Raw genomic sequence first — 124,494 nt, 5'->3', positions numbered from 1 at the left:
TTGTGAAAATAATCAGAATCACTGTATGCTTGCAAGTAGAATGACATCATCACTTTGGGAGGGTGTCATTCCACCATATGAAGATTCCAGTTATTTTCTATACAAATGTATTTTTGTCACCTGCCCAAAAAATGTACCATTATCCTGAGAGAGAAAAAGGTTTATTCCTGCCCCAGAAAAAAAAAAGAGGTGTACTGTTCACCTTAAGGTTTCAAGTAAAATCTGCAGGTCCTCTTCCACTTCTCTGTATTCAGAAAAAGGCATCAGCACACGCAGCTGCAGAACAGAAAGTGAATTTTCTAAAAGTATCAGTGACAAGGGGCCAACCAAACCTATTCATTGAGTGCCACTTTTACTTAGGGTACTTGCCCATTAGGTAATATGCTTGTCTTGTGTATCTATGGCCCACAGGGGCCGTTATATATATATCAGTCCAAAAAGTGCAAGAACTTTCTATGCTTGCTTGTGGGTGCTTGGTCAAATGTAAATAATATACGCTTTTTGAAATAGACCAGCACACTGTTGGTGATAAATGCCCCAACGTGGGCCGAAAAGTTGGATGCACAGTGATGATCAAATATTATCTACCGTACTTTGGAATAGAATGGTGTGCTGGACCATTTTGAAAATCATATATATATATATACAGGTTACAAGTCCCAGAGGTGGATGCGGGGTACCATCCGGGTGCCGTAATAAATATTAATGTAGAAGAGAAATGATGGCACTGGTTATGGCTCAACTGAGCTAAATAAAATATGAATACTGTTACATAAATCCTGCGATTGCCATATGATGCCAAGGAAGAGCACCCCAATCAAAATTTACAGGAACATTGAACTGAACAGGAACTATCAAAAGTGATTTATTCCAAACAAATTTCCAACATTTTGATCACAAACATTTGGTCAAATGTAAATAATATACGCTTTTTGAAATAGACCAGCACACTGTTGGTGATAAATGCCCCAACGTGGGCCGAAAAGTTGGATGCACAGTGATGATCAAATATTATCTACCGTACTTTGGAATAGAATGGTGTGCTGGACCATTTTGAAAATCATATATATATATATACAGGTTACAAGTCCCAGAGGTGGATGCGGGGTACCATCCGGGTGCCGTAATAAATATTAATGTAGAAGAGAAATGATGGCACTGGTTATGGCTCAACTGAGCTAAATAAAATATGAATACTGTTACATAAATCCTGCGATTGCCATATGATGCCAAGGAAGAGCACCCCAATCAAAATTTACAGGAACATTGAACTGAACAGGAACTATCAAAAGTGATTTATTCCAAACAAATTTCCAACATTTTGATCACAAACTATGATCTTCCAATTTCTGTTCGAAATAAATCACTAAAGCTTTTTTGGCTGGACCTGTTGAGTGCGGTTCTCTGTTCCTGTAAATTCTACTTTATCTTCACCCAAAATGTATTTATTGGTTCAAAAACCTGCCATTTTGGATACTGGCTGACCTTTCTCTCTCTATCTCTCTCTCTCTCTCTCTCTCTCTCTCTCTCTCTCTCTCTCTCTCTATATATAGTGGAAGGGAATGTGCATTAAAACTAGCACTTCCTTTATACTTAAATATACTATTACTTAGCCTTTAGAGTGCTTCCACATCCCTATTTTTATACATTGTATTGTTGCCAGAAGCTGTGGCTGAGCTTCATGTGGTTTTTAATAGCACCCCATACCCCCCCTTAAACTAATGGGGCCCTATACTTTTAAAAATGGGCGTTGGTTGGACAATGCCTCTCCCTTAAAAGCCGCATACTGGCGGGGGAGGATAGATCCTTTTCACTGAAACCAAGGTTCAACAGACACTGATTACACTGAATGCTACTATGCAGTAAGACTTTTTATACTATGGCCGAAAGGCAAACAAGTTAGGGACCGCCATGTGGGGTTTACCTTGACCTGGTATGGTGGCTTTTCAACTTTATGATCATAACTTTGTAACTAAAAACCCCTGTTTTGTAAACTTACTTTTGAGACAGGGGCCCAGGGAATGTGCATTAAAACTAGCACTTCCTTTATACTTAAATATACTATTGCTTAGCCTTTAGAGTGCTTCCACACCCCTATTTTTATACAATATATAGTGGAAGTGATGAAGGCTGACATCCATTTAGCTAAAATTCATGGAGCGGATCGACTTGTGTTTGGTTCTCTCACAGAAGATGGCCGCATTGATGCAGAACTGTGCATGGAACTTCTTGGTACATTTTTCAGAATCTACCCATGTTATTACCCAAGAAATAATTTTGCACTACATTATTATGAGGTGATGATACTATTCATTAAATGGTTGCCCATTGTTTTATTTATTAATGAACAATCGTGGCAGTTGCTTCAGAGTATGTTGTGTGAAAATCTAGTCTATTGATGAGCTCCATCACAAAAGAGGTCATTGCTTTACTAATATGATGTCATCAGCCCATTTCATATAGTTACGCAAAAATGCATTAGCTAAGATCAACAATGGCAATTTACTTTAATAACGAAATGCAAAGTTACATAGAGGGAATGTTACTTTACATAATCTGTATCTTCTTTCCAGCTGTATCCCGTCCTCCAGTTACTTTCCATTGAGGTGAATATTCCATGCAAACGACCAGTTAAGTGACACATCACAAACTGTACAGCATACTTTATTTTACCATCATTTTTGAAGTAAAGCAAAAAAAAAAAAAAAGAGGTTTCCCCAAGAGATAAATATTTAAATATTATTATCTGCACAGCTATGGGCAATCAAATAACAGCACAGTTCAGAGGAGCAAAGGCTATACATTTTCGAACAATGAGCAAACATGTGGAAAGTTCCTACTGCAGCTGTTTGTGTGTAATTCCATTACCTTTACTGTCTTCTTGTAAGGGGATTTAAATACTAGATAATAGAATTTATTTTATTGGTTAATAACTGTACTCTGTACTCTGTCTTGACAAATACTAACCCCATCTGTAATAAAGCATACTAAGTTTACTCATGTGCAGCAGCTTAGTACATGTTTACCTTTATGTAGAATTGTGACTCACATGTGGTTCATTATACTGGACTGAAGTATATAATACAGTCATATTTTGCTGTCCTTCAGCTTTTGACATGGTGTATAACCCTTTGCTTGCAAATTTCCTTGGTATTTGAAAGGGTTCTCACCAGTGGCTGTGGCACATCTGCTCTGGAAGGTTTACCTTTAATAAAGAGACTCGTGGAACAAGTAAGATATTGAAATGTAATACCTGAAGGAAGGAATACTTTTCTAAAAAAATGTGCATAATTTATTCAACACAGAAGCTAATAGCAATTTGAGCATGTGCTTTTGTTATTTTAGAGCACTAAATTTATGGAAGCTAATTTTGGGTGGTTGACAGGGATTCTAGCTAAAGTATTGTGTATTTGCTTTAAGAGGTCATGCAATGAGAAAAATCTTTTTTAGCCTCATAAAAGTGGGCATAAATTGGTAAATGCATTGAGGTTTTTTTTTATTTTTTATTCTGGACTAAAAACAAGTGGAATGGGAGAATAATATTGACTATGTCATCTTAGTTTTAAATGTACATTATCCTTTTCTTGTAGTTTCCCGCCTCTCATATAGATTGTAATCAAAAATGACTGTCATAGTAGTCATATATACATTTTAATATTAAATCATCCATGAAAAAAAGATAACATCCTATTCATGCAGAGATGAGAAGATATCTGGTTCTTTAAAAGTACTTAGAGGAAGAACCAGTTGTGTAGTTTGGGGCAGAGTCAGGCCCAGTAGCTGCTGTAGCTAATGTTAAGGTCAGGAAAGCAAGTTTTACCTTTTTTTTTGTACAGGTATGGGGCCTGTTTGACCTGTGGTTTTCTGGATAATGGATCTTTCTGTAATTTGGATCTTCATACCTTAAGTCTACTAGAAAATCATGTAAGCATTAAATAAACTTAATAGGCTGGTTTTGCTTCCAATAAGGATCAATTATATCTTAGTTTGGCTCAAGTAAAGGGTACTGTTTTATTATTACAGCGAAAAATGAAAAAGTTTTAAAAAATTTGGATTATTTGATTATAATGAAGTCTAAGGGAGACGGCCTTTCCATAGTTCTGAGCTTTCTGGATAATGGGTTACTGGATAAGGGATCCCATACCTGTAATACTTCATGCAGCTTAATGTGATTTTTATTGAGTAATATAAAGTATTTTGATGCAGTCATGCTCCCCTGGTTTTTGTGCTTAGTGAGCAGGGCTATGTATTACTACTATGCAGTTCTCTCACACACTCTCCAATGAGGTTTTTGTGTGGTTATACACTTATTATACAGCCAATAAGTTTCACATTATACTGCATTCTTGCAATTAGTCAGAGATTATTCTAATTAAGTCGGCATCAAACTAATATGCATCATCATTTTGTATTCTAGGCCAAAGGACGAATCATAGTAATGCCAGGTAACTATTAACATAGATGTGTTTGTCTAAGTGTACTTGGCACTGCAATGGCTACTGAACTCATTCATTAGAAAGGAAGATATACATCTTTCTTAAATGTAAAGGTCTTCAAGAAGTCTGTGTTTAAAGTTGAAAGTACTGGAACACTGCATTTGTGTATATATATATATATATATAGTTTTTATTCAACCTATCCCATCCTGCTAAAATCTAAAGAAGCTTAAGAAGCCATGAAAACACCAATTTAACCCCTGTGGCGCTCCTGGAGATGAGGTTAGTAGGGATCACCGTTTGTTTCAATAATATTCACTTCCCCGCTCTGCAGCTTTTGGTAATGGAGTACTCCCGCTCCAAAAAACTCTTCAATAACTACAGCTTTAAGAAGCCATGTTTAAAGTTGAAAGTACTGGAATTCTGCATTTGTATGTACTGTATATTCACCCTATCCCATGGCCCATTTTCCTTCCTAGATCTATCCCCTTATTCACATCCCCACTTAAACCACTGTCAAAAACTTATAACCAGATAATGAATAGTTGATGTAGATGCAATTTCATTTGCTTTTGTTAAACATGAACAAAATATATTGTTCCTAATTGGATTGTAATGGAACAAACTGTATTTCTGGCAAACTGGCAAGTGAAGAATATTATTTCTGTAACCTATAAAAGCACTTAGTATGCAGCCTCCTCGTGAAATATTGACAGTACATTTAGGAGTAGCCAAACTTTCCTGTATAATTATGGCGCTGGATCATGTATAGTCAACTACAAGAGGTCCTCTGCACTCAACCCATTATCAATATATTTAAGACAGCGACATTTTGTGCATACTGCTACTGAAAAATTCCTTACCCTTTAAACAACACAGGGATTGTTTGTCCATATATTGCAATATATTTAAGCTGGCCAACTACGTCAAAGTCATCCCATATCTGGCCAGTCCTACGCTTAATTTTCATCTGATTCACTAAGAATTCAATTGCTTCATTATACATTTTACAAAGGGACTAAGTTTTACCTGCAACTTACTAGCTGCTTTCAAAGTAAAACTCCCAAACTTGGCTGCCCTTTTATTAGACACCAGTGGGATCACCTGACTATAGCTGGAGGGGGTGGGAGCTACAACATGGAGCTGGTCACTGCTCCTGTATAACTATAACACACAAGGGAAAGTTGTGCTCACCACTATTTTTTAAAACCATTAGGCGGGGGTGCAATGAGGGTGTGACCACAAAATACATATAGTCAACTACAAGAGGTCCCCTGCACTCAACCCATTATCAATATATTTAAGACAGAGACATTTTGTGCATACTGCTACTGAAAAATGCCTTACCCTTTAAACAACACAGGGGTTGTTTGTCCATATATTGCAATATATTTAAGCTGGCCAACTACGTCAAAGTCATCCCATTTCTGGCCAGTCCTACGCTTAATTTTCATCTGATTCACTAAGAATTCAATTGCTTCATTATACATTTTACAAAGGGACTAAGTTTTACCTGCAACTTACTTGCTGCTTTCAAAGTAAAACTCCCATACTTGGCTGCCCTTTTATTAGACACCAGTGGGATCACCTGACTATAGCTGGGAGGGGTGGATCATGTATAGCAATATCATAAAGAACAGCCCTTGCAGGACTTCTTTCAAGTAGATAGAGGTTTTAAGAGCACTGTGTTGTATGTTACTGTACCCCACAGGTTGAGTACGTTTAAACAGGTCAGGCAGCTCAGAGATATCATCTGATAAACTAAAGTAGGGGCATGTTCTCTCTTAAACCAGGGGTCCCCAACCTTTTTTATACATGAGCCAAATTCATTTGTAAAAGTAGTAGCAACACAAGCATTAATAAAGTTCCTGGGGTGTCAAATAAGGGCTGTGACTGGCTATTTGATAGCCCCTATTTGCGCTGGCAGTTTAAAGGAGGTTCTGTTTAGCTGTACATTTTAGGCAAACAAAACTTGCCTCCAAGCAAGCAATTCGAAAATAAGCACCTGCTTTGAGGCCACTCTGAGCAACAGACAAGGGGATGGTGAGCAACATGTTGCTTACGAGCCACTGGGGATCTTATACTCACATAAGTTTTAATGAGTTGTAGCCCAAGCAGCACAATTTATAAAGACATATTTTATAGGTTATTTGTGACCTCTTAAAGCAGTAGCACCAGTAGTAGTTATATCTGTGAGAGACAGCGAAAATGAATTGTAAACAGAATGTATTTTATTCCATAGATGCAGCTAATATGTCATATTGTTAAGATGTATTTTTTCTGCTATTGTTTCCTGCAGGCGGTGGCATTACTGAGAGAAACCTACTAAGGATACTTGAGGGTGCTGCTCAGCTCGTTCCACAAAGGATTCAGCAATGAAGTACAGGTGCGGGTCTGTGACAGGGCTCTATGGCTTCAGCTTAAACTTTTCATTCTATAGGTGGCGATACATGGGCCAATAAAAGCTGCTGACAGACCGTGTCGGCAGCTTATTGGCCCGTGTATGGGGCCTCCCGACGGGCTTCACCGATCGAGATCTGGCCGAAAGTCGGCCAGATCTCGATTGGATGGGACGAAAAATCCCGTCGGATCGCGGCCGCATCTATTCGTTGATGCGGTCCTGCGATCCGACCGCCCATTACTATTCGTTAGGATCCGATAGTTGGGCCCTAGGGCCCAGGATCGGATCAGCCGATATTGCCCACCTCAAGGTGGGCATATCGGGGAGAGATCCCCTCGTTTGGCGACATCGCCAAACGAGCAGATCTCTCCGTGTATGGCCGCCTTATGTCATAGCAAACAAAAAGGAGCTACTGTTTAAGGGCCACAACAGTTTAGCAGTGTAGCGCCAGTAAGAGTTGAGAATAAAATCAATAGAGTTCTTCAGAGTCCTTGAAGTGTCGTATCAAAAAACTGAAAATCTTGAAACTTATTTCACCACAAAAAGACAGAGGGCGCCAAAATTTTAAATACTGAACAGCCACACATCCATTTCTATGAAAATTTAGCTTCAAAATGCAGAATTTGTCTACATTTAATCTATATTTTATTCTGTGGTTGCAAAACTTGGATTACTTTATTCTTATCCCAGCAACTCAGTCTCGACATCTGAGGATATTTGATAAAAGGCCTGGTATAAATCGGGCTTGAATTTAAACTATTTGCTTTTTTTTCCTTATAGAAACAAAAGGCAGCTAAAAGCTGCAAACAGGAATTGCTCCCAGCACCACCAACAGTCAAATTAGCAAATAATAAACAATTTTACTCATTTTTTTTTTTATTTGCGCTGTTAATGTTAATTCATTTTATTTGCTTTTTACTTTAATAAAAAAGTGAATTAATGGGGTTTGAATGAAATTGCTGAAAGTACATTTTCTTTGAACTGTAATCCATTAAGGAGTAAGATTCATTTTATTTATGATTTATTTGTTGAAAAACAATGTGTTAGAACAAAATAATATTCCTGTGTTTCCAATATGCGCTGTTATTTTGATTTTAAAGGATTAGCATTCATTTTATCACCCGTCTCATTGTGACATGTACAGGCAACAATCCTTGATCTCTTATATAGACAATACTGTGGGAACACTTAAATTTCTCTGCTTTTATTGTTTTGAGTACAGCTATTTCATGGCAGCAAAGTAAAACACAATAGCGCATATTGAACATATAACCTTTAAAGGGGTTGTTCACCTTCCAAACACTTTTTTCAATTTAGTTGTTTTTAGATTGTTCCCTAGAAATAATGACTTTTTCCAATTACTTTCCATTATTTATTTTTTAAGTTTTTTCCAAAATCTAAGTTTAAAGTTGAATGTTCCTGTCTCTGGTGTGAGTCTGGCAGCTCAGTAATCCAGGTGCAGATTCTGAACTGTTACAATTTTGCAACATTTAGTTGATACATTTCTCAGCAGCATCTCTGGAGTATTAGCAACTATTGTATCAATTCTAACAGCTGCCTGTAATGAAACCCAGAGATTCTGCTCAGCAGGGACAAAGATAAGAAATGTATCAACTAAATGTATCAATTTAGAACAGTTTACAGGATCGGCGACCCCCCCCTCCCAGAGCTGCTTCAGAAGGAGAGAAATGACACTTTATACTTCAATATTAGAAAAACCGTGACACATAGAAAATAGAAAGTCATTGGAAAAAGTCGTTATTTCTGGTGATCTATCTGATAACAACTAGTTGTTTGAAGGTGAACAACCCCTTTAAAGTAACTTTTATTATGTTATATAGAAAAACCAATTCTAAGCAACTTTTCAATTGTTTTTTATTATTTATTTTTTTCAGTTATTTGTCTTTTTTGTCTGATTCTTTGAAGCTTTCAAATGGGCGTCGCTGTCCCCTTCTAAAAAAACAAATGCTCTGTAAGGCTACAAATGTATTTTTATTGTTACTTTTTATTCCTGATCCTTCTATTCAGACTCTCTCCTATTCATGTTCCAGTCTCTTATTCATATCAAACGAATATATGGATTACACACTCAGGGGGAAATTTACTAACAGGCGAAGTGACTAACGCTGGGGAAAATTCACCAGCGTGACGTCATTTCGGCACTTTGCCGATTTACTAACGGTAGCTGGCGTAAATTCGCTGGCGTAATTTTGCCAAGGAGATACTCTTGCGCAACTTCGCACTCTTAACGCCAGGCGAATTTTAGGTCTGGCGAAAGAGCGTTAATACGCAAATTCACTACGTTTTTGATTTTCCTGACCGTTCCCTCTATCGACAGACTTGCCTTCGCCACCTCAGACCAGGGGAACTGCAATAGAGTAGATAGGAGTTCCTCAAAAAATAGTTGAAAATTTAAAAATACGCGGACGTTTTTTTCCTATTTAAAGGGTGATAGACTGAAAAAGATCATAAATTTATTTTTTGGGGTATCCTCCTTCCCCCCTACATTTGCTAACATTTGGCACCTAAACTAAACTGTGGGCACATGTGTAGGGCAATATAACAACTTTATATAATTTTATTAAGGTTCCCTGGCCTTGTGTACTATAATGTATTTGCTGCAACATATACGTCCATTGTACTTTAACTGCACGCCTTATGCTAATTAGCCAACGCTAGCGTAACTTCGAACTGCTGAGCGTAATTTCGCTGGCGTTATTTCGCCAGCGTTCGGTACCCTGGCGACTTTTACGCTATCGATACTTCTTCAGTGCGAGCATTTCATAGCGAAGATTGCTAGTGTTCATTTGTGCCTAGTGAAAATTCGCTAGTGATCTTACGCTTAGGTCAATTTGAATAGGGCGGGTACATTAAAGTCATACGGACGTCTTTATTAGAGATGTTGATGCAAATGCTTGAAGTGGCCACTTTTTATTACAAATGTGCAAGGAACCTTAATAAAGACAAAAGAGATCATATAATGCCCTACACACGAGTTAGGACTTTTGCAGGCAATCCCACTTAAAAAAAGGAAAAGTCGCCAGAGTTTTTACAGCTTTGATGCATTTTTGGCAGACAGGCTATGATGTTACTGACATCAGATTAAGGAGGATGTAGCTTCATTTTATCTGGCGAAAGAGGTAACGTTCAGTAAAATCCGCAATTTAGTGAATTTGCGGAGCAACGACCATTCGCCAGAGCGAAAAGTCGCCTGGTGATAGAGTGCGAACGAACGCTAGCAACGGTCTCTTTCACTAGCGAATTGTCGTCTATGCTTGTTAGTGCATTGGCGATGTCCCTGCGGATTGGATTTCTGGCAATTTTCCGCTAGCGACTGCCACTTCGCGCTTTAGTAAACCTGCCTCAATGAGTTTCCAACTTTGGACAAATTCTGCTATTCTACTACAGTGGTATTTACATATTTCTTCTATTCATCTGTTTTGAGGGTATGTTATATGTTGCATTGTCTGAGGTCTCATCTTGCCCTTCAGAAAGTAGATAAATAGAGGAGGGTATTATAAAATAAACCCTTAGACTGGTAGAAGCGCGTGTGTATTAGAGCAACAACTAGATATCAAACAGGTGACCGCTTAATACTTTATTTATTTGGTATGGGTTGCTAGAAGATTGCCATGTAGCACATTTGTATACAGCATGCAGATGGTACGCAGAAATGAAATATGCCAGAAAGTAATATAAATCAGATTACCATGCACCGTTCATGTTCTGCTGCCTTATACAAATCTGACCCTGGATTTCTAAAGATGTATGAGGGATATTTAACTCTGTGCATTTAGCCTTTACATATTTATTGGTGTCCAAATTTGTGTTTTTATTATTGGTCTCAGGGTAATGGTGCTGGATACTGGGAAGATCTTAGAATTTGGAAGTCCAGGGCCATTTCTTTTCTGTGGACAAGGACGCTGGTATTGATAGCACTAAAGTACTGTACTATAGATATGGGTAAATAACTTACAAAGACACTAAAATAGTTGTATTTGGGAGACTTCAGAGAGGCTCTCGCACAGAGTAACGTTTGGCTACAGCAGCTAAGCAGGTTCTGATCGCCCATTAGTTTGAATGAAAGGCTCCAGATCCCGGCCTGATGGAGTAATCATGTTAATGTTAATGTGCCTGCTTCTCTCTGTAGGGTAAATAAAGATAAATCTTTATCTGACAAAATCTAAATGATCACAATGGAATATTTTTTAGTAAACTATTTAATTTACCCATGCTGTGAAGATTGTATCAGCGGCAGTTAAAATGCAGTGCAGCCTTCCAGTTTATACTTGAATGTGTACATATATTTGTGCAAACTTAAATTAACGAGACATTTTGGCAACAAACAAACAAAAAAAAACAATGAATGTGAAGTCACATTTTTTCTTTTTTTCTCAAGGATTTCTCATGGTTGGAAAGGGTAGCTCCTCAATGCCGGGAAGCTGGAGCTCTTCATAGTCATGGATGTCTAGCCTGTGAAGCTTTTATATATACTGGCAGGAGATCGGTTATCTGGAATGTTGGGACCTGGAGTTTTACAGATAAGGCATCTTTCCATAATTTGGATTAAAGAACATTTAATCCAAATTTTAGCAGTTTGCTAAAGAACATTTAATCATTAAATAAACCCAATAGGATTATTTTGCCACCAACATGGATTACCATGAAGTGCATTATACGGTTTTATTATTCCAGATAATACAGGTCTTTTTTTTTTTAAAAAAAAAAAAATTTAATTATTTGCTTAAAATAGAGTCTATGGGGCAAATTTATTAAACTTCGCCAATTTACTAAAAGTGTCCCTGGTGAAAATTCGCTAGCGAAGTAGACTAGCGCAACTTCACAGCCTAACGCCAGGCGAAGTTGCACTCTGGCGAAGGGGCGAAAAAATTTACTACGTTTTTTTATACTGAACGTTACCTCTTTTGCCAGAGTTTACTTCGCCAGGCGAAGTGCAATAGAGTAGATAGGAGATTGTAAAAAAAAAAGTTGAAAATTTTTCCCAGAAAAAGTCCCAGAAAACGCTGGTGTTTTTTACTTTTTATAGGGTGATAGGCTGGAAAAGATCGACTTTTTTTTTTAGGGTACCCTCCTTCCCCCCTACTTTTGTTTACATATGGCCCCTAAACTAAACTATGGGCATGTGTAGGGCATTAGAACACCACTATATAATTTTATTAAATTTTCCTGGGCTTGTGTAGTGTTATTTATTTGCTGCAGCATATACGTCCATTCAAACTTCTATTTCACGCTGTATGCAAATTAGCCTTCGCTAGCGCAACTTTGCAAGAGATCGGTAACATATGCGCAACTTCGGATCTTCGCACATTTGCTCAGTCCTGGCGAATCTACACCTGGTGAAGTACGGCAAAGACAACGCTGGCGCAACTTCGGAGATAAGTAAATTTGCCCCTATGGGAGATGACCTTCCCATAATTCAGAGCTTTCTGGATTGTTTGGTTTCCAGACAATCCAGAATCTGTACATACAGTATATTCCTAGGATAACAGATTGCTATATACAGTGTTTTTTCTATTCAGAGCTTTTACAACCATATACAGTTTAGGGATGCACGGAACCCAGGATTGAGTTTGGGACTCAGCTTTTTTTAGTAGGATTCGGCCAAATCCAAGTGCCTGGCTGAACCGAATCCTTAAAATTATGTGACTTTTTGACACACAAGTAAAGAAGTTAAGTGCAGAGACACACGCTGCGATCCAGGGAGATTAGTCGACCGGCAACTAATCTTCCCGAACTGCCTCCCCGCAGGCTACAATGAAAATCACCGGCGGGATGGCACTCGGAGCGCTTCTTTTTCCCGAAGTCGCCCGAAGTTACCTCACAAAGAAACTTGGAGCGACTTCGGAAAGCCAAAGCGATCACAGTGCCATCCCGTCTGCAATTTACATTCTAGCCGGCGGTGAGGCAGTTCGGGGAGATTAGTCGCCCCGAAGAAGAGGAGATTTGTCGCTGGGCAATTAATCTCCCCGATTGCAGCGTGTCTCTGATTTTTTAACTGCACTCACAGCTAATGGTTCTTTGACCTTCCACGAACTAATTTGCATATGCAAATTAGGGTTTGGATTTGGTAGGAAATCCAGACTAATCTATTTTGAAGAATTCGGGATTTGGTTGAATCCTAAAATTGTGGATGCAGTACATCCGTAACCATTTGCTCAATCAGCTTTCGGATCGATGGTAGATGTAGACTTGCATATTCTATTGTCTCTCTGCCTCACCCAAAATATTTTCCTTCACATTCTGTAGCCAAATATTTCGGCCAAGCGTCATTTAACTTCAATTCTGTTTTGTAACTGCCACATAAAAGAAAAATGTAAAGCACAAATAATGATAGAACTAGAGGTTTATTGCTGCTGTGTATCACTGCACAGAATGAACGACTGCTCTTTCCTCTGAAACACAGACTACCCTCCTCATTTCAGCAACCTCATTATCCCTTTTGAAAAAAAACCCCAAAAACTCGAAGATATAAAAATACACAATCATATCATACAGCTTTGTTCTAACAAGAAAAGGTAAAAGTCAAAACGTACTTTCATTTTCTAAAAAGGTGCCTATTTAATATGTGCAAATGCTACATTGTAAAAATGCATGTAAGCCTAAAAAAATACATATCTATGGAATTTACAAACAAGATGGCTGCCCAGATGCATCAGTAGTTATTCCTTTTCTTTGTCTGTGGTCCTCCAGCCTTGGTATCTATCGGCGGCTACTAGCCACGCTTTGATCTCCCTGCTCCACTTAATGCTTGTATGATACACACAGTACAAAATGCTTTATTTCATAGGAATTTATACATTTATATACATGCCGCTTGCCTGGCTCCATTCACCCTGGATGTTTGTAAGATTCATTTGTTCTGCTGTGCTATTAAGTGCTGTGGAGTCCTACGGTGATGGTCCCCCAATTACAGCTATGTGCTGATTATCTGCTGAATTCAAGGCAACATAGACACCAATGTCCTGGTTCAACTACTGTTTTGCTATATTTGAAATGTTGTTAATGTAGATCAGTGATCCCCAACCAATAGCTCATGAGTAACATGTTGCTCTCCAACACCTTGGATGTTGCTCCCAGTGGCCTCAAAGCAGGAGCTTATTTTTGAATTCCAGGCATGGAGGCAAGTTTTGGGTGCATAAAAACCAGGTACACTGCCAAACAGAGACTCAATGTAGGTTGACAATAGACATAGGGGCTACCAAATGGCCAATCACAGCACCCAAGAACATTTTTCATGCTAGTGTGTTGCTCTCCAACTCCTTTTACTTCTGAATGTTGCTCACAGGCTTAAAAGGTTGGGGATCCGTGATGTCGATAATACTGTTTGGTTTATGTAATACCTCACAGCAACACAATGTGGGCATCACTTTGGAATCTGTCCGTGGCCTTTATGGAAACAGATAAATGCAAATGGAGTTTGAGAATAGAGAAATTGAGAATTTTCAGGTAGAACTGCTGTGTATTGCACCCTGCCTGCCCTTGCCCTAGATGTACATCAGGCGGGAGATGGAAATATAATGGGGTGGATGCTGCATCAGTGGCTACATACACTGATGTTGCGGCTATCTGCATATAAATGTTGTCCACCATGGAAAAAATATATCCTAATGCAGAGAAAAATGCAGCATCATATAACATGCACTGGACGCTCCTATAGACCCTGGGGAGCTGCACCCATTCCTGCAAAAAGACAGATGTATGGCTGCACACTATACTTCATCCATATAACAACCGGACACACATATCCTGCAAGGTTCTCCCATTGCGGAACCTAAGGAATGCTTACTGAGTAACTGAAAAAATCAGAGATTGTGCAAATTTAATGATCACAGAAAACCATTCACAGCATGTCCCGCAAGTGGATATATGTTCTCGGTGACGCCTCACCCACACTGCACTGAAGCCAGAAATACTTTGGAGCAGAATGCCCTGTATTGCTGCAATGAATAAAACAGATCAAACCAAAGTTTGATTTCTCCTGTCTGCTCTTGCTCTTTAAATTTGCCAAAAAATGCATCAATTCCCATAGAACACTCCCTGCATTGACAGGAGCCGACGCAAAGTCTACTAGATTAAAGCCTCATCAGCTGTAATTATTGTTCAAGTGATTTCAGCAGCAAAAAAAGAAAGGAAACCCATGAGGAATTCATCCACAAAAGGCACAACTGAATTTTGTTATGTCTGTAGTGTTCACAGGCTCATCGAGAAGGTCCATTTCACGTATATTCCGTTTTACGGATGTAGTTGGATGGCACATAGCCACGCCTTCCATCTACCTCTGCCAACCACCACTCTCCATTGCCATTCATGTCTCTGAACTCCAGGATATTAAGTCTTTGATTGGCTGACACTGAAAGTTCATTTGGAGAGCGTGCTTTGAATGTATACACTGCATAATACACCTGCAATGACAAAATACATTTTAGTTCCTTTTTACTCCACTATCCAGCGCTGAGTAATTGGAAAAAGACACACCATCTATATTAGTGTCAGTAGACTCAGAATCATAATAAAAATAAAAACATCTTCTGAATCGGTTTGTTAATTATTATTTGAAAGCCCCAAGCATTTTAATTTAGGGCTGTGCCAAGTGGAAGACATTATACATTACTCCGAAGGATTTTTAACAAAGCTTGTCATTGCTTTCAGAAATACAGTATATACAGTGTATATAGCAAATGACTTTGGCACAGTTCAAAGTCGCTTAGCACAGTACCCACTACATATCATTATCTGGTTAATAATTTCACCTTCCCTAGCAACCAGGAATTTGTGTAGGAGAGACATGGTGCTCCAGAATAATTTGTAAATAGTGAATGTGGTCCGGGTGCTCCAGACCCCCAGCTTTAGGGAGCGGTACAGCAAAGGATAAGTAGGAACAGGGCAGACCGGCACTCAAACGGATCCACAGGACCAGAAAAGATTAGTTTAAAAATATTTTTATTTATACAAAGTTAAAAATTGTGTATCATCTCCATCCACCCTACGCGTTTCGCACCCACTTAGAGCACTTCGTCAAGAGGCCATCACTAAGTGCCCTTAGTGGGTGCGAAATGCGTAGGGCGGATGGAGATGATACACATTTTTTAACTTCGTATAAATAAAAATATTTTTTAACTAATCCTTTCTGGTCCTCTGGTTCCGTTTGAGTGCTGGTCTGCCCTGTTCCTACTTGTCCAGGAATTTGTGTGAACACCAAGCTGAACAAAAATCATAAGTAAGAAATGTAAAACCCAGAATCAGTTTTAGTCTACCAGTGCCTTTGTATAAAGTATTTTAAGAAAAAAGGTGCAATTTTATGCACGTGGGTCAGTCAAAAAAGACAATCACTGAAAGGTCACCTGTATTTCAGGCAGTGGTATACTGTAATCCGGATTTATTAAGGTCCTTAAAACCCCAAACTTGCACTGAAACCCCTAAACTGCCTGAAAAAGTTCCATTTAAATTTAAGTAGGCCATGCATATATCAGCTGATTGAGATTTATTTCTGAATACTTACTTGGTTCCCTTCAAGTTCACATCCATCTAGTTCACAGTCGCTACCAACAGGGGAAGATGTCTTCTTTTTAAATGCTTTACGGCTATCAAACTGCTCTTCTTTGTCTCCGTTATTTTGGGAGATGACACCAATCCCATTTTCGGTCTGCCTCCTGCGGTTATTTGATTCAGTGTCTGGACTATTTTTTGCCACCTTTTCACTAGTCTGTGGCTGTGTATTCACCTCTGTTTCACTTGACTTGTTAGCGAGATTGTTATCAGGCGGACAGACAGGGGAGTCTTCTGGACCACGACTTGTGGATGTAGAATCCGTACTGTGTTTTGCAGTGGATCCCGTTGTGAAGGCTACTGTTGCATTGCCTGGGTTAAATGTCAAGGTATTGTTGCTATTCTGCCTTGAAAAGTTGGGTGAGGAACCGCCATAGCCTGACTCCGTAGAAGACTGGCTCCCAACAGACGCATCAGAATGACTCTGTCGAGGATTGTAAGGCTTCAGGAATGAGCAGTAGACAAAACCTTTGGTGACTGGAAAACAGAATACAGTCAGAAATACATTGGTTAGTTTAGTCTAAACCTGATGTTTTCAGTTGAACATTTGTCGAGAACCTCTGTTGTCTCAAAAATATAGAATGCTAGTGGACTATAAATCCTAAACTAATGACACTTAAAGGAAGATTCCTCTTACAGTACTTTCAGTGACATGGCAATGGCCAGTGCTAAGCAACTTTTCAATTGGTCTTCATTATTCTTTAGTTTTTTATTATTTGCCTTTATCTTCAGACTCTTTCCAGCTTTAAAATAGGGGTCACTGACCCCATCTAAAAACAAATGTTCTGTAGGGCTACATATTTATTATTACTGCAACTTTTTATTACTCGTCTTTCTATTCAGGCCTCTCCTATTCATATTCCAAATCAATGCATGGTTGTTAGGGTAATTTGTGGGCCCTAGTAGTCAGATTGCTGAAACCGTAACCTGGAGAGCTGCTGAATAAAAAGCTAAATAACTAAAAAAACAAATAAAAAATGAAAACAAATTGCAAATTGTCTCAGAATATTACTTACTACTTCATAGCAAACAAAGTTCAAATGTTCAAAGGTGAACAACCCATATAAACACACACACACAACTATAGAGCTTTTGTAATGGATGTATATTGGAAATATACACCCTTTAATCTGGTGTACAGGCACATGAGTAACAGCTCATTTGGTTTGTAGGGAAAGGTCAACAAAGTTAGCACACTATTTCCAGCATGATGCTTATAACAACACAAAACTTACCCCCATTGTCAATGAGCCAGCGGTTCTGACTTCCCATGGGATCTTGTTGTTTAATCACCCCAACAAGATCACCTTCCTGTAAAGAAACATCCAAATCCTGAGCAGCATTATAGATCCGTTCTGCTTGGAAGAGTTTCTCTGGTGGATACCTGGCCAGCACTGCAACACGGTGTTCATCGAGCTGCGGGATGTATTTGGCCTGAAGGTGCAATGGAAAAGTACACAATAAAAACATAGAACAAATCCACAGTATGATGTTTTACAGAAACACACAGAGCAGGATCAATAAATGAGGGTGGCTCACCGGGCTTGGGATGGCTTTTCTAACCGACTGCCGTTCAATGGTCTTCCGCTCAAAAGGCTTCTTGGAAGGTGGTAGATTTTCTGGGAAAAAGGTAAAGACCTGAAGTTGCTGCAGAACCTTGCTGTGCTCCTCCTGGAAAATGGCAATCAGGTTCCCTTCTGTGGCTCCAACTCCCAGCAGCTGAAAGGTTAATATAAAAAACTATTGCAAAAGCCAGTGTCGGACTGGGATGCCAGGGCCCACCAGAAAACCTTAGACTGTCGGCCTACTTTCCAAACTATTATTCCTACTCTCCTCGCTCAATTCTCCTAGTCTTTTATCTCAACATGTTGTACTCTATTCTTCCATTATTAAGCCTCTTTTTTTCCCCATAAAGAAATAGAGACTGACATTGAAATAGGCCAAATGGTTAGAAGCAAGAGGGTCCACTGACACCTGGGCCCACCGGGAGTTTTCCTGGTATCCCGGTAGGCCAGTCCAACAATAAGAGACCCCTAGGTAAGATTAACATGGCTCACAATAACAGACTGCCCATGGAATGGCACACAGACTGCAGCCCTGGCCCTTAAGGTGGCCATAGACGTAACAATTACAATCTTTCTTGGAAAAGATATTTCCAAGAAAGATCGTTCGTTTCAATACACACGTGTAGAGCTGAATCGTCAGATATACAGGTAGATATACAGGTAGAAACAATAGAATTCTACCTGTATCTGACTCAGCACTAACAACAGACGATGTTTGGGTGCCTTCAATTTTTTTTTCAAAATTTTCCATCCAGCCTGAATGACGTGACGACCGATATCCAAGTCTTCTGCCGATATCGGTCAGCCCTTTTCCCACCATACACGCACCGAATATCGTACGAAAATTTGTTTCGTACGATATTATCTGTGCGTCTATGGCCACCTTTAGTCTAATACATGAGCAAATGTCTCGGCAGAACTGTAAAAGCACATTCCTTTTATTTTGGGTGCCTTTGTCTGCAGATATTATAGGCTGCAAGAAAGTCAAAGTTCATAGTTTTCAGGCACTAAATTAAAGTGAAAATATTTTTTATACGAAAGAGACCAGAACCGTTATTTTCTACATTTCATAGGCTTCATGTGAAAAGGATAAAATGTATATGCTCTAGCGCTCACCGTTAATAATGGTTTCAATTCCTCCAAAGCAAGCTTCACAAACTCGCAGTGTGCACTGGCATAGCCTCGCATGCAGCTGCCGAAAAGTTCCTTGGCGAAGTTGTGAAATTTCGGTAGCTCATCAAGCAATTGGGCGTTTAAAGCTTCATAGTTATTCCTGGCAGACTGGAGCTCTTCCTGAGTTTTCTTGTCCTTCAGTTTCTCTGCTCTCTCGGTACAATTGTGAAAGTCCAGGAGTTTATCAAAGCGTTTCTGTACCAATTTATGTGGCCCAGCAAACATATTCAAAAGCTGATTCAGGGGCGAAATGACCAGCTTTTCTGTCCTTTGTTTCTGTTGGGTGGGAGAGTAAAGTGTAAGTATCCATGCAAATTCAAGGCTTAAAGGACAACTAAATGAAACTCATTAAGGGTTGCCAGTGTATGACAATTTGCTATCCTCCCTTTAACTGTGTGGCACTTCTGCGTCGGGAAACTGCTGTTGAGTGTGCAACTGCCATCTTGCTGCCTGCTCCCAGTGTCCCTTGTGGCCAAAACTTCTTTGGCAAATACTGTACTGTATATGTGCTCAGCAGAGCAAGCAGCAAGATGGCAGCTGCACACTCTATACCAATAGCCTGGGTCGGTGCTTTTTTAAAGAAAAGAAGCAGGAGGGTAGAAGTTTACTGATTAGATTGAGCACCCTCCAGTGAACCTGGGTTTAATGAGGACCACAAAAAATACATTGGCCGCATCAATGTAAGCATGTACAGACCAGTAGAAACATTGGGTGCCCTAAACCTATAGCCGAAGGGATTGGAGGTCACCATATATTACAAGAGTAAGCATGAACTTAAAAATCCAACATTGATGGGTTAAAGTAAAATAAATAGTAATAGTAATAAAAAAAGTTAATCTTTATTAAGGTTTCCATTCCATAAAACACTTCAAGACATGTATACATTAACCTTTTTATACTTGTATTATATTTACAGATTATATTTACAAGAAAATAAGTATTTATCCTTGGATTTTTGCAGTCGCAGAAGTAAATAATCAGATAATTGGGTCGGAGAACGATCCCTGATCAGCTGTATTACTGGGTTCCAACAACAAAAAAAATAAACACAGATGACATAAAAAAGTATGTGTTCAAGCTGAAGGTTTAAAGGTGACAGTTATAAGTAATCTTTGATACTTATATAATAGAATATCTTATATCTAAACTTTATCCTTGAGTTATATTATTTAAAGCATGAAGTCATAAAAAGAGATCTTGACATGCCGGGGATCAGAAAGGCCCACATCTAGAACACAGCTAGCTCACTGCAAGAAACTCTCAAAATCACTTGCGGGTTCCCGGCCACAGCTTCCAAAGAATGTGAAATACTCACAGCTCAAGTTCAACCGCACTTTCTCAAAAAACAGTAGTAATATATTCCTTCTTTATTTCAGCCATTAAAGAGGCTGTCAGCCAAGGTGCAGTGTATAATTTTACAAACTACTGATGCGTTTCGTGACCATAATGGTCACTTCCTCAGAGCATAGTTCCATTATACAAAAAGGCTTTATAGATAGCAACACATATCATCTTAAAGACTTTTAGGGGCAGATTTATCGAAGGTCGAAGTGAAAACATTTTTTGTGTACTTCAACTAGGAATAGTCCAAATTTGTTTCGAATTTGAAAAAAATTTGAATTTTATCATGTACTGTCTCTTTAAAGGAAAACTATACTCCCCAAACAATGTAGGTCTCTATAAAAAGATATCGCATAAAACAGCTCATATGTAAAATCCTGCTTCATGTAAATAAACCATTTTCATAATAATATACTTTTCTAGTAGTATGTGCCATTGGGTAATCATAAATAGAAAATTGCCATTTTAAAAAATAAGGGCCGTCCCCTGGGATCGTAGGATTCACTGTAGTCACAGACATACCAACAAACCATACATGTTAGATCACATGGACCAATTAAAAGACAGAGTTGTGTCTTTTGCTTCCACACTTCTTCCTGTTACAGTTAGTGTTGTAGTATTTCTGGTCAGGTGATCTCTGAGACAGCACAGAGACCATCACAAAATGGTGGCTCAAGGCAAGAGATGTAAAAGGGCAAGATTTACTTAAATATATATTCTAGTTTGGTAAGATTCTTTAATATGCCACTTAATATGATATGAACTATCTGTTGCTTAAGTGTTCATTTTGGGGATATAGTTTTCCTTTAAAATTCGACTTCGACCATTCGCCATCTAAAACCTGCCGAATTGCTGTTTTAGCCTATGGGGGACCTCCTAGAACCTATCTGGAGTCAATTGGTGGACTTTAAAAAATCGAATTGTACGATACGAATGCGATACTACTTTGATTCGTACAATTCGAATTTGATCAAAAATGTACCTATTTGGAAAAAAAACCCCTTCGTTTTAATTTCGGTTGGGCTTTTTGAATTCGAATTTCGAAGTCTTTCAAATTCGAAATTCGACCCTTGATAAATCTGCCCCTTAAAGTTATACACACTCATTATGTCCATATAAAATGTCTTTAAAAACAAAAACTTTTAGTTATCGAATTCTAATATGTAACGAAGAAGTGTAATGTTAAATCTCATATAACCTCATTTTCTCTGAAAAATCTTTACATATACCTTCAGCGTGTGTGTGACTTCTCTCTTTCACTACAACCTTTCCTTTTTTTTTTCTTTCGGACAGCCTTTTTAATGGATGAAATAAAGAAGGAATATTTGACTACTATTTTTTGAGAAAGTGCAGTTGATCCTGAGCTGTGAGTATTTCACAGTAGTATATGTATAAATGGAATTACTCAGAGATGTGACGGCCTGTGTAAATAATAATGTATGCGCTGATAATGGGAAATAAATCAAAGACAGTGGCTTAGTTATACACTGGGTGGACTTTCCCTTTGACAGCTCTTTAATGGGATCGGCCAAAGAAAAGAGGTCACTCACAAAATCAGTGAAAAGCTTCTCGCTGATGTAACGATGGGCTTTGTGGAACTTCTCCAGATCACTGGTTGCTTTGTCTGCATACAGATCCCACATACTCATAGCGGCCAACACTTTCACACAGGCAGATTCCTAGAACACAAGGGAAAATAAGAGTGGGAGTTGTGGATGCAGAGTTGGAAACAAAATGGTTACTATCTTGTCTCAGAACAATAACCGTAGGGAGACATCAATTACCCTTTGCTCCATACTAGGGATGCAACTGTAGAGCGAGCCATAAATACCTCCTCAAAAGAGAGAGGCAGAGATTGCATTTAAACCAGACAGCATTTGGATTCTCTCAGTATGTTAATTATGTAAATAAGTAATAAGTAGCACTTGAAAGAAAGAGCAGAATTTGTTTTCCTTCAAAAATTGCCTTGATTCCCTTGGGAGGAAAGCACTAGAGTTTTAGGGTTATCTGTGTATTGTCTAACATTCACATTCAGTATTGAGAGAGAATAGAATTCTGCAGATGCACATTCCCCTGAGTTGGATGAATTCTGTTCTCAAGCTAGCCGTGGTTACTAGTACCCTACCATTTTGGTTCTAAGAGAAGTTCTTTGTTTTTTTTTAGCTCTGAAGAGACATCAAAATGGTCTCCCATCAGTGACTCCCTTTTACACCCATATGTTCTCATATCTCTCTGATTCTTTTATCCTGGGTTCTGACTCTTTGTGAGTTCAGAATCCACAAACTTTTATCTCAGGTGATCTCAAATTTCCACGACGAAGGATGTAACCATGACATAGTGAACCACATATTCAAGCTTCAAAGAAAGCAGCAATCATATATCATACACAGCTGCTATTATATAAAGAGATACGTCTTATTAGCAGGTTCCGCCCAAAAAAATCTGTGCACGAACCAGTTTCCAAGTATCATACAGTATGTTGATTTAAAAAAAAAAAAAATGGCCTTTAGCTAAAAACTGATAAACATTAGTATGTAATTGCTGTGTATGAAAACCTGAAGGAACCTCATGCCTAAAAACACCACCGTGGGGCATCAGTTTATACCCAGATACACTCACACCAAAATGTACAAAGCCATACGTATTTCAGCAGTAACTTGCACAAACAATGGTACTTTCATGTCTAAAGTTTCCTATTCAAATTAAGATATTTGCCCAATTTGGGCACCTACATGCTTGGATAAAATAGGCTGATACGATCATTTGGCCTCTTGGCTATTATTGTGCTGATCTTGTCCTAGCCTATCAGGGGGCCCATACATGCGTTGCCAGCTTATAGGAGTGGCTCACTTTTCAGTTAACTTTTACTATGTTATAGCAACATTTCAACTGGCCTTCGTGTTTTCTCTTTTTTATAGTTTTTCAATGAATTGCCTTTTTCTACTGACTCTTTCCAGCTTTCAAATATTATCGCGCAAAAGATCTTTCGTACAATAATCGGTGTGTGTGCGGTGGGAGACAAGGCGACTGATATTTGTAAAAAGCCTAGGATATCGGTCGACTTGTCGATCGGGCAGGACTGAAAATTTCTGATCGTGCACCTTTAAAGGGGAAGGAAACCTAGTTGGCGCAAAAACCCTCTCCCCCTCCCGTGTGTTGCCCACCCTCCATCCTCCCCCCTGGCCTACCCGTCCCACTGGGCAAATGCCCCTAACTTGTTACTTACCCTTCTGCGCAGGTCCAGTCCAGGGAGTTCACAGACGACATCTTCTTCCACGCGATCTTCTTCCTGCTTTGAACGGCGTTTTTGCGCATGCGCAGTAGGATCATTTCGCCGGTACGGATCTACTGCACATGCGCCAAAAGTCACAATGTACTTTTGGCGCATGCGCAGTAGATCGTACCAGCGAAATGCTCCTACTGCACATGCGCCAAAACGCCGTTCAAAGCAGGAAGAAGATCGCGTGGAAGAAGATGTCGTCTGTGAACTCCCTGGACTGGACCTGCGCAGAAGGGTAAGTAACAAGTTAGGGGCATTTGCCCAGCGGGACGGGTAGGCCAGGGGGGAGGAGGGAGGGTGGGCAACACACGGGAGGGGGGGGAGGGTTTTTGCGCCAACTAGGTTTCCTTCCCCTTTAAAGGTTAGAATTCTTTTTGTTTTTACATGCATATCTGACGATTCAGTACTTAAAGTTAGAGTGGACAAAAGATCTTTCGTATGCCCAGTGGTCGTAGGATATATAGTAATTGCAGCATGTGTAGCCTCCTTAAGGCTACACCTAGGGGCAGATTTATCAAGGGTCGAAGTGAATTCAAAGGAATTCTAAGTAATTTTTTGGATACTTCGACCATCAAATAGGATACTATGACTTCAAATTTACTTCGACTTAGTTTCGAAGTAAAAATCGTTCGACTATTTGACCATTCCATAATCGAAGTACTGTCTCTTCAAAAAAAAAAACTTCGACTTCAATACTTAATTAAACCTGCCGAAGTGCTATGTTAGCCTAAGTTTTTGGGTTTTGAAGGAAAATCGTACGGTAAAATCATTCGAATCGTACAATTCAAAGTATGATCGGAATACGATCGTACGATGAATAAAATCCTCCAAATTAGAATGTCGGAGGATTCTATTCAATGGTCGAATTTCAAAGTATTTTCCACTTCGAAATCCGACCCTTGATAAATCTGCCCCATTTTGCTATTGCTACTTTTTTATTACTCATATTTTTATTTAAGCCCTCTCCTATTCAAATCAATGTATGGTTGCTAGGGTAATTTGGACTCTAGCAACCAGATTGCAGAAATTGCAAACTGTAGAGCCGCTGAATACAAAGCTAAATAACTCAAAAAAAATTAAAGCAACTGCAAATTGTCTCAGAATATCACTCTCTACCTCATACTAGAAATTACTTTAAAGGTGAACAAACTATTTAAGGGCTATTTAAGGGCTCTTACACACGGGCAGTTTTACCTGCGCTCCCCTGCGTTGCGCTTTCTCCGTCCAGCCACAGGGGCGCGCAGGAGTAGACACACTCTATTATTTTGAAGGGGGCTGTCCTCACACAGACGCATGTAAGCGCCAAATGCAGGTGGGACGCAACAACGTTTTGCTGGATAGCTTCTCATATTACCCAGGAGATTATCAAATTTAATAAACCAATCCCTTATCACAAAATAGTCCACCTCTACTTTTATGTGTGAGAATAAAATTACCTAGACAGGCTAATCATAGCTGCTTGCTGTTCCATAATAAAATACAAATAAGCAAATGCCCGATGTGCAAAATACTGAGCCAAACCTTTTAAGCGAATGTAAGACTTCTAGAGTAGTAACAATTGTAAGAATATTTTTCCTATGAGACAACTCAGGCGAAATAAACATGGAAAGGCAAATAGATGTGACTAGACAACCTAATATTATATGAAATATGGGAAAGAATGTTGTGTGTTTGGGCTACTAAAAATGCGGTGTTCATATTATATTTCAGTTTTCTGAGAATGGCTTACCCTGACATGCTGCAGATACACAGAAAGATCCCGTATGAAGCTTTTGATGAGCCTTTCCTGCATTCTGAAGTTTTTCTCAGTCTCCTCAAATGCTTCATCTTTGATCTGTGGGACCATGCAGAAAGCAAACCCTTGTTAGAGCCATGAAAACCTTGACTTTGCTTCATACACATTACTGCTGTTTCCACCTTATTTGTAATACAGAGTATGACAAAGCAATCTGTACAAAAGGGGTTATATAATAAAATACACCATAATTGCACAGATGCATTAACACAGTGATCCCTAACCAGTAGCTCGTGAGCAACATGTTGCGCTCCAACCCCTTGGATATTGCTCTCAGTGTCCTCAAAGCAGGTGCTTATTTTTGAATTCCAGGCTTGGAAGCAAGTTTTCGTTGTATAAAACCCAAGTATACTGCCAAGTAGAGCCTCCTGTAGGCTGCCAGTCCACATAGGGGATACCAAACAGCCAATCACAGCCCTTATTTGGCACCCAAGGGACTTTTTCATGCTTGTGTTGCTCCCCAACTCTTTTGACATTTGAATGTGGCTCACGGGTAAAAAGGTTGGGAACCCATGCAAAAAAATACAATATTTCAAGTAAAGCATTATAATGGCACTCGAAAATAATATTGCTTACACAACAAAGTTTATTACATTTAGAAATTAATAAAACATATAGGTACACATATGAACACATTCTTATACTGACAATATATGGGTTTATATATGGAACATATAGAGAATATAAAAATATTGATTGAAACAATAGGTAAAGCAGACCTTGCTCAACAGAGCTTACAAACTGTAAATACACATCTAAAGCCATGATTTATTAGGGGAGTTTGTTTAAAATATTAAATAGCCCCCCAAAAAACTAAACAAAAGGTTATGTAATAAAAAACACCAGGGCTCATTTATTTTGAGTGCCCTTTTCCCCCCAAGGAGCGGCATTTTTTCCCTGGAATTCCAGCCGCATTGTGATCACAAGGAGACAATGTGTTTGGCACAATAGTGCTGCACTTACCACAATTGTCTGGCATCATTTCCAGTGTTCAGTGTGTGAGTGAAGTCTGCACCCGATTCTTTAGGGGCAAGGGTGCTGCATATATTGATGCTGCGAAGGGAGTCCTGGAGCTACTGCCTGGTCAAGAGCTCCAGGATTGCCTTTGCATCTAGCATCAATATATGCAGCATCATTGTGCCTAAAGAATTGGGTGCAGATCCAGAAGCATCAATCCAAAAATGCACCACCATATAGTGGTTTGTCATGTGACTTCAGGAAAATATTGGGGACCACAATTGCACTTGTGGACATGAATGAGACATACTAAATTTGCCCAGGTGCAGTAACCCATAGCATATAATCTAATCTTTAATTTAATCACCAAGGCAAATTTAGCACTTTTTATTACATATAAGGAATACAGTCTTGCTGATTCCTAGAGTAATTAAACACCAGTAACCAGGCAGCACTTTAAACTGCAAGCAAATGCAAATGCAGAACAAATAATTAAAAAAAACAGAAAATTGTCTAAGAATGTCACTACCAAGAAAGGTTAATTTTTAGATGAACTATGCAGTAAAGACACATTATAAACAGGACGGGTTTTTACAATAGGCAGTACCTGGGGAGCAAATCCTGTGAGTTGTTTGATATGACTGCTGACCCGATTGGATTTCTTGATGATCGAGTGAATATTAAGCTTGGAGATTTTGTCAATCAAACTATTGTCATCCCCTTTGCGGTATTTTAGAACTAAAAGGAAAAAAACACAGCTCATTGGCATAACTGCAGCAACAACTAATCCATTAGATCAGTGTTATTCAGGGGATCCTTCCACTACTCACCCAAGTCCTTCCTGCGCTTGTACTCATTGATATTGCCATTGATTTCTTTCACTGACTGCACAGCTTCTCTCAAAGGGGCTTTGTCAGGGTGAGACTCAGGGGTTGCGCCAAGAAGCTCCATGAGGAGCAGAGGGTAACGCATAATCCTCTGCACAGGTTTGATGAGGAAGGAACCCAGGTTAATGTAGTTTGTACGGCCCCTGTGGAGTGAAACATAGAGTTATCAGGTCCTTTTTTCACTATTATGCTGAAGTTTTGGGAAACATTTGTCATTTGTGCAAGTATAGCTAGCCATAATATGCGCACCTTGAGGTAGGCAATACCTGACCATATTGTAGGACACATTTTTTAAACCTGCAACATCTGGCCAATTTTCATCCAGATATCAGTCAGTGAGGCCCTTCGAGGGCCCCAAACATGGACCAATAAGCTGGTGGCAAGATCAATCAATGTCACCACACATTTTGCTCACTGAATACCTGGATTTTTACGCAATTTTTACTCAATCAACTGACTGTGTTTCGGATCTGGAAAAACAAGTCATTCTTATCTCACACACTGGGTGGTGGCAGGTTGGTCTAATAGAAACATTTTCCAATTGGTCCCTCTTAGTTTTTTTTTCTCTGAATCGCGGGACAGGCTCTCTAGGAACAACATACTGTAGCCTATGGCCCTGAATATTGGATGGGTCACTACTGTAAATAGGACCATAATATTTATTAAGTTAAATCTACAGACTCATTTGCAGCCCAGATCAGACTTACAAACACACGCCAGTTTTCAGACAATAGTTTTTCAGAAACCTTAAAGGGATTCTGTCATGATTTTTATAGTGTACTTCTTATTTCTAAATTACACAGTTTACACTGCAAATAATTCACTCTACAATATAAAATTTCATTCCTGAAGCAGCAAGTGTATTTTTTTTTTAGTTGTAATATTGGTGTGTAGGCAGCCATATCAGGTTATTTTTCCTGGTCATGTGCTTTCAGAAAGAGCCAGCACTTTAGTATGGAACTGCTTCCTGGCAGGCTGTTGTTTCTCCTACTCAATTAAAGTTGGCCATACACGGAGAGATCTGCTCGTCTGGTGATGTTGCCAAACGAGCGTATCTCTCTCCTATATGCCCACCTTAAGGTGGGCAATATCGGGCTGATCTGATCGTGGGCCTGAATGGGAACGGACGGTCGGATCGCGGGACCGCATCAACGAACAGATGCGGTCACGATCCGACGGGATTTTTAGTCCCATTCGATCGAGATCTTGCCAACTTTGGAAAACATGTTTCTTTCAAAACACATCAGTTAATAGTTCTACTCCAGCAGATTTTTTTATATTCAATTTTGAAATCTGACATGGGGCTAGACATTTTGTCAATTTCCCAGCTGCCCCTGGTCATGTGACTTGTGCCTGCACTTTAGGAGAGAACTGCTTTCTGGCAGGCTGCTGTTTTTTCCTTCTCAATGTAACTGAATGTGTCTCAGTGGGACCTGGATTTTACTATTGAGTGTTGTTTTTAGATCTACCAGGGAGCTGTTATCTTGTGTTAGGGAGCTGTTATCTGGTTACCTTCCCATTGTTCTGTTGGTAGGCTGCTGGGGGGGGTGATATCACTCCAGTACAGCAGTAAAGACTGACTTAAGGGCACAAGTCCACTGAATGAGGCAGCTTGGAAACTGACAATATGTCTAGCCCCATGTCAGATTTCAAAATTAAATATAAAAAAAATCTGTTTGCTCTTTTGAGAAACGGATTTCAGTGCAAAATTCTGCTGCAGCAGCACTATTAACTGACGTGTTTTGAAAAAAACATTGTTCCCAGCCTTTAATTTTAAAGCTTTAGGATACAACTGCCTTAAACACATTAGATATTCATGATACAACCTGAACACTATCTGTTCAACTTTTGAAGAAACAAAATTATTCTAAGCTTTAGCATGACCATCGTCTCCAGAACCCCAGAGCTAGACCATTTACCCCCAGGCTTTCTTTTGGAAAGAGCAGATAAAAATGTAATCAATGTTATTCTTTGTGTCACTGCACATGAACTCTAAATAACTGAGCTGATACACAAACACTGAATGTAGCGATAATCATGCCCCAATTCAGCACTATTTTTGTCTGCCAAAGCATAAAAGATAAAACAAACTATGTACCCATTCTACGTGTAGTTTAGGAGTGTAAACAATTCTAATGTTTAGGGTTTTCAGTTCTGTCATTTATTTTAAAGTGCCTTTTTGCACAGACACTGGTTACCCAAAACACAGACCTAGGAGATCGTACCCTTGCTATCTCCCGTGGAAAAATTCAACATAACCTTTACTAACAAGGCACCAATATGGTGATAAAGGAGTTGTGGGGCTGTATTAGCATCTAGGTATCAAAACCCTGATAAGCAAACCACGTGGCAGTTTCCAGGAAATATCACAAAATAAATTCACCAAGCACACAAAATGCAAGTGTCTTAAAAAAACAGTAACACAAAAAATGAAAGTGTAATGAAAATATAATGTACTGTTGTGCTACACTGGTACAGCTGGTGTGTTTGCTTCAAAAAAACAACTATAGTTAATATAAACAAGCTGCTGTGTAGCGATGGAGGCAGCCATTCAAAGTTGAAATAGGAGAAAAGGCACAAGATACACAGCAGATAACAGATAAGCTCTGTAGTATACAATGGGATTTCATACTTATCTGTTATCTACTGTGTGTCCTGTGCTTGAATGGCTGCCCCCATGGCTTTATAAACTATAGTTGTTTTTCTGAAGTAAACACCCCTGATTTTCCAGTGCAGGGCAACAGTACATTATAGTGTCTATTCTTTAAAACACTTTCATTTTTTGGTGTTACTGTTGCTTTAATAAATACTATCTGGGCTATTGAAAAGAATTTAAATAGAAGACAAACACTGTCTATAAAAAGTAAATACCAATGTAAAATGTGACTTGCCCTTCGACATCTGCTAAATTCAATGAGTCAAAACATTGTAGCACAGATATAATGGATACATATTTCGACACAACCTTAAAATCAAACAGAAAAAAAACCAAACCACAACTGAATTAAAAAAAAAAAATACTCACCATTCTTGGTAAAGGTTCCTGAAACAAGAAAAAGAGAAAGAGTTATAAAGGCAGAGAAAAACAGGAATCATTAATATTCTTACTGGGAGTCAGAGGTGCTGTATGATTTTTCCAGTCTATATACACAGAACATAAGAAATTCCCTTTTGATCAACATTAACCCCTAAATAAATTCTGCAAGAGAATCTGCCCTACAGTCTCTCCTGGCAAAAAAATATCACTGGGGGGACTTTCTACATCACTAGTTTTAGCAGTGTAATCACAAACGAGGTAAGGGAGCACCACCCATCAATTGAGAAAACCAGTGGATGATGTGCAGGGTTAAAGAAATAAGCATTGAGAGAAAAGGGAAAGTTAACCCTTGAAACTGCACCACCCCATCCAAGAGCCTTGTAACCCACGGAACAAGATTAAAACTTAACTTTTACTAATAATTTAATTAAAAAATTGGTCCAGGAGAGCATTTAAAACCAAGTTAGGCACAGGGAGACAGAGAACCCTGTTAGGTGAAGCGATATTTGCCACCCCTAGGTAAAATGTAAGGCTGATACATAGAGTCTGTAGTGGACCACTACAGTCTGTAGTAAATAACTACAATGATAGCGTGATGTGAAACACAACTGCAATACTAACGAGGTGTAGGGCAAAAAAGGATAAATGTCACGTAGCCTATAACCAGTATAGGTAAACTCTTAGATTGCCACCCTTTCAAACACCAAACAGTTCGCAGTCTTACGGTAATAATTCCGCCATCCATTCACCCTCCGACGCACCCTCCCATTGCCTTGGAAGAATTGCTATGTCTAGGTGGCATCAAAAATTGATCCACTAATTAATAGTAAAGAGTAAATGATGGTGCTATATACTGGTTATAGGCTACGTGACATTTATCCTTTTTTGCCCTACACCTCGTTAGTATTGCAGTTGTGTTTCACATCACACTATCATTGTAGTTATTTACTACAGACTGTAGTGGTCCACTACAGACTCTATGTATCAGCCTTACATTTGACCTAGGGGTGGCAAATATTGCTTCACCTAACCAGGGTTCTCTGTCTCCTTGTTCCTAACTTGGTTTTAAATGCTCTCCTGGACCAATTTTTTAATTAAATTATTAGTAAAAGCTAAATTTTAATCTTGTTCCATGGGTTACAAGGCTCTTGGATGGGGTTGTGCAGTTTCAAGGGTTAACTTTCCCTTTTCTCTCAATAGTTTTAGCAGTGCCCTCTTATTTCCTGATCTGAACATGAATAAACACATTTTGTGATTACAGATTACAGACACCATGAATGTTAATCCTTCACACGTGAGTCCTCTTTTAATAAAAAGCTGTGACCAGCTTGGCAGAGAAACCTACTTGACGGTCTCAATGCATTCCATCAAGTTCTTCTGGAATTTCTCATCTTTCTCATATGCTTCCAGCAGTGCAATCGTCTCTTCGTGATTCTGGCAGTACTCTTTGTAGACGTTTTCCAGGTCGGAGGCATGGTCAAGGAAAACAGTCCCTATGAATTGAAGAAGATGTGGGATTTCTGTGATACAGTAGAATGTGAGGTTTGTCACCAAACATTTAAAGAACCATGTGGAACAAAAAGTACCTAACTACCCCTGGTCTCTAAGCTACAGCTGGCAACTTGCCTACAAATTCTTGGCTAAGATTTTATAAAGGATTAACAACTCAATGAATCTTTGCCTTTTATTGCTCAGTTCATAGCTCCATTGTGCCCTGGTGTTTTGTACTTGTGTGAACAGCTGTGTGTCTGCTTATAGAGATTACGCTTAAAATTTAGTGTATGCCACCACATGTAGATAAATTAGAAAAAGTCAGAGCCTAAAGGCCCCCATACACAGGCCGATAAAAGCTGCTGACAGAGCATGTCGGCAGTTTAGTTGCCGTGTGTGGGGCCATCCGACGGGCTTCCCTGATCGATATCTGGCCGAAAGTCAGATCTCGATCGGGCAGGTTAAAAATTCACGTTGCATCTGTGCATTTATGTGGCCCGCGATCCGACCGCCCGTTTCAGATGCATTATGACCCAATCGTTGGGCCCTAGGGCCCATGATCAGATGTGTGGGGCCATCTGACGGGCTTCCCCGATCGATATCTGGCCACAAGTGGGCAGATCTCGATCGGGCAGGTTAAAAATGCACGTTGCATCTGTGCGTTTATGCGGTCCCGTGATCCGACCGCTTCGGATGCATTATGATCTAATCGTTGGGCCCTAGGGCCCACAATCAGATCAGCCTATCGCCCACTTCAAAGTGGGCATATCGGGGAGAGATCCACTCGTTTGGCGATGGCCACCTTAAAGGTGAAACAAACCCGTACTAGAAAAAAATCCTATCCTGCGTAGAACAACCTCCCTCCTCCCCCACAGCCTAACTGCCCCCCTGGGCAAATGCCCCTAATTTTTTACTTACCCCTCCGTGCAGATCTGGCCTTAGGAGTTCATGTGCGCCATCTTCTTTTTTCGGTCTTCTTCAGAATCTGAGCGGAGTTTTGGTGCATGCGCAGTTGGAGTAAATTTCTGGCCATGAACAACAAATTTTCGTTTCCTTGGCGCATGAGCAGTTGTTTGAGACCAGAAATTTACTCCAACTGCACATGCGCTGAAACTCTGCACAGATGCGCATGTGCGAAACTCTTAACGCTAAGATTCCAAAGAAGACTGAAAAAGAATATGGCACCTCTGAACTCCCGAGGCCAGATCTGCAAGGAGGGGTAAGAAAAAAATTAGGGACATTTGCCCGGGGGGCAGTTAGGCTGTGGGTGAGGAGTGAGGTTAGTCTACACAGGGTCGGGGGGGTAGGGTTTTTTTCTAGTACAGGTTTGTTTCTCCTTAAAGGATGACCGATTTTTCTCTTTACTAAATCTCTGAACCCGTAAAACTGTCAACTTCTCTGTTGTGAGTCAAACTGACATGTAAAGTCCCGGCCACACTGGAGTTAGTTTATTCTTTCAGGGTCCAACTCCTGCAAGTGTGGTGACAGCCCTGCCCTAAATTTGGCTGCTCATATCAGTGTCATTGAAGAGTTGCCGCACGGGGTAAGGTAATCATTAACTGAAAATGCAGTGAATGTTAGCAAAGCACAGACTGGGTATAGGTGTCAAATGGAGAAGAGTAAAGCAACAGTGCCCTTTTTCTTCTGTGCTAGTATGGGAATCACACATGCTGCTATCCTACCTACATAATCTGTATTAAGCAAATTGAACATCATTTACTTTTAGAACTGTAAAATGAATAACATGAACGGGAAATTGCATAACCCCACATAACATATTCACACAGTTATTATGCGCTATAATCAGACACATGAAAACTCAATGTACACACTATGTAATGGTGCATAGTATCTATATGACAAAAGCATTCTGCATAATGACAAACATGTTTAATGACAGCATTCATTAGTGTTTTATATGAGATGCCAGACACTTTACAGAGCAATAAATGGGAAGCAGACAAGGCCGGATCAAGGAAGGCCAGGGAATGTTATTAATTATATGCATGAAGTGCTACAGGGACTGGAGCAGGTATGAGAGGCTGATTAATTCTATGTATGTTGTTTTCTATTACATAATAGTTCTAGGTAAATTCTATACATACATAGAACTAATAATGATTTGCGATGGGTGAATAAGTTCCGTTTTGCTTCACCAAAAAATTTCTCTAGAAAAATTGCAAAATATCTTGAAATCAATGGGTGTTTTTTTTTTGCAATTACTTTTTTATTTTTTTTTATTCACACAATGCACTGGAGTCTAAGGGAATTTTTTTCCCATGGCCAAAACTGACAAAAATGTTCGCCCATCACTAGCTAAGGCTTAGGTAAACTTCAGTAATGAAGATCTCTCACACTATCATTTAAAGGAAAAATACTCTCCCCTTTCAATTCTCCATTTCTCACTTCTGTAAATGAAATGTAATGTGAGGGCACAGCTTCTATTTGGATACTCAAAATATATATTTTAGAGAGAATTACTAAACTGCGTGGCTCTGATGAGGCATTGTCCATAGGTTGCCGCATTAGTATCCACCAAGAATGTTTCGATAGACAGAAGCAGCATGGTGGCTACATTACAGCTAATAATTGAAATAAGCGGTGTCCTTTTGGTGAATTTAATATAATTAAAAGGAAAAAATAGTAAAAGTTTAGACAAAGATAAATCAAAAAGCAAAACAAACCCACAAATTGATCTCTTGCATGACAAAGTGACACTAACGTCTGATAATTAGGGATGCATTGAATCTTGGAATTAGCTGAAATTGAGCCTTATTCTTGCAGGATTCAGATTTGGCTGAACAAAAACCAAACCCTAATCATCATGTGACTTTAGACTGGAAGTTGGTGATTTATTTTATTGTTGCCTAATTGCATATACAAATTAGGGTTCAGATCCAGTTTGGGATTCTGCCAAATCTTTTATGTGAGATCCAGCATTCACCCAATTCTTATCTGTATTTTATATCTGTATTCGGTGCATAGATAGCTTTATCATTTTACCATTTAATTTCTAGGGATGCACCGAATCCACTATTTTGGATTCGGCTGAACCCCCGAATCCTTCGCGAAAGATTAGGCGAATACCGAACTAAATCCTAATTTGCATATGCAAATTAGGGGTGTGAAGGGGAAAACATATTTTACTTCCTTGTTTTGTGATAAAAAGTCTCAATTTCCCTCCCTGCCCCTAATTTGCATTTGCAATTTAGGAAACCTCAGCAACCACTCCTCCTCTGCCATGCCATTCTGCCAATCTCTACACTCTTTATACCTTTCAGAATAAAATTCAAATTAATGACCCTGACATTCAAAGCACTTCATAACTCTGCCCCACCCTACATCTCTGAACTCATCTCTAAATACTCACCCAACCGCTTAATACGCTCCTCTACTGACCTGCTACTCAACTCTTCTCTCATTACCTCCTCACATGCTCGCATTCAAGACTTTGCAATTCTCTCCCACGGTCTGTCCGACTTTCTCCCAACCTTTCTGCTTTCAAAAGATCTCTTAAAATGTACTTCTTTAGAGAAGCCTACCCTCACTCTACTTAACTACCAAATGCAATACCACACAGTGGCGTATATACCGGGGGAGCAAAGGGTGCAACTGGGCCAGGGCCCGCACCCCCACAGGCCCCCCCTGGCAGATTGTGTGTGCTGCAGCCGGCGGACGAGGGTGGGGGGGCCCACGGCCCGCCCCCACCTAGTTCCGTTACTGATACCACATACAGTACTACATCTCTCACCCACTTAATTCTGATCTTGCCCACTCCCACACTTTGTGTTATTCCCTTTCCCTTTAGATTGTAAGCTCTTTTGCACAGGGCCTTCCTCACCTTTTGTACCGGTATTGGTTGTGATGTATGTAACTCCATACCTTCTATGTATGTAATTAATGTGATTTAGTTGTATAAACACATTTACTTTACAGCGCTGCAAAATATGCTGGCACTATATAAATAAATGTTAATAATAAAAATAATAATAATTCAGATTCTGTTCGGCTGGGCAGAAGGATTCGAATCATATCCTGGATTCAGTGCATCCCTATTAATTTCTGTAATATTATTGGTCCATACACAAACACTGGGCTTTCCATTGCCATACTGTACTGGCTTACTATAGGGCCTGCAAAGTCTGTTTATTTCACACACAACAGAAGGGCTGAGGAGAAGTACGTACCAACGGAGTCAGAGCTTGCTAGAGCTGCTAGAAATTTCTTAGAAATGTCAATCACACTCTGGATGTTTCCAAACAGAACATCAAAATCCACACTGGTCATCTGTAGAAAGAAGAATAAAAACTAAACTAGCATATAAAAAAAACCACAACTTCATATTCCATTGATTGGTCAAGCCTCTGGTTAAATGAACCGCTGATTTTTTTGTGGCAGAACAATCGATGCCTCCAGCAGCCACTGCTCTTGTACATGTTATGGCTGCAAGTCTCCAAGCTTAAACAGAAGCCCTATTTCTTGGCAGCGTTCTTCTTCCATGTGTTTCAGTTTTGGTTAATGAAAGCTTTGCAATATGGCAGCTCCCAATCACAAGTGTAACTGCAACATGTAGAGAGATATGGAATTTGGCACACGTCAATTACTCAATAACTATCCCTATTTATAGGGAACACTGATATCCCAGTAAACACTATACATTGCTAAGGTGCAACCTCTGGAACCATAGTTAAAAATTTTATGATTCCAAGCAGAGCAAGGCTTAAGTCACAAATCAGTAAAAAATGGTAAAGAATAGATCAAAAGACACAGGATAAAGGACAGATTATTGTCTTTTATTGTTTCTGTACTTTGTATCTCCTGTTCATTATACTGTTTCACAAGAAAAAGAACTTTCACATAAGCCCAGGCTGTATCCTTTGACAAGTATCAGACATGTCGGCAGTCAAGTTTTGACTTGAGATTTGTACTCTGCGTGCATAAATATATGCACCGTTTCAGTAAAGCTGCCCATACCTTTACTGATAAAATCCAAAGTCAAAAGGTCAAATTCTGTATGGGGTTGGCCTGTGGATTTTATCAGTATCTCCATGGTCAGCTTTACTTATAAACATAAGAGAAAATGCATGCAAGTAAAATCCAGCATGTCAGCCTAGTACAGTGAGGCTCCTTTATGAGCAATAGGTATATCTGATATTTATAGGATGAAGTTACATTGCATTATTGCTGTGTTGTGGTTTTTTTTTTAAAAAAAAAATTGTGTTTTGAATAAAGTGTATATATATATATATATATATATGGGATCCCTTATCCAGAAAGTTTTCAGAATTACGGAAAGGCTGTCTCTCATAGAATCCATTATAATAAATTAATCGATTTCCTTTTTCTCTGTAATAATAAAACAGTACCTTGTACTTGATCCAAACTAAGATATAATTAATTCCAAAAGGTATACATAGCCATATACGTCATGCTTTTATGTTAAGCACTGGAAGATGACTCAGTAATAATAAATATCTCACCTGCTTTGCCTGCAAGGGTCCCATGATGTGCTCCACACATGTCTCCAGGTCCTTCAGGTAATCTCGCTCAGTTTGTAACAGCTCCTCAATCACCTTCAACCTCTTCTCCAGCATTCTCTGTTCCAAATTCTCTGTGGCAGCTGCAGTGGATGGAGTCTGCTCCGCACCTTCTGGCTGAGAGGAGAGCAAAGTCATTTCTATGGAAAAAGCAGAGGCCTTTGGTTACACAGAGGTTATAAACCCATCAGCAAGATGGAAGCCCAATTAATGTCCACCCTTTCCATTAACAGCATTTTAGAAATCCACGCATTAAATGCTTTTTGTCATATCAAAAACCATGTAACAAATATTTAACTCTCTCCAAAATCACACCCAAGACCCTCATTAGAGAACACTGAAGGAGGCTATTGTGTTGAGGACCTTGCTATAGGTCCTGAAGCAGCATTTATGGCAGTAAATGTGGTCATGTTAAAATGTACACAAATGTACTTGCAGCAAAACACACTCCTTGAGCTTCCGGATACTTGCAGAAAGCACCATTGTATCAGTCCAGCCTGCTTGGATGAATTCCGCGCAAATACTGCTATTGAGGCTTCGTAACCATGGAGCTACTGGTGGTATTACCAATGCTCCCATAGCGGAGCAATCACACATTAAGGGGGTTATTTATCCAAGGTCTAATTTTGAATTTATGTAAAAAAAAAAATTTTTATAAAAATTTGAATGTACTTACAACTTGAATGGGAGGTTATTTATGAAAAAAATCGAATGTCTAATGTTCGATCAAATAGTGCTGACCTGAAAATTCGATCGAGTTTTCCTCTGAAAAAAAAACTTGAATGTCAGGAAGGCAATTAACATATTGAAATGGTTCAACGGACCTCTGCCACTGACTTGTAAATTAACTTGACGAATATTAGAATTAGAACTGTTTCCATGGTCGAGACGTGATAAATCTCTTAAAATTAGAAGTTGTGAGTTTTGACTCAAAAAGAAATTCAAAAAATCGAATACGAATTTACCATTCGAACCTTAATAAATCTGTCCTTAATTCTGCTTTAACATTGAATACTGCAAATGACACAACCTCCCTCTGACAATTTCTACTGCAACAAAATAAATATAGGATAGAGATCGGTGTCTTCACAGATGAAAAAGTAGGTGCAGTTAATCACTAAGACCATTCTGATAAAGGCAGCAATGATCTTGCAGGTCTTCCTTTCCCTGAATGCCCTCAGCACCAGAACCTCAGCATTTATGAAATTAGCTCATAACTAGAACTACCTTTAACCAAGAGGTAGTAAACCAACAAGAAAAGCAAAATAGAAGCCTTGTGCTTTTGGTTATGTGCTTAAGGAATTCAATGTATTGATAATAGGAATGCACAGTCACATTTCCCCTTTAAAGTAAACATGGGGCAGATAGGAAATAGGCAGGGCTATTTGCCAAACCTTGTCAATAATAAAGATTATGCTGGTTGCTCAGCAACATAATAATTACATATTGCCTTTCCCTTTGCTCTATTGTGTCACTGAAAAAAGTTTCACTTTCTACTCACTATACTCATCTTGCATCCCAAACTTTTAATTTGCACAAAAAAATGTAAACCAGGGGTGTCCAAATTTTTTGCAACGAGGGCCAGATTTGGTGAGATGAAAATGTGTGGTGGCCGACCATTCAGAGTATGCACTTTAGATACCTTATTGAAGAAGGTCAATTAATTGCACTAATAATTCATTGTGGATTGTTGATTGACAATCATATTAGCACAAGCCACTTTAGAATAAATGATTGAAGTATAATGAATTATTTATTGATTTAAGCTTTGGCACTTTAGATAATGAATTCAATTAATTGAAGGTTTAATTAATTGCACTTTAATAACGACCAAGAAGGAAAATTGTGCCAACTGTATATTTTGCCAATATATCCCCAAAACGACCCAACAATGATTATTTGTGTTATCCGTAATTAACTTTTAATTTACAATATCCAAATCTCAATTAGCACTGACATATGTCAGACCCTGGTAATCAATAATATTGGAAGTGGGTATTGCAGACAGATCTAAATTTCACCAATTTAAATCACCTCTTTAGCCAAACAGATGTCTATTCACCTTCAGCCCTAAAGCGGAGCGTCACTGCCAGCTGGTAGCTCAGCCTATATTGCACCTTCAGCACCACGGGTTACAGGCGAGGCGCATTATTATGGATTTCTGGAGAGACACTGTGGGACGGTGTAAATTTGTCCGGACTTTGGACATGGCTGATCTAAACAATTTTCCAATATACTCTATTTTAAAATTAAAATATTTTATTATCATTTATTAGGGATGCACCGAATCCAGGATTCGGCCTTTTTAAGCAAGGTTCGGATAAACATGGGTTTCAGTTTTGTCTGTTACTATAGATTTGATGGTAGAACCAAATCTCTGCTTTAGTTGTATCACTATAACTTGATCTTTTGCTGCTGGGTGTGTTTGTTGTAGACCCACCTGCACAACAATGACATTAACACTTAGGGGCACATTTACTAAGGGTCGAATATCGAGGGTTAATTAACCCTCGATATTCGGCCATCGAAGTAAAATCGAATATCAAAGTTGAAGGATTTACCGCAAATACTTCTATTGAACGATCGAAGGAAAAATCATTTGATCGAACGAATAAATCCTTTGAATTGAACGATTCGAAGGATTTTAATCCATCGATCGAAGGATTTTCCTCTGACCAAAAAAGCTTAGAAAGCTTACGGGGAAGGTCCCCATAGGCTAACACTAATGCTCGGTAGGTTTAAAGTGGTGAAGTATGTAGTCAAAGTTTTTTTTAAAGGGACAGTACTTCGACTATCGAATGGTCGAATAGTTGAACGATTTTTAGTTCGAATCGTTCGAATCAAAGTCAAGGTTGTAGTAGCCTATTCGATGGTGGAAGTACCCAAAAAAAAACTTCGAAGTTTGAAATCCTTTACTCGAGCTTAGTAAATGTACCCCATATTGTGTTGGACTCACGACCATGTGGGCCAGTCAGATTAAATAACAGCCTATTTATTGAAAGGCAATGTACCGCCACACCGGCATATTTGTGCACTATTTGCTAAAGCAGGTGTGTTGGTTTGGTCAGGAGTTTCAGGTTCTGCACTGAAGCCCGATCTCCATGCTTCTCAATGGCTTGCGGCTGAGTAACACTGCATGGCTCCAGGCCAAAGGGACCAAACCTTAACCAAAGTTATGAAGCATTTTAGCAGTACAAGCTATACATCTGATATTCCTTAAAAAGTATTATTTCATATTTTTTTTTTTTTTTTATAAGGTGATTGCTTAAAAGTATTTGACCATCTATAAAAGGCAATAAGCCCCGTGAGGCTTCATCTGCTGGTACCAACCTACGAGTTACAGTACCGACAGCTGTACAGATGAACCTTTGCACTTTAATGCTCACATTGCCTTTAATATCTTCCTATATAGTGATTTTAGATTATAATCCACAAACACTTTATGTATCTACCACTATACTGATTATATACAACATTATTTATTGTATATACAGTGGAACCTAAATTTTACATCCCCTGATTTTAAGTTTTCCCTCATTTTACATTGTTGTTTTGTGATCCCACCTATATATTATATATAATACATTTCCCTGTTTTCTGGTCCCCTGAAAAACGTAAAATGGGGGTTCTACTGTATGTTACTTCCACCCTTAAAGGGGAACTATCGTGAAAATGAAAATTTAATATGAGCTTCCTCATAGTGAGGTAAGAAACTTTCTAAATATAATCAATTAAAAATTCCTCTCTCTGCATCTATTTCTCTTCATTCTGTCTTCATGCAGTGTCAGATGAATGATCCAATATATCTTATAGGGGGGCTCCCTTTCCTAGAAAATGAATTAGAGCTCACTCAAATAACTGATTCCAGTACAAACAAAATCTAACAAAACTTTTTGCACAAATTCTGCATGTAGAGAGACAGGATTTCTGGTGATTTTAATAGAGTGAGCTCTAATACATCTTCTAGGCAAAAGGAGCCCCCCTATAAGATATACAGTTAGGTCCATAAATATTTGGCCCAAATATTTATGGACCTAACTGTACTGGATCATTCATCTAACACCCAACTTCTGAATGAAGACAGAATTGGGAAAAACAGATGCTGAGAGAGGAATAGTGAAGATAAATTTGATTATTTCAGAAACGGTGCAGAATTTTTAATTGATTGTATTTAGGAAGTTTCTTATTTCACTATGCTGCATTTGCGGATAGTTCCCCTTTAAGTTGCCAATCCCAGCATCACAACGACAGCGCCAGTTATGTAGCAATCTAGAATTCACCAAACCGTTTCTTTTTTCATTTGTGGCTAGTATAAATCCCTTGTAAACTGCACTCATAAAATATACACGTTTCATGGCTAATTGCTATTTGGTTTGGTTTGCTCTGTTTTCCATGTAGTCATGAAGAAGATTTTACTACTGATCAGCTACAGAGCAAGGCCATTTCTAGGAAAGGTCCCCTCTGATCACGGTGGCAATACCTCATAAGCCTTGATAGATCATTTGGAATTGAGTGAATGAAGGTATGCATTGTTTTCTACGGCACAGGCTACAAACTGCCATAAGCAGTCCACAACTAGGGTTGCCACCTGGCCGGTAAAAATGATGGTTGATCCCAATGTTATTACGGTAATAGGGAAAAAAGATAAATATATAGGAAGGCCGGTATTTTTTCCCAGAAAAGGTGGCAACCCTACCCACAACAAATTTCTAAAAGACAACTCGCAAGGAAAACTTGTTTTGTGGCACAGTGTTTGTTCAATGCCGCTCAGCACTGGGTACTTTTAAAGATACGTTTAGGCAAAAACCCTTTCTGCCCTTCCCTGGAATCATCAGGGCCTGCAGCGTGATTGGCATGAAAAGACAGAGAGGGTTGTTGCCCAAAGTAAAGTGATTTCAAAATGATTGTGGTGTCTCTTCGGCAGATATACGAGTGCCCTGTCCTGTGTGTGATAATGTGTGATAAGAATGTGTGGGGGAAGCACTTGCCAGCAGTGAGTAATAAGGGAAGGTGCTGAATGCTGTGTTTTTCTCTCTCTGTGTAGCCTGGGAAACAAAAGTCTTGAACTTGGTTAAACAGAGCGAATCTCTCTGCAGCTCCCTGCCCCTCCCCCTCTCATTTCACAAAACCAGAGCAACATGCAGCCATGCAGCTCCCCCCACTCCCTGTTCATGACTAACCTTACACTCTTTTTTGGCAGCAAAGTAGTTAATAACTAAGGAATGTAGTTGTTGCCATCGAGAAACAGGTGTATTAACCCTTGCAGCTGTAATGAACTATAATTCCCAGCATCCTCAGCCATTTAACACTGTGTTCAATTTGCAAAGGCTAAAATGGAACCCCCAGGCACCAGCTTTATTTCCTTACCGTGGGTTCCCCTGCAGTTGGTCCCTGCTTTTTCTGCTCCTTGGATAACTTCTCATCTGAGGGGGGATTCATACAAACTTCGATTTCCTTTCACAGCAACTACACGGAGAAACTATTTCACTCTCCCATTATTAACATCTCAATAGCTGGAGACTGCACCAGAAACAATGGCACAAGGAGGCCGGAGAGGCCACAGGCAAGTGATCAGGAGTTAGGCATTTAATCCTGCGGATAGTGGGAGGGACATGAGATAGTAGTACAAAGCCCCTACTAACTGGCTGATAGATAATGTACACACTGCTGCAATTTAGGATAGCTAGGGTAAGGTCACACTGGGCGATTCGGGGAGATTTAGTCGCCTGGCGACTAATCGCCTCGTCTTTGCGGCAACCAATCTCTCCAAATGCCTTACCTCTGTCTTGCGCCGGCAAAAATGAAAAATCGCCTGCGGCATGGCACACGCGTCACAAGGACTTCTGAATACGAAGCACCATGTGTGCCATGCCGCAGGTGATTTTTCATTATAGCCGGCACAAAACAGGGGAAGCCCTTCGGGGAGATTAGTCGCCCCAAAGAAGAGGCAATTAGTCGCCAGGCTACTAAATCTCCATGAATCGCCAGCTGTGCCCGTAACCCTAAGGGTTCAAGCACACAAGGCAGATTCGGGGAGATTTAGTCGCTTGGCAACTAATCACCTCTTCTGCGGGGCGACAATCCCCCCCCCAACTGCCTTCCCCCTGCATGCCGCCTGCCTGATAATGTGTCCTTCCCATATAACATTTATATTATTACAGCCTGCTATAATGACAAAACGCCAGCGCCAATGCACTCGCGGCACTTCGATTTCCGAAGTCGCCTGAGGAAACTTCAGGCCATTTCGGAAATCGAAGCGCCGCGAGTGCATTAGCACTGGTGTTTTGTCATTATAGCAGGCTGTAATAATATAAATGTTATATGGGAAGGACACATTATCAATCCATAGAAAAAGCACCATCTTGCCCAAATTTGCCCTCCCTGACTATAGCTTGAAAGCATTCAAGCACTTTACAGACAATGTTTAGATGAAAATGTGCAGTGCCATCATGAAAATTTAAACTGCGAACAGCAAACCAGCCTAGGTCACAGCACCAATAGAAAACCACTGGAAGCAGAAGCCCTGTACTATGAATGGCAATAATAGAGAGAAACTATTTGTGGTTTCTGGTGGCACATTACAAAAACAATACACAAACTATTGTGTATCATCTGTTTATCCTGACAATACAATGCGGGAGTGCAGAAGTCCAAATCCACCAAGCACACTATAACAACAAGAAGAGAGAACAGCATGCACACCTGGGAGCACAGCATTACCATACAATGTCACATTCACACACAGTCCTGCGCATAAACAAATCATGAAAGTCAGAAACTGTGGTGGTGATAAGTCACATTTGACTCCGGTGAAACTATAACTTTTTATTCCTGAACTGTGCAAACAATTTTTCCTTTGTGCGAATTTAATACAGCTTTTGCGCCCCCGGAAACTGTTATAGCAACCACTTCCGACAGTGGAAGAAGTTTGAGAATTTTATGGTTTGCGCCAGTGAGCAGTGAATGTAATAAAACTTCTTACTGAAAAAGTTATGTTTGCTCCAAAAGATTACGACATCTTCAAGCACTTCTTAAAAGTGGGCAATTAAAATTCTCGATGCTATAACAGCTTAATGGTGGCACACAAGGCATTCTGGGGAGATTTGTCTTCTTCGGGCAACTAATCTCCCCTGAAATGCCTTCCCGCCGGCTAGAATGTGAATAATCTCACCGGAACAATTTGTGTGTAACCACCCTTAAGAGATACTGACACCAGAAAATAGCCCTTTTTATATCGCTCATAACATTGTCTTTGACTGCTATTTATCATTTTGCCATAAAAGAATTCCCCTGATGCTTTTACATTACCTTTCTTACCCCCATGTTCTTCTATAAGGGAGCTGCCATATTTGTGCAGCGGTAGTCTGTTAGCATTAGAAACTCTGACAGGTTAAGAAGAGACAGTCAGGTTGGCAAAACAGTCAGGTTTAGGAATTTCAAGTGACAATTACTTACAAAAGCAGACTTATCAGCGGAAAATGATCAACGTGACCTATAGGTAACTTTTAATGTAATTAGTATTTTGAAAAGAAAATTTTTAGAGTCAGTATCACTTTAAGGAAGAATATTACATTGCGAAAGGCAAATTTTTATTCTTATTTGTGCAAATTTTTTAGCTCTTTGCAGCTTTTATTACATTCCCCCCAATGGCCCTTTAAGATAAGGCACCATGGCATTCCAGACTGATTCTTCCCTAAAAACACTAAAAATCTATTTCAGGGCTGAACTCTACGGGTGTCTTTCATCGGATGCGGTCGGAAAGACATATCGCAGGAGACAAGACGCATGTAGTCGCAGGCATCCAAATAGAATGGGAGTGAACGTAAAGACGCAGGTAAAAACTCAACACGATAAGACTGTTGGATAAAGACCCAGCTTTCTGCTTTCACATTCGACAGTCGATGGAAGGTAGTTTTTACTTGCGACTTTTGGTTCACTCCCATTCTATTCTGTCTCCTGTGTTATGTTGTTCCGTCCAAATCCGACGAAAGATGCCCATGGAGTTTAGCCCTTAAAGTGTGAACAGAGGCCACAGAAAACAGTCACCTGGCCAGTGCATGCTGCAATTTTTTGCTATTCATATCATATGGCTTATTTATGAACACAGTGCGGTATATTAGGAAGCAAATGAAAACATGTTTTCATCAAGCCTCATGCCAGAATTATAGTCTCCTTCTGCCTCAAGTCCTTGGGTTCCACCAATGATGCCTCTAAAAGGATCTGCCCTGAAATTCATTCTAGGACAAAAGGGGTTAAATAAGTAAGAATGCAGCCATAATGTGTGGCCTCTAGCAACTGTTTAGCAACCAGGCCCAGAGCTACTGTGGCAGGAATTTAGGAAAGGCTGTTTGCAAAGGGGAAAAGACAATTAACAACCTGAAACCTGAAGACCCGGTCACTTATTATTATGTGAAACAGTATGATGCACAGATGTAACAGGTTTTGGTTGGTGAATTTATGATTAATAGTCCCCAACTTCCAGTATCACTCCCAAATACACTTCATTTATTTTATAAGCTTGTGCTTAACCTATAGACCTCCCAGCTATTAATTTCTACTCCCAGGAATCTCCAAACTGCTGACTGAGCATTTGTGGGGGGAGGAGGTATGAGCACGGGGATAGAGCCTATACCGTAATGGTGAAATAATAAGAAATAATAGCACATCATCATTTATAACAGGGCTTCAAGTTACACTAATGCGGCATTATGTGTGACCAGGAATGGCATCTCACTTCCTCCTCATCCCGTGTGGCTAATTAGTGGTTCATTTAAAGGCTTGCTGCAGTCTTTACTGGTATCTGTGCCATCATGCAGACGTAACTATTTATTAGAAATTTAGTATGCAAAATATGGCTTATGTGTTTATAGTTCAACAGTGACCATCATTCACTTATTATGCAATGTTTAATATGCAGTTTGCTCAGTGATTAATATGAAATTGTATCAAAAATACAAATCACTAATTACACGGTACAACTGAAGTCGCCATGAAATACCGGATTCTGCAGCAGACAATTTAGTATGCAAAATATGTCTTGGGGCCATCACATTCATATGTTCCCATATATTATAAAGGGCATGGCACTTCATTTAATAAAATGCCCCCTCTATGTGTTTATAGTGCATAATAAATTCTCCTTTATTATGCAATGTTTAATATGAAGTTTGCTCAGTGATTTATATGAAATTGTATCAAAATACAAATGAATGTAATTACACGGTACACAAATTTGTTGTTAGTATCAACTGAAGTCACCACAAAAATCCACTGAATACCGGATTCTGCAGCAGAGATGAAGTTTTAAAGGGGTTATTCACCTTCCAAACACTTTTTTCAATTCAGTTGTTTTTAGATTGTTCCCCAGAAATAAAGACTTTTTTCAATTACTTTCCATTATTTATTTTTTACATTTTTTCCAAAATCTAAGTTTAAAGGTGAATGTTCGTGTCTCTGGTGTTTCAGTCTGGCAGTTCAGTAATTCAGGTGCAGGCTCTGAACTGTTACAATTTTGCAACATTTAGTCGATACATTTCTCAGCAGCATCTCTGGAGTATTAGCAACTATTGTATCAATTTTAACAGCTGCCTGTAATGAAACCCAGAGATTCTGCTCAGCAGGGACAAAGATAAGAAATGTATCAACTAAATGTATCCATTTAGAACAGTTTACAGGATCGGCGACCCCCCCTCCCAGAGCTGCTTCAGAAGGAGGGAAATGACACTTTACACTTCAATATTAGAAAAACCGTCACACATAGAAAATAGTAAGTAATTGGAAAAAGTCATTATTTCTAGTGATCTATCTGAAACCAACTAGTTGTTTGAAGGTGAACAACCCCTTTAATGAGAAAGAAAAGCTCTTTGTGCCGCATATGATACAAGAGCTCGAGCACAATGCATATACCAGTGTATCCTTTGTGAACACTCTACACTGTCATCTGAGAACTCAAAGCCTTCCTTGTAAAGAAAGTAGAAAAAAAATGAACAGGGGCAGGTAGAGTCGTAGGCTTTATTTATCCATAGCCAGTGAACTGAAAGTTTCCATTTAAGAAAGCTGCCAATGCTCTGATGCCCAGAGTCGCAGAACAGGAGAATGGCCCCTAGCATTTGTTTTAGAAACCGAGGAGAAGCACTGGAACTGATGTTATTGACGTTGCTGCTACATCCATCATCAGACAGCTGAATAGTATGTCATGGAGGAAATGTGTCACCTGTAAAACAAGGCCACAGATCCTTTGGAGGAAACATTAGTTCCCACAGTTATTTACCAGACAGATTTACACTAAATGCCAAAGAAAACACAAAGCCCTGCAATATTTACAGGGAAAGTCATAACTTTAATTGTACATCCTAGGACTTCCAAGACTTTACTGAAGTGCGACAAGAACAGAATATGCACAGAAAAACAGGTCATACTTTTGTATTTCAAACAGAGAAGACATGTTCTGCATGCATAATATACGACATCTTCTCATTTTATGGTCTCTTTAAAAATACGGGACTTTACAAATGATAGAAATGAAGGCTTTTTAGCCATGCACTAATCAAAGCATGGATAAATCACAGGGCCCAGGTGGCACTTAACTTTGGAGCAAATCTATATTTGTGTATTAGTGGTTTTCCTGTAATCCCAGTCTTTGTTCTCCAAACTTTGTATCCTTGCTAAACAGAGAGAGGGGATTTGCAGCATTGCATTCCACCATACTCCTCCCTTTCCTTCCCTAATGTCACAGGGACAAGACACGGCCCTGTAACATGGAGGAATCTAATCTTGCACACAACCAGAAGCACCAACAAATTTTCTCATTCCAAGGGAGTGAGTGAGGAGAGCCTAAATGAAATCATCACACTTCCTACCTGTCCTCTGTTCTTTAAATACTGTGTCCAGCTTTGTCTGTGCAACATTTGGCAAATCCCAATGGTTGCCTCCCGCTAAACAAGGTGTGGGCTCTATTATCCGGAAGGCTTTGGACCTGGGGTATTCTGGAAGAGGACTTTATGAAATTTGGAGCTTACCAATGGTGTCAGAGAGATAATGCTATTGTCCTGGATACGCTGGTGCCAAAAGCTACTTGCTGCAATTGCAATTGGACACAACCAAATTAGTTGGCCACACACAGGCAGACCCACTTGTTTGGCAACCTCTCCAAATGAGCAGATCTTGCACCGCTATGCCCATCTTGAGTGGGCAATATTGGGCTGGTCCAATTGTGGGCCCTAGGGCCCAGCGATCGGATCACAAGACCAGGAATGCCGCATCAACAAACCAATGAGGTCCTTGATCGGACTGGAATTTTAAGACCACTTGATCAACATTTAGCCGCTTTTTGGGCCAAATATTGATCACAGAAGCTTGTCAGAGGGCCCCATACACCGACCAATAAGATGCTGACTTTGTCTGCTGGCAGCTTTTCTCAGCATCAGCACTTTAATACAATCTGTCCCTTTAGCAGGTGGTATGAGAAACAAAGTCACAAGTAGTTCATCACTACTGTACTACTGTATATTGCAAAAATAGGACACTGACATATACCAATGTGTTCAGCACTGACCATTCTATTCCTTGACATGGGGAGGCACATTTTTTCAAGGGTCTAATTTTGAAGTTTTGGAGTTTTTTAAAACTCCAATAAATTTGAAATTCGGCTAATCTGAATAATAAAATGTAATTTTCTCAACTCGGACGAATTGAAACGACCTGAAAACTCCTATCAAATTCGATTCGAATTAGAAAAACTTGAATGTCATATAGGCTGCAAACATCACCAAATTGATTCCTAGACCTCTCCCATTGACTTATACAGTAATTCGGCAGGTTTTAGGTGGCCAGAGTATGAGAAATCTCGAAATTCAAATTTGAATAAAACTCGAATCGAGTTTGGATAATTTACAATTCGAATTTGAGAGTTTTGTCCAAAATTTTTTTTTTCTTCGACCCTTATTGTATTTTTCAAACCTAGTAATTAAATTTGGCTTTCATGATAATTTGGCCACTGGGAGCACTGTTTAATATGGCAGCTCCCAATTAATATCAATAAACAGAAATATATATATACTATAGGGTATAGGTATAAACAATTAACAACTTTAACAGAACATCCAAAAGATAAAAAATTAAACAAATGTCAACTTATCCATAGGACATATAGCCCCCATAGCCATCTTTTTCTAAGATATAATGTCCATCATTTCAGCTGTAAAATTAGGGGAGCTGGACATGTGAGTGCATAAATTCTATTTACATTCCTATCAGACTTTCCTTTCGGGGTCTATTAGTCAATTCAGGTAGGATCTCTAGCCACAGTGACTAATTGCTGAATTCTGACAAACCACCAGACTTTTAGGGAGAGGAGAAGCATATCAATGATAACTGTACTGTTCAGTAACAGAATTAATTTGAGATATTAATAGCTATACATAGTTTAACCTCTTTAATGCTGACATTCCACACATATTAAAAGGCTGATAGTCTGGAAAGGGATGGGCAGCCTGCGTCACTGCAGACAGGGAAGCCAACTCACCCCTTTAAAATTGGATACCTACAAAATCAACATGACTCCAAAGGGAGCACACCCATAAAAATGATATTACAAATGATAATAAAGTTAGAATTAGAAAAGTATTGCACTCGCAATGGAATGATGACTATAGGCTTATCTGATATAATGTTCTTCCAGTGTAGCCCATGAATGTTAGTATGATCTGCTGATATCCACGGCAAGAAGAAGAACATCCCAAATGCAATTATAGTTATGCAACTACGTTAAAACCCAACTCTGACTCACTGATGGATAACAGAATCAAAGCAACATACTGTACTTCAAGTAGCAAATTTATTAGCGGCATGATGCAGACTGTATTGCTTCCGGAGTATCTTTATGTATGTATCTTTATATAGGTATGTACATATATGTATGCATGTATTTCTTGTTGATATGTTATGGGAGATACAGTATCTAGGTAGAACGGTTGATGTTGCTGTAAAGCGCTGGATTATGAACCAATAAAAGTCTTGGGGAAAATCTACTGCTCTTTGTATGGACTACCTACCCCCCTCCACCAAAGCCATAAAACTGAATTCCCAGCATTATTCCACTGTTATTGTTAGACAGATTAGCACAGCCAAAGCTATATAGTTTATAGGTTTTTATTTATGGTGCCTGTCAGAAGAATTACCATGGTCCAGATGATTAAAGAAAGTCTGGTACCACATACAGCACAGCGCAAGGTGAAACAGTAGAGATAAGGGGCAGTAAAAGTACTAGTAGTGCAAGAACAATGCTGATCTGGGTACTTGTTTAAGTGAAAAGTGTTATCACTGCCTGAAAATAGGAGCTACCAATCCCTGTTAGAACAGATGCTGTATGTAAGGTAATCAGGGAATTCCTACTAAGTACACCTGTCACAGAGGTTGGTCGCAGGCCATGAACGTTGATTACAAAGTCCTATCCTGATATCAGTATGGGGCCGGGCTCTTAACTGCCATGCAACTGGTGCATCTGGCGCTCACTGTTTGCTATAGAGGAGACTTTGCTAAAGTTTAACCTTCCGTCCACGCTCAGGAACTCTCAAGGCACAGGCCAAAACTGCTGGGTCTCCTGTAACAATTGTCAGGCTGTGTGGCATTCTAGAAATAATGCTCAACTTGTATGAAGCAGGGTAGGTTGGTCATTCCAAAATGATGAATGATGATGCATCCCACAAGTTTGTGTTTGCTCTTTCTGTATTGTAAAAATGGACATTAGATGTCTGGTGTCTTACACAAAATTATAAGGGTGCACCACAACTTGCTGGTGCTGGTGTCTCTACATTGGACAGAAGACTGGTTTGTGACCAAAACCTTTGTTTTACATTTTTCCTTCCTAAGAAATTGAAATTAACGGAGAACAGTGTTGTGAAGCAGTAGTGCCACACAGGGGTCAAAATCACCCTTCTGAAATACACAGGCTCTATGTGGACAGTAGCCTCCTCTACTTTTCGCATCCGGAACAGTTGTGTTGGCTCTGGTGCGAAAACACTGCTGATTTTTGTGCGAAAATGCACTTGTGTTTCTTCGCTGAAATCTGAGGAGTGTGTTTGAACCGGAGGTAATGCAATATTTCCAGAAGTGAAAAGAAGAGGAGTCTACTGCTCTTGTACAGGCTGAAATCAGCCTTCATATTTTAACAGCCTTATTTTGGTCCTTGTGTGGTACAAGCCTAATACCTCTTTCATTTGTGCATGCTCATTTTTCTGAACTGCCCTGGGGTGATCAAAAACAAAAACTGGTTGCCAGGAGTTCCCACTGGTGCAAAGTGGCATCTTAGTCATTAATGAATGCAAATGTCTCAGGGCCATGGTTGACAGGGAGATTTGTCGTCCAAAACACAACTGCGGGTGAAAAATCTCCTGAAAATTATTCTCCACTGGCAACAATTAAAATCGCCAATGGTAATACCTATGCGTCCCTAAGCTGCCTGAAGTTTCCTTGCAAGGCGACTTCTGAAGAATAAAGTGACATGTAGGTTCTACCACTAGCAATTATTGCAGGTGGAGAAGCATTTTCAGATCTGTTGCCCTCAGTTTGTGCATTTTTATTGCAGCTGACAAATCTCCCCCTTGGCCATTACCTTTAGTACTAGTCCTAGTTCTGTTTAAAACTTTTATGCAAATCTTCCACTGAAGCTGGCCATAGAAGCAAAGATCCGATCGTACAAATTGAGGATTCGTACGATTTTCGAACTGTGTGTGGAGAGTCCCGATATTTATCGTCTGGCGGAGATCGGTTGTTTGGTCGATCGGACAGGTTAAAAAATTTTGTCGGCTGACGATAAAATATCTGTGTGTGTTGCCGATCGTACGATTTTCAGTGGTAGACTGTGACCAGCTTTTGTCAGACATAACTTTTGTACGATTGTTGTCAGGGGCAGAACTTCGGCTGATCTGTTCTTTTCTACTTTATTTGATCTGAATGGTTAATGGCAGGTCGGGAGATGGGGAAGTCCGATCGTTTGAGGATTCGAACGAACGGATCTTTGCATCTATGGCCAGCTTTAATCTGGATATACATGTACTGATAATAGCTGCTGGCTTGGCCCCTCCAGACCGAATTGTCAGCTTGCATGATAAATCTCTGAACAAAAACCATCCACATTTTTGATATCAGGATGTTGAAAAAATCCTGCTTGGACAGTTCACTTCCAACAGGTGTACATTATAATCCAATTGTTGGCCAAGGCCAAACAATTGGATCAGCATAATTAGGCCCAGCACAGGGGTTGAAAAATTTGTAATTGGTAAGCTCATTTGGTGACCACCAAAGCAGATTTTTATGTATATTCTCAACTTTAGCTAGTAGTTCAACAGCATCTAGAGGGTGGCAAGTTACACACTGGCTTTTTGTTACAGTCTGCTACCAATCAAAAACCGGCCTATATGATATGCTGTAAACCTGCCCATCAACATAAAGCTGGGGCTGGTTAGCACGAGTGAGTGGAAGTGTCAGAAGAAAGTGGGTGGAATGGAAGATGAACAGCTTGTGGGGGATGTGAAAAGGAACAGTGTTTATATTGTTTTACTCAAATATTCACTGCCAGTGCTAGGTCAGCCATTACTTTACTAATTACCCTTTGGCAGGACTGGAGATAAACCCCAACATTACCTATGTCTTTTAATGATGCAGAAAACACTTGGTAATAAATCTGAAATGTATGAACTTATTCTGAACGAGCTGTTGTATGTAATGACACATGCAGGGCTGCAGAAATATGCAGTACAGGATCACACCAGTGTGAGAAATAATGAAGGCTTGTAAAGGAAAAAGTGAAGAAAAGAGACCTATTTGTTTACCATTAAATATTAAGGCTAGTGTCATAAATGGTGTTTTCACCACTGGCGTATTTACGTATTTAGAGGTAGCGCTTACCTTAGCCTTGGTTTAGATATTTATGTGAAAGTTTCCTTAACTTTTGATAATACTAGAACAATTTCACAGATTAATATGCCCCTAAAGAAGGGAGAACTGTGGGTTCCCCTCAGGTGAACTGAGATGAATCGGTGCCACCTCATAGCTACTAAAAATCACAAGTAGTGAACATTGACCCATGTGCCATTGCCCTTATAGTGCCAGGCAACAGCAGCAGTCTGGACAATAGAAACCTGGATCTGTGTCTCTTGTGACTTGATACTCCATTCTAAAACTAGCTAGTACCTCAACTGTAAAGCATTGCGGATCAACTTACTATTGATCAGCCAAAATGTTTTTCCAGCAAACTTTTTGCCATTCTTTTTCTATGCTAGCCTACAGACTCTGCTCAGCACTTGGTACAACACATATTACTGCTCACAAGCCTACAGCATAAGAAACTACAAGATAAATTGCTGCTGAACTGTACTATTAGCACTGCTGCAGGGCACAGGATATGTTAGAGACACTGTAACTATAATAAAGGCGTCAACCATTGCACTTTCTTGAGAATGTCATCACTTACCTTGCCTCTTTTTCCTGTTCTGCACAAATTCTGACCGTCGAAGACTGCTGGGGGCTGTCCTTCTGTAAATGCTGTTTCTTTTCATATCTACATTGGAAATAAGTTCGGGCCTACTGTAGGTCTCGTGGTCCTGGTTCTGCTGTCGTTCAAATGAACGAGAACTTCTTGGAGCATAACAATCCTCATATTCCATATCCTTTTGGTCCCTGTCATAGCTATCAAGGCCATTATTTACCATATCCTCCAAACCATCTCTTTTATCCCTTTCTCTGGTACCTTTCCCCCCAGTCTCAAAACTATCAATCTTCCCCCAATTTTCATCCAATGGCCTTCTGTCCTTGTACTGATCCTTGTAGTTTTCCTTGGAAGTTCTCTGAGAATTCAAATACAGGTCTACCCCCTTAGGAGGACTGCTTTCATAATCATAACCAGTGCGTTTCGAATTGTTCTGGGATTTTGACTCAAAGGAATGGCTTCTGTCCTTCCTTCTGTCATCATAATATCTCTCAGATGAGTTCTGAATTTTCTTGCTGTCACCATCCACATCATCACAATCCAAAGGTAAAAAGTCATTATGGCATGCATTTGTCTTCCTTGCATTACTGTATTGTTGCCTAGATTCTTTAACTTCAGTATATTCCCTTTCTTCTTCTTTCTCTCTTGGGTAATCCTCATAGTCCCTATCAGAGGTTCTAGATTTTCCATGCGAAATTTCTTCATATCTGTCCAGTTTGGGGTCTCTGCTATAATAGTCCTTTGCCCTCCTATAGTCCTTTTGGTACAACTCACGACTTTTCCGATCCATGTAGTTATAATTCCCCCGGTCTGGGTCAGAATATCTCTTATCTACAGTCCCATGTGTGGTATAACCGTATGGCTCCATGTCACGATTGTAATATTCACTCTTTCTAAGACTATATTCCTGATAATGTCGATCATCACTGGGAATGTCATATTCCCTTCTGGGAGCATAAGGAGAGTTGGCATGTATGTACTCTGAATAATAATTCCCATCATCATAAATGATTTTTCTGTCCTCATACTGACCTCCATTCCTGAATCTCCCGGGGTTGTCAGAGATATTCTCCCTGTAGTCATAATATCTTTCTGCCTCGCTATACCTGATCCAGTCTTCATTTTGGGATGTCCTGTAATAATCACACAGATCTGCTTGTCTATAGGCATTTGCTCTTCTATCATATTTCCTGCTGTCTGTGTAATATTGCTCTTCCCTCATAGACAATGCACGGACGTTCTCCACATACCTCTGTTCCCTGTTGAACTTGGGATATTCAAATGGATCCCGCTGCCGTAGGTTCTGATAATCCTCAAACTCCCAGCTCATCTTGTTGTGCTCTCTTTCAGGAATTATAGATTCATGTTCTGCCGTCCTGTATGGTTCAAGCTGCAAAGCGTTCATCCAGAACACTGGCTTTTACCAGCTTTCAACTTGCAGCCTAATTCCCAACCCCCACTTGATACACTCCAGTCTGAGTCCATAAGCCTGGAAACAACACAGTTTGGTGCCTGGTAATGAGAAATCCATTGAACTGCCTACAGTCTCTATAGTTGAAACTCCGTCTGACTTTCTTCCAGCATACCTGCAGACACTCCCTGCTCACTGGCTTCTGTTGAAACTTCAATGCAGAGTTTTTTTTCCCTTTCCTTTATCTTGAACAGCCAATCAACAGACATCTACTACCTCTCCCACCTGATTCCAGAATTAATTAGTAGCTAAGGTCATATGAGCAGAGCACCGATGAGTCCTTGAATATGATTGGGCGAAGGCGTCCCCCTCTACAGGGGAAGGCAGGCTTCTCACCAGATGAACAGGCTTGACTGCTTATTGTTATGCTAAACTACTCAAGGAGGCAGACAGGAGATTATGGCATACGAAGCAGAGATTTACTGAATCAGTGGGGAAATAATCTCTTTATTGAATTGGAAAAAAAACCATGCACTCACACGGCAGAACAAAAGTAAAACACAAAATGGCATATTTATTATGTGGTATAAAAAGAAATTCACCAAAAAAACGATAAATAAATTGCGACGGTGCGTGAAATTTATGTCTTTGTAAAGCAGCTGGGAGGGTTCCCTGACTCAATAAACTGCTCTAAATTGACACATTAGTTGTGTCAATTTAGAGCAATTTGTGTCATTTATATTGACGTTTATTTTATGCAAGATTAGTGCAGTTTCATGTGCAGTGAAGCAACGGCAGCGGCTGGGTCTTGCACTAGTGCAAACAACAAAATGCGAAATCTTTCTTTTCGGTGGTGTTTGATTTGCAATGTACTCAACACTTTTTGTCTTTATGCAAATGGAAAAATGGTGTGCTTTGTGCACTCTTCCTCTCATACCATTTATTACACACTGGTTTTGTGTCATTTTTTTCTGTTGCTATTTTGCACTTCAGGGAGTCACAGTGGACTTTAGCTCCTGACTTAAGGGTAAGTGCATCATCGTCTTATTACTCAGTAGTCACAATGCTTGCTGGGGTCTTGATTTTTTAAATGTACTACAAACTTAGCATGCTAATAGATAGTGTAGGAAGGAAATTATTTATAGGTGTATGTTAATTGGCTTAAAAGCTCCCTGCTTTCTCACTAAAGCTTCTAAATGAAGGGTAAGTGCAACATGGTCTTACTACTCACAGATATTTATTTTTAAAGGCAAACCGTGCACTGGCAATTTATTCTTCTTTTTGTGTACAAATACTGGCTTTTTTATTGATTATAGCAGCTGGTCAACTCCAGATTGTAGGTTAGACCGAGCGCTGGCTATTTTTTCTGTGTTACAGTGGACAGACTGTTTGCTATCCCTGCTCAACTATATCTAAAGTCATAGAGTTAAAGGACCAGTAACATAAATTTTTTTTTTTAAATTAGTTTTTACTAAATGAAAAAAAAAACACCAAGGCAGTTTTAACTTTAAATCCACAAAGTCTTTAATAAGAAATTTTTTTACCGATCCTCTGCTTGCGCTCCTCTTCAGAAACGGCGACAGGATGACAATCCATCGTGCAGTGCTAGGTTTATCCTCCATGCCTTCTAGTGAAGATCGACGGATCGTCGCCCTATTGCCATTTGTGAAGCGGAGCGCAAGCAGAGAATTGGTAAGTAATTTCTTACTAAAGACGTTACACATTTAAACTTAAAACTGCCTTAGTGTTTTTTTTTCCCCCCCCTAAGTATAAATTTTTATGTTACTGGTCTTTTTAGTTTGCTTATTAGCTTGTGCTAAAGGTATAAAGCCAATGATGCGCAATGAATCTTACATTTTCTAAGTACTGCATCAAGTGCAAGTGTACACCATCCTGCACCTACATCCTAAAGCTGGCCATAGACATACAAATTTTAGCCTTCCTTTTATTCTATCCAATGAATGATCGTACGTCCCAATCTTCTGACCTGCCACTTACCATTCAGATTAAATAAAGTAGTAAAAGAACAAATCAGACAATGTTCTGGCCGTGACAGCAATTGTACGAAAGTTATGTCCAACAAATAGTAGTGACAGTCACCCATTGATATTATCAGGCAATACATGCAGAGAGATTATCATCAGCTGACAGAAAAAAATGTATGAAACTACGATTTGTACGGCTTTTTTTAAGTGTATGGGATCTTTAATCTAATCTGCACTCTACCCCTAGCCAATCTCATGGGATTATACAATCCCCCTACTAGCAAGAGGTATTATGTAATTCTCTGGAGCAGCACCATCCCCTCCATTGTCTTTTAACATTATCCAGTTGCAACAGATTGTATTTGCAGACACAACAGATTGTATTGGTTTCACTAAGGTGTTACTGTTTGAATGTGTAAACTGCTTCATCTTGTGTTTTTAGTGTAAAGTGCTGCAAGAAACAAAGGTGGTAGAAAAATAATAACTGCAAACACATTTCTATTTTCTCCTTGCCTTTTTGGGCTTCCTCTAGATGTCTCAAACACTGCTAAAACAGACTGTAAGCTCCACTGGAGCATGGGCTGATCTAATGATGATAAATCCCTATAAAGTGCTACATAATATGCCAGCACCATATGAATAAATGATAATTTTACACCTTATATATAAAACAGCTTCATAAAGGTCTGTGGCAATGACTTAAATGCTAACTGGCTGGAGAAAGAAAGTATTTACAGACATTTGTGTATATACGTAGAAATGACTGATAGAGAGAGACAGAAAAGAGATAGATAGATAGATAGATAGATAGATAGATAGATAGATGTAACAATAGTATGCAACCTGTTTAAAATATTAACTGCCTGGATGGCAAGTCCAAATTTAGGACAGAATGTATTTGCATTTGTATAAAGCTAAACCTCTGATACAAACATACATAATATTCATGTTTTGAGCTGGCTGTTCTAATGCTGCCGGTTATGTCACCTCTCCATGCAGTGATTCATAATAAACGTGCCATACCTCATACCTAAAATACCTGCCCTTCACCTGGAGGCTGCAGTCTTTATTCCATACTGTAAGACAGTGATCCCCAACCAGTAGCTCGTGAGCAACATGTTGCTTCCCAACCCCTTGGATGTTGCTCCCAGTGGCTTCAATCAGGTGCTTAATTTTGAATTCCTGGCTTGGAGGTACATTTTGGTTGCATAAAAACCAGTTGTATTGCCAAATAGAGCTTTCTGTAGGTTGCCAGTTCACATAGGGACTACCAAATAGCCAATCACAGCCCTTCGTTGGCATCCTCAGGAACTATTTTCATGCTTATGTTGCTCCTCAACCCTTCTTACATTTAAATGTGGCTCACGCGTGAAAAAGGTTGGGGATCCCTGCATAAGATGATGTCATGTTCTGGAAGGGTACAGCAATGTGGAACATATGACTACTAAATAAGAAGTCCAGTTTGTATGAGGTTTTGTAACTTACAGCAACAATCAGATGCTTGTTTTCAAACAGCTGACCATTACCACTCCCTGCTGATTGTTACTATGGGTTACTAGACCTGCCGATACCTCTGCAACATTTTATTACATTTCTCCATAAAACTTGTTAATTTAAGTTTACAGGTTTGAACTTTCTTGGATCATCATATAAAATTAGATACCAATAAAATCTACATCATGCATGGCACATAATTAATTAGTTGAACTGAATATGACAGTATTTATCTCAGCCCGTGCACAGTGCAAAGTATTCAAGCATGCTGTCTGGCACAGGTTCAATAGGCAATGAAAAACAGACGGGACAACCCTAAATGCAAAAATGAAGAATTTCCCAAAGAGAGATGCTATAGACTTGTTGTTGATTTAGTTCAAAATTTTCTTGATATCAGTCTCCTATACAAACTGTAGGATTACAGTGCAGACTGTTTACACTGAACCAGCATGGAAGAGTTCATAAGCACAATATCGCATTAAAGTAGTTTTGTTTAGCTGTCAAATCCAAATCCTATCTTCTATAAGAAGCAAGTTTAGCTATACTGTACAGTATATGTTAAAAGCAGGTGGAGGTAAATTTTAGATTTCGATACTCCCAGTTCTGTACAGTGGCTACATACACAATACCTTTGGTTTCTCGCGATGACACCAGGATAATGTGGTTGATGACAGCAGACAGCTTTGCCAAGAGGTACAGAAGGTGTGCAGAGCCAGTATTTAATGTCTAAAATCATATCAAAGGCCAAATAACCACTAGAAATCGGATGGTAAAAAATCCAGAGAGAGACAAAATTTCAAATAGCAGGTGGAATTCTTGGTGAAAGGCTCATGGGGAAAAAGCAAATACCAAATTATTGACAGATGAAGAAACTACATAAAGTACAAAAGGTTCCAGAAGATAATCTATAAGGGGAAGCGAGACTGGTAGGGGAGAAGAGAAGCAGAGACGTGTCCAGGTTAACTCACACCACTGTAGGAAAAATGTAGCTGGAATATCTGAATTCCTATTATCTGGATTTGGCATGTCCCTACGACTTGCCGGCTTAAAGGCGTAGCACATTTTTCTGAGGAACCTCCTGAATACAAAAATGTTTCTGTACATGAAAATATCAAAGCTTCCATAGCACCCAGCAAGCTTTTCTTACAGCCAGGGGTGACGTGAACCAAAGATTCATTTTATTAAATTGTTTTTGTGGTTAAGAAAAAATCAAGAAGCACTTTCTTTCCTTCTTTCTTTTCTATCATTATGGAAAAAACTGTTTTTGCATGGATATCCCCTTTAAAGCCTGCATGCTGAATAGATATATCCCAGGGCAGGGGGCGGCTAAACGCCCCCTCTTTGAGAGACGTTTTTTCTGGGATTTAACCTGAAAATTCAGCTCAACTAGTGCAAAGAGTTGCACTAGCAAAGCTTCCCTAAACGTTGACCCACTCCAACGTTAATTTTTAAGCACAGAGCGGGAGCGGCATCAGGGTTGCTGCCTCAGGCCTGTCCCAGGGATGCTTGTGAGTGCCATTATGCTTATTGCTGACAATAAGAGAGGTAAGGGAGTTAATGGGGGATTCATATGCCCAACTAAAGTTAGAGATGTGAATTCAGCTCTACCCAGCATGCAGAGACAGTCAGAGCCGATTGGCTGATTTACTTGCGCAACAGATGCAAGTACAAGAGCACTACGGTGCACAAAATCCCACAGCTTAGTGCTCATTTACCCAGTACTTGCGTCAGAGGCATTGATGCCCGCTGTACCACACACATGAGATTAAAGGGATACTGTCATGGGAAAAAAAATTTTTTTCAAAATGCATCAGTTAATAGTGCTACTCCAGCAGAATTCTGCACTGAAATCCATTTCTCAAAAGAGCAAACAGATTTTTTTATATTCAATTTTGAAATCTGACATGGGGCTAGACATTTTGTCAATTTCCCAGCTGCCCCATGTCATGTGACTTGTGCCTGCACTTCAGGAGAGAAATGCTTTCTGGCAGGCTGCTGTTTTTCCTTCTCAATGTAACTGAATGTGTCCCAGTGGGACATGGGTTTTTACTATTGAGTGTTGTTCTTAGATCTACCAGGCAGCTGTTATCTTGTGTTAGGGAGCTGTTATCTGGTTACCTTCCCATTGTTCTTTTGTTTGGCTGCTGGGGGGGAAAGGGAGGGGGTGATATCACTCCAACTTGCAGTACAGCAGTAAAGAGTGATTGAAGTTTATCAGAGCACAAGTCACATGACATGGGGCAGCTGGGAAATTGACAAAATGTCTAGCCCCATGTCAGATTTCAAAATTGAATATAAAAAAATCTGTTTGCTCTTTTGAGAAATGGATTTCAGTGCAGAATTCTGCTGGAGTAGCACTATTAACTGATGCATTTTGAAAAAAAATTTTTTTCCCATGACAGTATCCCTTTAAACATACTGCACAAGGTGCAGATCACAGTGCTATTGAGCATAAGAATGCCCTGTTTTTTACATCAGACATCTGCACTGAGTGACACACAAGTTGAAGAACGGATATGGGGTGGTAGAGGGGTTACCTACATAGGTGCAAATTTACTAAAGGGCGAAGTGAAGGTGAAGGAGATAGACTGTAGAGCTATTTCACACTCTTACTCCAGGCGAAGTTTCGCTCTGGTGAAAGAGCGTTACTTCGCAAATTCACTAAGATGCGGATTTTACTGACCATTACCTCTTGCGCCAGAATTGCCTTCGCCACCTCAGACCAGGCGAGGTGCAATAGAGTAGATAGGAGTTCTTTAAAAAATAGTTGAACATTTTTCAAAAAATGTCCCAAAAAATGCTGGTGACTTTTCATTTTTCAGGGTGATAGGCTGCAAAAGATCGTAAATTTTTTCTGGGGTAACCGGCTTCCCCCTACATTTTCTAACATATGGCACATAAATTATACAGTGGGCTCATGTGTAGGGCAATATAACAACTCTATTTGCTTTTATTAAGGTTCCCTGGGCTTGTGTAGTGAAATGTATTTGCTGCAAAATATATGTCCATTCAACTTTAACTTCCCGCCGTATGCAAATTAGCCAACGCTAGCGCAACTTCGCTTTGCTTGCCACAGTAACGCTAGCACAATTTCATCAGCGTTCGGGGACCCTGGACGCAAGTTCGGATTTTAGTGAATTAGCGCTGTCCTGTCGAATCTACGCCTGGCGAAGTGTTGCGATGTGAGCAAAGCAGACGCTGGCGACTTTTTGGAGGTTAGTGAATTTGCCCCATAGTGTGTTTATGGTATAAGAGGTCTATGGCTGTATTTTAGGCCACAAACACCTGCACCCAGGGTGAAAAGTGTGGTGCAGGGTGCAAAAGATAAGGCTGTTTTCTCCCATTTATTTATCACTTTGCAACCCTGTGCTGTACTTTGTAGATGTGACAAACCTGGGATACAGCAATGTCATCTTATTGCAGTGCTGATCAGTTTCTGCTCATCCACTTCTGCTAAATGCTAGGGCAGCCATGTCAAAGTGGTGTTTAGGGTGCGTAAATTCCCATGCATTCAGTCCATCAAGCTCATTTATCAACACTGGGCAAATTTGCACCTTGGAATTAACTCATAGCTACCAATCACTGCTTAGTTTTTTTTCCATCCAGCTACAAGTAAAACAATGAAAACAGGCATTTGTAACAGCAAATCAGCCCCTAATATCTACTTGCTCATAAAACAGAGCCCCTGCCTTCAGCTTGCCATTCTATTTGTATTTCATAGGGTACAACGGAATGCAATACAATGTGTCTACCTAGCAGGTTCTCATATTGTTATTCTGCAAATATGATTGGTTTCCAGAGCAAAGGCCCATTTACTTATATCACCAATGACAGTGCAGCATTACATAATACATAACTACTCAGCAAAACAAATATTTCCAATACAGAATGCTTTTTCAAAAATAATTCTATGATTTTTTTAGACATGCAACTGTAAATGAAGTGGTCTTACATAGACTTTTTTAATGTAAGAAGTTTTTCAAAGTTTGATTTGTAGGACCAATGCAGCAGGATTGATCGGATGTGTGAGAAAGGCTGGGAAGCACTGATTTAAATGTACATTGTTTCTTTAAAGTGTAGAGTTTCTGCCTCTTTGTGTGTGGAGGCCCCTCTCTGCCTCAGAAGCCTCAATTACGAGAGGAGAGATTCGGGTGGAACAAAAGAGCGGTCGTTTACTATTTCTCGCTGTCATGGAGACAGCCCTTTGTCTCTTTGAAATGAACCAATGAAAAAATACCTTTAATATTTACTACAATGCAGAGCTCCTAAAGCCACAGAGTTTCTCTTCACGTTCTTTGGTAAGAACAAGTTACAAAACCAAATACACTTGTATATGGGAACAGGGCTTAAAGGGATAGTGTTATGGGAGAAAATTTCCAAAATGAATCAGTTAATAGTGCTGCTCCAGCAGAATTCTGCACTGAAATCCATTTCTCAAAAGTGCAAACAGATTTTTTTTATATTCAATTTTGAAATCTGACATGGGGCTAGATATTTTGTCAAGTACCCAGCTGCCCCATGTCATGTGACTTGTGCCTGCACTTTAGGAGAGAAATGCTTTCTGGCAGGCTGCTGTTTTTCCTTCTCAATGTAACTGAATGTGTCTCAGCGAGACATGGGTTTTTACTATTGAGTGTTGTTCTTAGATCTACCAGGCAGCTGTTATCTTGTGTTAGGGAGCTGTTATCTGGTTACCTTCCCATTGTTCTTTTGTTTGGCTGCTGGGGGGGGGGAAGGGAGGGGGGTGATATCACTCCAACTTGCAGTACAGCAGTAAAGAGTGATTGAAGTTTATCAGAGCACAAGTCACATGACTTGGGACAGCTGGGAAATTGACAAAATGTCTAGCCCCATGTCAGATTTCAAAATTGAATATAAAAAAAATCTTGGTTGTAGAATCTATATTTCTGGGCTCTTGTTTGTGCTCCTGGGATCGCTCCTGAATTTACTAATAGGGTTAAAGTGATAAGCAGTTGTTGGTAAAAATGTGTTTTGATTAGCTAAAGTTACCTTTATTGGCAGACACCTTGGCTGGCAGCACGCAGGGACTGGTGGTGGGTATAAGGTAGCCAGGGTGGTGGGCCCTTGACTCAGGTTCTGGTAGGCTCTGGGTAGCCCAGTCAGAGACTGATTATACCAGCGGATAAAATCTTTTATCTGCACTGAATGATAACTACATGGTTTGCTGGACAGTAAAGGTGGCCTTAGATGCACAGATATTATTGTACGAAATACAATGGTGGGAGACGAGCCGACCAATATCGGCAGAAGACTTGGATATTGGTCGGCTCCTCGATTGGCCCAGGCAGAAAATTTTGATCTGGCACCTAAACATCGGCCATGTTTAGTGCTGAATTGTCAGATACAGGTAGAATTCTATTGTTTCTACCTTTATATAAGACAATTCAGCTCTACCCGTGTATTGAAATGAATTATCTGTTTTGGAAAGGTCTTTTCCAAGAAAGATCGTAGTTGTTACGTCTATGGCAACCTTAAGGTCTAAACAAACCAAACTTGCCAACAAAGTCTTGGCATATATAACCAGCTTTAGACTAGTTTACCATGGAGAAGCTACCTTAAACTGGCCCAGATTTGGTCAGATAATAAGGTCAATTTTAAGCACACTGGCTGCATCAAGGTATGTATGGCCTGTCATGGGCTGTTAAAGCCAATAATCCTGCAATTCTTGAGGACAATCAAAATTGGATTATGAGTGGAAATTTAACACTTAACACAAATGTTCTGCGGAGCCTACAATATATCATATTAAGACAAAGGCAGTTGGACAGGGGTGATAAAGGCATTTGGAACTTATAGGGTGGAGGATTATCAGTCCTGACAGAACATTTTGATCAGTCAACCAAAATGAGGTGGAGAAGATCTGCTCGAAGTGCTGTTTCTCATTTGGGCAGTTGGCATGAATTGACAGAACAATGCAGGTGGCCATGCACGTGTTTGGCCTATCCAGTGTCAGATTGGGACACCAATGGCCCACCAGAGAACATTATATCAAGTGCCCACCAGAGAACCTTATATCAAGTGCCCACCAGAGAACATTATATAAAGTGCCCACCAGAGAACATTATATCAAGTGCCCACCAGAGAACCTTATATCAAGGGCCCACCATCCCTATTTCAGGAGGGGGGGGAGTCCATCATACAAAATCCATCCATTCCGCTGAAATCCAATTGCTCAGATAGCATGTATGGCCACATTTACAATAGTTTTAAATTGTAATGGCTATGTAATGTAAAGTCAACACATCAGTTAGCAAGTAGTATGGCCCCAGAATAGTGATATATAGATAACTAATTCTGGTATTTTATGGATCAAATATAAACTAGGAACAATTAAATCTAGTAGGCCATCCTGATGAATAAGTACCAACTTTAAAACATTACTGTACATTTTCTCTGCCTACCTAAAGAATTAAAACAAAATGTGCTGAGGTCAGAAGAGCCCTGGTAGTTTCCCGCAAGTTGGCAGCATCAGACAGAAGCTGATGAGCAGTGCCAGGCTTGTGTGTGAGTAACACTGTGAGACTCATGCAAGCCTTCTGCACTAGGAATGTTTACAAGCCTGACGCAGCATGCACACCAGCCATCAATTCTCAGCTGGAACACGTAGCAGATCCTATTATTGCACTGACTGTTCAGCTTAGTGGCCTTTTTGGTACATGACCAGCATTAAGCAGCACTATGGTGCCATACCATTTACATGTCTCAGCAGTAATCACAAACTTTTCTTTATTTTAAAGGGATGGTTCACTTTCAAAACACTTTTTTCAGTTAAAGTGTTTTCAGATTATTCAGCAGATATAAAGACATTTTCAATTAGTTTCCATTTTTTTTTTTTTTTACCATTTTTCCAAAATCTAAGTTTAAAGTTGAATGTTCGTGTCTCTGGTGTTTGAGTCTGGCAGCTCAGTAATTCAGGTGCAGATTCTGAACTGTTACAATTTTGCAACATTTAGTTGATACATTTCTCAGCAGCATCTCTGGAGTATTAGCAACTATTGTATCAGTTCTAACAGCTGCCTTTAATAAAACGCAGGGATTCTGTTCAAAGATAACAAATGTATCAACTAAATATATCAATTTAGAACAGTTTACAGGGTCGGTGACCCCCACCTACCAGAGCTGCATTAGAAGGTGAAAATGAAACTTTACACTTCAATATTAGAAAAACAGTCACGCATAGAAAATAGAAAGTCATTGGAAAAAGTCTTTATATATGATGAACTGATCTGAACTGTTCTGAAACCAATGGAAGTGAAAAAAGTGTTTGAAGGTGAACAACCCCTGTAAGAGCCAGACAATGCATTAGCTCACAGTCACTACTTTAAACTTTACATAATCTGAAACAATTTACTAAAAGGTTTAGGGCAATGAAACATGGAGCAGTTGAGAGCCTATTGTTACTTCAGCAATTTCCAGCTTGGGGGGCAAACATGCTCTGAAATTGCACCCCTAAAAATTTCTATAGCAATCACCTGCACTTGATGGTGCACCGCGGGTTAGGCAATTGATGCTCGAATATGCATTATCCAGGTACAGGCAATAGCAAAAAAATTGGTAGGTGGATGGGACATTTGGGAATGTTTATTGCCTGATTAGTAACCTCATGTGGCATTACATAAAAGCTAATGGAAATTTAAATTCAGTACATGATCAAGTAACACGGGGAACATTTCTGCAATTCATTACTGAGCCAAGTCACTGCAAATTGTAAACAGTTACCCTCTGCGGTGTAAGGAACAGAGCCAATTGTCTAGGGTTGCAGGAATGTTGGACATCCCTGACTTATAGACTTGTGGGACGGGTGAAACAGCATTAAAGGAACAGTAGCCTCAAAAAATTAAAATGTTTCAAAGTAATGAAAATATCATGTACTGTTGCCCTGCACTGGTAAAACTGATGTGTTTGCTTCAGAAACACTACTGTAGTTCATATAAACAAGCTGCTTGCATAGCAATGGCAGAAATTGAAAAAAGGCTATATGGCACAGGTTAAATAGTGGTTAACAGATAACACCACTATGTTCTAGGGATGCACCGAATCCAGGATTCAGTTCAGTCCAGAATCCTTCAGCCTGGCCGAACCTAATCCGAATCCTAATTTGCATATGCAAATTAGGGACAGGTAGGGAAATCTTTTTGTCACAAAACAAGGAAGTAAAAAATGTTTTACCCTTCCCAAGCCTAATTTGCATATGCATATTCGGATTCGGTTCGGTATTCGGCCGAATCTTTCGCGAAGGATTAGGGGGTTCAGCCGAATCCAAAGCAAGCGGAAGCTTGATGAAAGTGGGGTTGCTGTGCTCCCATTATTGAGGTGCCTGATTTATTTTTAGTCAGGGGCTATGGAAGTTTTTTCTTTTTCCGGCCACCATTTGGCGCCTTACCAAGGCAATCAATGGCATTGTACCCGCACACTCCAGCACCTTTTTTGTGTTTGGTTTGTGCACCACTGGATGGGTGTCATAGTCCTTTGGGCTATGGGGGAAGCTTTGGCAGAACCCAGGGTAGACGGGACTCCCCCTAGCCACAAGGCGAAGGGGAGTCCAAACGGCCCTAAACCCCTTCGGGGGGCGGGGATGGTGGGGCTCACCCTAGATCGGCGAAAGTGGAACCACCCGCTCCTTTTGGCCTGGCGTGGGACACTTGAGCAACGGAGCCCATGCCTTCAAATAGGACTCAGGAAGGATGAGTCAATATCATCTGTCTAGTCCATATATAAAGTAAGGATGCACCTAGCCAGGATTTGGTTTGGGATTCAACAGGATTCGTTGGAATCCAAGTGCCTGGCTGAACTAAATCTGATCCTTAAAATCATGTGCGTTTTCATCATAAAAAAAGTGTGTTCTCTTTAACCCACTCATACCTAATTTAAATATCCAAATTAGGATTCTGACTTTGGTATTCAGCCAAATCTTTCTTGAAGGATTTGGTATTCGGTTGAATCTCTCATGAATGAATCCCCAAATAGTGGATTCTTTGCATACCTAGTATAAAGATCGGTTAGCCAATCAACAGTATCACGTTACAACAAAAAAAGTTCTTCTTCTTGTAGTGTGGGGGGCACAACATACAAATACGTTACTTTTTTATATCATTTTTTGAATAAATGCTATAGAGCTATCAATATCATAGTTTGCATATGTTACCGTATATAAATTGTGACTTCCAATTTGAAAGCACATGGCCCTTTACAAAGGGGGGTGGGGTACACTGCTCTTCCTAGCAGTTAGTGAGAAAGCAGGCTTAATCTGCAAATAATAGCCATAGGATTTACAGCTATCTATTGAGATGCCATTGCTCTATAGAGAGCTTTTTCATAATTTGCAAAAAGGTAAATTGTATGCACAAAAACACATAAGAGAGTATATTGATCACAGAGGCTCTGTGTATCTGAAAAATATACCTCCTGATGAGTGACTAAGGATGCCGGGAGTTGAAGTCCAACCACAACATTAATTGTAATAAAGAATAGAAAATATCTGAAACAGTTCTGAGAATGAATAATCATTTATAGGAGGACATGTAGGTCACAATTCGCAGCAGGTCACACACAGGGACAATAGTAACCAGGCCTCTGTACTGGGTGTGACCTGCTGTTTGCACAGGGATGGACTAAAGAAGAGTAAAAGAAAAACTGGTGAAAGTTTCTTAGTTCAGACAGGAGTGAATGAAATACAACAAAAATCATGGATATACTCAGTAAAATTTAAAATAAAGGAGTTTTGTACTGTACCCCAGGTTCTGTTCCATTCACTCCAGATAGAAGTTGACACAACAGGAGATGCACCTATTTTGGTTTTGTGTTGCTTAAAGAGTGCTTGTTAAGTTGTTTATACACAAGTGCTCACATTTCCACTCACACAAGCTGCGCTCTCATAGCAACTGGGCTCCAGTGTATTACTATGAATGTGCACTAACTGGTTTGCATGCTTCTGCTGCAATTTTTGTTCAGATTATTATCATTTCAGTAATAAATAAAGCAACCCTACGTGTACTCTCTGTGCTCTGCTGAGAGATGTGACCATGATTTAACTGGTGTCGTTTTTAAGCACATAAACCTACGGGGTGGAATTCACAAAATTGGTGATATTGAGACAAAATAAAATTGGATATAGATTTATTGGATTTCCCAGCATATTTAAGCGAAGCAAAGAAACTGACCTGGTTAGGCTGAGACGGCTAAAAGGAACCAAAAAGCTTTCACAATGCAAGACATGCAGTGTAAAGCCTTCTGAAAACACAAGGTATTTACACTACATGTCTCATGCTACACACGTAGTACTGCCTGTGCTTCTCTCCAAGTCCTACCCACTCAGAAGTCATGTTCCAATATCTTGCACTGATGAGATCTAACAAGATTGAAACAGGTTGTCTGCAAGTTTGGATATATAGCTCTGAACTATTAGGCTACTTGGCTATAAAACCAGCGGTTCTGGATGCATAATTGGACACAGGGACATAAATAAGAGATTTGCATGTCTCTACCCATAATGCCTTATATGAGAGTCTCATTTTTGGTATTAAAGGACCAGTAACATCGTTAGTATAGAACGAAATAAAAACACCAAGACAAATTAAACTTTAAAATAGAAAAGCCTTTATTAAAAAATAACTTACAGAAACTCCACTTCCTGTCCTCTACAGAAAAGGCGAAAGGGCGACAACGATCCAGCGTGCTGCGCTCAATTTCTTCTCCCATTCTACTGACAGTGTGTGTTCATGTGTGTTCTGAGGAAGCCGATGTCAGCAGGCTCCCCATTAGCCCCCACACTGAAATGCTCATCGAATCCGACAACGACAGCCTTCACCTCGGGGTCCGTCTCCACGAAGCCCAGTCCTTGGGGGTGCCATTCAGAAGGTCAGCTCCGCAGCCTAAGTGAGGGATCCCCGCGGCCCCCAAACTCCTCTCTCAGCGCCCGACCCCCAATTATATAGACTTTTCCCTGTGCTCGGCTGTGCTCTTAGTTGCTTTCCCAAAGAACCTGCCGATTCCCCTGAGGCGGAATCCCTTAAGGCAGTGCTAGCTGTGTAGCATGAGCAATGTGAATACCTTCTGTTTTCAGAAGACTTTACACTGCCACCATATTTACAAACCTCGATCTACATTTTTGTGAATTCCCCTCCATGAGTATTTGCAGTGTTAAAGGAAAAGTAACACCAAAAAAATGAAACCATTTTTAAGTAATTCAAATAAAAAGTACAGTTGCTCTGCACTGGTGTATTTGCTTCAGAAACAGAAATATGGTTTATATAACAAGCTGCTGTTTAGCCATGGGGGCCGCCATTCACACTGGAAAAAAAGACGGCACAGGATACACAGCAGATAACAGATAAGCCCTGTATCATAAAACAGGATTCTTCCGAACTTATCTGTTATCTACTGAATATGATGTGCTTGAATGGCTGCCCCCATGGCTACACAGCAGCTTGTTTATATAAACTATAGTTTCTGAAGCAATCACACTATTTTACCAGTACAGGGAAACAGTAAATTACATTATCATACCATTTGAAACACTTTCAATTTCACAGGCAGTGGTTAAGAAACATGGGATAACTCAGCAAATAATTGTGTCCCTCTTTCAAATGTTGGTTGGTATGGCATTGTCTCAGACACAACTACAGGTATGGGTTCTTTAATCTGGAAACCTAATTTTTTCTCTGACATAATAAAAGTGAAAGTTTGTGATGATTTAAGAAGACATACATAAAATATATCCCCCCTACCACCCTACAGTTTGCAGGACAACACTTTTTTTTCATCCTCAGACAAAAATCATTTTGGATGTGGCTCAAACATGTGGGTTGTGTGATTTGTAGTCCTGTAATCCTAAAGGGAGTACGTTTTTGTCACCTTTCTAAATACCATAACCAGAAATCTGGTTAATAAAAAAAAATAGCAGAACTTACCTTTTAGATGCTGAAGTTCTGCATGTAGACTTTCTATGTTTGAGTCACAAAATTCCAAGTTTTCAATGGTTTCTGTCCTCACAAATTCATCTTGCTCTTCCTCAAGCATTAATGTCAACTCTTCACGAGTCTTTTTGTACACATCTAACTCTCGTTCAACTTCTTCAATCTTCAGTTGCAAGAAGGGGCATGGTGACGCACGGCCTTTGTCACACTCTTCTGAAGAAGGGTCATGGTTTTCAGGTGCAATTAAGTTCTCAGTTTGTGGGCTCACTTGTAATGGTTTAGGAGAGGGTGTATTTCTTTGGTTACCTGGTGGCGGCAGTGGAGCAGGCCTGGATGGTTTGAGAGGGAAAGGAAAAGATGTGCTCTCTCCATCTGCACTTTTTTGTGACCTACCTCTAACAGATGAATTAGAAGTGGAATTAGATCTGATAGTTGGTCGAGGGGGAGGGGGTCTTAATATTTTTCTTTTTTCTGGTGATTTTTGGACTTTGGAGAGCTGAGATGTGCCTCTAATAATGTCTGTTTCAGAACTGTAATCCAGTATTGAAAAATGCCTTGACACATGATTGTTGCCATTTTCTGTAGAGTTGGAGAGGCTTTTTTCAAACTGAGAAAGTTGCTCAGATAATTTGAAGTCCAGGTCAATTAATTCACATCCACTGTTTACCTTTTGTGTTCTGCTTTGTGGCCTCTCTACCTGTGAAGACCATGAATATGTGGAGGGACTTTCCTGTTTATTTTTAGAGTTAGAATGCATCTTAGATTTCTGCTGCTGATCCTCTACCCAAAGAGCTATATCCTGGTACTGAAGGCTGCTTTTTCTATTGTTTTTGTTCTTGAACTCTGTCCTCTGAGCCTCATCAGGTGTAATTAAAGAGAGGGCGGTTTTGGAAGACCACTTTTCATGTGAACCATTAGACCCCGATGGCAACTGTGCTGTAATCTGCTTGCCTTTATTAGCACAGGATTGAACAGGATTTGCAGGGTTGCTATATATTTTACTCTTTGGGCGAGGAGGTAGCTGTGGCTTAGAAGATTTGCTATATAGAGTTTCATAGTCATTTATAGGAATTTCACTATTTAAATGAAGTTCTGAATTTGCAATTTGCACCTGAGATTCAGCAGCTGAGACACTTGAGGTATCTTCTACGTGAACATCCCAGTAATGGGGATTAGAACCAGTGTTGTTGTCTGCAGAGGATACGTCAAGATTGTGTGAGGTGTTGCTGATCGTGGTTCCCTCTGATAACTTCTGGTGGAAATATTTTTTTACAGAGCTCTCCAATTTGACAAATCTGTGAGGAAAAATACCTCTCTTTCCATACAACTCCCCTTCAAGCCACCCGTCTTCTAGCGTCTGAATTATTTTAATCCTATCACCAACTTCAAAATCAAGCTCTCTCTGCTCCATAGCCTCAAATTTATAACGAGCAATTGCAAAAGTGACATCTTGGTCTTCACTTTCCCTGTGGTTTTCCCTGTTGAATTTTCCTTGTACAGGGTACTCTGCTACATCTTCTAGCTTGTCTTGTTTAAAGTCATCATATGTATTATGTATAATTCTAACATCAGAAACCCTCAAGGGGTTTAGCAATTCTACAAAGCCTTCTGGAAATATTCCTCTTTGCCCATTTAGTTCACCCTCAAACCATCCAGACTCTGGCACACCAGTGATTGTAATAATATCACCTTCTCGAAAATCCAGCTCCTCTTTCAGCTGAGCAGAAAGTCCCAAAATGGCTCTTGCCTGGCCAATAGCATAACTTGGAAGCTCAAAAGTAAAGTTCTGACAAAGCTGGCGGCTCCTGGATGACAGATAAAATTCCTGGACACACGATAATGGGAAAAATCCCTTGGACCCCCAACAACTGCGTCCTTGTAACCAACTTGAAGTCAATTTTCCCTCCAGAACCACTAGATCACCTGTTAAAGTAAGTGCCACACAATTAAAATCAGAAATGACAATTAATGACCTTTGCAACACTGAATAGATAATATTTAACATAATCATAGTTGCATTTATTTTGAAAATACCATGCCTAGGAGACTGTAAAGCATTTTTTTAAAAAAAATACGAACAACAACTTGCTCACTATTCCAACTTAAATGGACATCTAATTCCTAATACTACTTTAAGACAGATAGTGCTCATAATTTCTAATTTATTTTATTGGCAAATAATGTTAAAAACGGCCTAATTTACAATATTTTTAGAATTCATTTTCTTGATAGCTCGCCTTGAATTATATTTATATATCTATCTTCAGTGGGTGTCTCTAACAGTTTACTAACATAATCCAAACAAAGAGTGACCTCTACTGGGAAGTCCACACATGTTTCAGATAATCACGCACATTACACACACTTCAGTGAATTTCCATATCTAAGCCCCCAGGATTTAAATGTTCAAGCCCTGCCCATCTGTTCATGCCAAACATTGAAAGTTCTGTATGTTACATATGTAACTTGCTCAGAACACTCAAAGCAATATTCCGTAACAAGGTTAATTGATCGCCCCTGCCATTGAGAAAAAAAAACATCAAAGCCTCAACACGACTTGACTATTCCCATACATGGGAACTTGACATTCATGCTAACTGAAGGTATCGGGCTTGCGATGAACATATTTTTTTTTATTTATTTTTTTGATATTTGATCTTTACTTCAATAATATTGATAGATAAAGATGATATAACAGATATCATGCACCATTTACATTTTGTAGTCCACTGTGTTTGTACCCCCTTTACATATATCACTAGCGCAAATTAAAATCAGGTTCTCCAGATCAGAGATGATCTTGGAGTAACATGCCTTAATTAAATCTCAGATATTTAGTTTGTTTTGCTTTTTGTTGTTGAAGTGCATGGCACAGTTAAAAGCACTTTTTGAGGCATTTAGGAAGAAAGTTACAGATGTCTATGAATCTGGGAAGAGATTTGAAGAGACTGACAAACAACTGGACATTAATCATTCCACTGTTTATAACAGGGGTGCCCAAACTTTTTGCAACGAGGGCCAGATTTGGTGAGGCGAAAATGTGTGGGGGCCGACCATTCAGCCCGACATTCTTTGAACCATTAACATTAAATTATAGGAATCAAGTAACCGTAGCAGTAATATTTGGGCACATTAGTGAAATGATCTGCCACTTGGTCTATACTGCTGCCTGTGTGCTGTGAAGCAATAGACACGTACTGGCACGTAGTGGCGCCATACGTCTTTAGTTTACTGTACTGGCACGTCAGTACGTCTATTGACACCTTCAGCCCTAAAGAAGTATGCAAAAACAGCGCCTCTATAGACCAGCAGTATAGACCAAGCGGCAGATCATTTCACTAATGTGCCCAAATATTACTGCTATGGGATTCCTGATCGCACTGTGCTGGGGGGCCTCATTATTATTAATTTAATGACGGAGGCTGAGGGCCGGTGTAAATTTGAAAACGGGCCGCACTTTGGACATGCCTGATTTATAAGAACATATGCAAGTTGAGAAGATTTCAAACAACTGTGAACTTGCCCAGGCCACAGCTATCCAGCACGTCCAGCCCTAGAGCAGAATACAAGATGCTAAAAAGAAGTCTCTTAGAACCCCAGAATTTCATCATGGAACCTAAAGATAGCTCTTGCTACTACTGATTTCCAAGTGCATACGTCTACCACTAGAAAGAGAGAGAACAAATGAAATCTACATGAGAGGACTGCTAGAAGGAAACCTTGCTGAAAAAACATGAACACCAAGGCAAAGACCAGGAATTCTGGAAGAATGTGCGTTTGACAGTATAGGCAAACATTTAGTTATTTGGCCAAAGTACCAGAAGAAAACATTTCACCAGAAGAACCTGATACCAACTGTAGAGAAATGTTATGGTCTGGAGTTGCTTTGCTGCATTTGAAACTGAGCCATCTGAAATGACAGGTCTAAGCCCAGATATAAATCACTTTGAGATGCTGCTGGCAAAAATAAAAAGGGATTTGCATGGAAGAAACCTCTTAAACACTGGGATGAGAAATGTTTCTTCCAGAGGGGGTCTAAGAAATGCAGACTTGAGGTTGTTTTTCTCAAATGTAAGCTATTAGAGCCATGGGTGTACTGACGTTTTCCACAGAAGCAAATGGAAAGTCTATTTTTTGTTGAATAAATGATTGCAAATTCAATTTGTCCTTTATTTTGTTCAACTATCTCACCTTTTCTTTATATGCTGTTTGAATGAAGATCAAATATTGATGTCCACATATGTTAAAAATGAAAAGACTTTTCATGCGGTGTACTTAATTTTTCACATGACTGTACAGAGGCTTTTCAGACTGATGCATAAAGTCCGACAAGAACATTAAGTTGAACGTGACTTTACTTTCAATTTAATATTTTATGTTTTTCATAGTAAGAAATACCAAAAATTATAGATGTTAAAATTAAAACAATGGGCAAAATGTATGTTCATCACAAGCCCTATTCATTGAATTAGTATTTAAAAAAGGGAGTATACTGCCCCTTTTACAGGGTAACAGCAGTATTACTCAAAACAAAATGGCAGCCTGATTTGGCTACCTGATATGTGCCATGCCAAATAGGGTTGGATTTTTTTAGATGCCAGTCTGTTCAATTTTGTTCACATAATGGTCATCAGTCAGTCGGAAGACCCCATAATTGAGCCATAAGATGCCAAAGTGGTCTGGACAGTTTTTATTGATCCATGTATGGCCATCTTAAGTCTACAAGGGTTAGAGGATAGTAAAGAAGAGAAGGAAACACTAATGAATGTGTATCTAGACTGAACCCCCCCCCACTACTAGATGATTCTATTTAAAGTTCAATATGTGAAAAGTTTCAAAATTTTACACCTGCTTATGAACTCTTCAGTAAAAATCTCACCTCTTTGCAAGCAGAGCGCTCCTGGTTCATGGGAGGTAAATTCACTGATGCAGACATAGAGCTTCTCTGCATGCTTCAAACTTGGGATGGACAGCTCTTCCACAAAGCTCACAGGAAATTGGCCTGCAAAGACAGATATAAAAAAAGGTAAGGGAAAAGTCATAACATGATGCCTTGATAATACAGTGTGATAACACTCTGTTAAACAGGTCCAATAAATTCATAGGGACCCTTTTTATTCTTAGGCTAGCCTAGTGATACTGCTTTTGTATTATTGAAGGTGGTTTACCTTTAAGTCAACTTTTTGTATATTATAAAATGCCCTTTTATTAGCAACTTTACAGTTAGTCTTTATTGTTTGTTTGTTTTTTATATATATTTTGAATTATTTGACTTCCACTTCTACTTCTTTAAGCTTTCAATTGGATATCACTGACCCCAGCAACTACAATCTATTGTGAGGCTACAATCGTCAAAACCACTGCCTGGTTGCAAGGGCAAATAAGACCCTAGCAACCAGATAGCTGCTGGAATAGGAACTAAGCAGACATCAACTTTCATTGGTCTTACATACAGTACTAACTGGTTTTAATTCCAGAAGCCGCCCAAATGTCTGTCATCACATTTAAAGGGAATGCTTTTCTACAACTACATAAGATGTATATTTTCTACCCTTAAAGTCTTATTTATCTGCTGAAGTCAATCTAAATATAATCTACAGATTAATGATACAAAGGTCCTTCTTGCCAAACTGTGCTGTAAATGTGCTGAATGTTTGTGTTACACTGTAATGACTTAGGAAATTAACCATCTGGCGGACTGGCAGTGCCATTCTCTGAAAAAAAAATCAAACATGAAAAAAATCAATATAATCTCTTAAACTGTCAAGGATGAACGATAGCAGCTGTTTTAGCAGTGGAATAACTAGAAGTTACTGGGCACAGTTGCAAAATAATTTTAGACCCTTCCAAACCTGTGAAAAGGATGACCATTTTTAGTCAGAGTCATGCTGGGCCCGATACACCCACAGCAGTTCCAGGCTACCCCTGCATCCAAGAATTCTGACTCAGCGTAGACATGTGGAATTCATTTACTAACACACATGGTGATTGTCATCAGTGCACTAATACTGTTAATTCCTACAATCTGCAGTGGGGGCTCAGTCAGCCTTCTCTTCTGGTAGAGGAAACACTTTTTCTGTGATTAAGGCCCTTAATACAAACAGGACGGAAAAAAAAAGTATCTTACCAGTTATTCCTTCTTTAGAGCCCAGGAGCCAGAACTCATCTATTACACTCAGAACTTCAATGACATCCCCAGCAAACAGCGTCAGCTCTTCAGACACACTGGGGCAGAAATCAAAGATTGCTCGAACCACCGATCCCACCTCCATCCCTAAAAGGAGCAAACAAATGGAAAAAAGCATGGTTGGTATTTACCTGTACATTTATAAAGCAATATATCATTGAGACACTAAACTATCAATAAAAAAATAAGAAATAGATATTAGTTTGGCCAACGTTTTTGTGATAAAAAAAGCTTTTTAGGTTTCTGACCCCTATTCTGGCAGCCCATTTCATGGTGCTCAAGAAAAATTTGTAGCAGTGCTGCTGTGTCACAAACTGTAGCAAGGCATATAGGCAGGTGAAACCAATTCTTATACATATATTTTATATATACACACACACATACACCCGTGTAAGTTGTATGCATGCATAAAACTGTATTACATACACCACCCATATAATTGCTTACAAACAAAATATTTACCCTAGGTTTAAGCTGTCCTAGTTGCCAATTACACACTACAAATGTAGTTGGTTTATAAGGTCAGAAACCAAGCATGCAGTCACACTAAAATAACAGAAGGGGGCAGCACAAATGGAGAAAAAAAGTAATGTTTATTGTTGAAATATTTGCACTTGTCCCATGAAACCAATACCTGATTAGCTTTGTTTAGCTAGCTGCATGTAGAACAACAATAATAATAAAGAAAACAAGCATGGCAGCCTCTATGCCAATCTCAGACAAAAAAAACAGTAAACCAGGTGCTACAATTATTGTTGTAACTTATTTATAAAGTGTGAAGATATTCTACACACTGTGCAGTAGGGTGTATACATCAAACATAGAAAAGATAAACAAATATTGACTTATACAGAAGGTACAGAGGGCCCTGCCCATTAGCACAGTCAATAGCTTTAAAGAACATTTAATATAGTAAATGGCTATATCCCAGGTACTAACATATCTTTCAAATACAGTCATACACAGGAAACAAGTATATAATAGCCATGAAGTTTAACTTGCCCCCTATTTTTGAATGGACAAATAAAGCTGAAGATATGGTACCATTGCATCGTATTGCTGTGCCCAGCTTTCTGTATTTATTTATTATCCTTTCAGCTCAGGTATCCATTATCCAGAAAGCTCCGAATTAGAGGGTCCATCTGTCATACACTCCATTTTATCCAAAGATTTACATTTTTAATGTTTCAAAACCAGTCTATAGGTTTATTTAATGTTTACATGATCTTCTCATAGACTAAAGCTGGCCATAGACGCACAGATCCTATCGTTCAAATCGAGGATTTGTTTGATTTTCGGATCCTATGTGGAGAGTGCCGATATCTTTCGTCCGGCGGAGATCGGTCGTTTGCTCGATCGGACAGGTTTGATTTTGACCCGACCAATCCCGCCGGAGCCCATTGCGCATCGTAATCGGATCGTTCGGCCATACAGCCGAACGCTCAGATTACCCCCGATATAGACATGCTCGTTAATGGCATATCGGGGAAAGATCCACTCGAGTGGATCTTTGCGTCTATGGCCACCTTTAAGGTAGGGAGATCCAAATTATGGAAAGGCCTGTTATCCAGATAACAGAAGGTCACAAGTATTCTGGATTGCAGGTCCCATACCTATACTTATGGCTGATATTAAAAAAAAATCTATGTGGGGCACTGTGCAAATAGCCTTCGGCTCCTTTCCCTAATACAGCACTGACTGGGTTAGTCATTCAGAGGCAGAAGGTATGGAGAGGCAGAAGGTATGGAGTGGCAGGTGGTAAGGACAGGGATAGCTCATGTGCCCCTTAGCACTTTTACACTTGCACCCTCTGAAGTCATAAATGAGCCTTATGCTGGCCATAGATTTTTAAAAGATCAGATCCTGATTCTGAGACCACGATCTTCTCAGAACGATCGTACGAATTTACCATCAACTAAAAAGACCAATTTGCCAGGAAAACAAAGGGGAGCTGCCTGCTTGGCCCTGCAAACATAGATAGATTGCACTGGGACCGACAAAGATTTTTTGACCTGGCCGACCAATTTCCTGACAGATGTCGGACGAAAAATCGTAAGATGTACGATCGTTTGAATCCCACTAACTGCACGATAATTTCGAAGGATAGGTCGGGCTTCCCTAAAATCGGTCGTTCGGCAAGAAGAATCGTCGCGTCTATGGGGACCTTTACAGACTCCATGAACATAATGTTCAAGTCAAAATCAAACTCATGAACCAACACTGCAAGGCAGATTACACTAGGCCTGTTGAAAAGTTTAACCATGGACTGTGAGGGAGAAGGTGTTCATGAAGCTATTTTCCACAAGAGGCTTGAAAGCCATAATTAAGATGTAGTTAAAAATAGTAAGAATGGCTATAACTGTTAACACATGTGAATAGCACTTATGCTTGTCTTGAGCCTGACTCCATTTGTGACTGCAATGTCAGCTCCTTTGTGCCTTATGCCTATGCCAGATCATCGCTTTCACTTCATGTTATATATTTACTTCCCTAAAACAGAAACAGAAAGAACAGAAAAGGCAGAAAGAGTAGAAAGAACAGAATCCAAATCATTATCCTTAAATAGCACCAACAATAGCACAACTCATTAAATAGCACCTTTATACTCCACAGTGATCTACAGATATTGTCCATCAACCATTCTTTTTTGTTCAGGTCTGAATCACATTCACTCACACTATTCTATAGTCTATTTTATGAGGGACAAGTTCACCTTTATATATGTTTATGAAGTGCACAAGTAAACCAGTGTACCCAGAGAAGGACACAGGAACAACATACTGAAAGATCTCTGGCAAACCTTGACAAAGCAGCAATGCTAACCATTTTGCAAACGGCATAGGTGTTTTCATTTGTATTGATTTTTTTTAATACAAAGTTAATTGAACTTTTAAGGACCACTATACAGGTATGGGATCCATTCTCCAGAAAGTTCCGAATGACAGGAAGATCATCTCCATTTTAATTATATAATTCACATTTCTAAAAAAATCTCTGTAATATTAAACCAGTACCTTGTACTTGATCTAACTAAGAAATAATAATTGAACTTTTAATTAATAATTGAACTTTGAAGGACCACTATACAGGTATGGGATCCGTTATCCAGAAAGCTCCGAATTACAGGAAGCCATTTTAATAAAAGAATTCAGATTTTTGAAAATGATTTCTTTAAAGGAGAAGGAAGGGTTTTTTAAGTTTAGGGTTGAATTCTCCTTTAAACTGGCTATGCAGATGGCTTCTCTGCGTGGCACATGGAATAAAATAAAGGATCAGTGTAAGGATGTGTGATGAATAAGAGGAAGGAAGTAGGAGGGAATACTCACAGGACATGACTTCCTGTCACACATTGTCTGCCTTTAAAACACTGAGCAGGAAAAAGGGTCAAAATACTTTGGCAAGTTCATTAGATAAAAATAATGTGATTTGTTAATTTCACAAAGCAGCTCTTTTAACTGTAATGCCATGTAAATAAATGAAGGAATCAGAGCAGGACTGAAGCAAAGCATGGATTTTTGGCGTGTTTAGACTTTGGGTTTAGAAAAGGGGAGTGGTTTCCTGCGGCTTCAGAGGTGGATGACATGGACCAAAGTTAATTGCTTCACAGAAGAATAAGGTGGTAGGGAGTCATGGAGACAAAGGGGAGACAGTCCAATGGTAGTGGAGCTTGTTACAAAAAAAGATTTGGGAAAAGTGGGTGGGGAAAAACTGAAGCTTCTACTGAAGCCATTTTAAGTAGCACTGCCTTGAGGAACTGCAACCTGCCCTCCCCCTATGGACTGTGTCAAAGAGGCTTTGGTGTTACGTACAGCTTATGAGAACAGCTGGGTATCATTTGGAAGTCCAACTATTGGTACCATGGGATAGACAGGAGTAACAATATTACTATTAATACTTTTATCAGGTAGGCAGGAAGTATTGAGGTGGAGCAATGTTTCCTTAGAGGGTTTATGGGAGAAAGGAAAGTAGGCTAGAACAGTTTTACACCTGAGGGTTGAAGAAGGGAAATGTGTTGTTTTCCTTGGGGTATAGTTTAATGACAAAGGAGGGAGAAGGCACTAGAGGCAGGGCACGTTGCCCACTTTTGGCCTATAATGTGTCCATGTGTGATCTGACACATATGCCTACTGTATGAGGAGCCATGAAAGTGCATGGCCACTTTTTAACCATTCGTTTGCTTGAGATGATCCCACACAATCTGAAAAGAAGGAATGGGCCACATATGGTTTTCTTATAGCTTAAAAGCACATTTTTGATGGATTGGGTGATAACTGATTCATGCTAGGAAGAGGCAGAGAGAGAGAGTGGCAGCAAGTTTTATTGCCCTAATAAGTGTTGGATGCAAATTTGCTCCATTTTGTCTTAGAGAGGAGTGATAAGAAAATTTAGGACTGGATTCAAGGAAATCTGAAGTTTTTGTGGTTTGTAATCCACCTGGTGGCAGTATCTATGAATAAATATGAATATGTATAAATGACGGTTGTGTTAAATATAACATTTATTATAAATTATTACAAATATTGAACTAGTTGAAAAAGAAACTGATTATGTCTATTTAAAATTAGTAATTAGTCATTTTGTTTGCTAATCTGTCACATATAAAAGAAGTCACCCGTCAATTGGTTGCTAAAGGTATAGGACTCGCAATAAAAAAAAAAAAATCTGCAACTTTTATTATATAACCCCCTTTTGTCTTTATAAAAAAGAGCAGCCGCACACAAATGACAAGAGAAGCACCATCAGGCAGCTGCTTAGTTTTTTCGAGGAATCTACGACTAGCAAGGTCACAGTTGGGAGGCCAGATCTAGGTCATCATAACAATTCTGTACTTGGCAGCTGGGAGGGACGGGCCTTTAAGGGATTACAGAACTAATTAATCTTAAATAAGGTTTTGGCCCTGGCTATTTACTGTTGAGGAAGAGGATTACTAAAGTGCTTAAGGACTCTTCTTACTGGATGCTGTGTATATATCAACACGGCATGTATCTTATAAAAGAGTTAAATAAGCCTGGTTTATTATCAGATTTGGTTTTTATAAAAGAATGCGTTAACCCTTTCACTTCTGGTGGCAAATGGACTAGTCATGTCTAATTTGAAGAGTTGCCACCTTTAGTAGTTAAAGGCAAAGAGACTGCTTTTTCCCCTCTGCCATTTACAATGCACTGTATGGCTACAACAAGATGAATATACTGTACATGGTACATTTCAGATATGCAAAGTCTTGTATCGATTAAGGCTCCATTTAAAATGCTTATGAGTTAGGTAGCGCCATGATAGTAACAAAGACGAATCAACACTGTAGAACAATTGAAGTAAAAGCTGTATTAGAAAACAATTAAGTGCAAGTTTCATTTTACCTTACAACTGAATCTATCACATCTAGCAGAAGATAGCCCTATAACAACACAAATGCCACAGGGAACATGTGGCAAAGAAAAGTGTTACAGTACACCACAAGCATGGATGCTCTCCTCATGTTCAACTAAGTAAAATATTTATGGCTAAAACAGAATGACAACGCTACTCCAGCAGCTGGCAGCCTGACACGCGAGAAATGACAGATGGATGAAATGAATACCTGCCACTGATAGGCAGGTTTGTTTTATAAAGATCTTCTGTGTTAGGGTAGGACTCCACGGGCAATTTACTCGCGATCTGAGGCGCTGAGCAAAAACGCAGTCGTCACATTTGATGCGACAGAAATAAGGCAAGTAATAGCATTGTCGGATGAAGTCGCAGTCTTGATCCGATACAACACGACTGTTGTATGCAGACGCAGCGTTCAGCGTCTGCATCAGACAGTCGTGTTGCGTCGGATCAACGCTGCAACACCATCCGACAATGCTATTACTTGCCTTATTTCTGTCGCATCCGACGTGACGACTGAGTTTTTGCTCGTGGAGTCCTACCCTTAGTGCCAGCACACCCCAGTAATGTCCTCTTTTGTGTAAGTACTATCACACACCAATAAACTGTACTTCTGCATACATTTTATCACATTCTAATAAAATGGTCTTTATGTGTAAGCACTTACACACTCCAATAAATTGCTAGCAAAATCCAGTAACCTACCAAGTGTAAAAGCAACTCAATCATGACTGTGCAAAATAAAACAGCTGAGTCGGCAACTCCATTTACAGATCTTGTAAGGAAGATTGGGGATAAACCACACCTCTCACAGTTTGCCCCCTACACACATACACAAACATACACCAGCAAGACTGGCAAAGTTAGTTGCTGGAATGTGTTGCTCTGCACGAGGCAGAGAATGTTAAAGGAACAATAACACCAAAACAATGCAAGTGTTTTAAAGAAAAGAAAATATAATGTAGTGTTGCCCTGCACTGGTACAACTGTTGTGTTTGCTTTAGAAACACAACTATAGTAAACAAACTGATGTGTAGACATGGGGGCAGCCACTCAAGCACAGGATACACAGTAGATAACGAATAAGTTCTAAAGAATCCCATTGTATACTACAGATCTTATATGTTATCTGTTGTATATCCTGTGACTTTTCTCCTTTCCCAGCTGTGAATGGCTGCCCCCATGGCTTTCCTTTAAAGGGTTTGTTTGCCTTTATAATATGAAATGTTGTAATGAGTGATTTATTTCTTGTGACTTTTGCGTTATTTAGCTTTTTATTTAGCAACTCTACAGTTTGCAATTTCAGCAGGGTCCAAATTATCCTAGCTACCATGCATTGATTTGAATAAGAGATTGGAACATAAATTGGAGAGGCCAGAATAGAAATATGAGCAATAAAAAGTAGCAATAACAATACGCTTGTAATACAGAACATTTGTTGTTAGATGGGGTCAGTGACCCCCATTTGAAAATTGGAGTCAGAAGAAGAAGGAAATAAATTAAAAAACTATATTAAAAAAAAAAATCAAGACCAGTTGACAAGCTGCTTAGAAGTAGCCGTTCCATAATATACATAATATACCCTTTTAAAGGCTCAGGTAGAGCAGCCCTTTTTAGTAGCTACTCTGCTGCCAAAAGCCTGCAAGCTTAGGTGGATTGGTCAGCATCATAATTCTATGGGTGTAATAATTATTTGTTTTCCTTGTCTGACGCCGTTCTTGTCAGCTGAGAGAAACACCAACTCTGTCACAAAATAACAAAAAAAGCTGCCTATAATTATGGTGTTAGCAGTAAATAAGAAACATGGATATTTCATTGCTTCCATCTAATGAGGCATTTGTGATTATGCTTTTACTCTGTCATACAAACCCATACCTGGGGTTTAAAAGCAATAGTTTCTTATATACCCAAGATCAGCTTCAAAGATTGCAGTTTGCATATATTATTATAGATTATTTATAAGTATAACCTTTTATTTTATCCCTGCCTCTCCTATGTGCTTATTTCACTCTGCTATCAGTAACCTTTCATTTTATTCCTGACTCTTCACAAAGTAAATTTCATTCTATCCCAGACTTCCCTTCAGTTTTTATATCAGTCTGACCCTCTCATCAGAAAATATTTCATTCTATCCCTGCATCCCCCCTTGGGATATACAGGTATTTATTCTTATGCCTGATTATACTTTGTTCTCTCCTCACCCCTAAAGTATATTTCACACACTCTCTACCATCAGATTGCCTTTAATCCTATATTATATGCTTGCTTCCAGTCAAAGAACATTTAATTCTGTCCTTGTATCCCCTCAGAACACGATTCCCTCCAAAGTATATTGGATTGTATATCCAATTTTTCACTCTCCTATTACGGTTACTACCTAACTATGAGAACTTTTTTCTACAGAGCAACATTTCACTCTATTCCTGTTTCTTATTAAGGTAACCCTTAGCACATACCCATTCTCTACTCAGTAGAATTATATGCCTACTATTATATCCCACTACCCAGCAACAACCACCAGACCCCTAGATAAATTGCCCCATGAACATTCATCAGCTCTTTCCTGGCCTGAAATCTTAGAGAAAGCTTTTTTCAGGATTGAATGTTCACCAATTACATTATTAGCAGACCACAAAGAGCTAATGTTTGATGTTATAACCATCTGCATTCTTGATAAAAACAGAAAAAAATAAACAGTTGTTTGTCAAGTCAATGGGAAAACAAACAAAACAGGTAAAAGACGTGGACACGTTATATAAATTTGTTTGTTGTAGTAGCTTCCATTTCTATTGCGAGCAATGAAACTTAAATTTCTAGGCAAGAGATTGTTGTCATTATTATGGTCCAATCCAAGTATTCTGCATTTGTATATATTCAAATAAGATTCATGGCCTACTGAGGCCTGATATATTTTATTATATTTATTTTATTTTTTGGCCATTAGACAGCAGTGCTAGCAAAACGGTTATAACATATAACACACTGCCCTAAAATTTCCAGAAACCTGCCAAATTTTGTAAAATCAACATCGTAATTAGGGTGTGTGGCCACCAAAAAGATCTTTCCCTCTTTCCATATTTCAAATGCCAGGACATTTGGTACTGAGAATGAATAATGCTGCTACTCAAATGGAAGACATGGTGAGCACATGCAGATTTGCAGTTTTAGACACAGGCATTTTGTAACATTTTTTTTTATGTCCCTGAAGATGTTGGCATTTGGTTTGTGAATATTGGCTGATTGGCTGCCGTGGTTTAAGCCCTGCCCATTTAAAGAACCAAAACATAATTAGAAAATGCACCCAAAACCCCCAGCAAAAAAACCCTCCTGCAAAACTATATGAATTATTAACCTTTGCCAACACACATAGTTTAGGAATTAGGGATGCACCGAATCCAGGATTTGGTTCGGGATTTGGCATTTTTCAGCAGGATTCGGCCGAATCGAATCTGAACCTAATTTGCATATGCAAATTAGGGGTGGGGAGGGAAATCACTTGACTTTTTGTCACAAAACAAGGAAGTACAAATGTTTTCCCCTTCCCATCCCTATTTTGCATATGCAAATTAGGGTTCAGATTCGGTTCGGTATTCGGCCGAATCTTTCACAAAGGATTCAGGGGTTCGGCTGAATCAAAAATAGTGGATTTGGTGCATCCCTATTAGAAGTACTTTGTCTGTGTGCCACTGCATCTATTGCAGAACTACAAATCCCAAAACTCTAGGCCGTTTAATGACTTAGGATGGTGCAACACATCACCTAAAAGGTATGGAATCCCTATATCCAGAAAGCTCCAAATTACAGGAAGGATATCTTCCATAAAGTTCATATGAGGCACGTAATTCAACATTTTTAAAATGATTTCCTTTTCTTCTATAATAATAAAGCAGTATTATGTACTTGACTCTAACTAAGCTGTATGAATTGATATTGACGGTAAAACAATGCTATTTGGTTTATTATGCTTAAAAGTTGTTTTTTTTCTGAGGAAAAGTCCTAATTATTGCACATAACAGATCCCATAGATGTACCCAGAGCTAAATAAAACACACACACAGATTTATGAACATGTAGCAAAGTTTTAAATACACATAGTTCTACATCACAGCAAAGAAGGGCACGGAAATCAAACCCACAGATCTGTGTTTCCTCTTGACAGAAAAAGTGATCATGTCCCTTTAACCCACACGTGAAAAATGAAGGATCCTGGGAGTTGTAGTTCACTCCAGTTAACAAGTCTCAGGTTTACAAAATCCTTGCAAAAACAAACAGCCCATGAGGGAGGAGTGAAATAAAAAAAAATCAGCTTTCTCTTTCATGGATAAAAGGTGATCGCATCCCTTTAAGTGACACTGCTAAAAGACCACCCTGGAAGGTCTGCATTTACATTTGCAGGAGACATCTGGGAATAGGAAATTACTTTGGGCGTTAGCAGCCCAGCCTGGAATAGAGCAAGAACAGATCTCTCTTGTGCATGGGAGTTGTCAGCTATCCAGAAATGCATTTCCAGGCATGTTCAGTCACTGTTCTGTCCCAGTATGTACATCTTCCATAACCTTGCTGCTTTACAGATTTCTTGCTTCAGGGGATTGGGTTTAGCAGTGCAGAGCTAAGTGAGTTATGCACATTCCTAAATACACAAGGCAAGTTACTTTGCTCCTATTATGTTTGTAATCTCTAAAGGATTTATGTGAGCAAAGAACAATCTCTGTATGAGAGCTGCCTATACACGTTAGCACGATTATACATTATTTACATCAGTTACAATCGAAGTGTCTTGGCCGGAATCAAAGCTAGGGGACATATTTACTGTGCTGTGTAAAAAAAACAGCAGTATAATACATCACGCAAGGACGGGCTTCGCTGTGTAAAAAAAACAGGGTCAATTTCTTACACGTTTTTCTTGGAGTGACTTCCACTTGAAGCAGTGTAAAATAACGGCATCAAATCTGGCATTCGCATGGTCTAAAATTACACACATTGATAAACTTGCCATTTGTTTTACACAGCTTTTTCCACCATTGTTTTGCAAATTTCGTTTTACACAGCTTAATAAATATACCCCTAGGACTCCACCACTACTAAGCAGCAATGCTAAACACTAGTGATGTGCGGGTTGAGAAAACCTCAACCTATGGCAAAATCTCAGGCCTATTGCAAAATCTATGTATTTTTCAGCGCAGAAGGAAAATTGTGATTGAGTCCCTAAGCTGACAGCAGCACAGAGCATGTGCAGTGAATCAGCAGAAAAGAAGTTGGGGAGCTACTGGGGCAAACTCACTTACCTTCGAAGTTGCGCCAGCGTTGGCTTCGCCGCACTTCACCAGGCGATGTTTTACCAGGGCGCTGGTAATTCACGAAATCCGAAGTTGCGCTCAGGGAGGCGAAAGGTAGCAAGGTTGAGCTAGCAAAGTTACGCTAGCGATGCCTAATTTGAATAGGGCGCCAAGTTAAAGTGCAATGGACTAATATGTAGCAGCAAATGCATTACACTACACAAGGCTGGGAAAGCTTCCTAAAATAAAATAGAGTTGTTATTTTGCTCTATACATGTGCCCACTGTATAGTTTAGGTGCCATATGTTAGGAAATGTAGGGGGGAAGGAGGGTACACCCAAAAAAAAATTACGATCTTTTTCAGCCTATCACCCTAAAAAAGTAAAAGACGCCAGCATTTTTTGGGACTTAGAAAAAAAATGTAAACTTTTTTGAAGCAAGCCCTATCTACTCTATTGCACTTCTCCTGGTCTGAGGTGGTGAAGGCAAGTCTGGCGCAAGAGGTAACGTTCAGTAAAATCCACAAGTTAGTGAATTAGCGTAGTTACTTCCCTTCGCCATAGCACAACTTCACCTGGCGTAAGGGTGCGAAGTAGCACTAGAGTAGGTCCACTTCGCTAGCAAATTTATGCCAGCACCTGCCCTTCAGTAAATTTGCCCCACAGATCTTTACTGCTAAAGGGCTTTGGTTGCCTTGGGCTGGTTCAAAAGCCCAAAACACAATGTACAGCATTTCTAGCCTACTTAGTTCTCATTTCAAAATAAGGAAAGGTTTAATTACTGGGCAATACCCCTAGGCCAGTGCTCCTGTTTGCAGAAAACAAGGTACTGAAGTCAAGGTACTAAAGTCAAGGTACTGAACCTTCAAGTTATAAGGCCGTTTGAATGAGTTGGACAAAAATGTAAGCCTTCGAGCGCAGTTGGGTCTGTACCATATTTTTTCCAACTGCAATTTCCTACCACATATCACTTTGCAATTAAACAGAGCAATTAAATGGAACAATGGAATGTACAATTGTGAAAAACATTGGAAGCATTCCTAGATTTATAACTCTCAATTGCCTTTTAAAATAACATTTACTGTACAAGGAAAGAATCAATCCTTCTCTGTGTAATAAATAAAGTACCGGTACTCAATATTACATAAAGTATTGCCTTGAACTGTGTGTCATTTACTGTTCCAAAACCACCCTGTACAGGGAGATAGAGCTAAAGCTTCTGAGCGATTGGAATCTCAGTATATAATACATAGGTGGTGGGAGAGAGCACTCCCTCTTAACAAAACACTTTGTCTTGTTTAAAAATAGCACTTGGCAAATATATAGATATAAAAAAAGTTTATTTTTCTTTGTAGAAAGAGCCAGTTAATAATAATAACTCCTCCATATTCAACCAGATAGTATTTTCCATTTCAGAACAAAAACACTGAAGACTGGATAATAATTTAAAAACCATAAAACAGGATAATTGAAAAGTTGCTAAGAATAGGTTCATCATGTAGTTATAGGTAAACTTTCCATTTTAAAAAGTTTTGCAAAGCTAATTGTGCAATGCATACCTTAAGTGAGCTAGAAAAATCATTTAAACATTAAGGGGCACGTTTACTTAGGGTCGAAGTGAATTTTCGAATTCAAAAACTTTGAATTTCGAAGTAATTTTTGGGTACTTCGACCATCGAATAGGCCAAATTCGACTTCGATTCGAATTGAAAATACTTTGAATATTCGACCATTCGAAAATCGAAGTACTGTCTCTTTAAAAAAGTTCGACTTCGACACTTCACCACCTTAAACCTGCCGAATTGCAATGTTAGCCTATGGGGACCTCCTTGAACCTATAGCCAAAATTTGGCTAAGTTGAAGTATTTTTTTTGAAAATCGTTCGATCGGTCAATTAATTTGTTCGAATCGATCGATTCAAATGATTTCTATGATCGATCGAACAATTTAAATTCGACCTGAAAACGGCCAAAACAATTCAAAAAGAAAAGTTTGACAATCGAATTTGGCCTATTCGATGGTCGAATTTCGAAGTTTTTTAACTTCGAAATTCGACCCTTGATAAATCTGCCCCTTAATAAACCCAGCAGGGTGGTTTGGCTTCCAATAAGGATTAATTATATCTTAGTTGGGACCAATTACAAGGTACAAAATAAAATGGAGTCCCTTTCTGGATAAGGGGTTTCCGGATAACGGATCCCATATCGTGGAAAGCAATTTATATTTGTGTTAACACCTTTGAGTTAACTTTTAGTTTGGTGTAGGAAGTGACATTCTGACACTATTTGCAATTGTTTTTCACTTTATATTATTTGTGGTTTTTGAGTTTTTAAGCTTTTTTGTTCAGCAGCTCTCCAGTTTGCAATTTCACCAATCTGGTTGCTATGGTGCAAATTACCAGAGAGATCATGCACTGATTTGAATAAGAGATTGGAATAACAATAACAATGAATGTGTAGCCTTACATTTAGATGGAGTCAGTGACACCTATTTGAAAGCTGGAAAGAATCAGAGGAAAAGGGAAATAATTCAAAAACTATAAAAAAAAAAAAAATGAAGAACAATTGAAAAGATGCTTATAATTAGCCATTCCATAACATACTAAGGGGGAATGTAATATGTTTTGCTAGCGCAAAAAACCTGTGCAAAGACGCCTGCAAACGTTAACGACCATGTTTGTGTCCTTTTTGACTACCGTAATTAAAGTCCTTAACGACTTAATCGCAAAGTTTGCAAACAAATGGTTTTTGTAAACATTCGCAGCGCATGCAATTAATCTTCACAAACGCAAAATATTTAACAACAAAATATTTAACAAAACTCCAAAGCAGGTGTTAACGTTAAACCTTTGCTTAGTGCTAATGCACAATGTAATATTCACAAGCAAATGGTTGTACATAGTGAGCAGTGCTAAACATTCGCAAAGACGCCATTTTAAATAATGTTGCGTCATTTAATTACATTCCCCTTTAAATTTTAACTTAAAATGAACCACCCCATTAATATCTTAAACCACTAACCTATGTCTTCTAATAAAAGCAAAGGAAAAGTAGGTCAGTCTTAGTATGGTTCTGATTTACAAAGGTAGGTGCTAAATTGCACCAGCACTTCTGCTGTTTAGAGTCTATAATTGCAAGTGAGCCCTTGGGCTTCATAATCAATTAGCATGGGAATGCTACATTTAACACACACGTGGCTTTCCTCTCAAGGCCATCTGTCTCTGACGAAATCTGGCAGCGCTTTGATATAGAATTAATGTGCAACAGTGACACACTGATTCACTTAGAACCTTCCATTGTAAAGTGTCCACATCTAGTCGTGGACAGAAAATATTGGCACCTTTTGCACTTTTTTTGCAATAATGCAACACTTCTGCCAGAATATTGTTGAAAATAGCAATGCCATGGTTCACATATTTATTTATTTTATATAAAGTGGATCAACACCAAAAAGCTGGAGTAAATTACAAAACACTATCTTATTCTAGAAAATGATGCAGTTCGTTAAGGTAATTAATGAAATCATTGATCCTGATAATTCATACAATTCCTTCAGTTGGTACAGTATATCACCAAAATGCTTTAAATATCAATTTATGTAGTTGAAATATAGGAGAGCGAACCTGATGTCCCTCACACAGTTAGTAGGCACCACAGTCTTTAAAATACCAATGTAATACTGATGCACAAAATGAACACTTGCTGGGGCTCATTTATCAACACTGGGAAAATTTGCCCATGGACAGTTACCTATAGCAACCAATCAGTGAGTAGCTTTTTGAAACTAACTGCAAGTAGAACAATGAATGCAGCAATCTGATTGGTTGCCATGGGTTACTGCCCATGGGCATATTTGCCCTGTGTTGATAAATGAGCCCCAGTGACTTTTAGCCTCTAAACTGTCAATATGGCCTGAAGAGAACGGTGCCTTTAGCCTTTAGGCAAATACTGTCATCCTTAAGCAGATTGTGTCTGGACACGAGTTAAGCTGGCCATAGACGCAAAGATCAGATCATACGAATCAACGTACGATTGGACTTTCCCATCTCCCGACCCGCCACTAACCATTCAGATCAAAGTCTTAACATTCGACCAAACGACCGATCTCTGCCGGACGAAAAATGACGGGACTCTCCACACACGGTCCGAAAATCGTACGAATCCACGATTCGTACGATCGGATTGTTGCGTCTATGGCCAGCTTTAGGTAAAGAAATAGCAACTCTCCAGGGCATTCCTCAGCCCTTTAACAGGCGCTTTTTGTACAATGGAATAATCTCACCATTCGTCAGCTTTGCACTCGCGCCGTGTCTCAGAGCCTTATTTATTAAAGGTCGGATTTTACTGGTTTAGAGGTTTTTGATACCACAACTAAACGTACATCTCTAAAAACATGTTTGTCATTGAATTTATTAAAAGTTCAGATTATAAAAAATTACAAATACCTCTAAAACCGTTTTCTGACAATTTGTACCCAAAAATCCAAAAACCTCTAACATTCTGATTGGACTAAAAATGGTCCAATAGGATCAGCGCACCTCCCACTGACTTCTATGGCACCGTGACAACTTTTAATTGGTTCTGCCTTAGAGGTTTTTATGGGTTTTATACTGGGTTTTCAAGCTTTTTAGGAATATAGAGCCATACATTTTTCAAGATTCAGCTCTTCGCCCCTCTCTGGTTGCTCCCTCAGCGCATCTGAACTTTGCAGAAGAGGACGCTTGATGTAACCAGTGCGTGCGTTCCACAATGGAACTGCTAGATATTACTCATAAATCACCTCCGGATCTGTGATTTATTAATTACCTTAAAGGAGAACCTAACCCTTGCTAATAAAAACCCGTACCCTACATAGACCCCCCTGTAATCTTCGGGAAGAGAGAGGTGTGTCGGCCCATGCTCAGTTGGAGCAATCTTCTGTTTCGCGACAATTGCGCATGCGCCAAAAGTCACGGAAATTGACAAAGCGACTGGAAGAAGACCCAAAGATTTCCGAAGAGAAGAAGAAATGTGACCGTGAACTCCGATGCCCTGCATCTGCACCGAGGGGTAAATAAAGAGTTATGGGCATTTACCAAAGTTACCACCTATGCTGGGGGGAGCAGGGAGGGGGGTCTATGTAGGGTAGGAGTTTTTATTAGCATGGGTTTGGTTCTCCTTTAATGAACTGTGCCACTACTATTTGTTTTTAAGGTCTCTATCTGTTATCAATGAATTGGTAAATTATTTAATTTAATGGCTGGCCAGTTAATTCTGTTTTTAAGAATGACATTTAGATTTGTATTTATTATTATATGTGTAAAGGGCAACAAAACTTTTTTATTGATTACATTTCTAGATTATATTGGTTATAAAGTTGGTTATCCTTCTACAGAGACCTTAATGTTCTTGTTTCCCCCTTTTACAATGATATCAGGAGGTCTGAGGCCCATGGCAGTGTATCCAATTTCCCTGGACATTAGAGCAATATTAAATAGGATCAAATGTAGCAAAGAAGGATTTTCCAAGTGAAAAAACATTGGTCCATGACTTTAGACACAAGGTTCAACAGATTCCTCTTGCACCATCACAACACCTTACTGCTGAAAGAGAAACATAAACCACACATGCACAATCCAAAATCCTACTTGAAGAATGTCCTGAGGACACAGAAGTAAAGCTATTTCAAAAAAGCACGTCATCTCTTTGTTTAAGGTGAAAAAAGAAGCCTTCAAATTTAAAAAAATATCCCAAAAATTAAACATGCAGAAGGTTTGCAGATGCTTTTGGGCTTCTCTGCTACTTCCAGAACGACTGTACGCACCTGGAGTCTGAGCATGGCATCATGAAATGAGATTACCAAGCCAATTTGGAGCACAGTATTGAACTCAGTGTCACAAAGCTTGTCACATAATCACAGATTATGCCTCTTCTAGCAGGACAATGACACTTAAAACACACCCAAGAATTGTTACAAACACTAGACTGTTCTGAAGGGGGTCCAGATCGAAATCCCAATGAAGGGGGAAAATCTAAAAAACTGCAGCTGGGAGAAGATATCTGTCAAATGTGGGAGAACTGGAGCATTTTGCAAAAAAAAAAAAAAAAAAAGGTGAAACAAACTGGCCAAGATGTAGAAAGCTCATCCATGGCTTAAAAAAGCATTTCATTTACGCTTTCAAAGCAAAGCACGCACATTTTTCAGATCTAAAGGGTTATGTTTAGTTCTAAATGCAAGTACAAGTTCTGTAATCTGTGCAGTAGCAGAAATGATACCTCTAATGCAGGCCACTGCATATGCCATAGGAATTTGCTGAACCTCCAGCCATGGACACCATACTGTTGCTCAGCAGCTAGTTACTGTTACAGGTATGTTATCCAGAATGCTCGGGACCTGGGCTTTCCGGATAACAGATCTTTCTGTAATTTGGCTCTTCATACCTTATGTGTACTAGAAAATGATGTAAACATGAAATAAACCCAATAGGCTAGTTCTGCTTTCAATAAAGATTAATTATATCTTAGTTTGGCTCAAGTAAAAGGTACTGTTATTATTATATTATTATTATAGAGAAAAAGGAAATCATTTTTTAAAATTTGAATTATTTTGTTAAATGGAGACAGCCATTAAGAAATCCGGGGCTTTCTGGATAATGGGTTTCCAGATAATGGATCCCATACCTGTAACACTGCAACTAGGCTGACAACAATGGCACAAGGCTTTCCTTTGTCTGGCACAGGAACCAATACAGCCTCAGACATCACTACTTGATTCTACCAGTAATATTAATTTTTCCTTGTGAAAAATGTTTAGGCCTCTGTGTACAAGAAATGTTAGTCCAGGATTGGCTCATGCAGTAACGCAGCAAAATGTTTGCCCCAGTTCCAACAACCTATACCAATACAGGAATTCTTCTGGAGCAGAAGAGGTGTGTACTTCCCAAGTCTGACCAGCACCCAACCACAATCTGCAATGGTCACCCAAATTTCAACCCAAACCCACAGGTCTTGTGGGTTTCTGGTCCACACACAACTACTAGGATGATTAAATTATACCAAAAGGCTCCCCAGACACCTGGGAACTATTCTGGTAACATACTTTAAAACTGAAACAGTAGGCAGAGCATTTTATGACAATTATATGAATTACATGGGCTGCTGGAGATTACAGAGATCCCTGTTGTTATTTGATCAAAAGTATATTGGTTGCAAGTAAAATCTGCAGAGCAAACAAAGTTATGGCTCTGGGGAATTAAAGCCTAAAAAAGGATATAGCTAGAAATGTTTGGCCATGTTTTTTGGGTGTTTTTACCAGCCCAAAGCTCTATAGAAATTAAGATTCATGCCTCTGAAGGTGCCCACGGTAGCTCTCCATCTTTTGTTTTGCCAATCTACTGCACAGTCTGCTCTTGGCAGCACTGCATGGCAAAAGTGCTGCCCACTGAGACACTGCACAGCCTTTAACATTTTAACTTTGAATGGCATTAGAAGCTAGGTTAGTTGGTCTCTAAGTTAACTTTCAACATGTTATGGCCCTATTCTTAGGAACCTTTTAATTGGTTTTTCCTTTTTGTACATAGTTTTTATTATTTGCCTTCTTCTTCTGCCTCTTTCCAGTTTTCATATGGGGGTCAGTGACCCCAGCAGCCAAAAAACTATTATCTACGAGAATACAATTTTAATATTATAGTTACTTGTTATTACTTATATCTTTCTATTCAAGCCTTTGCCTATTCATATTCCGGTCTATCATTCAAACAAATGTCATGATGCTAGTGAAAACAGGATAACTGCATCCAGATAGCTGCTAAAATGTCAAACTTAAGAGCTGCTGAACAAAAAGTGAATTAATGAAAAAAAAAACAAAATAGCAAAACAAATAGTAATTGTAAATTGTCTCAGAATATTGCTGTCTACTGTCCATTAGCTGGAAACCATTATCCAGAAAATTCTGAATTACATTATATCTCCATAGACTCCATTTTATCCAAATAATCCGAAATTTTAAAAATGATTTCCTTTTTCTCTGTAATAAGGAAACAGTACGTTCTACATAATCCAAACTAAAATATAATGAATCCTTTTTGAAAGCAGAACTGGCCCATTGGGTTTATTTAATGTTTTCATGATTCTCTAGTACAGGGGTCCCCAACCGCTGGGCCACTCCTGCGCTGGGCCGCCGAGCCCTGCGCACAAAAACGAGGCGCGTCCAAACTTGCTGCTGACCCCACCTAACCTTCCCCCAGTCGACCCCATCCCCACCCCCCAGTCCTTGCAAAAAAAAAAAAAACATTTTTGAACCGGTCCCCGGTCCAAAACAGGTTGGGGACCCCTGCTCTAGTAGACTTAAGGTTTGAAGATCCACATTACAGAAAGATCCATTATCCAGAAAGTCCAGGTCCCGAGCATTCTGGATAATAGATCCCATACTTGTAATAACTATTGCGTTAAAGTAGTGAACTGTTCCTGAGGTCTGTTCCAATCTCAATGAATTATCATTCCGCATTATAGATCAGCATTTATGAGAAGCCACCTGCAGGGCTGAAGGGAATCTAAGTTGAGTAATGACACAATCCATGTCACAATAGCAGTGTTCTAAACACTGTAGGGCAAAGTGGGCAGAGGAATGCAGTATAGTGAGGCAGTCTGTGTTGATTACACATAGTTCATCAGTTCTTATCCATTACCTTTATTGTATAAAATTCCCATGATCTTAAGTTTATGTTGCCCCTTTAATTACTTTATTGCTACCAGATAATGTTACTGCACAATGCTGATTGTCAGCTCTACACAGAACATCTTTTTATTCAGGCCCACATTTATTCATCTTCCAGTCTGCCACTAAAACCACTGCCTGGTTACTGGGGTACATAGGACCCAATCAGCTACATAACCAGATTTATATGTTTGATGTGCTGCAGAGAATACCGCTGTCTACATCGTATTGAAGGACCTGAGAGGTGAGGGCTAAAAGGAGCTGAAAGGCTCTCCACTGTCCAATAATAAATTAAATATAATAAAAGTCTATTTCAAGGTTCAACTAGTTGACCCAATACTGAAGCTCTCCTGGAGTTGAAAGAGACAATGTACAGAAATGAAAGCTGTTCATGGGTTTAAAGTTATATATAAAATCATTTCAAGTGAAAGCAGTACTTCTCTTTCCCTTTCTACACTGCTGGTTCCAACTCCACGATGTACTTTTTATATGTGTGTGTGTGTGTGGGGGGGGGGGGGGGTGACATGCCCTTTACGAGGAAAATACTAATTGATGAAGCATTTACTTACTACTATTAATATTCTCACTAAAACCATAAGTTCCTGTTTTACTTTAGTAAGTAATGGACTGTGCCAAAATGGCACTCACTGCTAGTAATGGTTTACCAAGGTACCAGGTCCTTGTTGGTCCCTTTGTAGAATTATTCCCATCAGTTCTATAAGAAAGAAATAGGTATCTAATAGGTGTGACAGTAATGGGCCACTGAGATCGGGTTCTTAGGTGGCCCAAAGGGGGTCCAGTTCAACACTGCTTTCCAAAACTGACCTACCAGGGCTGAGAAGGCCCAATATTTGCATTACACAAGCCTTTCATAGCCTGCTTAAAAACTGCTTTAGTTATCAACAGTAATGTAACTAGAACACCCAGGGCCGGGTGCAGGCCGGGCAAACACCCCTCCCCCACATCTGAAATTTTGGCACCAGATTCCCGGTGAAGAAAGCATTTGGCGGCCCCAAGGGGGTGTGGGTCCTGGTGCGATCGCACCCCAGTAGTTCTTCCACTGGTTACAAATATTTTTCTACTGTAAGCTCTGTTGTGCAGGGCCCTCTGTAACTCTTGTATCGGTTATTGGTAGTGATGGGCGAATTTATTCGCCAGACGCAAATTCGCTACGAATTTCTGCGTTTCTACGCCTGCGAATAAATTCGTGAATTAGCTGTAAAAAATTTGATTTTGCAATGAGTAACGGATGCCCATTGACTTTAACGAATTGTCGCCGGCGTCAAAATTTGCGCTTCACGACAAGTTCGCCCATCATGAGACAAATTCGCCCATCGCTAGTTATTGGTTGTACTTTTCATACAATCTGTACATTCAATGTAGACACCTATTTACTGTACAGAACTGCATAATTTGTTGATGCTATAGAAATACTACTGGTATGTTATTCATTATCCGGAAGCCCATTATCCAGAAAGCTCCAAATTACGGAAAGGGCATTTCCCATAGACTGCATTATAATCAAATAATCCAGATTTTTAAAGAGAATTCTATTTTTCTCTGTAATAATAAAACAGTACCTTGTACTTGATCCAAACTAAGATATAATAAATACTTATTGGAAAAACTAGCCTATAGGGCATACCTCCCAACATTTTGGAAGTAAAAAGAGGGACAAAAAATTTCTTGTCATGTAGTGGGGCAAATTTGTTTTGACCACACCCATTTTTGTGGCCACACCCCGTAATTACCATGTTCATTTTACAAAGTTTGGCAGGTTATAAAAATTTGAAAATATTTCTCCTTATCTAAACTGTTAAAATTACTTATTTTCTTATCTCAAAATTGTTACGAAGTATCTTAGTTGCACCTGTTAGCTGTACTGGCCTCTCTGCCAAAAGCCAATTAAGTTAGAAATTTTGGACACAATAAAGATCTTTACACTTTGAATTGGTGCCTGCTGGAAGTCTGCGTTCATTGAGTGCCTGCTCCTTTTTACATTTCGGTTCATCCGCCCCCTATGCTGAGGGCTCAGGCATACCTCCCAACATTTTAAGAAATAAAAAGAGAGACAAAAAATTCTTTTGCATGTAGTGCAGCATTTTTTTTGACCACACCCATTTTGTGGCCGCGCCCCCCTAATTACCATGTTCATTTTACAAAGTTTGGCAGGTTATAAAAATGTGAAAATGTTTCTCCTTATCTAAACTGTTAAAATTACTTATTTTCTTATCTCAAAATTGTTATAAAGCATCTTAGTTGCACCTGTTAGCTGTACTGGTCTCTCTGCCAAAAGCCAATTAAGTTAGAAACTTTGTTTTTTTTTCTGGCTGTTCAGTGCAGAGAAAAGAGGGACTTTACAGTACAAATGAGGGACCTCAGGTTGAGCTGTCAAAAGAGGGACTGTCCCTCTGAAAAAGGGACAGTTGGGAGGTATCTTATAGGGTTTATTTAATGTTTACATGATTTTCTAGTAGATTTAAGGTATGAAGATCCAAATTACGGAAAGATACATTATCCGGAAACCCCAGGTCCCAAGCATTATGGATAACAGGTCCCATACTTGTAATAACAAGGTACTTTTGAATTTCCACAATACAGGAGAGTACAATTGTATAGCTTTAACACTGTGATACGCAAAAGAGCAGTGTGTGTTGGCATTGGCTGCCATTCTGGAATAGGGCTGATTATGCTACTCAGTGTATGGGACACGTGCCTCTCTATTTCAGTCTATCAGCGTTAAACCGGTCATTCTGTAACTTGATGCTGTGACCGCTTAATCCCCTGCGAGAGAAGCAGATCCTTTAGGCTTGTGACAATAATAACAACATCTCTAATGACATACTCTGTACCCCTTATGCAGGTATGGGATCTGTTATCTAGAAACACGTTATCCAGAAAGCCCCGAATTAAAGAAAGGCCTCTCCCACAGACTCCATTATAATCAAATAATCCAAATTTTTACAAATGATTTTCTTTTTCTCTGTTATAATAAAACAGTACCTTGTATTGATCCATACTAAAATATAATTAATCCTTATTGGAAGCAAAACCAGGTTATTGGGTTTAATCATTGTTTACATGAATTTGTAGTAGATTTAAGGTATGAAGATCCAAATTATGCAAAGAAACATTATTCGGAAATCCCCAGGTCCCGAGCATTCTGGATAACAGGTCCCTGCTACTATAGGCACCATCTCTCCTTACTATACCTGCTATCCAACAGCCACAGTCCCTTCCCAGAGACTATAATCCCACTGCTACTATAGGCACCATCTCTCCCTACTATACCCCTGCTATCCCACAGTCCCTTCCCAGAGACTATTATCCCACTGCTACTATAGGCACCATCTCTCCCTAATATACCTGCTATCCCACAGTCCCTTCCCAGAGACTATTATCCCACTGCTACTATAGGCACCATCTCTCCCTATTATACCTGCTATCCCACAGTCACACTCCCTTCCCAGAGACTATTATTCCACTGTTACTATAGGCACCATCTCTCCCTACTTTACCTGCTATCCCACAGCCACAGGCTTTGCCGAGGCTTTTCCACCACATAAAATTAAGACTAAATGAATAACAGACTATAACACATATCATCTGTACATGTATGGGACCTGTTATCCAGAATGCTCGGGAACTAGGGCTTTCCGGATAACAGATCTTTCTATAATTAGGATCTTCATACCTTAAGGGTAGAACTACATGGGTGATTTATGTCCGATCCGACGCCATGTGACGAAAATGCTGGCGTCAAGTTAAGGTTAGTTGTAGGAATATCAGATGTAGTCGCAGTGTGTATGCAGCATCTGCATCCGACAGTCAAATCGTGTCGGATGCTTCATCCGACATTTCTATTTCTTACCTTATTTCCGGTGCATCTGACTTGATGCCAGCGTTTCGTCGAGTGGCGTCGGATCAGACCTAAATTGCCCATGTAGTCTACTAAACAATCATGTAAACATCAAACTCAGTCTACTTTCAATAAGGATTAATTATATCTTAGTTGGGATCAAGTACAAGGTACTATTGTATTTTTAAAGAGAAAAAGGAAATCATTTTCTAAAAATTTGGATTATTTGCATAAAATGCAGTCTATGGGAGGCGGCCTTTCCATAATTTGAAGTCAGATAATAGGTTTCCGTATAATGGATTCCATAGCTGAAATTAGGAATTAGGTGTTAGGAATTAGCATCTTTCTTTGGGTGGGCCTCTTACAAGTACACATAATAGGCCATGTACCCCTGCCTGCTCCAAGATAAAGCAACCTTACCTGTGTTAGCTGTTACATATCGAGTCATTTAGTATATATGGCCTTGCTAAAAACCACCATCCCACCAGTGCAACACATCCTGGAGCACTGCCTCCAGCCACAGGAAAGCAATGATCAACATATTTATTCAGGGATTTCCAGCAGCTACAAACTCCACTGGTGTCTCTCAATAATTTGTTCCATAACAACTTGTTGGCAACACTTTGTGGCCCACCAGCAGCAAATGAGCTCTGAATGGTTTTACACACGGGTGTCTAATTTGCTGCAGACAAATAACTAAGTATATAAGACACAGAAGCTGTAGTTCAATGAGGGAAAGAGACCTGCACGTCTGACACCCCCGGCCTTATGCAGCTTACACTAATAAAAGTGTTTGACTGCAGCAGGGCCTTTATGCTGTGGCTGTCAGTGGATGCTGGGAGCTGTAGTTGTCAGGGTATGCAGGGAGCTTTAGTTGTCAAGGGATGACAGAATCTGTAGTAGTTAGGGGATGCAGGGAGCTGTGCTGTGGTTGTCAGGGGATGCTGGGAGCTGTAGTTGTCAGGGGATGCTGGGAGCTGTAGTTGTCAGCAGGTCCGGACTGAGAATTAAAATAGGCCCTGGCATTTCAGGTACACAGAGGCCCAAGCAGCCCACATAGAGGCCCAAACAGCCCACTAAATACTGACTTTTTATGGGATCTTATAGCAGCCCCTCAGAACCCAAAGATTGCCAGTCCAGGCTTGGTTGTCAGGGGATAGTGGGAGCTGTAGTTGTCAGGGGATGCTGGGAGCTGTAGTTGTCAGGAGACGCTGGGAGCTGTAGTTGTCAGGGGACGCTGGGAGCTGTAGTTGTCAGGGGACGCTGGGAGCTGTAGTTGTCAGGGGACGCTGGGAGCTGTAGTTTTCAGGGGACGCTGGGAGCTGTAGTTGTCAGGGGATGTCAGGGGATGCTGGGAGCTGTAGTTGTCAGGGGATGCTGGGAGCTGTAGTTGTCAGGGGATAGTGGGAGCTGTAGTTGTCAGGAGACGCTGGGAGCTGTAGTTGTCAGGAGACGCTGGGAGCTGTAGTTGTCAGGGGACGCTGGGAGCTGTAGTTGTCAGGGGATGCTGGGAGCTGTAGTTTTCAGGGGACGCTGGGAGCTGTAGTTGTCAGGGGATGTCAGGGGATGCTGGGAGCTGTAGTTGTCAGGGGATGCTGGGAGCTGTAGTTGTCAGGGGATGCTGGGAGCTGTAGCCCAACAGGATCTGGAAGGTCCCAAGTTTGTATTCATGTTGTTAATGCTGTAGCTAAAATGAATCTGCCTGTATCACTTTGAGCACGAATAAAGAATTATTTTATGGACTGGCTGTTTGGGACAAGAAAAGTTGTATTTCGGCAACATCTGAAAACTGCAACGACGAAACTTAAAGAGCCCCCACCATTCAGCGGACTCAGCTACCTTGTGTGTCTCTACTCGGACGCAGTGAGAGTTATACTGGCTAAAGAACACACCCCCATACAGACCATAGAGCCCACTCTCCTCCCGGCCTAACAAGCTGCCCAGCGCCCCCCATTCCTGCCCCTACCTGTTCGCAGTCCCCCGGGCTCCGGCCAACTTGTCCCCCAGTCTCGGGCTGTCACTTTCCTTCCTTGTACAGCTCCTGCGAGTCAGTCTGGCCCGGCACAACCCCGCCTGCTCCAGTCATGAGACCGCCCCCTCCCGAGACTGCCTTTACTCCCCGCCCCTCCTCACGGGTCATTCCCTGGCCTTGTACAGCACGGGCTGTGATGTCAATGGACCCGCTGCCTCCGTTCATTCTGCCCAGTAAACTACAAATACCAGCACTCCCTGGGCCCACAGACAGTGCATAAACTTCAATCTGGCAGCCTAGCACAACTAATGGAAGATGATGCAGATCTTTATGGATGTGCTTCTTACTTATTATCTCATTTGCTCTCCAGTGCCCTGGCTCAGTGTCAGTGACATTTATTTAGCTTTTACATAATTACAGCATTGCCACACCCTAGTCCTCCCTGAGTCTCCTGCAGTTGGTTGATTAGATTGTAAGCTCATTGTGCAAGAGGCTCTTGGGTTTTTTTCTGTAGTTATAGACATTATAACCCTACTTTCCTGCCTGTGTTTAGACTTGGGACTGATTTAGAGTGCCTGTATTTTCCCAGAGAGAGGTAGATTATCATGGGTACAATTGAGGCTATTACTAAGGGCCCATGGGTGATCAGGCCTGGATTTGTGAAAATCAGAAATCATGGGGCCCGTATGACAACATTTTATGGACCCCCTGGTCCTCAGCCCGCCCAAAGCCCTGCCCCAGATCCCACCCACCCCACAGTAAAAAGGCCACACATTCATAAGAACTAAAACAGTAACCCCCCCAAAGTTATAAAAAGCCATTGGTGGCCAGGGCCCCCTGTAGGTAAAAAAATAAATTAGTGGCTAGCCCCCCCCTATAAGTAAAAAAAACAAATATTGGTGGCCAGGCCCCCCCATAGGTAAAAAAAAACATTGCTGGCCAGGCCCCCCCACGCAAGTTATAAAAATACATTGATGGCCAGGGCACCTCTATAGGTAAAAAAAAAAAATTGGTGGCCAGGGTCCAACATTAAAAGGTATATAAAAAACATTGGTGGTCAGAGGTTTAAAAAAAATTATGTTCCTTGGAACTTACCTTTAAAGGTCCTCTTCATTCTCCTCTTCTTCAGCTCCATTCAGCAGCATTCGGGTCCTTTCGTCAGCAATCGGGTCCTCAGCTCTGCTTTCAGTTCCTTTTGTCGGATTTCGGCTCATGGCAGAGGCGGCGACTTTTGCTCCTTTTGGCAAATTTTGGCAGAGGAGGTGGTGGCTTTCGGCTCCTTTCGTGCAATTTCGGTGGCAGTGAACGCTTTTCGATCTTTTAGCCACGGAAGGGCTAAAACGTAAAATCCCGCTGGGCCCGGTACAGCTGTACCCGCTGAGCCCCCTGATGGCGGCCATGGTGAAAAGGCCTGGGCCAAGGGCGGCAGGATTTTAGGGGGCGGCATGCTGCCCAACCACATCCACATTTGTTCAAGAACACTAGGGATGTGCAGGAGATACAATTGTTTTTTAAATTTCCCTTGCACCAATCCCTATTGCCCCAATTCGGATGGTGAAAACTGGCATGAAAAAAGAGAGGGCAGGGGCAACGAACTGCAGTGGGCGTTCGCATGGCATAAAATAAAACATACATAATTCACCATTTAATTTGCACAGCCTTTTACACAGTTTTTTTCTGCGAATTACATTTTTTGGTATAATGGATTCCATTAGCCCAGTTTTTTTCCCATCATGCTTTTCTAAAACTGCTTATTTTATCCTATATCACAACGCAAATTGCTTTTATATCTCCTTTTCGAATAACCCTCCATCTATACAGGTATATAGGTAAATTTATCAAAGAGTGAAGTTCCGCCACTAGAGTGAAATTCCGCAGCTCATAATTCATTTCTATGGGATTTTAAAAGGCATATTTATCAATGGGTGAAAGTGAAAGTTCACCCTTTGATAAATACTCCTTTAAAAATCCCATAGAAATGAATGGAAAGTGGCGGAATTTCATTCTAGTGGCGGAACTTCACTATTAACTTCACTCTTTGATAAATATACCACATAGAGTCTATCTTTAAATACAAATTTGCACGATTAAAGGAGAAGGAAGGGTAGAAACAATGAAGATTCTTACCGTCTACCGCTCAACCCCATCCAGTGGGTACTGTGCTGAGCTAGAGATGTGCATGGGCTGCAGAGGATTTTTTTCTGAACTGCACATACACACAACTTGGCACCCCCTGTGATTTAGAATTTCCTGCTCTTTAAAGTACCCCTGGAGAAGTGGCATCATGACACAGGAGGTAAGCAACTAGAATTACTGAGTCCTTCTCCTTTAAAGATAAGTTCAGCTGGGTAGAATGTCATCTTGAGATAGTATGTGCATAACTGTTATCTGAGATGCATCCATTTATACATTTGCCTTTATTTGGCCTGTTTCCCATGATTTGTTTGTAAAAAGACAAAAATAAAATTCTATTAAAAAAATAAAGATATGCAGTGTGTACGTTCCTGTGCTTAAGTGGGTTTTCTTAGGCTACTTCAAATTTTTCCCTAACTATAGAGATTGAGAATGTAGACCACACAGTCCCAGGAAAGGGGGGTCCGGACTGGTGGGTTGGTTTCTTCTATAGCGTGAAACTCTTCTTTCACCATTCACTTCCTAAAGCACATGCATGCTGGCGTGCAAGCAGGTGGGGGCGGGGATAGGGGTTGGTGCAGTGGGAGCAGTTTGTGCCACTTGTTACGCCACTGCTCTCATGCTCCAAAAATATATAGGCAGGCAGCCCTAGGCAACCTGGCCAGTCACAGAGCCCAACCACACGCGACAAAAAAGGTCACACTCATCGTCGAGAGCGGACCAGACTAGGGTATGAGGCAGAGAAGGAATGTGCATGGCAACCCCTCAGCTTTGCACCCTATGCACATTCCTTACTCTGCCTACCCTACTTGTAGTCCGATCGCCATTTTGGAGTCAGGAAGGAATTTTTTCCGCCTCTGAGGAAAATTAGAGAGGCTTCAAAGTTTTTTTTTGCCTTTCTCTGGATCATCTAACAGTTAGGAAGGTTAAAATAGAGTGAAAAGGTTGAACTTGATGGACGTGTGTCTTTTTCAACCTAACTTACTATGTTACCCCTAGTTCTGGCCCTGTAGGCAATGAACACTAAGGGATCTAAGATTGTAAATTCTACTGAGGCAGAGAATGATATATAATCTCTAAACTCATAGGTACAATATTGTACATATATCACTGGGATTTTTTTCATGTAAAATTCTGCTACTTCACTACAATAAATATAATGATATAAGTTCCTGCTATCTCTGTGCTACTGTTTGTGCTATTACTATCTAAGGGTGTTTTATTGTCTACAGTGTTTATTGCATGTACTAAGATAAAAGTTATTGTATGACTAAGAAAGGCAAAAGTGTTGGGTGTCACCACATGCTCTCAAATTAAGACACATAGCATGAGCATAATTAGGGGCCCATTTACTCGAGTGAAGGAATAGAGGAAAAAAACAGAATTTCGAATGTTTTTTTTGGCTACTTCGACCATCGAATGGGCTACTTCGACCTTCGACTTCGAATCGAACGATTCGAACTAAAAATCGCTTGACTATTTGACCATTCGATAGTCGAAGTACTGTCTCTTCAAGAAAAAACTTCGACCCCCTAGTTCGCCACCTAAAAGCTACCGAAGTCAATGTTAGCCTATGGTCCCCATAGGCTTTGCTAGCTTTTTTTGGTCGAACAAAAATCGTTTGATCGATGGATTAAAATCCTTAGAATCGAACGATTTTTCGTTCGATCGAATGTATAGCACTAAATCCTTCGAATTCGATATTTGAAGTCGAAGGATTTAACTTCGACAGTCGAATATCGAGGGTTAATTAACCCTCGATATTCGACCTTAAGTAAATTTGCCCCTTAATGTATGTAATTTGATCAAAGGTGTTAATTATGAAGTGTTTGAAGTATCAACCATATTTCAACTATTAATAGTTTACCACCATGTGAAAAGTCTTTTTCAACAACTGATTGAAATCAAGGCTCAAAAACTTTGCAGCCATTAGTTATCTCCATTTGAAGGGCCATGAAAAGAATCGCTGCAGAGTCAGGGGCATTGTAACAGACCAAGAACAACATAAGAGAGAGTGTGCCTGGAAAGAGAAGCATGGTCAAGGAAGAGCCAGAGCCAGTATTCAGGGGAGTTACTGAAAGTCATTTTGCTCCATTGCAAGCAATATTTTGCTGCCTATTTTGCTGCCTGCAGTATACGTTTCTATGGATGCTCACAATCACAATGAGTCTTGTGTCTGCAATCTCCAACTTTTATAAAGCATAATAAATAGGACCCTAACAGTTTAGACTAATACCAGGTTTTAAATGTATGATGTGTCCATCAACTAAAAAGCCAGGAAAACTGTGGGTAGATATCTGCTTGGCCCTGCAAATAATTGGACAATATATTTCACTGTGAATGATAAAAGTTTTCTAACCTGCCTGATCGATTTTCTGACCAATGTCGGACGAAAACTCCTTAGATGCACAATCATTCAATGCCCACTAACCTCACAATAATTTGACGGTTCCGTTGGATCACACTAAAATTGGTCATTAAGGAGAGAAAAATCTTAACATCTATGGTGAGCATTAGTAGCCCATTGGAGCAATAATATGCAAAAATGTTTATTTTTCACTAACATGTTGGTAGAACCTTCGTAAAGATGAATCCTATTAAACTTTATAAGAATAATACAGGCATAGGATCCCTTGTCCAGAAACCCGATATCCAGAAAGCTCTGAATTATGGAATGGCTGTCTCCCATAGACTCCATTTTATAATAAAACAGTAGCTTGTACTTGATCCCAACTAAGATATAATTAATCCTTATTTGAAGCAAAACCAGCCTATTGGCTTTATTTAATGTTTAAATGAATTTCTAGTAGACTTAAGGCATGAAGACACAAATTACGGAAAGATCCGTTATCCGGAAAACCCGAGGTCCCGAGCATTCTGGATAAGAAGTGCTGCACATTTTTGTACCATTATCCCAGTTTTTTCCCTCATGCTTTTCTAAAGCTGGCCATAGACGTAAAGATCTGATCGTACGAATCAACGTACAATCGGACTTTCCAATCTCCCGACCCTCCACTAACCATTCAGATCAAAGTCTTACCATTCCGATCAAATAAAGTAGTAAAAGAACAGATCAGCCAATGCTGAAGGAAGAAGGAAAGGTAGAAACACTGAGGATTTTTCTTCTGGGTACTTGGATGTGCCACTGCATCATTTTCTTTTGTGTCCCAGGCATTCCCAGGGCTGAACTAGACATGTGCATGCATTTTTCTGAACTGCACATTACCTCCTAGCCAAGTGGCAACATGGCCTAGGAGGTAAGCAACTAGAATGACTGAGAACTCTGATTCTACCTTTCCTTTTACTTTAAATATTAGTTCTGATGAGTATATTATGTGTATAACTGTTATCTAAGATGCCTCTAATACATTTGTCTTTATTTCTTTGTAAAAAGACAAAAATAAAATTCTAGTAAAAAAATAAATAAAGAAATAAAGAAAAAAAAAGATATGTAGTTGTTTGCTGTTGCATGACAGGATCAGATAAAATCTGACCCACGAAATCTGATGAAAAGCGCTCATGGGTTTAGCCCTAAATCTTTTTCTTCCTTAATGATTCACTGCTATAATGTGGTAGTTGTGTCCAAAGAGTATAGTCTCAAGGTCCAATTGTGTCCACATTCCTTAGCCGGCTCCTACTTGTATCCCTTCAAGTCACTAAAATGAAAGCCAGTGCCAAAGGCGTAGGGAACAGACATACAAATATTTAGGTTAATATTGTTTTATAATGTTGCCACCTCTTGTTTTCAATGGGAACAATTATCTCCACCTTATAAGTGCCACCCTTATTCCGTATTTACCACCGCCACCAAAAACTTTCCTTAAAAAGCTTGTTCAGGTGGGTACTCACAAACTCATATTGTCAACTTGCATGTAAAAAACCATGAAGTACATCTCCTGGTACACGCTGTAGAATGACATGCAGCAGCAAATAGTGTAAAATTACCTCTTTATTTTTTAAAAGTAAAATATTAAAATGCACTCACATGGCAATGATTATTAAAAAGCATATCTATGCATCGTCCTGCTGGAAGCTCCCCCTGTATGGAATGTCCGCAAGTCCCAAGGGCCAGGACCTTTTGAGAAGGCATTAGGTTGGCTTGTATCATAGTAACAAAGTAACATAGTAAGTAAGGTTGAAAAAAGACATATGTCCATCGAGTTCAACCTTTTTTTTTTTTGTATATTAACTACCTATCTGCCAGTTGATCCAGAGGAAGGCAAAAAACCCATCTGAAGCCTCTCCAATTTGCCTTAGAGGGGGAAAAATTCCTTCCTGACTCCAAAATGGCAATCGGACTAGTCCCTGGATCTATTACCCATAACCCTGTATTCTCTTACTTGCTAAAAAGCTATCCAACCCCTTCTTAAAGCTATCTAATGTATCAGCCTGTACAACTGATTCAGGGAGAGAATTCCACATCTTCACGGCTCTCACTGTAAAAAACCCCTTCCGAATATTTAGGAGGAACCTCTTTTCTTCTAATCGGAATGGGTGACCTCTTGTCAGCTGGAAAGACCTACTGGTAAATAAAGCATCCCGTTTGGGCATCGTTATGATCCGATCGTTGGGCCCTAGGGCCCACGATCGGATCAGCCCGATATTGCCCACCTCAAGGTGGGCATATCGGAGGGAGATCCGCTCGTTTGGCGACATCGCCAAACGAGCGGATCTCTCCATGTATGGCCACCTTAAGAGACATACTGGTACGCACTGACCTTATAGGACTAGAAAAACCAGCTACAAAGTGGCTCACCACACAGAAGAAACTAGGATACTACAAGTGCCCTGACTGTGTGACCTACAGGTGCTTACTCACTGGCATAGATTTTCCACACCCACACACGGGTAAAAGATTTAAGATTATGCATAGACTTAGTTGCACATCGTCCTTTGTGGTGTACTTTATTACATGTCCATGTGGCCTTTATTATGTAGGCAAGACAAGTACCACCCTCAAAGAACGTATCGGGAACCATAGGTCGGCCATCAGTAAAGCTTTGAGAGAGGGCAATGCCCTCCAGCCGGTGGCCAAACATTTTCTACTTAAAGGGCATGCTTTGCCGACTTTCCGCTGCATGGCCATAGACTTTCAGCCCCCCCTGGACAGGGGAGGCAATCGTGACCAACCTCACTAAGGAGGGAGTCGAGATGGATCTACAAACTGGACACTGTGACCCCCCGTGGTCTAAATGAGACACTCCCCTTGGGGTGTTTTGTTTGATTAATTATACATAATGAAGTATCCATAAAATAGTTACCTGTCTCCACATTCTGCTGTTTGCCCCATTCCGTTTGGTTTATGTGGTTTAAGAGACACTCTGTATCCTGTGGACTATTTGGACACTTATTGTTGCCCTTGTTACATAGTCGCAACTTTGTAGCCTATTGATTACCATTCTCTATCCCTGCCCAGACGTGTGCAGTTCGCTGACTATATATAGTTTTTAACAGTTCACCTCACAGTACCGTTACTACTCCTGTCTACACCTTGTTCTCATATTGAGTGTGCTACAAAATACAGTATCCCTGAAGGACCCACTATAGCACCCATTGTTTGCATGTGAATTGCTTGCAGGAAGGCGATGAGGCATCAATAGTAGCCAGCAATAAGTCCTGAACACCCTCAGTCCGTTTCAGGGGGTTAGCAGCAGGTCAACAGGGGGGCTCTGGTTCGCTTTAACTAGTGGACCAGACCCCCTTAGACCAGCATGCTTCCCCTGTCCTGTAAAGCGCAAATCGAGCTGTATGGCATGGATGCGCCTCACATGGAGGCGTGCAAAGGCGCTGGGACACGGATGCTAGCTTAGGGTTGCTAGGCAACGCGACTACACACCTGCACGCTGATCTGCCCGGTTCGCAAGCAAGTTCCGGTTCAACTCTGCAATATGTTGGACGGGTGAGTTCAAAGTGCGGTTACAGGGGTTGCGCATACTGTATCTCCTGCACTAAAAATGTTACAATGTAGATTTCACTTTTTGCAAGTTACGGTATGTTTATTTTGTCACTGGCCTTGCGTGTTACCACTGTTCTCTCACTAATTATGGTTGCTAGGACTCCCTAGTAACCATTTTTTGGCGCCAAACCTGTAGGTTTAAATAGCCATTTTATGTGCACTGTTATTTTTTCCTTCCCTGATGAAGGTTCTTAATTAGAACCGAAACGTTGGATATAATAAACCTGTTATAGTTTATTCTAGTTAATTAGTTTATTCTTTGTTGTTTCTGATAAGTTTGCTTGACTCGGAGTGCTGTCCCTTTTGGATGTATACTTTGTATTAACTACGGACTGGCACCCAGACATGGACTTCGCTTATGGTGTGCGTTCCACCTCGGACTACTATATATATATATATATATATATATATATATATATATATATATATATATATATATATATATATATATATATATATATATATATGGAGTCCCACAGTACCAGCACTCAAACCGATGTTTCCAGTAGTGCACGATCAAAGGTAGGCATGTATATAACACGATGGATCAGCACACACTGTAATTTTGCGAAGCAATAGTGTTTATTTCATACAAAACACATTTTAATCCGACGTTTCGGTCCCACCTGGGGACCTTTGCTTCGCAAAATTACAGTGTGTGCTGATCCATCGTGTTATATATATATATATATATATATATATATATATATATATATATATATATATATATATATATAATAATAATTAAAAAGGGACCCGCACTCCAATATTGCGTGAAGAAAAAAAGTTTTTTATTTCAACTTGTGCATCCAAGGCCCAGGCATGGGCCGAAACGTTGGATGCACAAGTTGAAATAAAAACCTTTTTTTCTTCACGCAACATTGGAGTGCGGGTCCCTATTTAATTATTGTATGCTAAAGCTTTGACCCAGCACCCACAGTAACTCCAAGACTGGATCAGAGTGCGAGCGTTTGTATATATAAATATATATATATATATATATATATTCGCTGAAGTAGCCGCACTCACAGGACTTATGGTGTAAAAAAGGGTTTTTATTAAAGGTGAAGAACTGACGTTTAGGCTGGAACACCAGCCTTTTTCAAAGTGATGAATGTTCATTCATCATTATGTGGAACTGCACCCAGGCAACGGTGACTTCACAAATATGAAAAAAAATCTACATTCACAGGTCTTTGACAGATAAATTACAAATATTAATACTATTTAATCATGTGTAAATTCCAACATTTTGGTTGCTACAGTGTGAACTTTGTCAAGGACCTGTACATCCACTCTGTCTTCTTATTGCCCACCACCTACTAGATTATTGCTGTGGCGGAACTACCAGGGGAGCGGGGGGGGGGGTGGGGGAGCTGGGGCGGTTCATGCACATTCCAATCCACCATGGAGAATGAGTCGGGAGGAGGGTGGTGGCGGCTGCACACCTGGGCCTGTAAATGGGTAGTTACTGGATTGTTCTGAGATGCATTGTATTAACACATGGCTGCTGTAACTCTGTAATTCTAACTGCACATTCTTTGATCACTGTGGGGAGTGATATAAGCCAAAGATTATATTTGAATGCCTATTTTAAGACCAGGATCACCTCAGACACAGCCTTGCAGAAAACAGTATATCTTTATCCTACAAGAGGCGTTATTGGTGTTTTCTATTTTGCAGAGCAGGAAAAATGTTCCAGCTGTTATAGCTGTTGCATTGATACATAGCAATGTGCCTATTTCATATACAGGATTTTGTTTTGTCTGCCATTATTTATAAATTGCCTACGCAAAACTTGATGCAGGGCTATTCATCTGCTGATTGCTTGGATGAGTCACCCCGCTCACAGATGATTCCAGTAAAATGTTCATTTTGACTCATGGTTTGCTCTGGAATTCTTTTATTTAACAAAAGAAAAGCACATTTACATGAGGAATTGTGTTGTCATGAATGAGCATTATTATGCTTTTGTACAAAGTGGGCTGGAAGAAAGCGCTGGTGAAATATCAGAATATGAAAAGCAGATTCAAGCAGAGAAGTGCTTTACTTAATGAAACAAAAGGACACCTTTATTCTTGTTGTCACAGAGAATGTTCACATGCTTTTATTTTAAAGCTTCTCAGATTAGTGGTGCTTATACTATGTCAAAAGGATGACAATTTATGTTCAGCAGCCCATATACAAATAATGATTCATCTTTAAAGTAGGTACAATAAAACTGATATGCTGATATAGCAGTGGTTCTGTGTAATAGATTCTGGATTACATCTTTGTAACAGGCTAGGTTCTCTATTTTGGAGTTTATTGATTGTTGATTGATTGCAGGAGAGTGCTATAGCTGGAGGCGTGCCTGAAGTTGGGATAAGTGCCAGGCACCTGGAATAAAAGAACAAAATCCCAAAACATGACTTCTTTGCTAATTTTTTACTCTGTGCCAGCTGGCATCTTCTTAAAAAATGTTTTGACCTGGAGCACTTTCTTCTAGACGCAGTGATCCCCAACCAGTAGCTCGTGAGCAACATGTTGCTCTCCAACCCCTTGGATGTTGCTCCCAGTGGCCTCCAAGTAGGTGCTTATTTTTTCTATTCCTGGTTTGTGTAATGGAAACCGATTGTCTTCGCCAAGATGGCGTCCAAGATGGCGGCCTCCTGGATCCTGCTGGTCGCAGCACTATGACATCAGCGTCTTTTCGCCCTCGGATTGGTCGCCGGCGTCGGAATGGACGCCGGCGTCAGTATGGGCGCCGGCGTCAGGACGCTGGCGTCAGTGCGTCAGCGTCCGCGTCATGACGTCAGCGCGTCCAAATTGGCGCCAAACCCAGGCCTATTTAAAGCAGCTTCAGACTCTCCTCAATGCCCAATTATAGGTTTTCGCTTGCTGATTCCTGGGTGTGTTTATCGTTGTTTATCTTGTGTACCGACCTTGCCTGAACTCTCGTCTTTGAACCTCGTCTGCCTGAACTGATTCTACTGCCTGATTACGACTATTCTACTGCCTACTCCTTCTGTACTGCGAACTCGGACTTTGTTACCTCCTCCTTGGTCCTTACTACCTCGGGGCCCTCGGGCCTTACAGTTTGAAGGAAAGCATTAGTTGCATAAAAACTATGCGTACTGCCAAAAAGAATAGGGGAATAGGGGTAGGCGGCAGAGAAGGTACGTGCCTAGCGCCCCCCAAGCTTTGCACCCTAGGCATGTGTCCCCTAGTCCCAGCCCTGACTCCAAAGCCAATGCACCATGTTGCATATGTTGTTTGTCAACCCATTGGATTTTGCCACAGTGTACTCAAATCAGGTGCTCATTTTTGTTTGCCTGGCTTGAAGCTTGGAGGCACAAAAAACGCAACTTTGCTGATATGTGTTACAGCAAGCTGGCAGTATATTTAGGACTAAGAAACAACCAACTGGTATTTAGCAACACCTAAGAATTTTGTTATACTTGTCTGGCTCCCAAAGAGTTTTTGCATATGAATGTGAGTCACAAGATAGTTTGTACCTCAGGCTATTTATGTAATAGGCACCTTAGATTATAAGCTCCACTGGGGTAGGAACTTATAAGAATGATGCAAACAATATAAATAAAGGATAATATGTATGTATATCTTTATTTAAATATGGCACATTCAGAGCTGTACAGTATAAGTATGTTACATTTAATTCAATAGAGAAGGTACCCTAAGTGGCATTTACTTACTGCAGGTGCAGTCTTCAACGTACACTTTCGGACAATGTTGTTTCCAATATTTAAGCATTGTTACCCCCAGAATTCCAGTGCACAAAAAGTCTAGACTTTATTTTAACAGCATCTTTTAAGAAAATTCAGCATGTACCCAATGTATAATATTTTAGAAAATTGATTTTAATGTGCCTTCAAATAAACATCTTGCCTTAATATTTGTTCTGCAGTATAAGATTTTTCCATAATTAGAACTCTGTAGATCTTCTCCCATGAGAGAGAGAGGCCTCTGTCTGTGAGTTTTAACCCCTTGTGCTTATTTCCTTGTACATTGCAATGCTGCTCTGCTTGATGTTATTGGTGGTGAGGAAGTTACAGATTTTGGCAGCGTGCTACCCTGCAATCTGCTTTTAATTTATCAGCACACTCAAGCTTAGTCTATGCAGCACAAAAAGAGTCTAGTCTCCTTATTGTGACTTTCCCTGTTACTTTTACAGATGTTTCTTTTGTTACACCAGTTTTATGAAGTCTCATTCATGCCATTCTGTTTTTTTAATCAGCATGTAGCAACGTGAGGGTGATCTGGGCCACAAAAATGAAAAATGTAAGGGTTTATTTTTATAAACATATACAGTATGGCTGCCAAAGTATATTTATTTAAAGCAAACAAACTCAAACATATTATTGATTGCTGAATGGTTGAAAAAAAATATATACATATATACAGGGAGTCTTTGTGTTACATACACCAACTTACTGTATTGTGGTTTGATTGGCCTTTATTAGCATTTAGCTTTAAACCACATGCCCCAATCCCATCTGGTATGTTTTTGCCCGCCCCCAATTAGTTACTGTACGTTACTGTCTCTTCCTATTCTTAGAAGTGTAGTTACAGGTATGGCATCATCCTGTACACATATACGTGGAGCAGGCTATAGCATGAAAACACAAATGTATGCATTTCTGTTGCGTTTTCAGTTTCATTTGTGCACTCACTCATTGATGTAGTGCCCGTGAGTTCACTTGTAAGAAGGAGCACATCGCCTTGTTTCTGCATTTTCTCTGTGTGCCACTAGCCTTAAGAAAATGAATTAAAGAAGAAGGAAAGGTATAATCATTGGGGGTGTCTAACTTTAGCCATTCCATAGATTATAATTGCTTACCTGATACCCGGGGCAATGCTCTGTTTACTTAAAACTGCACCAGGCTGGGTTGTTTCTGTAGAAGCTCATACTCAGTAATCTTCTTTTTTTACTCCAGGCCCAGGCGGGTGCATGCACAGTAAAATATGACTTTTTGTGTAGAGGTTCAGCTTTTCACTGATGTACGTATGCAGGGCCGCCATTAGAAATCACGGGCCCCCGTACAATAACATTTTCAGGGGGCCCCCAAGCCCCACCCCAGACCTACATCACAGTTAAAAAAACTCTCTCTACCCTATAAGTTAAAAAAAAAACATTGGTGCCAGGGCCCCCCTTACAAGTTAAAAAAAAAATTGGGGCCCCAAAGAATATTTTTTTAAAAAAACATTGGCGCCAGGGCTCCCCTTACAAGTTAAAAAAAAATTGGGGCCCCATAGAATATTTTTGAAAAAAACATTGGTGCCAGGGCCCCCATTACAAGTTTAAAAAAAAATTGGGGCCCCAAAGAACATTTTTAAAAAAAACTTTAGGGGCAGGGGCCTATAGAGTATTAAAATAATACATTGGTGGCCAGGAGATTAAAAAAATAAAAAAAAACACACATTGGTGTTCAGAGGAATTTAACTCGTGGCTTCAGGATTTCAACTTTGCCTCCTTCCGTGACTTTGTGTCTTTTCGCTGCTTCAGTACTTCAATTCCGGCTGTTTTCTCGAGTTTCGGTCTTTTTGCCGATTTGGGACTTTGGCTTCCGCTATTTTTGTGACTTTGGGTCTTTTCGCCGCTTAGGGACTTCGGCTATTCGGGACTTCCGCATTCGGGACTTGGAAGGAGGCGGCACGGCTTCGGGCTTCTGCGCTGTCACGGGGGGCCCAGCAGCTCTTTCGAAAAGATCAGCACTGCTGGGCCCCCCTTCAGGTCCGGGCTTAGTACACTCGTACCCCTTGTGCCCCCTGATGGCGGCCCTGTACATGTGCCTTCCTGAACCAGAATGAAGAGAAGATAGAAGAAGCCAAAGAAAATGACCACAATGAACTTTTACAAAAATACAAAGCCAGAGCATTTTTTTAGAGAATAGGAGCATCAATCAGGGTGATGTGCATTCAAACCAAAATTACTGGCAAACACTCCGCCGTCCACTCGTAGGGTAAAATTATTCAAGTTTATTTCAGAAGATTAATGTTTTTAATCTGCTGAAATAAAGTTGAATGATTTTACCCTGCGAGTGGACTGCGGAGTGCTTGCCAGTAATTTTGGTTTTGAATGCACATCACCTACAGCTATGGGTTGGGGCGATGCACCCGGGCCACTTGTCTACCTTGATTAGTGCAGCTTTTTCCTTAAGCCTCGACGTATTTAGAAAAAGTGTTGTGAGCCGAGAAGCGTCGGACCCTTGGGTATGAACACCCAGGTCATCGGGTTTAAAGGGTGAGCACGTTTATGGCTTTGAGGAGGCTATGGGTTGTTTATAAATACACTGGCTTTAATAGTGGGATCAAGATATTCCCCAAAAAGAACATTTCTTTATGTATACCTATGCATCAAAAAATTGGAGGCTGGGATTGCGATTGTTTAACGTAGGAGCATCAACCAGGGGTCTCAAGTAAATGATTATAGGGTCTCTAACATTTTAGCACCTCAATGATTATACCTTTAGTTCTCCTTTAATTAAGTGGTTCAATTATAACACATTTCCCTCTTTTCCTAATTTGATTTAATCATAAAGTTTCCATCAAAATAAGCCAAATTTAAACTCTGCGCTCCTTTGCTTGCGCGTCCATCTGCTCCCTTGTCCATATTTTGTCTATGGAAGAAGCTGATACCACAGTCTGAGCCCCCCTGCGACCATGTGGTCAGCTTCCTCTATAGCAGGGGTCCACAACCTTTTTTACCCATAAGCCACATTCAAATGTAAGAGTTGAGGAGCAATACAATAATGAAAAAAAGTTCCCAGGGGTGCCAAACAATGACATGGGCTAGGGCACAGTAAATAATGCATCTGAGTTTGCAAATCACACAAGACTATGCAGGAACATTTATTTTATCCAGCATGTCTTGGAGGGGAGATCTTAAAAATCTGGTAAATTTAGAGCAGCATGTTTGATGCCAACTCCTACTATTGCAACTATTTTCTATCTGCCATTTTACAGGTGTTATTGTGCCCCTGTAGAGTTATTTATTTTTTCTTTTAAAATCAAATACGTTAGGATATTTGTGTAATTTAAGCAGTGGCCATAGGAGGGCAGAAAATTATAAAAAAAATAGACCATATCTAGCCCAACTATATTATAGTATTTTTGGTGCTTTTAGTAACTACATTTTAAGTGGTTTTCATTGCTACCTAGTAGTGCTTGTATCCTATATATAATTCCAACCAAAAAATCAGATATATATTGCATCAACTATAACAATTGTGTGAATGTTATTTAAACTTCACTTGGTAAGGACTGATAGTAATGATTTACTTCTTTTTAAGGCCCTATCTGATATATATCTGTCCTCACTGGAGACGAAGATTAAAATCCTAAGGGAAACAATGCCTTTGTGAAATCAGAGAACACAAACGGTTGCCACCTTTCCAGGGAATTGGGGAGAATGGGCATTTTAGGGAATTGTATGAGGTGGGACCAGGGATGGAAAGTTTAAAATGCTAAATAGAGTGGCGTAAAAGTTTTGGTGGCGGGCAAAGAATGGGAAATGACAAAAATACTTCTAAGTACATTTGTATTACCAGCCCTGTCCCTAGATGGACATTTATTTCTACGGTATGACAGTAAATACCGTGGGGGTGGCAACACTACGTACTATAGAAAATAGAAAAATATAGGAGTGTGGGGCATGCTAACTAGTAGAGCATTTCTGTACTCCACCAAGGGTGTCTAATATGGGGTTAGTGATCCCCAGGTGACATCTGCTAGATGTAGGGACCAGAGTGGGAAGGAATCAAACCTAAGGCTTTTATTCCTGAGAGGCATGCACAAAGGGAGCGTTTTAACTGTTGGTGAAACCATAATACCATAACATGCAGCAACGTGCTGTGTTCCACCTGCGTTTGGCGCTTACATGAGTCATCGTGAGGACAGACCAATTAAAGAAGAATCGGCAGCATCTGGACCTGGGCTCCCTGGGGTTGAACACATTTAACTGGAACACAGTCCAAATTGCTCACAAAGAAGAGCCCTTATAGTCCAGCCTTTCTTCCATTAGAGGGCTCACCTGGGAAAGAGGGTCAAGTGACCAGATCCAGAGGGATACATTTAATCAATATGCAGTTACTATTCATTTTTATGTCTTACTTAATTGGAAATATGACTTATCTATTTACAAATATGACTTATTTATTTGGATAGTGATGTGCAGTTTAGAAAAGATTCAACTCGCACATGACCCTTACTTACACCCAACCTTAAACTGCACTATGTGTGTGTGAAGATTCTCATTCATCCAGGTCATGGTATATCTATAGTAATAAATCAAATCAACTGGACTTTCTGTATTTTCTTTTTCCTTAAAGACGTTTAGCTAGTCATCTGACTGGCTTTCTCAATTCTGAATTGGGAAAGCCAGACACTTGTGCAATGTCCTCCCCCCTTTCTCCCCTTGCGTTAACATTTCCTGTGCCAGAGGGTGGCCACATTGCTAGAAAATTTTAATTTAAAAAACAGAAATTTGGCTCTTAAAGTTTCATGGGACGACTTTCTCTTGCCCCTGGTAACTTGCTCTGTACTGCTGCATGAGGCAAGTTTTTCAACTCGCCTCTGTTGTTTCACGTCTCTGATCACTGATCCTGCTTTCCTTAGTTCACCCCTGGTGCTCTTACCATATGGTGGCCCTTATCTTCTCCTTTGCACACAGGCTACCTCATAGATGAGGGGGGAGCCCTGCTTGGGTTTCTCTCCCAGAAGTCTTCTTGGGTCTAAATGATATTTGCCATTGTGCTCCCAGCAGTACCCTGTCTAAACTATGATATAATTAATCCTTATTGAAAGCAAAATCATCCTATTGGGTTTATTTAATTTTACATGATTTTATAGTAGACTTAAAGGGATACTGTCATTGGAAAACATGTTTTTTTCAAAACCCATCAGTTAATAGTGCTATTCCCGCAAAATTCTGCACTGAAATCCATTTCTCAAAAGAGCAAACAAATTTTTTTATATTCAATTTTGAAATCTGACATGGGGCTAGACATTTTGTCAGTTTCCCAGCTGCCCCTGGTCATGTGACTTGTGCCTGCACTTTAGGAGAGAAATGCTTTCTGGCAGGCTGCTGTTTTTCCTTCTCAATGTAACTGAATGTGTCTCAGTGAGACATGTGTTTTTACTATTGAGTGCTGTTCTTAGATCTACCAGGCAGCTGTTATCTTGTGTTTGGGAGCTGTTATCTGGTTACCTTCCCATTGTTCTGTTGTTTGGCTGCTGGGGGGAAAAGGGAGGGGGTGATATCACTCCAACTTGCAGTACAGCAGTAAAGAGTGATTGAAGTTTATCAGAGCACAAGTCACATGACTTGGGGCAGCTGGGAAATTGACAAAATGTCTAGCCCCGTGTCAGATTTCAAAATTGAAAAAAAAAAATCTGTTTGCTCTTTTGAGAAATGGATTTCAGTGCAGAATTCTGCTGCAGCAGCACTATTAACTGATTCATTTTGAAAATTTTTTTTTTCCCATGACAGTATCCCTTTAAGGTATGAAGATCCCAGTCATAGAAAGATCCATTATCCGGAAAACCCCAGGTCCTGAGCATTTTGCACAACAGGTCCTGTACCTGTATAAAAAAATTACAAATGACCAATGGTTTTAGCGTTATTTGTGAATGTGATTAGTACTGATAGTAATTGCCTGTTCATTTTTATTCTGTGCACTGCAACAGACCTGCTAAGAAGGATGCAATACATTTGCAGCACTGCATACAGATAATAGAAGAAACAGATAAAGAGATGAGAGAAAAGCCATAGAAATTGCCACTGTTGTTTCAGGCAGCAGGGAAACAAATTATACAGATTGCAATCTCTTTTAGACCCAGGATAAATCTAAAGGTAGGGGTACATGCTAAAATTTGGGGGGATTTAGTCACCTGGCGACAAATCGGCTCTTCTTCATGCAAATAATTTCCCCAAAAAGCCTTCCCGGCAGCTAGAATCTCAATCGCTGGCTGGACGGCACTCGGAACGCTTTGTTTTCTGAAGTCGCACGAAGTTGCCTCACGTGAAAACTTCGGGCAACTTTGGAAAACAAAGCTTTTTGGGAAGATCAGTCACCCAAAGAAGAGGCGATTTGTCACTGGGTGACTAAATCTCCCTCAATCTTAGCGTGTGCCCTAAATAATCCTCATTTACAGTGTTGCAGTAGATCTGGGACTGTTTAGTATGGCACCACATGGAGAACTGTGTATAATTACACAGATGTATCAGAGAAAGGGCATACACAGCAGACCACTAGAACGCATACAGAGGAAAACAAATTAGCTGCCATGTCCTCCTTCCTGTAGTTCCATTGACGGGCAAAGCATCGGCCTGTGTGGAGCTACTCTGAGCAGATATCCCCATGAAAATGCATGCTTTTGTGTTTTTCGTGATAATGTCCGCTCTGTTTAGCCTGTCTCTGTGTATTCATACCAGTCGATGAACCTACAGGACGGAGCGCAGTGGATCTGCTTTCCTTTGCACATGTACAAAATGCAGGTGGAGGTAGGCAGATGGTCCACTGCGTGTGCCCTTGGCCTAAGTTTCAGCTAGAATACCAGAATCACATGCATTATCTATGCATTAATTACATGATATGTTGCCTTTTAGGAAAATGTTTACTTTGGCCAGAACCAAAGTAAAAATGAGTGCAATGGTATTGTAATCAGCATACATGCATAATATAAGTGAGAGCTGATTCATCTTCCACTTCAATCAGAAGGGCCCAAGGGGTGTTTGCATGTTTACTGTATTCAACATGTTTGAGTCATTGCATAGATAATGTGGTATAGTTTGGGTTCAACAGCAAGGAGGATGTTGTAAGGGGTGCGAGTTGTGTTAATTTTATTCTGGAGTCATTTCTATCTTTGGCCATTAGATGGAAGCAAAGAGTTATGTATAAAGTTAAGTTTTTAGCCTGAAGTCGAAAAAAAACAATTTGGGGTTATACAGCTCCTGGCTCCCTTCAGAGGGTATCTTCTTGGTGCAGCAGCCGCATGTAGTCATGCTTCTACTTATTAAACAAGAAAGAGCAGTTTAGGGCCACAAAACTCTTGGAGGGCCACATCCAAACTTCAGATGGACAGATATGCTTTAGATAATTGAACACCACTGGGGGACCTTGGACTCTTGTTTTTGCCTGTTGGGGGGGGGGGGGGTTGGAGGGGCCGGGGGCATGTAATCCCCTCCCCGTGAGAAACCCAGAAATGTATACATTTGCTTTGTTTCCCAGCCAGAAAAGTCTTTGGGGCTTTAGGGACTGCTGAGTTGATTCTATCAATCGTAATTATTAGGATTAACATCAGCAGCCTGGTATCCCTCGTGCCATCCCAGGCTTCCATAGCTTCCATGTATATAGCAGTGCATACAGCAGTGTATAAAACCCTCAGATCTTTGTTGTGGGCTGACATTTTATTCATGCTGATCTTTCTATAAGTGGAATCCTCCTAATCCCAAAATGCCTTGCCAGCGCTGTAGTAAACGAACAGATGTGCGCCATGCTGGCTCTCCGGCAAAGAATTCAGTAAAATCTCCAACCACTTTAGGCTCTCTTGCTGAGAAATTAAAAGTATTTGTAAAGAACACAAAATGACCAAAATTACTGTCTCATTTCTTACACAAATAACATGAATCAGACCTGAAAACACTAGCAAAATATATTACTGGGCATAGACTCTAATCTGTGCTTCCTCTCTTCTTATACCATGCTACTAAACCTTTGCTTAACTGCAACTCCCAGCACCCTATTTTATTCTACTGTTTATGAAAGGGTAACAATTTGTGCATTTTCTTGCACAAACCTACTCTGAGCAATGCTTGGGTCGCATGGGATGGATCATGGGCCCCTTTACACTCAGTAGGTGCCCTAGCAGTAAATATACAGCTCAGTTATTCAGCAATGTCTACAGCTCAAAGTAATTCAGCAATTACACTAGACACACAGTATTTGGGCTAACGTTTCTCACCTCAAAACTCATGCTTGCCACAGGCCTGTTGTTCCACTATGGCAAACACCCACTCTTTAGAAGTTTCTCTGTGAGGAATTACACAAAGTTTCCAACATTTTAAAACCAAAGTCCAGAATATTTAACTTATTATGCCAGGCCCTGATTTACTTGTACCTACGCATGCACAGTTCCTTTAAAATCTGCCCCAAACTCTTTTCCCTGAAACTTTGGGATTGTGGGTCCTGGTCCCTAATAATAAACCATATTTACACTAAGGGGCAGATTCATTAAGGGTCGAATTTCGAAGTTAAAAATACTTCGAAATTCGACCCTCGAATTGAAATCCTTCGACTTCGAATATCGAAGTCGAAGGATTTAGCGCTAATCCTGCGATCGATCGATCGAAGGATTTTTCGTTCGATCGAAGGATTTTAATCCAACGATCGAAGGAAAATCCTTCGATCAAAAAATCACAGGCAAGCCTATGGGGACCTTCCCCATAGGCTAACATTGACTTCGGTAGGTTTTACCTGCCGAAGTAGAGGGTCGAAGTTTTTTTTAAAGGGGAAGTACTTCGACTATCGAATGGTCGAATAGTCGAACGATTTTTCGTTCGATTCGTTCGATTTCGTTCGAATTCGAACGAATTTAACCAATTCGATGGTCGAAGTACAAAAAAATACTTCGAAATTCGAATTTTTTTCATTCGAATCCTTCACTCGAGCTTCATGAATCGGCCCCTAACTGTGGCAGATGCTAACAACTAATCAAAGTATTTACTCTGTATTCTGTAAATATTGTTTTCCTTAAAAAAAGATTTCTGGAGGATCAAAATTCATGTTACCAGCATTCCAATATTTGCCCCTTTGTAAATATAATATATCATTCTTACTACCATTAATAATTTAATAATCATGTTTATGTGATTTCAGTAAGACAGTTCTAATATACTGTATTTAAGCAATAGCTACCATTACCTCTACTATAATTTATATGACTAGAAAAAAGGATTTCCTGTTTTCCATCTGTTACTGATTGCAGCTTTCAGGATCAAAGAGACCTTTGTGACATTGCTCATTTATAATAAGGAATAACATACCCCAACGTGTTCATGACACGACTATAGCGTATAATATCCTCAGCTGAGATGCAGGGAGTTCTAGTGTAACTTTAGCAAGAGAAATGATGATAAAGTCACTTTGGAGGCTACAGGCAGCTGACACAATGTGAAACACACAACATTTTAAGAAATATTCTATTTATTTATTTAATATTCTATGAGCATAGATTTCAAGCAAAAAAACTTAGGGAAAATTTTGACCCTGATTTTACCCCAGCTCTGCCTTATGTTCCATATATCTTAAATAAATCTGGGAGGGTTCACAAGCCTTTTCACTGGTAAGGGTTAAATACAATTTAATGAAAATAATAAGGTGTGGGAGGCAGGGAGAGGGGTCCAAAACCACACAATCCTTCTCAACTTTATATATTTTTATCATTTAAGCAAGTGGATCATTGTCCCACAAATACTTCCCCCGCTAGGTAGGTTTAAAGTCCCCTCTGTGTAATATTGGGCAGCGTTCCATGGGTGAATGGAACACTGAGTATTCCTGTAATGTGTTACTAAACTGCCCTCGCTTATTTACATGATGAATTTACACTTGCAGGAATTTTAGCCAGAAGGTTTAAAGGGGTTGTTCACCTTTGAGTTCACTTTAGTATGACGTAGAGAGTGATATTCTGAGACAATTTGTTTTTGTTTTTTATTATTTGTGGTTTTTGAGTTCTTTAGCTTTTTTATTCAGCAGCTCTCTAGTTTGCAATTTGCTATCTGGTTGATATGTTCCAAATTATCCTAGCAACCATGCACTGATTTGAATAGGAGAGGCCTGCATAGAAAAATAAGTAATAAAAAGTAGCAATAACAGTACATTTGTATTTGCATTTATATGGTGTCAGTGAACCCCATTTGAAATCTGGAAAGAGTCTTATTATTATGGGAATATAATATATATTATGAAGGACACCCACAGATGCACTGTACCCTCTAATTCAGTACTTGGCCACATGCCTGAATTCTACTTAACAGATTTGGCTGAATAATGAACCAAAGCAGAACCCTCAGGTGTGCCAGAAAATGCTAGCGTGTGAGCAGATGTAGCCAGGGCTGGATTTACAAAGTTTGCACCCCTAGGCCCACTGCCATTCATCGCCCCTGTCCCCTCCCCTTTATTCGTGCAAATTTTCATCATCTGGACCAATGGGGATTGGCGCATGTAAAATGTAGAAAATTATTATCTCCAGCGCATCCCCGGTGTTTTTGAAC

At 39.9% G+C, this 124,494-nt stretch overlaps 1 protein-coding gene and 1 long non-coding RNA gene across 3 annotated transcripts; one reads left to right on the top strand and one right to left on the bottom strand.

The window, feature by feature from the left end:
* Positions 1–13,183: 13,183 nt before the first annotated feature.
* On the bottom strand, positions 13,184–102,277 carry dnmbp.S (dynamin binding protein S homeolog). Of its 2 annotated transcripts, XM_018227513.2 has the most exons (17): positions 102,128–102,277; positions 76,907–77,053; positions 75,659–75,781; positions 70,774–72,702; positions 37,411–37,607; positions 36,118–36,217; positions 31,785–31,932; positions 30,428–30,445; positions 27,346–27,545; positions 27,123–27,253; positions 25,493–25,597; positions 22,034–22,162; positions 19,086–19,418; positions 17,944–18,123; positions 17,640–17,838; positions 16,358–16,881; positions 13,184–15,260 (listed from the first exon to the last, which is right to left on the bottom strand). In XM_018227513.2, exons 2-17 carry the CDS (start codon positions 77,049–77,051, stop codon positions 15,075–15,077), a joined length of 4,647 nt encoding a protein of 1,548 aa, XP_018083002.1. In that variant the 5' UTR covers positions 77,052–77,053; positions 102,128–102,277; the 3' UTR covers positions 13,184–15,074. The 2 variants fall into 2 exon arrangements, with proteins under 2 accessions (XP_018083002.1, XP_018083003.1); XM_018227514.2 differs by lacking the exons at positions 70,774–72,702; positions 75,659–75,781; positions 76,907–77,053; positions 102,128–102,277 and adding an exon at positions 53,939–55,559.
* On the top strand, positions 56,589–77,160 carry LOC108697464. The gene is made up of 4 exons (XR_005962902.1): positions 56,589–57,056; positions 69,508–72,710; positions 75,673–75,805; positions 76,925–77,160. It is a non-coding gene; the product is annotated as an uncharacterized LOC108697464 (long non-coding RNA).
* Positions 102,278–124,494: the final 22,217 nt, after the last annotated feature.

Source organism: Xenopus laevis, chromosome 7S, assembly GCF_017654675.1.
Source record: "Xenopus laevis strain J_2021 chromosome 7S, Xenopus_laevis_v10.1, whole genome shotgun sequence".
Taxonomy (NCBI): Eukaryota; Metazoa; Chordata; class Amphibia; order Anura; family Pipidae; genus Xenopus; species Xenopus laevis.
The sequence above is the reverse complement of the archived record's forward strand: the minus strand, read 5'-3'. Positions and strand labels throughout refer to the sequence as shown.

What these genes read in the sequence shown, in the direction of transcription:
- dnmbp.S (XM_018227513.2), bottom strand. Translation starts at nt 77,051, where the DNA reads ATGGAGGTGGGATCGGTGGTTCGAGCAATCTTTGATTTCTGCCCCAGT. An exon ending in AGCGCTCTGCTTGCAAAGAG is followed by an intron (nt 72,703 to 75,658) that starts GTGAGATTTTTA and finishes TTACTTTAACAG; the next exon opens with GTGATCTAGTGGTTCTGGAG. An exon ending in AGAAGCTTTTCACTGATTTT is followed by an intron (nt 19,419 to 22,033) that starts GTGAGTGACCTC and finishes CCCACCCAACAG; the next exon opens with AAACAAAGGACAGAAAAGCT.